Below are 128,389 nucleotides of genomic sequence, written 5' to 3' on the forward strand. Positions count from 1 at the left end.
ATTTCAGCTAATTGTTAGCGCAGGAATTGTATTATAATAGAAAAAAAAAACACGTCAGGAAAAATCCTGGGGTGGAAATGCTGCCAGCTGTGATTCACTGACAAGTGGAAAAAAAAAGACTTAAAAAAACATCCACTTTTGCATTTTCTTTTTCACTCCAAGACAGTGAGACGTCGTAATCCTTGGTTCATTGTCAGGGTTGTGTGGGACTGGCCAATGAGAATAGCCTTTTGATGGCAATGGAGAGCACATAGGGAGCCTTGCCAAGGAAGGCTTCAGAAGTTAATGGGCCAGTCTCAGCGCTAGAAGTAAAATCCTGGCTGGAGTTATCCGTGGATTCCATGGCGTTATCTACTTCAGCGGTTTTGAAGATTATCTTTAAAGAAAAACATGACAATGTTAAGCACAAGAGAGATGTTTAAAAGCTAAGGTTTTATCAAGACTTACAGCGCATGGAATTATCTCTGCGCTAAAGCTGATTTGTATTAGATAACAGTTTCTCGACATGCTGCTGTAGACTTAAGCATTTTCTTAAAAGCATTGGATTTAGTTTTTGTGCCATGTTACCAGTGAAGCTTCTTTTCATTGTAAGAAGTGATCATATGTTTGAAGTGTGCCTCATGGTTACACAGAATAAAGAGTGGAAACAAATACAGCCTGATTTCTTATATGGTGCTTGTTAAACCTTGTTTTGCAAAAAAAGAAACAAAAAAACAGGGAAAAATGGAAATCCATACAATATATTGGAATGTAGAAAGCACAGGCAGTTATCTGACCAAGATTTCTTCATAAGCAAAACAAAACCTGTAAGAAAATGAAGACAAGACGTCAAATCATTTAAAATAAAATAATGATTAAAAAAAACTTTATTTGTGTGGCCCAAAAAGCTGCATTAAATGGATATTTATTACAAAAAACAAGATGGTTGGAAACAGAGGGAAGAATGCCTCGGAGTAGATGTTGTTTTATTGATGGTTTTTGGGCATGTTTGCATTTTCAAGGCCCACTACGATTATTTCTGGATCAGTTTTAAAAGCATTCTCAGTTGTTGTTCAATTACGATTATAGCGTTTTTAGCCAAAATCAAGAAATCTGTGTCATTTTCTGGGACATATTTTCTACCGAGTGGAAGGAGTTCATTAGAAATTCACCTCAAATTTGAGGACAGAACTGTTGGTCTGGAGTAAGCCCGCTCTTTCTTCCCATCATCCGTCTGTTTACATGCGCTCCCGCTGGCTTACAGCCCCTCACAACCCTACATTAATATAAGAGGTGCAAGCAATATCGGAGCTATCCAGTCATACAGTTTTGAGCCAGATGGCATCTTTGACAAGGAAAATCTAGAACTACATGGATCTATTTGTCTGCAAGTGGATGCATCAAAATGGAGCGGAGCAGGGAGCTTGTGGCTTGCCATAGTATCTTCAATGTCATATCAGTTTTTTCCCTTTTTTCGTCTGCTCCTGCTTCACAACAACTAGAATAAATAAATACCCATGAAATGCAATTTTAAGTTTAATTGTATTTAACCATCATGAGAAAAATGCCACAAAAACATGTTTAAAACACAATTTTCATTGGAGAGGATCTTTAAGCCCCTACTCACATAAATCTACCTCTACCCTTCTGTGGAAGGATCTCCTTTAGAGCAGCAACTCAGCCAATGAGCCCCATGCCATCAGCAGCCAGGATAGATTAGGTTTCTGTCATTGGCAATGTGCTGATAACACTGCACTGAGTGGCACTTCCTTACCGCCATTTCACCTCGGCCATCCCACACTTGTCAGACCTCTACAGGTCAGATAGGGTCTGTCAGTTAAATAAGAGATAAAGGGTAAGTCAAGGGGGGTGGTCCTCTCTGTTGGTTTAACACGACAGTCTGAGGGGTTTTGTTACTGATGAGGGTCACAGGGCGAAGAAACAGCTCACAGACAAACGGAGAGGGGAAGTGAGAGTTGACTGGCACATTTGCTGGCGCCTTGCTATCACTCTAGTTAATCTAAAGAGACAAGAGATCTCCTGAGGTAGAGAGATGACCACGGGAACGGAGAGCGGACTGAAAAGAGGGACACAAAAATTGGGATTATTTGATTTCTCTGTGCACATATGCTGTGTTTTTTATTCTGTAAACTTTAAAACTAACCTGAAAGTTCACCTTGAAGTTCACTGCAGCTTCAAAACTTTTTCTTTTTACCTCCTAATTTTGCTCCTTTTAATTTTTCTCCATCGTTTTTTTCTGCTAAAACAATTAGTATTTCATATGAGAGGCACCACCTTTTCACACATATCACTGATGATTAACCTTCAGTGGTAACTTTGACAAAATAGTCTCCAGGATAGATTTAGTCAGTCTGTCAAGAGGCATCAGTTCAAGCAGGATGAGACCCATGTCAAGTCTTACCTCTGTACTCCAGAACAGAGGCACATCTGCCAAACACTGTTATTGAACTGGCACCAAAAGAGCGTAACCTAGCCGCTTCGTAAGTATTACAGGTGCATGGTGAAAATATATTAATGTCATATTTAATCAATCATTCTTACCCCAGGGGAAAATCCTGTTTAAAGTGTAGAAGTATTAGCAATTTTTAGCTTTAGAAACGTCAGGATATCCCGCTCAGAAAATCAGTGTAACAAAGAGCCTCCTCTCTGCCTGTCAAAATATTTTGCCTTTTGTCCTCAGGAATCTGTTCATTTCTGTCAGCAGCGGCCTGCAATGCAAATTGGGAAAGGCGATGCCTCCACCTAAGGGTCCAAACAGAGCACTACAGCGGTGTTCTCTGTTTACTGAGCACATCAGAGGCAGGAGCATCAATAGCAAGTTCTTCGTCACAAGGAGATTTTGAACTTTAATATCAGCAATGTTAAACTAATGTAAATGAAATCACAATTTGTTTGAATATCAATGTTTTTTTTAGAAAGTAATCAATCAAACGTTATTTTTTCTACAACTGCCACATCCAATTGGAGCTTATTTTAAAAGTGGCAAATTTTTTTGAATTATGGTAATTTAAAAAAGGTCTAATGAGCACTTATTATTATTATTATTATTATCTATTTTTTCTAATGCGCAAGTTATAACAAATATCGCAAACAATTTGATATCCGGTCAGACAAAATAACGGCTTTCTTTAATTATATTTTATCCCAGGTTTTTTGGGTAGATGAAAACCATAAAAATATCAAATAAAGACAGAGAAAATATATTTTTAAAATAGTTTTTAACTTTAGATGAAACTGTTTGGTAAGTTTGGAGTAGATACAGAGAAAAATACAACACAAGTATAAAACATACAAACTTCTGACCCCAAGGATACAAAAAGATAGTTGTTAATATTTTTTATACATTCTTATATACAGTGTGGACTACTTTTTCTTTTTCAAATTATATGTGTGCTGACAGAAAATGCAGTAATTTGTAAAATCCATGCAAAAATAAGACAAAAGCATGTAAGGACAAACACAATCAGAACAAAGATGGTCCCAATGTATGCATCAAATGCATCATGGTCTCATTTTCCTCTCCTGTTGTTCTCAATATTATTATCTTTTTTGGGGGGGGATAATTAAACTGAGTTGTGAAGTGCACAAATACAAAATAAAGTAGGTAATGTAAAAGGATGATTATAAGGTGATACCTGGTACATGGTTACAAAAGGTGAGCACAGGAATGCTTGTTAAAGGTGTGAATCAAAAGGAATACTTTTTGCTTGGAAGAAAATGTTTTTTTTTCTTCTTCGAGTAAATAAAAAAAAGTTTAAGATGTTTTTTTCTTCTGCCAACAATTCTGCAGTATCTCAAAAGGAAATAAGTTATTTTGGTCCAGGAAAAAAGGTCTTTGCTACGTTACCTATGAAAATGAGGCAGGGTAATTTCTACATACTAGTGTTTTCCTCCAAAACATCAAAAAAGAGTCACACTTTAGTCTATTCTTTCTACAAAACAAGGAGTCACGTGTGTCTTTATTCTTCCTACAGAACATGGGGAATAAAGTTACAGTGGGAGGATTAAGGTGAAAACATGCGGAAACGAGGGGGAAGAAAGAAAGTGTCCCTGAGTGTAGGTTTGTGTGTACGTGATCCGTCTTTGTCTGCCTATATGGTCTCCACGTAATTAGCCGGGAATAAGCCTTGGCGACCATCTTTGCTCCAGCCCCTCCACCAGGCTTTGTCCACCGTCTCCACGTCCCGGATGATGTCACCGGGTTCAAAGGAGATCTCTGTTTCGTCCTCTGTGGGAACCACGAGACAACACAGTGAAGACCAGGTAATCGCAAGGTAATTATTGCAATTGAAAGGCACTTCATGTGCACCTGCATGGTAATTATCCCCCAAATGGCATCTTACCTGCCTGGTAGTCATAGAGCGCTCGAACGCACATGTGCTGCTCGACTGAATCCTGAAATGGAGAGAAAACAAGGTCAATGAAAAAAAGTATAACACTCTGCTAATTACGGTTCAAGCAAAAACAATTCAATACAAATTCTAAAAAATATGCACTCACATTTTCTTTTAACTTTATAGAACAGTGTTCTCTTTCTTCTAAGAATTTCCCTAAATCCAGAATGTTTAAAAATTGTATTATTTTTAAATGTCATTTTTTGTCTCAGTTATTAATTTGTGGTTTTAAAAAGACATACCTCTGCTGTAATTAATGTAAGGTATTACCTTTATTTTCCACTAATTACCACTGGGTAAATGCCGTTTTTTTTTTTCCGGTTTGTCTGCTTTTCCTGGTTGTTGCTGTCTTTACTACGTGTGTAACTGATCTCTGATGACCCCCTTCATTATCATTGTTTCCATTAGTAACGCACTGAAAGACGCACCTCCTGTCCATTCTCTGAAATGCCCTCATCCTTATCCTCTGTAAACTCCTCTTCCTCATCAGCGTAAGGATGGCAGGACACACTCAGCTCAGACATGCTGTGCTCTGTGTCAGATGGGCTCAAAGATCGCTCTGAGGAAAAGCAGAGGAAAAGGAGTTTATATTCATTCAGGAAGAGGAAAAAAAGACAAATGAAAGCTTCATTTTTGAACAGTTTGATGCCATACCTGTCCCATTCTGTTCCTGTCTGTTTGTCATCCCATTGGTTGGGAGGATTAGAGAGTCACGAATCTTGTCTTGACAAATGGGTTTGGTGTCTGAAATAATAACTTCATAATGACTAAAGATCACATAAAAAAGGATGTAATAAAAAAATTGGCATTCTGTTTTGCAACAGTTTTAATTGAAGTTCTGCTAAACCAAAACAGGAAAGTGAGGATACCTGGAACTGATGACACCTCTGTCTCCACAGGCTCAGCAGGAGGCTGGCTTTCTCCGAACTCCTTTCCATCTTCCTTAGCCTCATCTTCATCATATCCCACTTCTGGAATTTCCTCCAGTAACGCAGTCTCTTTTAATCCATCCACCTCCTCCTCCTCCTCCTCCACCTCTTCCTCTTCCTTGTCCTCTTTCAAATGCTCTTCATTCACCTTCTCCTTATGCTCCTCTTCAGTCTCTTTTGTCTCAATCTGTGCATGTTCTGGCATGGTTTCACGCTGCTCATCAGTCTTATGGTCCTCAGGTTCCTCCACATCCTCTTCCTCATTCTCTTCAACCAGTACAGCTTGTACTGTGTAGGCAATGTCTGGAAGCAGCCCATTGTGAACATCACTTGCAGTGCTGCAGTCTGTTGATTAAAAAATATATATAGTTTCAATCAAACTAACAGTAGCAGTGATTTATTTTAGAAATTTGGATATGAATGCGATACACAATGGAACATTTAACCATGCATTAACCTTTCCTAAAGTTTCCTTTATTTCAGAACCGTAAGTTCCTTTTATTTTTGAAGGTTTTATTCTTTTGCCATTCTAACCTACCTGTGCTCAGATGTGAAGTCTCAGGGAGGGGACTGGCTAGAGTATTTTCAGAGCTTGAGAACTCTGTCTGGTTTAGGATATTTGGGGGTGTGGCTGGGGGAGTCTCTAGGCTTTTTTCTATCAAACTAGGCGACAAAGACCCCAAGAATCTCAGGGAGTCAGAAGGCTCTGTGGGTGATGGCGCTTTGGGTTCATAAATAACCTGGTTGCTGGTTTGTGAAACTCTGGGCAAGGCTGAAACAGGGGGAGTGGGTCGGAGAGGAGACAAGGGAGGTGACATGGGAGCCTTGGGCATTTGCGGGGAGCTTGCTGAGCAGAAATCGGGGCTCCTGGGGGCCGATGTTGCATGAAATAGCGGGGAGGGAGGAGCCCGTGAGAAGGGGGACACCAGGGGAGAGCTGCGTGGAGAGGATGGGGCGCTTTCTTCTGCTTTCGAGAAGATGAAGGCTGTATCTGTCAGGCTGCGCTGATATCTTCTGAATGGTTTGCCTGGAGAGAAACAAAACAGTTTCCTGTCAGTTCAAAGACAAGCACACAGTGAGCATAGAAAATCTTGAAAATGCATCCACTGCAATCCACTTTGGCTTTCAAGTGAATACAAAGTCACTTCACTGTTTATTGAAGATCATACCGGTACGGGAAGAGCCAGGGCTGGTGGGACTCTGCGATGATGACGATGACAGCTGCCTGAAGAACTCCCTGGGGTTCATGGAGCGCTGGGACACCAACACTGCTGCCTCCTACATGTCAATAAATGCACAATTAGAAAAAATAAAATAAAAAATTGACCGATTCTATTTAAACAAAAAGATGTCATTCCCGTCAAGGTTTTTTTTTTTATTCAGCACAAAGTAAAACCTACGGCTGCCTTCTCTATGGATTCGCTCCTGCGCAGACGAGCCCTCATGTCCTCCTGGTGCTCCCTCTGAAGCTGATCCTGTCAGTGCAAAAAACATTTGAACTTCCAACAAACATTGAAAAAGACAACAAGCCTACTCTTTAGCTTGAAAGTTAAGAGCTAATTGCAAACCCTTTATGGAAGGGTTGTCCAAACTGTTTTGCAAAGAGCGCCAACCATTTGCCCTGCATTTTTAAACCCTTATGTTGAATGCAAATGAACTATTCCATAAAATTATTTTTGCAATGGGACACTTTTTATCTCTTCAACTCTATCTCCTGAACAGAAATATATTTTAATAAAATCTTTACCAAATTAAAGTAGAATTTTGTATTTGAATGTCTGTCAGAAAAAAAGATGTTTGGCAACATTAAATCAGAATAACATTAAATGTTATATTATTCATTATTAAATGCTCACTGTAAACTTTTAAACTGAAATCATGTCAACAGGAAAATAACACAAATAGTTTTCCTATTCAGAAGTACAAAACACTGGGGTTTTGATCACAGACACAAATTTGTTTATTTTGTTTACAGTTGACATTTTAGAAATAACCTAGAAAGTGGAGTATTGCCACAGGTTTACAATGGCGTATACTGGAATTTAGCCAATCACAACCAAGAAATAGTACACACAGTATTATTAAGTACTGGGGGCCTATTGATGTTCAGACAGAAAGCTGCAGGCCAACAGAAATTTGAATGTGGGCTGCATTTGGCCCACGGGCCGGACTTTGGACATGCCTCATTTAGTGTCTGTCTCCAAGTTAGAAAACTATTTTTCAGATTTTGTCTCTTTTCTTGAGGATGTTTCCAACAGAAGATGTGTTTTTTTGATGCAGTGGACAGTTATTCTCGCATTAAAAGTCCATCAAAAATGCAAAGAAATCATGCACTCACCCATTTCAACTTTTCCTTTCTTTGCATTTCTTCGTCTTGCTCTGCTTGTTTTCTTCTGCAAGACAGACAAGCAAATGAAAGCATTTAACAAATCACAGTAAACAGTGGGAAACATGAGCTGAGCTTATGCTTTCTAAGTAAGATTTGGTTCCAACCTTTGCTCCTCGATCATTTGTAGTTTCTCATTCATTTTGCGGTCTCTTTCCTCTTCTTCTCTTCGCTCCTTCAGAATTCTTTCTCTTTCAATGCGACGTCTCTCCTCTGCTGCTTTTCTCCTTTCTTCTTCTTTCCTCTTCTCTTCTTCCCGCTTCAATGCATCAATAGTCAATCATTTAGTCCATGAGTTTCAACATTAACACCTGCCTCCCATTTATTGTTTCTATTTTTGTTAAGAAATAAAAGAGTATTTTTGCATACCTCTGCATGTGCCCAAAAGGAATCTCTGTTTATGTGTCTCATCTCCATTGCTGCATTAGTTTTCCTGTAGTTGGTACCCTTTATGACAAAACGGGAAATAAAATACAAATGTAAAAGCACTTTTGTTATAGTATGATATTTTCTTTTTAGTCTTGATTTAAAACAGTAAACATGCCCAACTGACTTGTCCTTGACAATGGGGCACTGCTAAAAAGTTAAGTCTGTGCTGCCATCTGATGGACACAAGAAGTACTGCAGCGCACTCACCACTATGTCCTCCTTTTCAGTGGATCTCGAGCTCCGTCTCGCCCACTGCGATGGAGTCTGAGCTTGAGCCTTGCTGAGCTCAGCTTGTACCTTCTCTTCTGTCACATCGTCAGCCTTCTCAGCACTAATGAAAGCGTGCGCTTCCTAAAGCATGGAGGACAGGGAAAGAGGAAAAGTTCGGGAGGTGGAGGGGGAGAAAGATAGATATTCAATTGAACTTTGCCATGCAGTTCGGCAGACACACACACTAAGACACACAAAGATAGTTATACTCATATCCCCTCTGGTGCTTTTTTGGGGCTTGGAGTTATGAAAAGTTGGAGCCAAAAGGTTTTAGTTGTAAGAACTGAGAGAGAACAAAAACAGCAAAGACCTCAGTGTGGGAACACAAATGGTTTGGGTTGGAAAATTAATAACTAAAAAACTGAAGCGGGAAATGATAACTAGTAGCAAATCTTTTTATGTGTTTAGTGGGAAGAAAGACCTAATTTAGCCTAATTTTAAGATGTAGTAACTAAAATGCAAGAAATAGTTGTGTTGTTGTCTCACAAAAATGCTTGTACACTGTAGAGGCCTAAAAGGAAAACATTCTGTGCTGCATATTTTTACTTATTACCACACACACGATGCTCCCATGCTTTTAGGACTTTAAACATGTTCTTATGGTTTTAGGATCTTAAAACTACTTTGGAAAAAAAGGAAAGTCTAAAACACAAATGCTCCACTGTTGGAGGTGTTAAACATGAATTGAACTGTGGGTACTTGTGCGCGGCCAAGACCTCTGAATAATTTCCCCTTCGAGGATTAATAAAGGCTTCTTGACGAAGGGCCAGGTCTGCCAGCCTCCAGCAGGAAACCACAGCTTTGTGAGACTGACAACACTGACACTGACACTGAACAGAGCATTTGGTGTGCCTTACAATTCATGTCAGTGCCGTGCACAATCCATATCAATCTGGTTGTCAATGGCAGCTGCACACAGTTGGCCAAGGATCAGACAAGTAGTACTGCTATAGTGACACTTGGAAAACCACAATCTGCAGCTAAGACTCACAGTAGCATGGTGTTGTTTTCAGTTCTGAGAAGTAGATCTTTTTTTCCACTAGCCCTGTGTTTTAGGCACTGTAAATAATTTAGTGCGGGGCATATGGGAACTGTCAGGGTTAGTCCTGGTATCTTAGTCAGTAGATATATTCCCACAGCACTGCTTAGCTGCACATGTATGTGACTGATAAACAGCTGATAACAGGAAAAAAAACAGTCCATATATTCCTCAGTGACAGATTTTCACACATTGCTTTCCTAGCTCTAAAGGATCTGCTCATGCAGCAATAATAAAACATCATAACACAAATTGTATGTAAAATATTATTTATAGATGATATATTTATGATTTGCCCTAATCATAACCCTAACTCAAAAAAATTCAAACCCTATTTGACTGTTTGACTTAATTTGTGACAGAATTTACTCACAGAAAAGCTGCAGGATTTTACTTTAATCTTTACTTTAAAAAAAGAATTGCACAGCTAAAGATTCCCTAAGCTTTCAGCACGGGGGGGGGGGGGTCATAATGCAGCTCCAACAGTAAACTGCTAAATCCTGAACAATGTGTCACACAGCAGGTGGATTCATGGGAGAGGCACAAAATGGGATAAAGTTAGGATGATGCATGGGAAATAATCCTGCTTGGGCTTGTGGTACTGATGACCTGTGCCAGTGTGGCATGAGAATAAAACCTGTCTAAGAAGAAAAAAAAAAGGCTGGGGCAATGTGACAGGACTTTAGCTATAATTGGGCTCAACTCCTCTCAAACTGTCCTTCTAGTATGGAGTCAAACAGTCTCTGCAGTCTCTGTCCTACTAAGGCTGTGGGGAGAACTCAAGTTTCTCCACTCAAACTTTGGCCCAAATGGCAGGTGATTACAAATGATACATTTTATTATTGGTGTGTAGAGTTAAAAAAAAAAGAAAAAAGAAAGTGGTCTTTGTGTATCCGCTTCCCCTCATTTTATAACAAAGAGAAATGTCTGAATGTTCAAGACACACTGGCACTGCAACACGATTGTTACTATCGGAGCTATAGCGAAAGCTCATTACCCTAAATACAAAAGAAAAAGAGATCCAAGTATTGACAGATCACTGAGATAAAAGTATCTTTCCTAAAGTGTGTGCCACATCAAGAAGACAGACGGCTGAGCGAGACTGCTTGGGGGTTTAATGCCTTGACCTGAACATGTTGCTTCATATCTTCTTCACAACTCAGGGATTGTTCTGTTTTAGTAATCCAAATCTCCTGCTCCACTATAAAAAAAAAACAACATTACGTTCTCAGACGCTTATCTTTGACAAACATAAAGCTTTTCTATGGCTCCACTCATTTCACTGGGCTTGCAGGTCAATCAAAAACCCTTTGCCTCCTGCTTCTTCATGTATTTTCATAACTCCAAGCACTTCAGTACAGTTAATACCACACTCCACCAGGCACCTAAAGCTCTCGTTGACAACCCCTCCCACCCCACCCACCCTACACCAGCTGAGACATGCAGCTTAGTGAGCCCAAAAAAAGGAGAGTAAAAGAAAAGACAGCAATAAAGTCTGAAAGGATCAAAAGACCTGAAAGCCACAAACAAATAAGGTGCTAACAGAAAAGGTTTCTCCATGCAAACCTTTCATTTCACCAAATCTGTTACCAACTGTGTGCTGCCTCATGAAGGTTATCTTTTTTTCCCATTTCACTGCAAGGTCATGTAGGAAATTGGCTGGGAAAAAGATCTCTTCAAGGTTAGGGAATCTGTTTATTTGCTCTGTAAAAATGGACAACAAGATGGAAGGAATGTTCCTTGCAAAGTTGTGAATGTTCGTTATTTTTTGCACAACTCCATACACTTTGAATGCATCTAAGAGCCTAAAGAACCAAACTTTCAATGCATTTGGAAGATGTTTGGTAAGTGTGCAATCAAAAGAACAAAAAAAACTTTAGAACCCTGAAAACTCTTCAAATCTAAAGTTTCAACTATTTTAAATGAGTCCACAAAGTCCAACTATTCTACCAATTACCATTTAGAGAGTATGTAGTTATCAAGGCAAAATGGTTCTTAATTATAACTCAAAGAAGCAAGTAGCAGTTGTACCAGTGGTTACTTTAATTTACTGCTTACAAGTGTAGGTATGGCACAGGCCCAGCTGTTAATGTGTGTCTGTGTGTTTGCTAGGGTTAAAGGTCGCATTTCTGTCAAAGTTCAAAGCAAGAAAGATATTGTTCTTGCATTGATTGGTCCAGGTAAAATATTCAAATGAATTCTTGACAGTGTGTGTCTACATGCACAGTGTACAGGCATCTGAGAAACCCGCAATACAGTTAAGAAAATAAAACAACAACAACAAAAAAGAGGCATTCCATGAATGCCACTGCCGTTGCAGGGGTGATGCCTTTATATGGTCTGGGTAGTTAAAACTTGCTCCTGCTTGGACCAAAACATTAAACACGAGTCAGGAATGTAACTTAAAGGTTCCGTTACAAAAAAAAGTTTAGTTTGAGCTCCAAATATAACGGCATTCCCGTGGTAACTGCTAGCAGATCAAGACCAAAAGGCAAATACAGCAGGAAGAAGCCTGAGAGCAGGAAGTTTTTCTGCAGGAAGTTCTAACAATACTAAGTAAACTTTGAGTGTAAATATAGTTTGCAGCTTAAGTTGTAAAATGTGGAGGGGAAAGCAAATAAGATGCATCTTTTTTTTTTTAGTAATTTAGAATCAGAACTAATGTTTACACTGTTTATTCCTTTGTATCTGAGTCTAGAAATAGCAAAAAAAATGGCTTAGCAGAAAAGCCAAAGCGGAGAGAAGAAGGTGTGCATCACTCTTTGTTGAATGCAAAAGCTGGTCACGGTTAAATGAACCACAATTCCAGCACCTTAAAGAAGTTTTTGATGGCTGGAATGTGGCTGGCACATTCTGTTCTCCAGTAGTCATCCACCTTTTGGCCCATCTGTGGACAAGCACAGGATGTAAATAGGATGTAAATTCACATGAAAAGTTCTCATGAAGCTAAAAGAAAAAAAGAGGAAAAACTATTTCAGGGGAGGACAGGTTGAAAATGATGCTCTTTTGATGACTTGTACCAAGTTTTTTTTTAACTTTTAAACTATTTTAAAGCGCTTTTTTATCAAATAAAAAAAGGGAATAGAGAAGAAGAATAGAAATTGAGGTGTGGTGACAGAATCCATTTTCTTAAAAACTGAGCTGTTTAATGTATGCCATGTTAGAATTCAGCTGGATTTTAGGTTTAGGAGTCATGAAAATGAGAGCATTCACAGGTCAAAAGTAATCAAAGATGTACTTTCATCATGGGCCTTGATAAGATCAGTTTTTGTTCTTCTTTTAGCTGATAAATGCTCATTATTTCCAGTTAGTGATTGTTCAACATGATATAACAGCGTATGAGATCTCTCCTTTCCACATCCCACTGCGCCTTTAGAAATCTGACATGATCTGACATGATCCAAAACTGTTCATCTTGCAGCAACGCTGGCGGCCTATCAATAGTGATACTCAGAGATAGCATAAGGCTGTGGGGCAAAATGCCACCTGTTGATCCCAATCATCCATAAAAACAGCAACAACAAAAAAGTTTGCTTTATTTTATTTGATTGACTTTTATCAGATCTCTGACAAAAATCACAAAATGATCAACTAGTTATAAAAAGTGCTGCCCTGCAACCCTTTTTTTTTTTTTTGCACAAGCGCTGTGATTTACTATTGATTTGAATTTGATTTGGTTTGAAATGGTTTATTTCAAGCAATTAAGTAGATAATACACAACAGCAATATAAACATCAGTTATACATGCATACAGTAATTAATCAAACTTAGGATAATTAGTTATATTAATAAATATTGCTTGAAAGGGAGTGGGAGGAAGCGAACTTATATAATCCCACCCCGTTATACTGTAACCATTTTATTACATAATTTATCAATATCCGGTTCCCAGTTTTTATCAGACAGAATTAAAGTCTTCGTATTCCTGGGGTTTCTTCGGGGGCATGGTCAGCTCTCTTTTTTGAAAATCAACCTTTTAAGTAATTTGAAGATAGTTGTATTCGCAGAGAGGCACGCCACGCGTCCTGCCGTGTAACCCGGAACCGGAAATCCCCCATGCTAATGATCCTAAAATGTTCATTACTAATATGAAACTAGATCACTGACATTAAAAACTTGAAATATGACTTGCTCATGTATACATAGACTTCTAAGCAGTTTTGCTGGCATGTGTGTTTAGATATGCCACTCACCCAGCAGATCATAGCTATCTGAGCTGCTCCAGACTCTGTCTGTCCTATGTTAACCAGTCCATATTGAGGCTTTGAGATGTGAAACTTTTCTGCCAATTCAGTCACACCACCCACTGTTGAAAACAAGACATGGAAGAGATAAAATGGCGGGGGGAAAAAACAACATTTCCAAACAAAAATGATAGGATACAGAATGCTATTTGATCTTTAAATACATCTAATTCATTCAAATGAATTATGAATCTCACAAGGTTTTTTTCCTTGAATTTTTCTTTTAAATTTATTTTTTAAAGTGCAGAAAATAGACGTCTTTATTTAATATGTCCACTCTACCTCCTGAGTCTGCCAGCTTGAGCTTGTTGGTGGCCCCCTCGTACGCAAACAATGCCCTGCAAAAACACAAACGGGTTACTTAAATAGAACAAACAGAGCCTTCATGACTTTAATGGTCATAAAAGATTGGAAAAATAACAATAAAAATCATTTTAAGGATGCAATGACACTATCCTAACTCGTATTTGCCTTGTTATCATGCACAGAACACACAGTGATGCACAAAAATAGATGCATCTATTCTTTTTTGTGTAATGTTTTTTTAAACACACTTTTCTGTAGTTACAGTAACATCACAATGGTTTTTTTTTAAACCGCGAAGCCGATTTGTTGTTTATTCCTGCCTTTTTCCCATCCTGCTGCAAACTTCTTTGCAACTCCAAAATTAAACAGGAAGGAGAGAAGCAAAACAATGACCACCCTCGAGTTTCTGCATATGTGGATCTCTCTTCAACGTGAAATCTAATGTAACCATACTGTTCACAGCTATTAGGCTTTTGGCATTTTGCAGGTGAAAACCTGTCCCACCACACCCTTCAGACGACTGTCTTTGTGGCAATTTAACTACTTGTGATGTTTTTGTGAGACTGTTGAGTTAAAAGCACTTTTCCCTACTTATTTTTTATAAAAAAAACAACACATTGAAAGAAAAGGACAGGCAAGAAAGATCACAGACAGTGCTTAGCAAAATCCCTGATTCATCCCTAAGACAACACATTTTACGCCGTCATTTTACAAAGCTTAGTTTAAGTGCAAGAAGGGACTTTAGAGGGTTGTCTATAGAGAAATAAAACATACAACCTTCATTTGGTTGTGTGCACATGTCTGTGTACAAGTATGTGCATGTGTCCATGTATGCATAGGTGTAAATCTGTCTCTGTGGGACTGTGTCAATAACATCTGGAGCTGGGTAGCAAGAGGCCATGAACAGCTATTACAATGGGCCAAAGGTGAACAATCCTCTGGTCTCTGTATGGGTGTAGGTGAGCACGAAAGGACAGCATTTTACGCTAAAATGCTTTAATTTAAAGTTGTTTTACAGTGGTGTGGTCAACAGAGCACACACCGAACAGCAAATAAATGCGATTCAGCAAAAAAAGCTGTTTTGCAGGCCTGCCGCCTCAGTGTATGTTACTGAATCGCTCTGTTATGTTTCTCTTCTAATACAACAAATGTGCTTTTGTTTGATTCCTCCCTGGCAAAAGCCCACAAAAAGTCAGTCAGTACGTGAGTGGCAACAATAACCAGATTGTGAAGCACATTCTGCAAACTGGATGCTGGACTAACAGGGATTTTATTTCATTTTTGACTAAGAAACCAACTATTCCGAAAACAAATTAATCGTTTAGGGGTAATCTAATCAGATGAAACAACAAATATGTTTAATATCCAACCATTATGCATTTTACTGTCTCATACTAGACATTGCAAAGGTCACATGACAATATTGGATTGTTTTGGTCACACACCAGTCACTTCTCCTTCTAAAGTGGATTTTCTTTTAAAGGCAAAAAGTATGGATATGACCTTTTTGGACTCAAAAAAGCCCAATATATGACCAATGTTTGACTATTCATACCAAAAATATTCATGCAACAGAGCTATTGCTTCCAGACTGACAGTCACTGGCTTTACAAAAAATGCAATAACTTTGTCATTCTAAATAATTTTAAAAATGTATACACTATAAATAAACAGCAGACATTTTCTTTAAAAAAAAAGCAGGAAAAAAATATTTTTTAAAATATTTAAAAAAAAAAATAATATTTTGAGTTTATAACAATCAAAATGTGTGTACAAATAATACAATTTGTAACAAGACTGAATGAATGAATGAATGAATGGCAAGGCTGGTGAAGAAAAAAGAAAATACTAAGCTCAAAAGAACAGACTGGGAAAAAACTCACTTTTGGTCTTGTTTTGGTTTTGTTTCTAAAACTTGAGAAATGATTATGAGTTACAGGTCCAAAATAATCAACATTCAGAACAGAAGCACTCTGCTATAATTGTTGAGTTTGGGTCTAGAGCCTAGAGCATTTTAAAGGTCACCATTCCCAAGAAAAAAGGTCACTTTGCTGCTGAGTAGTAATTGCATGCAAACTCTCCACGAATGGGGAACAGGCTGGCACTTGACAGAAGTGCTGTAGGACACCACCGACCAAAGTTTAGACATTTTTCTTACCTCAGTATTGAATTCAAAAACTGCCAAGAATTACATCATTTGTTATTGGATCAACAGTCTATTCATCAACACATATTTATTAAGTCATTTGTAAATTAAATGTTTTACAAAGGTGCATGTATAGTTACAAATGTACGTCTAATTCTGTTGTCAGCCAGTACAGGATAAAAAAAAACATGAGACAGACAGTAAAAACAATAAATATCCTTTATCCCTGAATGTTCCTTCTTAATTTAGGAAATGCCAAGATCTCAGTCAGGAAATGTTTCATATAACATATTTGGAGTTATATATATATTTTTTGATTTGATTTCATTCTTCCTGTTATAAAATAACTCAAACAGTAGGATGACACAGCATTTTTTTGAAGGGGAAAAGCATCTCCAATAATTTGACCTATTTGAAGTGATGTATTATTGGGAAAAGTGATCAGGAAACATAGTGCAGTAAGTTCTGATACATCAGGACTATGCAAGAGTAAATCAAGTACCGGTATCTCTTCTGAGTTAAAATTAATCAAAGTTTAGTGGCATAGTTTATAACTGTAGCAAGAAATCCTATGGTCCACCACCCTAGCTATCTTTGCCTCATTTGGAACTGGTGTCTCGGATCAGGTGTGTTCAGTGAACCCGAAAGTGGATTCACCTGATCCGGCTAATCAGCAACGAGTAGGGCGGGAATAACTGGGAAACAAAGGCTGGAGAATTCAAGAACCCTGGCCGGTAACACTTTCTTTTACAGTACAGTACTTACAGTGTACTTAAGTGGTATTTACATGGTACTTATTGTGTAACTACTAGGTACATTCAGGGTATTTACATGGTCCTTTTTATGGAATTTACTGGGTACTTAAAGGGTGTTAACATGGTACTTTTTATGGGACTTACTGGGTACTTTTTTGTGTCTACTCGGTACTTACATGGTACTTACTGTGTATTTATGTGGTACTATTTGCTTCATACTTATGTGGTACATACTGGGTATTTATAATATACTTACTGGGTATTTACATGTTGTGCAAAGGTGTCTTTTATAATTTATCAATTATCCTTATTTATAAACATGATAGATTATTCACAACTTCAGTTTTTTGATGAGTTACAAAGGATATTTTAGTAACATTAAAAGTCAAGAAAAAAGTCAAAAATGCCATAAAAAAATCTTATCTGCTTAGACAAAGAATTACAAAAGTAATGTTTTAATAGGCAATTGCTGTGTGTATTTCTTTTCTATAAATATTATTTGCACCTACAATTTTCATTAGCATAAAATACATGCCACTGTAAAAAGAAAAGGAATAAAAGAAATAAAGAGGCAATTTCAACACAGTTACTCACAAATATATGTTTTGAACTTACAAACAGTGAGTTACCTTCACTGTTGGGTGGTATTGTTGTCTCTGTCATACTTGAAAAAAATAAAAATGAAATAAAATTAATATTAAAAGGAGAAAGAAAAGACAATGGGGAAAAGGCAGTTAAAGTGTTGATTCATGTAAATTATATGTCCACTTGATGGATTTAGCTTACTTTAGCGTACTTCACCATAGCTGCTCTAAAGCGGTAAAAAGACGGAAGCACGTCATCATTATTTTTTAAATAAACGCCTTTCTTTGATTTTCCCAGATAGACATGCGCTCAAACGAGGCCTGAACAACAGACTGTATTATATAGGCCACGTGCTCTCCTGGTAAGTAACAACAATGTTTGTAGATTTTCGTTACAAACTTTGAAAAGTTATACATTTCGAAATAACTGAAATTATTGCAGTTTAAAGTAGCAGACATGCTTTAACGTCACTTTTTAAACACAGAGAGCGGCTTGAAATCAGGAGGTTAGCTTTTTTATAACGTTTGATCAGTTTAAATATTTATATATTATTTATCCAATATTTTAAAAAAATGTCAATTAACATGCAGAGTTTAATAAAAAGCTTAGTGACCGGTCATGCCAGAATCATTGATCAAAGGTTGTGAAAACAGTAATCATTGAGGTAAAGGATGCAAGTCACTGTGCATGTATATTTTTGACAGACTCTTTGGAAAAATTATAGATATATCCAGGGCTCTATATTTAAAACACTGGTTTACCTGCCAAATGAAGAGAAATTCAAATTGTTGCCCGATTAATGCACTCGTTAACCTTGCTACATTCAAGTGCACTGAGAATTTGCAGATTTGTTCATCCCGACCCACTAGTAAAGTAAATATTTAGCCTTGTTGTTTTACATCAGGGGTGCTCATTACGTCGATCGCGATCGACCGGTCGATCGTCAAGGACATGAGGGTAGATCGCGGGACAGAGAAGATAAAAAATAAATAAATAAAAAGTACTTCTTAAAAATCCACCAGCCAATCAAAATCCTCACCGACAAGTACGGGACTTGATTGACATGCAGAACGGCCAATCGGACATCCTCTGATGCATACGTCGCTGCAGACGCGTGTTTAAAAACACTGAGCGCGAACTCTCTGTCATAGAGAGTTGCTCTCTGCCCCGCGTCACGTCAAGTTCCCGGCAGAAGAACGCTCCGCACAACCGGAGTGTTTATTGAAGCCGCCCCGCGTGTCTCCTCCTGCTATCAGCCCGCCTGATAAGCTCATATGGAAGCTGGTATGTCCGAGGCACGCGCTTCATACGGAGCTAGCAGCCTTTGAAACGCCATGCAACCATGATGCTCCCCCCATTGCACGATTTACAGCATAGCATGACATACGATGGTTGCTGCTTTCTGTCTTTATAAAACGCCTCATCTGTTAATACTAAAGTATCTTTGTGTAATCTCACTGTGTAGTTTTTAATCATCAGTACATAAACAATAATGTTACTAATAAACATAACTAACAAACATTTACTAATAGTACTTTATATATATATATATATATATATATATATATATATATATATATATATATATATATATATATATATATTTATAGATCTTCAAGAAATTGTCGATTCAAAAGTAGTGAGCACCCCTTTTTTACATCTTTTCCCGACATTATATTAAAACAAGTTCATGTTTGGAACAATAGTTACAAAAAAAAGTGAATAATTTCTCATGTTTATAAATCAGGATAATTGATTAATTACAAGCATTGCAGTTAAAGCAATAAATAATTCACAGAGATTAATCAAACTCAATACAGAAATTATTAAATGAGAAAAATATACTTTGTACTTCAGTTTTATGTTCATTTGAGCTTGTGTTGTGATTTTCTTGTTGTCACAAACCCTGAAGAAGTCCTGCAGTGTTACCAAACTGCTGAAGGAATTTCGACAGACAAAAAGCACGACCCCACATATCGTCAGTGTAATATAGACACAAATACAATAGATTTGACTGTAGAAATGACTTTGGCTGGAAAAAGTGAGGATCTGGGGCCATTTCCTGTTTTCATGGTGGGTGACAAACTCATAAGCTATGCAAAGGAGTGCGAAAAAAATCTGTTCTTTGGAATGCTCCTTTTTACTGTTTTGTACTTAAAACAAATTTTATTGTGATGACACTTTGCATGCTGTAGAAGTGTATCATATTAAAGATTGTTGTTTTCCCTGCTGTCTAGTTTCTCTCTAAATTTGCCACATGTTACAAGAAGTAATCAGGCCAGAATATGTTTTAACAATGCAGTTACTTCACCTTTACCAACAAGTTAGCATTGTCTCATTTGGTAAGGTCAGGAGACCAAGAGTGTATGTACACTGTAAGGGAAGGTGATACGTAAACATACCCAGCATTTACTACTAAAAATACCATGTAGTTGAGTGGAAATAGGCCTGACTTTCTTTTACAGTCCAGTTTCATTGTACTTAAGAGGTAAGCAAGTAAAATTCAAGTGAACATACCCAGTATTTACTACTGAAAGTACCATGTTGTTGAGTGGAAATAGGCCTGACTTTCTTTTACAGTCCAGTTTCATCGTGTTTAAGGGGTAGTTTCTGTGGTAAATTCATGGTAAATGCCATGAAACATACAGGGAGTGCAGACCTAAAGGTCAAGGTACTTTATTTGTACTTACCTTGTTCTTACATGTGGTAAGTACTACAAAAGACACCTTTGCACAACATGTAAATACCCAGTAGGTATATTATAAATACCCAGTAGGTATATTATAAATACCCAGTATGTACCACATAAGTATGAACCAAATAGTACCACATAAATACACAGTAAGTACCATGCAAGTATCGAGTAGACACAAAAAAGTACCATGTAAGAACCCAGTAAGTCCCATATAAAGTACCATGTAAACACCCCATAAGTACCCTGTAAATTCCATAAAAAGTACCATGTAAATACATTGTAAGTACACTGTAAGTACTGTACTGTAAAAGAAAGCGTTACCCAATAGCTAAACATTGTTCATGAGTCTCACAAGTTCAATGTCTAACTAAGGTCAGGTCTGATATCACAGCGGGTGTGGCTTAAGCCCAAACCACACACTCAAGTCTTGTACAATTATTACGCAATTTCTTCTCATAAACAATACGATTAGAGTGATCAAACTGTCAGATTAAACATTGCGACCTACATGAATGGCAAAAAAGAAAATTGCTGTCAGATTAGTTTTCACATTGCAGTCTGTGTCAAATGGTTCAACCCTTGTGCTATCTTAGATGACCCCACCCATACATTGACGTGTTCTCCCTACCATGACAAACATGGATAAAGGTGGAAAGATTTCGTGTAATCCATGGACACCAGTGAGGTTCACAAATCATTGAAGAAAAAAGGTTCAGCGCACTGTCTAGTGGGTCTAGATGACCCAACTCCCAATGTTAAAGTGCCTAAGATAGCTCAAGGGTTAACAAGCAGATTATAAAAGGTCCCCTTAAAACCAATCTTCTTTATCAGGATTGGGAAAGGAATTTAACTAGATTTGTTTGAATAATAACCCCAAACAAATGCTTCAAATCTTCTGCAGGTTGTGGAATTGGCCTGAAGTTACACGGACACAGAGACATGCCAAGGCTGGATCTGGAACCCCAGAGCGTTTTAACTTTTTCTGGAACAACGTTGCCTGTGATGCGAGGGAGGTCTTGCTGCCTCTACCCCCAAAAGAAAATGACTCTCAAGCAGACTAAACCACTTTGCAACTTTTTTTTAAGTGGTTGTGTCCGTTAGGTCAAGTCAAATATTTTTTAGTTCAACTATGTTTGTGTTCAATTGTGAATTCAATTGTGTACCAGCAGTACTACTTTACTTTTTTATTTACCGGTAATTCATTTTTTTACTTTAACTAAAGCAAATCCTCTGTGTCTCTTCTGAGTAGCTAAATGTGCTAAATTCTATATCCATCAATTTTTTATGAAAGGGGCAAGCAAAAATGACATGAACGAAAAGTATCTGCATGTAAGTTTAGTTTTCTCAGAAAAAAGGCATCAGGTTTCTAGAAATTGAAAAAAATATATAAAAAGCAAAGAAAAAAAGCAAGCCTTGTAAGCAGGCTATGTTGAATGCACCTCTTGATTTTTACAATGTTTTAGTCACATACTCAACTTGAGAAGCCCTAACCCAACCCCCCCCCCCCCCCCCCACATACTCACACACACACCTCGTCTCCTACAAGAAAGCAGCAGATGGAAAAAACAGACCCTCTTGTGTCTTTTCTCCAGCCCACCTCCAAAGCTAGCCAGCTATGACTTCACAGGGAGGAGAAGAAAAAGCATGAGGGCCATAGAGGGGCATGACAAAAAAAGCAATTATGTCATCACATCAATTATCAAGCCAAACACTTGGGAGGATACCTCTCTGTTTTTTTGTTTTTTTTTTAACCACAGCCAACCAATTAACATAATAAAAACACAGGCTCAAATTTGCCCATGTCGTTTAGACATGGAGAAATGCAAACATGAAGGTGCACACACATACTGTAATGGAAGCCAGAGCCAGAAACAATAGAGCTGGTTTATTTTGAACAGTCAGAGCCTTCAAGCATGCCAGACGCCGTTCTGAAGATGATCATAACAGAAGCAGATGGCGAGCTGTACTGGAGAAGGTTGCGTCCTCATTTATGTCGATATTCTTCCATGCCAGCATTCTGGACCATGTTAGTGTGGTAATATGCAGGAAATACTTCCCTTGTGTTGTCATTCTTAAAATGATCCTAGTGATTTATTTTCCTCCTTTATGCAGTTTTTGCCCGGACATATTCTACTTACTGTCACAGGTATAAAACACTTTTGTTAAAAGCTACACAGCAAAAAAAAAAAACACTTTTAATTCACATACATTCCTTCTATGTTTATTTTTTTTTGAATATTATATAGAATAAAAGATTTACAAGTTTCTCCCCTGTGCTATATTTTTATCCTTAACTCAAGCAATATCTCATTTTCCTCATCTCTCCCTTGATTCCCACTCCCTGGCCCCTGTGCCTTGCTAACAAAAAAGCTCTTATGAGCTCATAGGTCATTTATTCATTGCATTGTAGCAGAGGAGATAAGACCGGGTCTTGGTTCTGCGCACTGCTGCAGTTTGATAAAGAGTGCTGGAGACAATGTATATGAAGTAAGATCAAGATTTCAGACCCCATCAACAAATTAATATGGCCTTTTTTTTCTTCCCATATGTCCTTAATGATCCCACCAACTCTTGCAGTCGAATTCTTTCAGTCCTTTGAAATTTTTACTCATGATTTTCTACAACAGGTTTCCAGACTCCATGAACCTATCTCAAAGATCCATTCTCTTCACCGTTTTTTTACATCATGTGTTTTTCCTTCGTTTCCCTCTCAGCTCCCCAATTCCTGACCTGGGCTCCCATTTTCTATTTTTAGCCCTTTTTTAGTCTACCTCTCTGTGTTTGAGCGTGGAGCTCAGAGACGTCCCCAAAAGCCCAAATTACTCATTTCCTCTCTCCAAACATGGGCAAAATAAGTCTCGCAAAGACTTGACTGCTGAAAAAGTCATCCATCCTCCCCCGCAAAGCACGTTTGCTCATATAGTGTCCATCCACCAACCCCTGTGGTACACACATTCCTCCGGCTGTCTGGACTGCACAGACATGTGGAGGTTTATGGATGGGGGTGGGGGGGGGGGACATTTAAGCAAGAAGGAAGTGAAGGAATGAGAAAACTGATGGAGGAGGATGGGAAAAATGAAGCAAAGTTATGCTCATTTAATGCTGTGAAGCCTCATGTGCTCTTGGGTGATGCACTGCAACTGCCATAATGCCAAACCAAATTCCAAACCAAAACAAAGGAACTTCAACATTTTAACACAAAAAACAAGTATTTTGAATGAACAGAACACTGTATACAAAACTGTCCAGATTCAGCATATTCCCCTTTTGTTCCAGTTCAACTGCCAAAATGATGTTTATGCGGTAGAAACCCACAGCTTTCAGCACACCCCACAACAGAGTTGACCCAGATCTCAGGGGGATGATCTAAAGAAAAATAATGATCCATCAAGAATGGGAAAGCTGCGGAGTCACATCAAGAGATTAATTTGAGTTTTAGCTCTCATACGAGCAAGTTTGGTTAAGGATTTAGTCCATTACTCAGCAGGGTTGGCATTGTAATCTTTATTAAGCTTTTAATAAGAGCTTCTGGGTGGTACAAGGTAATAAACCAAAGACTTTAGGCTTAATAAGACCAAGTCACTTCAAATTGATTTACCAGTATGTTTACTAGCATTTTTTTTTTACTTATGTCCATTGATTGGTGGAAAATAGCACGGATTTGTGTAAAATCTGCAGTATAAATCACATCTTTGATTGACATTGAATGCATTTCAGGGGAAAAAAACTATTTTCAAACATTCTAGAAGTAATCCTAAATAGAAGAGCAGGATAAAAATGTGGAATTAATATAGTCAGCTCCTGTATAACTAGTTTTTTTAGATATGTTTAATTAATTTGTACTTCTATGAGTTTTTCTGTATATTTGCTTTTAATGGTTTTAGTTTCTTTTCAGAATTTCAATCAAGAATTGTTCTATTCCGTTGGTGGCAGGAGATAAGCTAAAGGATATTTTGTGGTGGTGTGTGGTCAACTCCAATGGCACAACTGTGTTAGAAGTACGCTTGGCTCTGAAAAGACCTTGTGCAAGTCTTTGGCAGAGGTTTAACTTGTGGTTGTCAGATCCTAAAACCTTAACCAAATACCAAATCCTGCTCACGTTCAAACAAATTGTAACTGAGATAAATAACTTCTGGTGTTACTAGTGCAGAAAGACTTTTTTGTCCATCTTTTACTGACAGTAAATTACAAAAAAAAACCTTTTGAAAAGTCAAATTACTCTGTATTATGAAGAATAAAATGTATATGGATATTATGGATGAATTTAGTTGAGCCTCCTCCTGGAAACAAAAGCTGGACTTAAATCAACATTTTCTGTGAGTTAAACTGACTAATAAGCATACTCTTTGACTGGGTGGAGAAGAAATCAGACTCCCCTGGAGACTATTACAGACCAGTGAAGCCTTTATGCCTGTGGAGATTTGAAAACAATGCAAGAAAAGGACTAAATTGCAAGAGATCGCAAAGTATAGCAAAACTAAATACAGGGAAGCTTAGGGATAAATGTAAAAAGATTGCAAACAATATCAGGCTGTGGGGAAGAGGGAGTGAAAGGCAGATTGGACCGGATGGAATGCTAAAAGGAGGAGGGGAGGGGGAAAAAATCCCTGTTCTCAGCAAGACAGAGAGCCAAAGAAGTTTGGAATATGAAAAACTAAACAAATAAGTAATTAAGTCTGTGCCAAGGACCAGAGAGAGAAAACAGTCCTCCCTGTGCTGAGGCAGATGGAAAAGAGTGGGGGACGGACAAAGACAGACAAAAAAACTGAGCTGCTTTGTTGTAAATGTCAATTTAAAAGGAGGTCGTTAAAACAAACTGTTAAAATGAGTTAAACTAAAGTAATTAAAACTCAGATGAGAGGCTGATACAGCGAGCACGGGGTTATGGAGAACTTCCGCTGAATAAAACTGATCTCATGTTACAGCGATGCAACGCTCATCCACGGATTACAGCAGCATCATTGAGTTAGCACATTACAGGTATTGCTTTGTGATCATAACAATTCATTAGGGGTAGTAGTGGGGAGATTCATTATTAGATCATCTATTATGATCCATAATAGATTTTGAATCACTTTATGCTTTTTAAATAATCAAGAATCCAAAAATAATGTGATTTCACACAAGCGGAACATTAACACGCAGTGCGTTTTTTACTCTGACATTTTTGAAGAGCACACAAACATGGCTGACCTTGCAGACCGTGTGATCCGACCAAGAGAACTTGGTTGCAGACATCAACAGCTAAAAAAAAGACTTTGTTTTAAATGGCGAGTTTTTGTTTTTCCCTTTTTAAACTTTTATAAATGTTTTTATTTATTTTTTCATAATTCTAGTTAGGTAGGTTAAGTTGTATATTTTCCATTCAGGCTGATGATTTAAGCCGCATCTTATCTGCAGCCAGGTCCCTCTTTACCCAACTGGCCACCGCCTTACACTTAAAGCTAAAATTTGGAAGCATTTTGTCTTTTTCAACATCGACGGCTTCAGACAAAAGTCATCCAAGAAGTTAGGGAACACAACAAACATCCAAAATCATATTATGCACTTTCACACTATTATTAACACCATTAAAATATTACAGTATGTTCAGTACAGGGTAACGTTAAATGTGTTTGACTTGAGTTAAAGAGTATTGTGTTAAAGTTGATCTTTTGATAAAAAAGTCACATTATTATGTTATTTAAGGTTGTTGAGTTCAGGGGAAAATACCTACTTGAATATTTTTCTGTTGTTGATGTTCTATACGTTTTTTGACAACCAAACCAAACATTTTTCAAGTTACAATTTTTATTTTCTTAGTAAAAGGAATACAAGTATATTTAAGATCTTGTCTTTACTTACAAATACACTTTGGTGGATAAAAGTAAGTATTATTACTCAATGTCTTGTGGTAAAGAGAAAAGATTTATAAAATATGAAAAGGTTCAAGATGCATTGATGATCGTTTCATAATCGAATCGTTGCTTCCTAAATAGTAACCAAATAGAATCACAAAGTGCCTGAAGATTCCCTCATCTACACATGATGCTGCAAAAAACAGTAAGCTATAGGATTTAGACCAATTCCTAGGAAGTAATATCTGTATTTATATTTCTGATTCTGCCTTCATAATTAACAGTTTGGGATAAAATCCAAACACAATGAAATGATGGCTATTTTTTAAGCATATATTACAGGTACCAGTATACAGTGGCAGAGCTAGAACATTTTATATGGGGGGGGTTTGAGAGGTGCAGAAAAATTTGGAAGGGTGGCAAATGAGAAGGATCAAAAATATGTATTTCTAACAGTATAGTTATTGTTATTAATATTAAAACAGCAGTTACATTAGCACAACAGCAAATAGAAGTTTTTAGTCTGTGCAACAGAATGAGAGGGAAATGGGGAAGCAAAATTTTAAAAAAAGTTCCTTTGGTGTAAATGGATGTGATTCAGGTTCCTGAGAACTGATGGAAATATTTTTGAGTGGATGATATGGAAGAAGAGGAAAGCCCTATGATAATTTCCCCAAATCATGGCGCACTGAGATTATTGTGGCATTTCCTGTACATGCTTCCCCCCCACCACCATTCACACACAGCAACACAAACACACTATACAATATTCATATCACAGTAACAAAAAAATGGAATTTTATCTCTAAATACTTATTTTAATTAACCATTGTGCTATCTTAGATGACCCCACCCTTACATTGACGTGTTCTCCCTACCATTACAAAGGTGGATAAAGGTGGAAAGATTTCATGTAATCATGGACACCAGTGAGGTTCACAAATCATTGAAGAAAAAAGTTTCAGAGCACTGTCTAGTGGGTCTAGATGACCCAACTCCCAATGTTAAAGTGTCTAGGATAGCACAAGGGTTACAGTGAGGTAATTCTCCTATTTGACAATCTTTGCTGCAGCCTCTCCCAGTCTGATGAACTTTAACAATCACTGATCCTCTCATCTAACCCTTAAGTTGTAAATGCTTCATGTCCTTACACCAAAGTTGGGCTTATCTTCTCTTTCCTACACAAAATTTTTCATCTCCATCCTTATTTTTATTTCTTTACCTTCTTCTGGAAAGTGTCTGTAGTCTCATATTTTCAGCTCCTTTTCAAACTTTTCCACCCCTTTTCCTAATCTCGCTCAATTCCCTCAGCCCCTATTGGCAAACAACCTCACTTTCCCACCAGTGTCGCCACGACAACCCATTACCCTCAGCCTTCCACAAGTACCCACAGCCCAATCCCTCCACTGGCCGGTGAACAAACATGCCAGGAGAAAGGCAACTGAAGTTCCCAGTCTTGGCTCTGCATTTAGGGCTTTTCAGCAATTGGTCATGCCTTTAACAAATGAGCGCATTTTTTTGGCCAATGTAAAGTGGGAGATATTGCTTAGCAAACTATGAAACCACATAATATGGACGGAAAAATTACATTTTTTTTATCAACTGGTCTAACGCATGTTGAAACTAGCACTTGCAAATGTGAGGATTTTATCATTGTGCAATCAAGGAAATGGAGCAATTTCATTTTGATGTATCCACTGTAGTCACTAACTCACTGTGACTCTGTCTTTTGTATACAGAGACCATGCTTTTGTGGTGATGTTTTTATTCATAAGCAGTTAATTTTGACTTGTTCCACTTCTACAACAAATAAAATATACAGTCATATCTAGTCTATGAACAGATTAAAAAAAATGATACAAAACTTTTCAAACAACTCCCCAAGTCATAACACGACCTCAATGGCTGTTGATTTTAAACATGAACACAGAGCGGAACATATTCAAAAGTTGCTACAACTGGTTTTCTTTAATACACAGGTCAAAGAAAAGAGGAAAAGTTTCCAAAAGTCCAAATGCTTTAAGCACCTCAAACACTTCTTTTTTTGCAAATTGTATGCCAATATGTAGGAAAGAGGTTGATAATGTATTTTCTTTCTTTTCAATTAAATCTCACAACTACACCCAGTGAACGGAGCTCTGAGTGGAGGTTGTCCATCAAACTCAATAATTTCATTTTGCAGAATAATCTTTTTTGTTTATTATTGTAAGAAAACCAAATCTCAGAGGAAAGTTTAGTATTGTTTCTCTTTCCATTCCTTCCATTTCCAAACAAATTGAATCCTTTTAACATTTTTTTTTTGACAAATACAATCAAAGTGAACCAGGCAACAAGGTTGGTCCAAACAAAACCGACTTTCTTTTTGTTTCTTTTTTTTCAGAAGAGGTCGGTCCCATGACAATATGCAGACCTGAAAGATGTGTTATCGCATTTTTCTATCAAGGTTAAAATGACATCAAATATCTTATCTGTGAAAGCTCTTTTTGTACTCAGTGCTCTTCCTGATACTGTTGGCACATAAACACAATTTTCCATCATGAACCTACAGTTGATGTTTATACAGTGTTCATTAATGCTCTTTATGGTCAAGCCTCCTTATTCCAGAGAAGTCATGAAATTGAAATGCTGAAGACCGATGGACTTAAAATGTACCTAAACATTTTCACATGGCAGAATATCTTATAGCCTATAAGATACCACAAATAACAGTCTGAAACCAGATTATCATTTGAACTGGACTAATCATTTCAAAGAAAATGTGCATTTTGAATACAGACTTTTGGAAAATCCATATTCTTGTTTTGAACTTGTGATGATGCTAATCCAGAAAAATAGTATTTTAGCTGTGGATAAAAACACACGATAGAATGTTAAGCTAATGAGAAGATATATGCATCATTGAATGAGATCTAACATAGCATTTCTCTGATCAAAGACAGTAAAAATTCATTAGTAATGTTGACTACAATCTTAAGAATGTGTTGGAAAGAATCCAATAGCATTGGATCTGAACACCAATGATGACTAAACCAAGTAGAATTGTTTGGTATCTGCTTTCTTGCAGTGTTTTGCTTAAGTACTTTTGCAAGTAAGCATAGATCTTTGAGGTTTCAACAAAATTGAATCTGCATAATGAATAAATGGTGTTATTAATTTTGCACAACAAAAGTTGCCTTCAAGATATGTTATAAATCTGCAGGTCACATTACTTATGTCTTAAAACAAGCAAATAGATGCTAAATGCTAAATTAGAGGATAGAAAAGTACACTTTTAGTGTTATGGAAGTATTTTTTTAAGTTATTTAACTAGAAAAAAAATGTTATTTTTGAACATAAGTCACATGGAATCTGGACTACATTTTTCCATTCTATTAACTAGATAAAGCATTTCAAGAACTTAGAATGTGGATCAAGGACAACATAAGGGACAACCATTGACTGTTTATGACAACTAGACCGAATGAGTGTGATGTCACCCATAGAAAATGAGTTTCAATAAAATTAAGTTAATTCAGTCGTAATTTTTCCACGATACAGACATTGCCATGTTGGAACCAGACCATGTCAGTAAGCAGTGATTGGTCTGAGTCGGGCTGTGTCAACATTTCTAACCCGGGGCTCACACTGCATCCGGTCCGCTGCGGTGCGGTTGCCGCAGTCTTATGTGACTTGAAAAGTGTGAGAGGCAATCACGCGGCATCCAGTCCAGTCTAGCCTCTCTGCTATAGTCCGCTGCAAATCAGTTTTCTTGGCTTCAAATTTTGACGCCGAAGCGACCCAGGGCATTTTTTGTGAAGTTGGGGCAAATGACATGACCTAAACCAGAAATCATGTGAGCGAGTGTAAATTGCATCAAATACATTTTTCAAAATAAAACCTATTTCCCGCTTTACTCAATTTTTCATTACGCCATGTCTGCTGACACAGGGTCCCAAAGTGTGTGGCAGAGCGTAATATCGGTCATTTCACACCATTGATGACGAGAGCAAGGCAACCAATCTAACCAGTCAGGAGTGACATTTTTGAAAGTCCACACCCCTGTCACTTAAAAGTGGCTTATCTGTCAAACATTTCCAACGATCAATGTAAAACCACATTATTGAGGAATCTGATTGGTCAGTTTATTACTTGAATAACTTAGGTAAAGAAAAATATAATGAAAAAAGAAAAATAGAATTAAAAAGAAAATGTTAAAAATATGTATTCTGACGAATTTAATGATTGAGTAATATGTTGAGACCAGCGTGCATTTCCTGTTTGAAACGTGAGTGGGGAGGGATCACTCAGTCCAGTTCTCATATACAGTCAATGGGGACAACAGGAAAACTCTGTAGCAGCAAAAAAGGAAACCAAACTAATTAGAAAAATTACCATATGTCAAAAATAGGACAGACAAAAACCCAAGACTTCTTAAAGTACTTCCTTATTTCTGAAAAAGACCTAGCTTGACAAGAAGCTATAACAGTAAAAACAATATGAAAGGGTTTTATTATGGTTATAGTCCTAAAATCACATGACATTTCTCAGAGTAAAAACCAGTTAACTACCTGTTGATTAGCTATGAACCTTCTTTGACTTCTATAACAATAATGTCTACTGAGGATTTCCACAAAATGTATCTCTAACCATAAATTCCCTATGGTGATGTTATTGGCATCATGACCACTTCATCCCTTTATGTATACACTGTGATTTTCTTCCCACCAGGCTCCAAAGAATTTAAGCACCAAGACCAAAGTTGTTCTGAGACAATATTGTCCCACAGCCTGGATAATGCCACTGATTCTGCTACACTCTGGGGTTGTTGATTCAAATAAACAGGAAATATCCCTCTGCAGCTTCTCTTTTCCATAAAATTTGCACGAAGGAAAAGAAAAGCTCTCCAAAGTTTTCCAGCTGAGTTTCTAAGCTTTGTATCTTAAAATACAAAAAAGGAAGCAATAATATATTTGTTATGTCTACCAATATGGGAATAGGAAGAACACATACAATGTGCAATGGCATCATGGATTGTGATCAACGGAAGCACTTCAAAAGACAGATGGTTTGATAGAAGGTCAAGGGTGAGAAAATAAAGGCCCAACAATCTTTATTATAACAATAGAAACATAACAACATGAAGCAAGGTCTTTCATTTTCTGCCCAAAGGACAGTTGACACCATGAAGGCTAATAGCCATGGCTTGCCATTGCATTTTAATTGCCAATTTTTTACATCTTCTGTATAGTGATAACATATGTATCCTTTTAATGGGTCTACATTTACATTTTGCAACCTCCAGACATAAATAGTCAAGCAAAAACACATGTCTTCTCATGCCTAAAACCTGCCATTACCATGCAACCTCACTACGGGCTCCCAGATAATTCTAAACAACATTTAAGAAAGGTAATAAGCTGTTGTTAAGCAATAACTTCTAAAAACTTCTTAGCGTTTTTGCTACATTATCATCATTTTCCAGAGTGCCACCCACAGAGTTGCTCATACAGGTGGTAGAAAAAGCTAAGACTTTTGCAATACTCTACTTATCACACAGTTCAGTAATCCTTTAATAGGGGCATGTGTGTCTTGATGGGACGTGCTTTTTTTTCTTATTTAACCTTGCTTTCGAGACAAAAGAATTGTGAAATTACCCATTAACGCAATACACCAGAACTGGTCCTACAAGTGTTTCATGGAAAAAACAAGTCAAAGGGTGGACAGTTCTTTGTAAATCTGTGTTTATCAATGCCACTCACAGTCACTGCAAGGTAAAACACAGGAAGCAGAGATATAGGCAGCAAGAGAATGGACTAAAAATTAGTTCAGTGCACAAAAGCCTTTGACAACCCCATTTATAGTTCAATACAATTTATCTGAGAGATCAATCAATACATCCTGTTGGCTTGATGACAAGTTTTTGGTGGCCTTAAAAGTCTTATCCTGGTACGCAGGAGGAAACTAACTTTAGACTGCTAAGTTTCCTTTTGAGTTTCCCAGAATCTCAACGTGACAATTTCTTTAAAAAAAAAAGAGGATTTCACAAAAAGATAAGCCAAAGGTGGCAATTTCATCAATGTGGGTCTTTTTACCATGTGGACCCTAGTGAATTAAGTAGATGAATAGAGCATAACACAAAGCCCCACATCTGATCTTCCTACCCCTGCCTTGTCTATCCACACCCACAGGTGTATTCCCTCTAAATCTAACAAGTAACTTGAGACCCTAGAACTCTTGCGGTATCAGTTAATCATGCTCGAGTCTTTGGGAACTTAGGAGCACTGCACTGCAGACATCATGGACCTGTGTTGAAACAGAATGTCTTCCAACTTTCATCAAGTGAAAAATTCCTGCAGATCAGAAAACCTGAGTAGGGAAGGCATACAAATTGATGTGGCTGAATAAGATCATTGCACTTTCAAGATAGTCAAAAACCTGACAGAAAAAGTGCCTTCATTCTATATACCAAAACTATTAATCGCAAATTTATCATCATCGTAATTTCAAGCTGTGCAATATCCATGTTGCAAAATTTTGCGAAAATTGCAATAAATGGTAAACCTTAAATGTTAAAAACAATATTATGGCAACTTGAATTATTTAATGAATTAAATAAATCCCTTCATGCATTTGACCAATCAGATGGAGCCCTTCACATTGTTGACCAATCGGATGGAGCTTTTATGTTAGATGTTGCCCTCCTAATTAGACGAGAGTCATTTGGAGAATAATTTAAAGTATTTTAACTCTTGTTTAATTTAAACTTTCGCAGTGAAATGGAAAGGTTTTTGTTGTTTTTTGCCATCTGTTCATTTATTGCAAGTTATATCATCATCGTAATATTGATCACTAATATCACATATCCCGAGTTTTCCTCATATCGTGCAGCCCTAACCAAAACAAATGCCAAATGTTATTCCTTTTTATATAAATGTGTTTGTTTTTTAAACCATGTGGCATTTATTAAGTTAATTGTAGATTTTAAAAGAAAAATTTATTTTTAGTTACTAATTAATTGCCAAATAAAATATTGAAAATATACTTTATAATTATTCAAATTATCCAGTAAAGCCATTTGACAATATAATAAGAAAATTTGAACAACCTGAACATAAAACTGTAAAAGACACAGAAAGATGACACTTTATGAATTCAATGTTAAAAAAAAAGAAAGTTATATGGTTTTGAATTTTCCAAAGCCCGAAAAATATAATCTTTACAACCTTGGTAAAAAGTAAGTAGCCAAGGGTGTTTTGGGGGTGTGGCCAATGGCATCTTTGGAAGTCATTGACCATCCCAGAAGAAAAGTATTATATATGATTTGTGGTGCAACTTATGCTGAACTTTAGTGAAATATTCAGTATTGTTTTTACGTACTCTAGCCAAGTTATAAATGTAATTTAATACACATATTATTGGTCAGGATAACTTGTGTACAATCAAATAATGAAAATGTCCCTTTTGGCTTTTCTTCTGAATATGCAAAAATGTGTCTTGATTAAATTGAATTTAATTTAAGTGGCTGGGGAGACGGAAGTCTGGGCGTCTTTGCATAGACTGCTGCCTTAGCGACCTGTTACCTGATGAATGGAAGAGGATGGATGGATGGATGGATGGATGGATGGATGGATGGATGGATGGATGGATGGATGGATGGATGGATGGATGGATGGATGGATGATTGAAAATTAGCTACTGTATGTCCATTAGCTTTTTGTAATATTGCAACAATTTAGTCAAGTGTGTCCTCAACATGCCACTACACACATCAGTAAAGTCATCCATAAGAAAGATGCATTTGAAAATGTATTCCACTTTTTCTTGAAATAAAGATGAATTTCTTAACAACTGGATGTTAAAAAGGGCTGCAGTGGTTAGTGCTCTTGCCTCACAGCAAGAAGCCCCCTAGTTTCAGTCCCGGCTGGGGGACCTGAAACAGAACAACAATTGGGGACCTTTCTGTGTGGAGTTTGCATGTTCTCCGTGTGCATGCGTGGGTTTTCTCCAGGGACTCTAGCTTCCACCCACTGTGCCAAAACATGCTTCATATGTTAATTGATTACTCTGAATTGTCCCTAGGTGTAAAAGGTGAGTGTTGTGTTCATGTGTGTGTGTGATTTGTGGCCCTGCGACAGACTGGCAACCTGTCCAGGATGTCCTTTGCCTTTGTCCTCGAGTGGCCGGGATAGGCTCCGGCAGCCCTGTGACCCCAAAGGGGACAAAACGGGTTTAGAAAATGAATGGATACTAAAACGTCTCTTTAATTGCTTTGCAAGGCTAAATGATACTGTGAATGTACGCCCGCACTCCTTTTCTTGACATGCTGATTTAATTTGGTATAGACTTTCTACATCATTGGCAGGACGACAGTCTCACAAAAAAGTATAGACCTTTAACCTTCGCTCATTGTCTAAGAAAAAATGAAAATTATCTGAATCCCTGTTGTCAGAAGATGTAAGTTGGGATTCATACTTTGAAACGTAATCTTTCTTCCCATCTCTTTAAAAACACACAACACAAGCAGACAGTAAAGGAGTGCCTGCCGACAAGTACACTTGATAGTGTGCAGTGGCCTGGGACTGAGCAGAGACCTCCAAAGCCCTATGCAGATCTGAGAGGTCTGAATGGAGGATGCATTGAAATGGCTTCTCTTTTCTTCAGTTTCCCCTCACAAAGGCTGTTTCCCAGTCAGAAAACAAGGTCAATAGAAGATAATACACACAAGGACCTCAAGGCCACACGGTGGGGGTGGGATCATTAAACAAAACAACCATCCAACTGCGCACCAAGGAAACGCCCCAATGCCTTCAACTCATTTCTCTCAACAGGATACATCAGGATGCTGAAATCATTGTACTCACAAGCTTATGCAAAATCCTTGCAAAATGCTAACAGAGTGGGCCAACATTCTGTCTTAGCTGTTTGACATCTCCATGTCCCCTCCCACCTTTCTTTTCAAGTCACTATTTAGCTTTCTTTGGTATTCGCAGTGAAACTTAGCGGGTGTTTCCTCCTGCATCCAGAGACCAAGTGTTATAATGAAACAATAACACGATACAATTTTTGTATGCACAACCATAGATGTATGACAAATCTTCAGAGTAATTTTAAATCTGGACTCTTTCAGTGCACAATTGTCTTACCACCCGATTCATGAAGATTTCAAATTGTTGGAGGGGTTTGTGTGGAGTAATACTCATTTTCCTATTGATGGTTAAAACCAAAGCCAGGAAGTTATAGGAAGAAAAATAAGAGGCATGTGAGGTTTATGATGGCACAGACATAAATAAAATCAGCGTCTGTATTTGCCTGCAGGTTTATCAACAAACAAAATGCAAAGGAAAAAATTGTGGTGTGATTAACTTATCCTGCAGAATAAAGTATTTACATTTTGAGAGAATACCAACACAAGGGTTGCGCACACATGCACTAGATATAAGATATTTATAAAAAAAAGTTTAAAAAAGAAGAATTTAAGACAAGAGATCAAAAAGGCTGGTTGTATATAAAAGATAAATTAGATCATCCAAAACCTGAAAGTGAGCAGCATGAGCCAGCTGTCTGATGCTCGGGTTACACCAAGTGCCAAATGGGACCAACTGTGCCTTTTTACCCGTTTTGTAAAGATCAACCTAAAGTTTGTGCTGATGTTTTAACAGCTGCCTGTCAAAACCTCTTACTTTCTTGCAGACCAAAGGCTCAGGCAGTGCATTGTCCGGGTGAGGCCGCTGGGCAGTCGGCCAGCGCCTGCGCTAAGAGACGCATCATTCGTTCGGTGTGCGTCACGACCTGCAATTACAATTAGTGCGCGACCTGGTTGCCAAACCTGCCTGCAAACTCAACCAACGGTAAAGCCGGACTTATAGTAAATATAGTCCTCTGTGCGTGCCGTGCCGTGCTGTGCTGTGCTGTGTTGTTGGTGGTCACCTCTACATCCCTGACTGGATTAATTCAGATCAGATTACGCAACCCGCGCTGCTTCTGCAGGACAGTTAGTATGCCAAAATAAAAGCCCTTAGGAAAGTTCATAGATTTTAATTGTCATGCAGCTAAGCAACGTAACTAAGCCACACAGTTCACACCACAAACAAACAACTTTTAATTTGAGAGAGTTTGGTAAAGTGGTTTACCAGTTTGTGGAGGAGCGAGGGTTTAGGATGTCCTCCTTGGCTGTAAGCAGCGACAAGCTGTAAGTGTCAAGGTTGACTCTTTGCTTGCTCATGATGGCAAATGTTCCCAGGCCACTCCTGCAGCTTCAGTCCTGAAAGTTGTTTTTTTCGGGGGTCACGTCAGTCTTCGTCGGGAAATCAGAAAAACGAAGACGCAAAACCTGCAGTCAAAACGCGCAGGTTCATGCAACGCACTTGCAAAGTGGATAGATTTGCGCAGGCGGCCCACTCTCAGCGTGGAGAAAGATCCGGGACTGCACTCTGCTCTTTGTGCAGCTTGGCTAGAAGTTTGCAGCGTGAAGCTCCACCTCTCGAAGAAAGAGTGGAAAGCATAATGACTTCACGAGGCTGCTGGGTCACTTGAAGGGAAGGTGTTGCTTGCGCGCGCGGCGTATCACTCCGCAGGACCAGAGGAAACACATCCTTTTCTATTATTCATACAGCTTGCTGCTTAGTTCGTAGTTTTTCCAATTATGAACCTACTGCATAACAGCAGTACATCATAGAAACTGCAAAAAAGCTGCTCATCATTATATTTTATTCTTTTATTTCCCTTTTTTTAAGATTGATCTTGAATAAGAGAATAAACTTTAACTTAAAACACTTGTTCTGCAGTAGAACCATGAAGTTGTGATAATATATTTTTCAGACTATTCCAACACACAAAAAGAGGGTGGAAAAATAAGTAGTTGCCAGCAAATGCCAGTCTTACTTTGTCCTTTTGTCTTTCAATTGGCCCCCACTGTCCTTAACTTCTCTCAGCAAGTCTGAGAAGGGCCAGTTTTGTGGGAACCAAATCTTCGGAAGCACAATCTGCAGAGGCTGTTGAGATTCTATCCATTTGTGTTGCACATACATTGCACACTCATACTGGCATTTACTCACTGGCACACAGATGAAAAAAAAGAAGCCAGGAATCGTCCTGAGCACTTTAATTTGCCTGTCTCGGATATTCCAGGAAAGATGCAGAGGGTTGGAGTCACATTTTCTTGTCTGAAGCCTCAGTCTCAGGTTTTTTTTAACCACATAAAACTCAACTTTTTTTTTTTTTTTTTTTTTTACCACTTTAATGGTTTATGACGTTATTCACCACCAAGTTTGATCTGGAAACAGTACACAATGGCTGAGTAATCCTCTCAGGAACACAGGATTGAGGCAGTCACCCAATGTAATCACTCATGGGAGGCAACACTTCCTTGTTAGGTATACTCTCCATCGTCCTTTCATCTTTGTGTGCCTTTTCCCTGGTTAAAATTTGCATTGCCAGGGCTGCAACCATTCGTGTTTTGTTTGCATTTTTTATTACTTCAGAGAGAAAGAATCTAATTTGTGTTTAGATCTGAGTTCTTGCAGGTTATTTTTGCGTGAATACTGTCCCCTGTCACACTTTTCCATCGTTTTACTGACTTTTGTGCCACATGCTCAAGTTTGAAGAGCTCTCAGTTGTTTTTACACCAGCAAGACAAGAGGCCTGATATCCTCATACCAAAATTATACTTGCAGCTTCCTGCTATTAGAGGCTGTCTTGCTCTTTCAGTCTTTCTGCTCTTGAACACTGGAAGTGAACTGCAGAGCTGTTATGCTCCACTTCAGAAGACTTTGGCATTTCCTCTGCTGGGGTGCGGTGGCAGCTGTTGTTGTAAATGGGGTCTAAATGTGGGAGTTTTGTACGTCCAGAGGGGATTTGGAAATGTGTCCCTGAGGGCTAATGGGGATTTTCTCTTCATTTGCAGACACTTCTTCAATTGTTTTAGGCTTTTTGTACAGTTTCCTGCCTTCCTGCCTTTGCCTACACTAATGGCTGGAGTGTGCACGACAAGCTGCTGAGTGACTCAGTCACACACAACATCCTTCAAGCCTGTCTGGATCACTCATAAGCAGAATTCATCAGTAAGGGTATCAGTGCTTTTGGTATGTGTGACTAGATGACAAACATATACTCCTTCCGAATTGAATAAATAGACCTTTATCGCTGAATTTCCACTTCTTTGTTAGTTTGATGCATGTCAGCTCTTACCTCGAAGGTTTCCACGGCAGCTTTATGTGCACTCAGATATGATGTGTGGTGTTTAAAGTTCATGCTTGTGTTTGGAGTTCATGGGTCACAGCTCGGGCTGTTCCGTTTTGTTTTGCTGCACTTCTAAAATGTGTTTTTCATCATTCTTCTGTGTGCACACAGAGGAAAGGCCCTGCCCACATTTACCGTGTAAACAGATGTTGTTAAATTTTATGTGATATGTGGAGTGCTACATTTTCACTAAAGCCACAAATACAACATTTGCTGTTTGAAACTTGAGATTGATAAAAGCTCTGTATTAACCAAGTTGCACGGACTGCAGCACAGGAATGGAGCATAGAAAAATAACCCTTTGATAATAAATGCCAATAGTGTCTGTATAGTCCTAGTAAGTTAGCACAGGTATCCAAAAGAAAGAAGAAAACGTCTTTGGAAAATTCTTTCGAAAAGAAAGAAATAATAATAATGAATTGGATTTTTCTGCACTTTTCCAGACGCTCAAGACGCTTACGATGTGCATCCATTAGTAGTAGCAGTAGTAGATTTATGCTTTTAATGCTGATTTTGAAATAACTTGTGGTTAAATAATTACTACTATCACGAATGGTTACTGATTAATTTCTGGATACTTTAAATAATATGTCTCATAGACATGTCATGTAAATCAATCCGATTTTACAAAAAGTGCTTTTTTAATGAATGAAGGAAAATTAGAAGTTGTTTTTACTACTTTTCCAACATTCTTTGGAATGCTGTGGACTGGAAAAGTCTCCTGTATCATTCAGTGTTAGAGTCATTCTGGAGAAGGCTCTTAATGACTGTTACTGTGTAATGCAGAGGATAGTAAAGGTTTTCCATGATACCTTTGTTTTTTAAATCTTTTACAGCAAGTAAGTTAAGGTAGTAGACAAATACCACTGGTAGGCTTTACATGGATAAAAGGCTGGACTGGAAATGCACCAGTGATTCTATTTTTTAAGACAGAAGAAAGCAGACATGAGACATGTCTAAAGTCCAGCCTGTTGGCCAAATGTGGGCCACATTTAAATTTCTATCGGCCCGCAAGCTCCCATCATTGATTGCACTTTTAAAGAACTGTGTGTACGATTTTTTTGATTGTGTTTGGCGAAATTATAAGCTGTTAAAAACCTGTGTTAACAACTCAGTAAATTCAAATCAGAAATTTACTACCATTGTTCACCTTTCGGCCCATCCCGTCAAGGGTCGCCGTAGGGAATAAGCTTTACCTGATCTCCCTGGTTTGGCAGAGAGTTTTTTTTACACCGGATACCATTCCTGACTCAACCTTGTATTTTTAAGGCAATGGGAGACCCAGATAGGCAGCTGGATTTTTGGGTCACTGTACGCCCTGGGGATCGAACCCAAGTTTTAGGAGGGGCAATCTTACTGTAATTTTAGTCAAATGCATTTAAATGTATTTCTCTTTTATGAGGAGAAATATAAAGTATCTCATTAAAAATAAAGTTAAATGTTCATTTGCATGTAATGTTATTATAAGGGTTCTAAGAATGTAGGTCAATTGGCCCTCTTTGTAAAATGTTTAGACACTCCAGCTGTACATCTTAAAGAAGTTCAGACCTTCAAGGCCGATGTTTGATATCTTCACCAAATCCTCTGTGAAGAATGCATTCACATCGACAGTCATCTGTTGTGGGAGCATCACAGTAAGTGACATAAAGAGGGTGAACAAAGTAATAAAAAGATGGCTGGCTCTATTTTAGGTTCTGCTGTGGAAGGAGCTGTCCAAAGAAAGATACTTCCTCTTCCATGATGGAAAGAGTTTGACATATTGCTGCAACTCCTGAAAACTACAAACATCCATCTCTGCTCTTTTTGTTTGCAATTTAAAGATACAAACAAAAAGAGAATGTGAATGTATTTCACAGCTTCAGCTCTACTGTTCTGCTCAGTAGAGGAGCGACATGGTGTTTTATGAGGACAAAAAGGTTAATGTTGGAGTGTTGTGGAACTGAGGAAAGTTCCACCACTCCCAAAAGATGATCCTGTTATGTTCACCTATTCATCTGACAGGGAAAATCACAAATCTGTCAGCAACTTGTGGCAATTAACTTAAAGATGTTCCTTTGCAAGACAGTCAAGATCAATTACAGTGCCAGACACCAATGATAAAAGAAGAACACTTTTGTAGACATGTGCCAAAACTGGAAAAAAAAATATTAGTTTAAGGCAGAGAGATTAGGCATGGGCAGAGTACAGCGGCACATTGTGCCTGAGCATGTGCACGTTTGCCTTTAAGAGACAGAAGAAGTCAGAGATTTTCACATGAGTCTTCCCATCAGACTCAGGTGAGGTCACTGCTCAGCTATGTGCCTTCACAACAGCCTTGAGATATCTCTCCTTTGGGCTTGAGTGTGTGTAACAGTTCACACACGTGAGTCACTGTGTGTGTCTATGCACTATGTATATATGAAGTGGGCATTCTCAACACTGAAGACACAAAAGTAATTGCGTTTCTCAGCAGATTGTTCTTTTATTCTTTAATTGCATTGCAGAGACATTTAAGACAAGATAGTTTATTTCTTTTAAAAGACATCCGCCTTTTTTAAGATATAAAATAAACTTTAATTTGTGTCTTCTTGTGAACGTTTGTGCATTTGGTCATTTGTGTAAATTTAACATATAAGTTTATGTGTTATTATGTCTTTGAGGCTTATGAAAACTTTAGTTTTTTTATTTAGTATGACTAAAAAGTTTAGTCAATGGTAAAATAGGGCCATACTTGCCTCTTTCTCGTTCCTAAAGCTTCCTCTGACTCTTTTGTCTTTAACTCCAAACTGAATTCAACACATATGATGTTCACCCAAGAGAACTTTGGGGAAATGAGACCCAGATGTGGTGATGTCAGTTCGTCTCTGTCTTAAATCGTGCTCCATGATGTTTTGGCACAGAGACAGGGGCAGGGTTTGTGGGAAATCTGAACACAACCCACTGCTCAGACCTACAAAGTAGCTCTATAATCAGCATTCAAACCAATGCTGGTGACCATTTAATTCCTGATGCAAAAAGCTTGTAAAATTAATTCATCTCACAGGTAATGAAAGAAAACTCTTGTGTACCACAATGTCTATTAAAAGGATGCAGGCCAGATGTGTGCCTATCATGCTTTTCCAAAAATGTAAGATGAGTGGGACTATAACAGACTCACATTCGTCATAAAACGGCGTGTTTTATGTTTTACTCTTTGCAGTCGCCAGCTTTCCTTGGTCCTCCTCCGCAGTTATCAGTCACTGGCCACATTGGAAAACTTTCCATGGCAACCCCCACATCACTGTGGGTTGCTGTGATCCTTTACCACACTTTTAATAAAAGAGTGAGCTCACAGTGTGTCGATGGAGACGATGCATGAAGAGCCACGTGGAGATGGATATAGGTTAAGTCTATAAGTCCTTAAATATCTTAAGAGGATGTAAAATCATAAAACAGAAAGAAAAGTATTTGTGCAATTTTTTCTGGTGTAATCAGCAACCTGTGAAGAAATGTTGCCCTCTCCCGATATTTTTCACATGTTAATGTGTAAAATACCACTAGGTGGCGCAGCTGCATCAAAGTTTAGGTGATAAATTCCCCATAAGTCATGATGAACAAGCAAATCTGATCATGGCTTGCTCTTTTAAATAAAATCCTAGATTAACTTTTTCCAATTTACATTACCTTGTCATTTCTATAATATCTGCTTCTTCCATCAATCCATGCATCCATCTATTCATCTTCTGATAGTCTAACATGGGGCTGCTGATGCCTGCCCAGCTACTGGAGGATGACAGCGGGGTACGTCCTGGACAGAACACCAGTCTATTGAAGGGCAACTCAGGAAAAATTGAAGTCCTGCTTGTTTTGTTTCATCAATCCTGTTTGTATTTGTATTTGATATAAATCACTGTTTATACAGAAGAAGTCTTAATACCTTTTATTCAAGACATTTTAAAATAGGAGATTGTCTTTTGAGCAAGTAGCGTAAATGAAAGCGACTTTTTTTGCAGTGACTCATGCTCCGCATTCTTTCCTGTGATAAATCATTGATGTTGTATAGCAAAGAACATAATTGTAGAAAAATACATGAAACAACTGTGGAAATAGTTTTGGGTATATATGCAAAATGCCCAGGAAATGGTTGCAGCAACATTCCTTCTTTGTTTCAGATGTTGACCCTCCATCTATTTTCTAAATGGTTCCCTTTTAGGTACATGAGGTTGTTGGAGCCTACCCAGTTACTAAAGGCCGAAGGCGGAGTACACTCGGGACATTTCGCCATTCCATCACAGTGCAGATATTGAAAACTTAACTAATGTAAAGTATACAAACAGGCTAAAAAAAAAAAAAAAGCAAATTTGTGCAAAAAATGAGACAAGAAGTCCAAAGGATTAACAATTTTAATAAAATTCAAGTCCAACATCAAAATACTGAAATGGCAAAAAAAAAAAAGAAAGTCTTTACATATCTTGTTTTTAATTTTGTAAAAATCACAGTGGTTGAAAAATATTACAAAATCTTAATTTTTAAAACTTTTTTTTCTTTTTTTTTGCAACAGCAGCAAAACATTCTGATTGTTTCTTTTAAGCCCTTAATAATTTGTGAGTGTAGTGTGCTCTTTCTTTTAACGTTTAATAAACACAACTTTATGAATAACACATTATAGCAATAAGACAGTGAATATAAAGAACACTCTAATAAATCAAAGAAAAATAAAAGCGTAACAGTATTATACAGTTTGTACGATCCACCTAAAAATTACAGTACAGGCCAAAGTATAATTACACCTTATGTGTTAAATGACAGCCCGTGCATTCAAGCTATTAGCTAAGTTTTGTATACACTAACATGGTAAATAGGTACAATGTTGTGACTTTTTAGCCAGTGGGGGGTATTTCTATATGTGTATATGATATTTTTCAACACTGTGTTGTTTGTAATAATTCCTATTTCCTTAAAAACATCAAACCTACATCTGTCACAGGTCATTTCTGCCTTTAAATCCAACATGTTCACAGATTCAGCTGACAGTACTCTGACTCTGTGTACGATTGCAAGATAATAAGTTGAAGTAGAAGCAAAAAGAAACAATAACAGCAGAGCTTGGCTTTGAAAGAAAGAAACAACACGATAAAATTGATATTTCATTGCTGCTCAAGAAAAAGAAGTCAATATGAAGACAGAATAAAAATATTAGGCTACATAATAAAAGTGCAGGCACCTGGAAAAGTGCAGACAGCTGGTTTGCTGGGTTTCTTGGTCATTTGAAAACTCATTCGGTCTATTGCGTAGCTTTATCATAAACAATGCTAAAACTGGACTAGGTAAAGCTCAACATGTTAGCACTGGAAGTATTATCTAGTCAGTGACTTTAGATCCTAAAAATCGAAAGCCAGTTTACTGGAAATTTAAGACACTCTGCATCGACAAAAGCTAACTGCTTTTATTTCATTTCTTGGCTTAACTGACATCTGAATTTGAGCCCAGACAGCTACACACACAGCAGTGCAGCCAACCAGTTCCAAGCTGAAACTTCACTGAAGGCACAGGAGAGAAGACACCAACGTCTTCAAACAGCGTTGTTTTCTCAGTCACTAGGCCTCACAAATAAGTAAGAATATCAGGCCTGGAAAATAAAAGAAAGAAAGGAAGAACAGCTCTGTCTAAAGTAATAGGGCAGTATAAAAGGATGACATAAAAAAACACTATAAAAATGCAATACCTATCCCATAAACCTGCGTTTTACATTACAATGCAACAAGATGTAACTTTGGCATATTCGAGTAAATGTGGATCAAATACTGAGAGTTGGAAGAAAAATACTTTTTTTTGTCTTTGTTTAGCAATAAATCAGGGCTTTTTGATTTGTTTTCTTTTTTTCTCATCAGTTGTAGACATTTTCTGCATTCTAAACACTCAAGGTTAAAAAAAAGTTTCCTGGACAGGATGCAGCCGTGCTTTTTCCCCAATTTCCAGCTGGTTTGTGCAAACTAAATGCCAACAAACTTCTCTGTTAATCATTAAAAACATCACTTCAAACATCAGATTTTTACTGCTTCTAAAAATGTTAGTTATGGACCTCATCTGTTGCGTTAGCTACATAAAGAGCAAACAGTGCGGTAACAAATCCCTATCAAGCTAATGTCTTTAAATGTCCCAGCAATAATGCTACCTCAAGTGGTGCTGAGTTAAACATGCATAAAGCCACTCAGGATAAAACAGCTGCTGTGAGGCTCGGCATCAACAAGGCCTTAAGGAAGCCTGGTGAGGCCTGTTACTCTGGGAAAGGAAAACATACTTTCAGGAAGAAAAGTCATGCTACGAACATCAGCTTCAAGAGCAGACTGACGTGAGGATAAAAATTCATGCTAACAACAGGAAGCTACCACAAAGAAGAAAGTGCATAACAACACCAATGCCACACCAACAAAGTTCGACCACCATGCAAGTTAACCCCGTTCCCAAAATAGTTGCACCTGCCCAGCGCACAGGCCACCCAGTGCAAACGAAAAAGTTGGGCTTTCACAGAACTGATGATTCGAATTTCACCTAAATGGAAAACCCTGCCCTCTTCATCACCCACTCAGTAGATCATTCCAGCCACAATGTAAGTCCCAATCTAAGGTTATATGATCAGAAAACCATCAACAACCCTATGAGAAGGACTTGAATTGATAGGATTATAAAGTTAGCCTAAAGCGTTAAGCATTACTAAGGTTGTCTTAAATCTCCTTAAGGAGGGTTTATGTTTTAGAGTGGATGATGCAACACAGATTTATTTTTTCCTCCCAGATGTGGCATAGTCTGTCACATCAGTCACTGCAGAACCTGCCTGCAGGCTTTAGGCAACATGCTGCCAAAATTCCACCTTTTCTTTAGTGCAAATATAAGGCACAGGGACTAAAAATAGAAGCTTAACCATTAGAAGGACCAGGAAGAAACAAACATCAATCCTTTTTCCTCTCTCTTCTCTCTGCCTTTCTTTCTAAATTAGCAAAGTGCTTCACTCTTAATAACGGCTAATGGAATCCTTCCAGAATATGTAGGATGCACCTAATGTTAACTGGGACTTGTTTGCTTTCTCGTCAACCTTACTGTTTTGAGAGATGAATCAGCTCAGTCCTCACTTGGGCCTCAAGAGATGCTTCTATTCTGGTAACTGAAAATTACTTTACGCACCTCCAATGGAAAACTGCGGAACACACCACATGTCTTCACACAGTACGCCTCCTCCATTTGCCTGAGTGAAGCTGAGGGGCCCAAACCCACAAATGGAACAATAGAAACTTTTTCCACCAAACATCTTGTGTTTTTTGTTCACATTCAGTATGAAAGCCCAAATAAATTAGCACCATTAAAATACAACGATAAAATAATTTGCTTAAATTGCTTGTTGTAAAACACCTATTGAAACACACCTGTGCTGTTTTCTGTAGGAAAAAAAAAAGGAGAAAATCAAAAACCCTCATCTAAGACAAGAAATGTACTCCTACCGACTGACTAAAAATGATTCAAACAAACTCAACAGGTAATCAGCGAGCAACTAGAAAGAAGATGTTTAAAGACTCAATACTATACTAAGCATGTTGATGAATGCTCATTTAAAATACTATGTCGACGCATCTTAAGCACCACTTTCAACCCCGGCTAACAGGGAGGAAGGCAATGTCTCGCAGTGACCCATTTCTCCTGACACGACTTCAAATATGTCCTCAAACTGCTGTGTTCTTCTAAAGGTTACTCTCATCTTTCCTCACACGTCATCCACAACTGAAGACAGAAGATATATATATATATATTTCTTTTTAACTTAAAAGAGCTACAGCTTTGGTGTTTAGAGTCCAGTAAAAGTTGTTTTCTGTTGTTATAAGCTTACAGTATGTTTTTATTTTTATCCTTTTTTTTTGCGTATTTGTTATTTTTTGTTGTTTTTTTGACACTGCGTGGACTTAAGGTGGTATTCTACGTAAAACAAATTTTAAAAAATTGTTATCCAAAAAAATAAAAATAAAATAAAATAAAAACTCCTGTTGAATTAGTGGCAAGGCCCTGAGCATTGCTGCCCCTAGAGGATACAGGGGTGTAAAGGCAGGCTGGCTTAGGTGCTTTGAAGCAGCCTAGTGGTTGTGGACGTTTAATACTGGGCCATCGTCGTCCGTGGCAAAAAAAAAAAAGAAAATCAAGTAAGGCTTGCTTGCCTGTTTAACCCTAACATTATAGTCAAGTGGCTATGTGAGAGAAGTTTGTTCTAATCAAGTCACTGAGAACAGCTTGTGTTTTGCTCTTTTTTCTAGCTAGTGTGTTGTATGGAAGGAAGAGGAGGTGGCAGGCCTGAAAAAAGTGTTAAAGTTAGCCTAACAAATTCATATTTGTGGCTGCAATGAACATCATTCACTTCTTACTAGTAATTCATCTAAACACAATGTCAAAGAATACAGACAAATGTAGTTAAAAACATTGAATATTAATGCAATAGGATCATGTCAGTTTAAGCTCTTGTGAGTTTAATGCTGGCTTTAAAATAGTGGATCATGAGCATGGACTTGTGTTTGTAAGCTAACAGTCTTTGCAGAAGTGAAGGCAGAGATAAGCCCCTTCAAAAGGGACCTGCAGTGGTCAGTGTGTAAAAGTCATTAAGGTCAATGTGAAGAATGGAGACTAGGGGACTGAGAGAGAATTAGAGCCCTTGCTCCCAGTCCAATCACTCAAAGGTTGCAACCGTTTAAGTACTGGTGGGGGGACAAAGTGCTACTGGAGGGATGAGGAGTTGCACTGCAGTGTTACAGGCTTTTATGGATCGGGGCATCTGGGAAGCCCACAACTTGGAAGCATCACTCGAGTCACAAAAACACACACTTACACTCACACACCTTTTGCACATACCCTCCAGCAGAGTTTACATTAGTTCACACAACATAGCAAATTGCACTCAAGTGGTGATCCATGCTATCAAAATTTACATACACACTCCCAAACATGCTAACATTCAGGCATCTTAGCACTGAGAGCAGTCACTCCAGCACTCAGGGCCATCCTCAAATATATATATACATATGTATACATAGATGAGGAGTTAGCATTTTCTTTATGCAATGATCCAGAACAGGGTGAAGACGTCAGTGAGCAAAAGCTTTTTAAGAGATGTGTGGAGAGGAAGACGGATGCCTCCAGAAACACCAGCCTCGTTTGGTGTGTTGCTTGCGCAGGATCTCTTCCTCCCTCTCACGCTCCTTCTGAGAACGAAGATACCGGTCTTCCTCCTTCAAGAACCACACAGGAGGCCATCGATGCTTTTCAAAATGCTTCTGGTTCTCTGTGGAAATGAGGAAATATTCATGCAGAGGTTAGTGCGGGTGAATCTTTGTGAAATATTCGGATGTATATTTTGTACCTGACAGACTCTTTGGTTTAAAAAAAGAGGGGAAAAACACATTTGATGTTGATGATTCTGCTTTATCTTTTTTCTTTTTTTTTAAAAATACCTGGAGACATGGCCTTCATGTCTTTGGGAAACTTGCGGCAGATGCTGTTATAATTAGTGCAGATGTGGTGGAGACACCAAGCTGAGAGCTGTTTGGAATTGTGGAACTGTGAAAAGCAAAGTAATAATAATAATATGAGTCACTGCTGCAATTAAGAAAGAAGACAAAGCCATTTAGACCCAAAAGAACATTTTCAGAAAAAAGCGATTAAAGAGTGAATGCAGTTTTATTGCCTGTAGGTTACTATGAACAAGCATTATCTGATATTTTCATTAAAAGCCAAAAAAGTACCAACCAACTTCAATATCAGTACAGTTTAAAAAAAACAACAACAATGGACTGGAAACAAGTTAGAGACAGACCTGTGCAAGCTCGAGGTAAGCCAACACCTGTCCATCAATGTCAACACCTTTAACTGCCAACTGGAGAAGCTCATCCACAGCATGCTGTTCTGAAATATCACAAAATCATAGAAACATTTTCAGTTTGCGTCATTTACATAAACTGCTGTGTCAGTACATCAGCATTCCTGACATTAATTTATAGTAATTGTTAGCCTTACAACTAGAACGTCTGAAGTATTAACAGACAGATACTTTGGATCTCCACATTAACATTCTACAAAAAAAAAAAAACTGTGTTCCATCTCATTACCTCTATGTTTGATCTGTTAGCATTTGCTACAGAAATTCTAATGTTCCCTAAATAATTCCTCACCAGTGAGGGCGACAAGGCGTGGTAAGCACAGGCGGTTGGCCAGTACAATTAGCTCCATGGGCTCCAAACCAGGACAGGGAGTCAAAAGACCACAGTAAAGAAACTCCAGCACTCCGCGCATACAGGCTGTACTGGTGTTTGGAATGGACACCTGAAGAGTCAGAAAAAAAGAGAAGTTTGGAAGAAGAAAAACTATTTGCTTGAATTTAAGGCCATGTGTGTAAGAACAGTTAAATCAGTAGAGGTAAATAGAGGGGATAGTCTTCTGGCCCCACTGCGATTTATGCTGGCTAAGGAGAAAGCACTTTGTGGGGACAACAGACGTCGTCACTGACTCAAAATCTCACAACATCCCGAGTATGAAAAGACGCGTGCCTCACTTGAATGTGTTTCAAAGAACATTAGGAACTGCCACACCTGAGAAATCTTAAGATTCTCACTTTTATTGGTTATGTTTTAATCACAAAACTCAGATCTACACAAACCAGCCATAAAATGTGATGGAATATGATTTATGGGTAGCAGTTTAGTTTTCACCACCACCAATAAAAAAAACTTTAAACACCTACCAACTTCAATGAAAATTGTGTTTTTGGTGTTTTTAGCTTGTTTTGTTAAAAAAAGTTTTATGATGGACGACTTGTATAAAGAAAACTAAGACTAAATTTGCATTTCTGAGTATTTCTTTATTCAAATTGTGGTGAATCAGAGGTAGAGAAAAAAAATGCAGTTTGAAAAAGCTTGTTAATACAAACTGCAACCGGCAGGCCACAAGCTCCCAGCTCAACTCCATTTTAGTGCATCCACTTGTAGACAAATAGATCATGTACGTCTTTGTTTTCCCTGTCTGAGCTGATATCTGGTTCGAATCCGAATGACTGGATTGCTCCAATATTGCTTGTCATTTTTGTTGCACCGCTAATGTTAGCTTGAGGTTGTGAGGGGATGTAAACTAGTGGGAGAGAGTGTAAACAAAGGGATTTGGGGAAATGAACATAGGCTTACTCCATGCCCACAGTCCCGCCCAGAGGTGAATATTTAATGAACTACAGCTCCTCTGCAGAAACTGTGTTCTAGAAAATGACGCAGGCTTTTTGATTTTGCCTAAAAATTGAATAATCATAGTTGAAAGATCACTGGGAAAAGATTATTGGAGAGGGAATTTAAATGAGGCAAGACATTAAAAATTGGAAAATTTTGATTTTACTACTTCAAAATTTAGTATATGTCCTCCTGGCTATTAATTTTTTTACAGTTTAATTACTGTACATTTGGCCGATACCAATGCAACAGCAGGTCCGGAAGTGGAATCCACAGAAAGAAGGAAGCTAAATGTTTATGACTGTAATGACCTGACCCCTCCAGGAGCACTTTTGAGTTACCCCCTGTGTACTTTCTAGCTTCCACTCTCAAAACCAATTAGGAGAATGTCAACTTGCCCTGACCTCTTGTTAGAATAGAAAAATTGACACAACACCAAGACAAGGGGGGTCTCTAGGGCTTGGAGCTCCAGCTGGAGACAGGAACTGTTAATGAGTGGACACAGACACAGTGACAATGCAGTACACAGATGAGGCTTATCCTTTGCAGTGATATATGCTCTTCGACTTTCAGCCTGCAATCATTGCGGTTCAAATGGTTATTGGAAGTTTTGTCTACATCACGTGTGTGTTTGTTCAGAGCGAAAATTCCTGATGAAATTTGCTTTAAATTCATGTGACATGTAGTTGGGGTAACTAACAAAGGCAATGTCCAGAAGGAAGAAATAACTGACTGTAAAAACAATGGGCAGCTCAACCCCTCCCTTCTCATGTTCTCAAATAGGAAGTACTATTGCTTCCTGGTATGGGCTCCGCCACTTAGATACCAGTGATTGGTCCGAGTTGCTCTGAATCATTGTATCTATGGCAACTACTGTCGCCATTGCCATAGATACGATGATTCAGAGCTACTCGGACCAATCATTGTCGACTGGTTTCAACATGGCGGTGCCCGTATCAGGAAGCAATGGTGAGGGATTGTGCCTCATTCCGTAAGAGCCAGATGTAAGGCGTTTTCTAAGGGTGACGTTACACCTTGATTAGTCCATTGTTTTTACAGTCTATGGAAGAAACAAAAAAGCATCCATTAGGAAGTAAAAATTATAGATTAAAAAAAAACTGGAGGAAGTCTACAGCAAATGATTATTACAGAAAAAAGGCATCGCTCAAGAGAATGCTTGCCAATACCTTCTTAACATAAAGAAAACTTGATCCAGATCATTTTGTTTCTGTACTCTAAAGGAGAAGCATGCACAACCTCTTTTGATATCCAAAGAATACCGGGTACTCCCCTAAGAAGCACAGTTACATGGTGACAGCATACACACATTACTTACTTAATCCTGATGCTCAATACGACATAATTAGTCTTTCGTTGCCTTGAAAATGTCCACAGACAAGGTTTTTTTAAAGCTTTACTTGCTTCAATAGATGAACCATATGCTTCATGGAGGAAAAAAACTCAATTTTTTGAATGTTAGTTTAAAAGATATTTGAAAAATCTGATAAAAAATAAGAAAAAAAACTATATAAGAAAACTTTAAGAATTATTTTTATAGTCCCTGCTAACATCAATTTGAGCTGAAAAACTTTAAAGAAAAATGTTGATATTATTTGTGCTTTTTTTGTTCCTCAAATCTTCCTCATTTTTTGACGTTGTTCTGCAAAGATTTTCTGTCTCAACAAGCTGAGTTTGTTTTAGGCCGGATTTTGTAAAATCAATCTTATTTTAGCAAAATGTTTTTGCATTTGCCACACTAAAACTTTCACTTCCCTTAAATTGAAGTGGGGCGGCCGTGGTGCAGCAGTAGGGCGGTCGACCCATGATCGTAAGATTGCAGGTTCGATTCCCGCCTTGCACGCCCATGAGTCGAAGTGTCCTTGGGCAAGACACTGAACCCAACCCTTGCCTCTGGTGGTAGGCAGGCGCCTGTGTTTGGCAGCGGAGCCGCCACCAGTGTGTGAATGTGTGTGTGCATGGGTGAATGGGTCTGTGACTGTAAAGCGCTTTGTCCTTGTAGGAAGAAAGGCGCTATATAAGTATACGCCATTTACCAAGTGTAAGATGGTGTTTCTTCTGGCATATTAAACCAAATTTGCTAATTATCACTGAAAGAATTTTGTAGAGTCTAAAGAGCCAGAACCATTTATGGATATACATTTGAACATTAAGAAAATAAATCTTAATCTGTTTTTTTTTTACAATGTGTCATCACTCTAAGGATTTTTATCCAGAGCACCTGCTTTCTTAAGCATAATAAAAAAATCCCATAACAATTACTGTTTACAGTAACCATAAAAATAGCAGCCCAACTGCAAATTTTACTTCTCCTCCAAATACTGCTAATATTTTATTTTTACCATCAGCATCATTGAACTGCAATGGACATTTAAACTCCCCCTTGCGGTTTGTTCTGGAGCTAAATCCCTTCTCGGAGGAAATGCTAACGGAAATCCAGTTCTTCTAAGAGCTTGATCCTTAGTAACCTAAACCTACACGCCCTGAATTTAATCTATGGGATCTGGTTGTGTAACAAAGTCCAAAGAGCCTCAGCTTGGAGACAGACTATGAGTTCCTTTGTGGTCAGGTCAGATCCCCTGCACATGCTCTGCCACAAGAAACGGAGTACATCTGAAGTAACCAAACTCACTTCCTGGAAAAAGTTGCTAAAAAAAGGCCCTTCTATCTTGCAGAAGGTTTTAGCGACAATGTGGTTAACACATTGAAGCAACTCTGACGATCAACAAAAAGCTGGTCTCAAAAAGCATTTGCTGTGTGGTTGAGGTTGTGCACATGACCTTCCTCAGTATGCACTCCTGTAAGCAGATGTATGTGCTCATGCAAGTAATGCACCAAGTAGCTTGTACATGCAGAGCTTTTATCAGAAGTAGAAGTGAAACAAGAGGTATGTAGGCCAAAGTGATAGGAGCGCAACCTTTTGACACTGTTGGGGGGGGGGGGGGGGCACAGCACGTAAATGCGTGAGATGATTTTATAAATGCATCACCAAAGTCATAAACCTTATCTAACCAACCTCCACCCCAATTTCCTTTTTTTTCTGAGACCAATAGATGATGCAACAAGCTTAAATCTATCTTAAGGCTCTATTAAGTGTGTCTAAACTCACCTCTTCTATGTAACTTTCCCTGAAAGACCCGCGAAACATGGCAGCCATCCAGTCACAGCTGGAGATGAGCAGGGGCTTGTGGGCTGGGAGGAAGCCGTCATCCAGTCGAAACACCACATCTAAAACCGAGGTGGGAAAAGAGCGTTCATCTCGTGGAATGCCACAGAAGCCCAAGCTACAGAAGGGGGATAGACAGACGAGGCAGACGACCAGACACGCACAAGTAGACAGAAGGCCAGACAGACACGCAGACAGACACGGACACAGGTAGACAGACAGAGAGATAAATTGACAGAGGGACAGAGCATGTGACAGGCTCAGAATAAGGGAAGAAGAGCAGATGGAGAGTTGGGGGTCATGATGTAATTTTTGTGTGCTTTTTTTCTAAAAAGTGGCAATATGACAGAAAAAAACTGTTACTGTGTTGGTGAATTATCATATGTGAAAGCAAAACTTCACATCTTTTTTTTTTATCGTTAAAGCAAACAAACTTGTGGTGCACATTTGCAAGTGGTAAACAATGAAATACATACAAATAAAGAACTAAATCCTTTACAGTTGCAATTAGAAAAGAGAATGAGTACAAAGAAGCCATTGCGATGTTTGGCTCAAAAATCACGCTGACAATGACACGACAACATGCAGACAGCCAACAGAGGAACACAAAGCCACACTAGCACAAAACAAGACAGACAAAACAACAAGCTTCAAAAATGTAACAAACAACTTATGCAACAGTAAAAATAGCTTTGAAAAAGTTTCAAAGTCAATGTAAGATTAATAGACATGTTTATAGCAGTTACTCAATGGCAAATCAAACCCAAATGTACTCAGAGAGTACATCTCCAGAGACAGAAAGAATCTGTAGCATATAAGACTAATATCAGCCTTTGAGGCCCACCACAATTCTCACAGCATGCACGCAAAAACACTTAAAAACTGATTCTATCAAATTTATTGTGCAGAATTCACAAGTGATGACAACGATGTTTCTGAGATTTCTGAGGCACTCAATGTTTGGCTCTGTGATTTACCAGCGAATGTTCCTTTATTGAGACACTCTTTGATGCGGTTGGCTCTGCGAACATGAAAGGCCTTGGTGATTTCCTGGTTCATGAAGCTCTCTCGGTTCAGAACATTGGCCACCATCATGCGCAAGTCAAACACCTCAAGCAGCTCTGCAATGGTTGCCACTTGCATCAGATCGCCTCTGCCCTCATCCAAGTTTCCTGTGTATAAGTATTGCAGCACTGCCTAAAATTGTGACATATGAAGAGGTCAGCAACATTGTTGAAAAAAAATCTTTCAAAAATTGTGATTTGATTGTCCATTTACTAATAGTTTTTTCACCTTAAATGGTTCCTCCTGTATAAGTGCATCCATCTCTACCACAGTCATGAGTCGTGGCCGTCCAGTCATTGGATCATCAACATGCTCCAGACACACACTAAGGAACCCCCTTCCCCATCCTGAAAGTGCTCGCCCAGTCCATTGCGCCCCCAGTGAATACTGAGCACGAGATGGGAGCGCATTATCACTCTGGGAAGTCCTCAAAGAGCCCTGCTGCAGAAGTTGGGGTCTGTACAGGTCCCTCACTCCTCCATCAACCCCATCTTTATCAATATCCAAGCTCTTGGTGCGCCCAGCTTGCTCCTTGGCTCCACGTCTGCTCTGCTCCTCCTCCTCCACAGTCTCCACATTTTCTCTGTTCTCCTGTTCTTCTCCCTGTGAGTTTGCACATGACCCACCAATATCAAGAGTGAAGAGGTCGTAGAACTTGGAGCAGGATGTTGCCAGATAAACCTTGTGTGCAAAGACATGAGTGGAGCCATCCTGCAGGATGAAAAGAACATCTGCACACAGAGGGTGGCAGAAAAGTGAATCCGGTCCCTCACCGTTGGTGAGGGGAGGATCAGGGATCCCCACTATTGGGCGTGGGGGACGTGGAGGTAGGAAAGGGGCTTGGAGTAAGGGTCGTTGAACTTTTTTTAAGTGTGACTTCCAAAACTGTAGATGTCTGCGAGCAATAAGGGCAGCACGGATGGCATTGTCAAATACATCTTTGACTCCAAACTGGGCAACAATACTGGTTTCATAATAGGGAATGCCAAGTTCTTTTGCCACCTCGTGGCCTCTCTCCGGAGGAAGAATATCTGTAGGTTTGATGGGCCTGTGAGTCAAAAAGAAATAATTATAAGATGACTGACAAATTCAAGTGCAAAAAGAAAGTAGAAACTGAGATTCTAGCCGTCCTTTACAAAAACTTTTATAGAGGTTTTAAAGAAAAGACTGTAGACAAAGGGGAAATAATGGGCAAAAAATGTGTCAGATCCTCATCTATAGTTACTCAGTTACAATAACAGACCACTGATTAACTTGACACACCTATGCAGTCTGAACTGAAACCACAGGTGCTAGTATTACATAAGTGTCTTTTATTGCCCGATAAGGAACGCATCTCACTTTGCTAACGGTCGTCGTGCACGGTTTACTGCATCCAGGTCAGCATAACGCAGATCCAGCTGGCAGCCAACCAGGATGATAGGTGTCCGGGGACAGAAGTGCTTGATCTCCGGGAACCACATGGTGCGAACATGGCGAAGGGAATTGGGATTAGCCAGAGAAAAGCATAGCACCACAACATCAGACCTACAGAGAAAAAAAGAAAAGGTGTAGAAAACTTTTTAGTTTGTGCTAATTGAACACTGGGGATCACATTTAAGAAGTCAATTTATTGTGTCACGAACAGGCGTCAGTCAAAAATGTCATATTGTCTTTGATGGGTTAAAGAGAACAGAAATGATTACAAAAAAACAAAACCCACAAAAATCAGAATTGACTCACTGAGCAAATTGTCAGTTAATGTTAAACCTTTTGCAATGTGTGTGTGTTTAAGAGGCTTGTTCATCTAATTCAAAGCCTGGACAGTGCCAATGCAAAAGCTATGTGCGGACCTCCGGGCTGGTTATTTGTGTGGCTCATCTTTCTTCCACTCTTGCATAAATCTTTCTAAACCCTCAAAGGCAACATAGACAACAAAGGAAAAGGCTAAGAATAGGCCAGGGTGGACAAACACATACACAAACACACCCCAGCCCATCTGATGTGTTTGAGCAGGAAGATAGCAGCTGTTCCTCAAAAATTTAAGTAACAAGTTCGTGCATGTGTCTGTTTTAAAGTAATGCATTTCTGGGTACTGTTTGATCTTTGTCATTAGAAAAGATCTTTTATCACCAAATCAATACTGACAAGATCAAAATAAAAAATCAACTTGTTCTGCAACAATGCAGCAAATCACAGGAAATGTACGTCTTCCAGAAAGGCTTCTCACATTATTGAAGTGCTGCTCTAGTTATCAACAGTACATTGTAGGGCTTTTATTTTCTAAAACTGTAGAGCGGTTTTTAACATTTCTGTGTAGGATGCAAAAAAAGGCAATAAAAAACTAATCAACTTTTATTCATGGAATGTTGCACAATGACAGAGAAATCATTATTGCAATTTTCTTAGACTGTTAATTTGAATATTTAACATTGGATTTAGGTGAAGCTTAACAAACACAAACAACTGTTTCAAAAGAAAATCTTCTAAGGCCCTTCTATCACCCCCTCTCAACTTTATGAACTGCATGTGCCGTTCTAGTTTTTAAATCCTAATACCAAAAATTACAACTTTTGCCTAACAAGAACAACTTTACTACAAGCTGGCATTACATCACAGCACTGTAAACAAAAACTGCCATTAACACTCTGTAAAAGGATAATTACCATGGCTAAGTTTTCACAAGTTAAGTTTAAATACTTCCCCCTGGGTGGCAGGCTTAGTGACAACATAAACTGCACTGTTTGTGAACTAACAAGTAATACTATTTAGCACTTTGCATGGATATTAACATGGATGTAAAGCTGAAAGCTGAAAGCTAGACATGACTTAGAACATATAATATGGAAGTGTTGACAGATTTGTTTTATCCAGAAGGACCTCTGCAATGTGCATGAAAAAAATACCATCAATCAGCATATTTCTAAAGTCCACAGGTATGCATATATATCCAGGTGGACAGGTTTTGCATCCAAGTCAAGTCATTGTGTTATCATTGATAATTTTATACAATTAGCAAAAATAATGGATTCTGCAGCTTACGTTGACCAGTTGTTTGATATTAAAACCAATTTCCACACACTGCCTGTGAGCCAAATTAACTCTGACAAACAGATAGCGTTGGAGCTGAAGAGGAAACTAATTTTTTAAATGTTAAAACAACAACCAAAAAACTCGAAACTAGAATTTTGTTTAATTGTGACACTGATTGATGGTTGAGCTGTAAGCGGCCAGTCTGCGAGAATAAAAAGCATAGCTTTTATTAAGAAGATGAGAATTGTGTCCGTAAAGATGGAAATATAAATCTGAAAAACATGTTAGGATTTATGAAATCTGAAAGCATTCATTCAGTGTGTTTTCCTACTTGAAAATTAAACAGTAAAGTTGATTTTGCCAGGTTGGTGTCATAATACATGTTGTGCATTCTTAGCCTAAAGGAACCTTAAACTTTTATAAACTGAGTTCTGCTCTTTAGGACAAAAGCTGGCTCCAATTAGGTTTAAACTGACCTACAAAAGCCATTATTGCTTTTCCCAAAACACAATGTTCCACTTCTGTCAAAGCATCTGACAGTCTTGAAACTATGATGTTTTAATGTTAAACGGACGTAGACGCACACAGGTGAGGACAGCAGCAAAGTTTCAAGGGTAACAGGGTGTTGAGGCACAGCAGAAGAAAAAAAGGTGAGGCAAAGTCGAGCAGCAGAGTCCGAAAGTTATTTAAAGAGGGCACGACCCAGTTTATGGATGAACAGAACCGGAGGAGGAGGACGAGCAGGAGAGGCAGATGATGCCTAGAGCTGGTGACGCCAGAGAGGCAGCAGGGGAGAAAACAGCTGAGCTGGCACCATGCTTTTATCAGCTGACTGCAGGCTGACTGAGTGGACAGACACACAAACACACCACAGCACGCAAGCACCAACTACAACATGCCTCTGTGCAAACATGGAGACATCAGACAGGGAATAAACATAACAGAGGTGGAAATTTGAGCCACAAACTCAACTCGTGCAGCCAGCAAGCGCATAAGGTACAAAGAATGTCACGCAAAAACCTTTTGCATAATGGTGACAAGGTGACAACTTACACAACAGGTGCCCAACCAACCTTGACAGAACTCGCAGAGGGTACACTTTAATTTGCACATGATGACTGTGCACTTTTTGATTAAAAGTGCAAATGAAATATAAACAATTTTTAAGTAAATGCATATGAAGATAAGAATAACACCAGCACAAAAATTGGGAAATAAATAATTGATGAATTATTTATTTGTTGCTATAATTCTTGGCTATTCCTTTTATTCTGCTTCAAAGGTCGTTGACTTCCCAGTTTGTTTGTTTGTTTGTTTTTAGTTGATCCTTTTTACTCTGCATTAATTGTACATTCAAATGTTTAATAGTCTGTTTGGTTTTTGTCATTAAAGGTGACATTTTTTGACAGCATTTAAGCAACATGTATCACCAATAAAGCAGCTTCTTGCTTTCATCCAGCAACTCTGTTATTAGGTCAATAACCAAGTTCTAGCAGTTGCTGTGTGTGTGTGTGGGTGTGTGTGTGTGTGTGTGTGTGTGTGTGTGTAGGTGTGTGTGTATGTGGGTGTGTGTGCGTGCGTGTGTCCTACCTCCCATAAGCAAACCGCCTGTCTTTGTGATGATCCCCAAATGTGTCCCACAGTCTCAAGGACACGCTGACCTCATCCACTACATCGCGAGACCTCTCCAGAACCTAAAACAGGGATGTATTGCTGTAGTCAAGACAAACATCTTCACTTTGATGCAAGTTTTTAACAAACCTAATTGTAAATAATACAAGAAACGTAAAGAATGTGTTTTAAGATACATAAGATAAGTTTATAAAGAAATGCTTTGTTTAAACAAAATGTCAACACATTACAAGAAGTGCGCCCATATTTATTTTTAAGTGGGTTTTTCTACAGTGTGTGTGCTTTCTCCCACCTCTTGGCATACACGATACTGGTCGATGGCCCAGACGGTTGGCACGTGGGTGGCAAGCAGCTGATACTGTGTGAGTGTGGCATTGCAAGCCCGGGCACAGATTAGTCTGGTCTTGCCTACTGCATTATCCCCCACCACCACACATTTGATGGTTTCCACATTGGGCCGCTCATAATCTGTGTCTATATCCATGGAGAGTGCCCTAGAGAATGGGGGGGGGGGGGGGGGGGAGATAACAAACAAAAGACAGTAAGAAGTAATATATACGAACGACAAACGGACAAAGCACTATCAGTGACACTACATTTTGACCAGCAATCGACACTTGGTACAGACACCGCTTACTCTCCCACTGTCCTAAACGAAGTTATACACTGTTGAGTCTCTAAGCCCTCTTTTGGCTGCACTGCCTATTTTTTAGAGGCCTTTGCCAAAGCCAGAAACAGAACACAGGGTTCACAGGCTGAAGAATACAGGACCAAGGATCTATTTTTGTAACAGCACACAGAGAGAGAGACAGACAGCGAGGGGGAGGAGCAGAAACCCAAGCAACCTATTCTGAGGTCAATGTCCTCTTCTCCCTTTGTCCATTTTCTGCCCTGCCTGTTCCCCTTTTGATGCACTCTGGCCATATTTAGCTCAGAAAAAAACTCTACAAAAGATAATCAAGTGTTTTGGAAGCTAAAATAGGGTTTTGACTATGCCTTGTCCTGCTAAATTATATTAATGTGTCTAGTTTACTTTAAATGTCCCTACAAGCTGGTTGCATGATCAGCCACCTGCCACTGACTTTTCTACAGCACCAAAAAGAAGCACCAATGTAGAGCTGCACTAACTTCTTTTTATAATAGTAAGCAGCGAAAAGTCACCATGAACTCCTTGCAAACATTTCTGACATGTTCAAACCAACGTTGATAAACAGAGAAAAACACTCCAGAGGGAATCTGCTTTCTTGCTAAACCGCATCATCCCACTAAACACCCCTAAAGCTGCATTCAGCTGATCACTCTCTGTCACTGCTACTTGATCCAAGAGCCCCAGCAGGGGCCCGTAAATAGAGCATCTGAAACATTCATAAAGGCCGTCGCTTGTTATTCCATTGACGTGGATGCCAGAGCAACACTTCAGTCCAGCAGTGACAGACTCCAGCAGATAAAAACGGCAGACACTTCATCAGACACGTGAGCCGCGTGTGCTTTTCGGCCCTGACCCAACTATATAGTCCACATAGTGATAAAAAGATATCCATTTAATAATTCGTTTTACTTTTTCAGAACAAAAAGTTTCTTATTGTTGAAAAGTTTTCCAGCAAAGATAAGACAATATTTCCTATTCATGAAGGGAACAACCTTACAGTTTTCCATCAGCAATTTACCAAATGGCAATAACAGCTTGCAAAGCAATGTTTCTGTTTGTATTGTAAAAGAGGTGAAAATACCATCTATGAAACCCAACATGGACTTATCAAATCTACTATATGCATAAGAGCATAATCATGTTCAAACAGAACCATTATTAATAAAAAAAGAGAAGATTCTCATCTAATGCTTCCTATGCAAAGCTTAATAAGTAGAGAGAGTTGCAAGAGAGAAAAGGCAGGAAGGAATTATTCATCTAACATGGAAAGAGGGATCAGTATTACAATCAATCAGTGATGCCAAAAGGGATCAAAGGGGTAAGATCAGGCTGCACAGATGAACAAATCACAGCTTTTTCTGCTGAAGCGTCCCTTTGCTGTCATTTGTGTCTAATTCCAAAAGAAATAGAGATGCACAGAGAAAAGGTGACATGAGGACGTCCTGAAGTCTAGTTTATAATCTTCCAATGCTGACCCTTGATAGCCTGGGGAGTCAGTGTATGCCTGCATGCATGTAGAGAGCATGCACGTGTGTGCATGTCGTAATGAGTTCAGAGCGTTGTGTGCAGTGATGTAACCAGGAGGCAGCGCCAGTGAGGATGTGGTCAGTTTTTCAAAGGGACACCAGAATGCCCAGCTTCTAGCTATCATTCCCCAGCTGGGGTTGACCACCAGGCTTGAAGCAAGTCAACTCATGCATCTGGCTGCATACATAACCTGCTCAAAGGTGAATGCTCAAACTTCTCTCTGCTCTCATGGACTCCTACAATGAATTGCCTAGAATGCATGACTTAAATGTAGGCACACACAGGGCAATGGAGATCAGTTCTATGAAGATGTCTGGATTTCTGTTCAACAATGTCTCTTTTACATGGCAAATAACACATGCCAAAGAAACCATAAGACATAGAAAAATTGGCACATGCGCTTGTGTGGTTCTACAGACCTCTGTGTGGGAACATTGTGACAAGAACATCATTCAAAACACAAACATGACCCTTTTTCTCAACCCCCAAAATGTCATCAATTTGGAGTAGGAGTGTATTTATGTCAGTGACTGGGCTAGGCAGGGGAGTTTTTCCATCAAGGGCACATTCGCAGTTCTTGTCCTCATACGTCTCTCTTCTGCACTGATATCCCTCTTATCTTACTTGTCCTATTTCTTAGAAATACCCATTGTCCCATTTCTACACTGCGGGTGCTTGGCCTTTACACCTTTCACCCACCCTTAAACAAAAAGACACCAATAATCAACTATTTTATACTTTGGTCACAACTTAATTTTGCAAAGGAATATTATGGACAAACATTTTCTTAGAGGTTTCTATCAGTAAAACTTTGGGATTCTCAGGTGAATTTGAATTTGTGTTTGAGAAGGATTAAAAAACTGGATGTGCAGTTTTTTTCTTTTTTTATGTATGAGACAGAGACTGCTGCAGGCACAGCTGAAACAGACTGGTTATATAACATGGTTTGTAGTCTGCTTAGCTCCCTGGATATATGACAGTAGATGCCAGAGTCAAACATACACACACATTAAAACAGACATGCGTACATGTTTTTGCGCCAGCATGTCCAAGCCTTAGCTAGAGCAGATGTTGCTGGTTCTAACATGAAGCCCATAGAAATGTCATGAGCAAATTTATTTCCTAATGACTGGGAAGCCACATGTCAGTTGGGGTAAAAAAAAAAAAAAAATAGTGTCCCTGTCATTTCCCATAGATGTAATCATGCTTTGTAGACACAGAAAGGTTTTTCTTGATGCGCTCATTTTATTTTTCTTTCTCCATCTTTCATCACTCCCGCCACTCTTTCCACTCATACTTTGCTCTCATCCATCTTTCACTGTTACTGTTACTCTGCCTTACCACTACTCAGTAAAATACTTTATAGCATCAGTTCGACTAATTTTTGTGTTATTTTACACAGACTCCCTGTAAATATAGAAGCCTTTCACTTTTCAACCATAATTTATTTAAAGATACATCAACTTCCCAGTGAGTTAGAGTTCATAGATTACAAACCACTCCTTCTGCCATTTTTCTTCAACAATTGATCTGTACTGAGATAAAGGAGAGTGGTAAAAGAGTGGAATGAATTAAATGAACCAATGGAGACCCATTAAGGCATCATGGCAAAATCTGATGTCCTACTAGCTCTGAGAAATATTACCAGTAGTTCAAACAAACTGATGTTACAGTCCTAACTCATCTCATGTGGTACATTATTTTGATCTGGACAAACTGGTGATGACAGACCAACCCAACCTTATTGTGGTCAACAAAGACAGCACCAAGGGTTGAAAAAAGACAATTTCAAAAGTTGTGGAATCTGAGAACAACAGTACTGTGGTACATCATTTTGTGGTATCTTGAGCTGTGATCCCTAAACTCTTGTACAAAGTTCACACCAGGGACAGAAACACGCTCGTGTGACCACTTACAATTAAAGCCTATGTAAACGTGCATATGCCCATTTTGGGCTTCCACATTCAAAGCTGTCACTGTGCAAGTTTTCGTCCACTTTCGGGCTCTGCATACAAAATGCACAGCAATTGAACACACGCTGAAAGTTAAACCAGTTCAACTTTGACCAATCAGTCTTTGGTTGTGTCCTTTTCAGTATACGGAAGTACAAATTTTGTTTTCTACGACAGTCCGCTAAGTGGCAGTGGGCCATTAGAAATTCTCCTCTGAGTTGTGGCCGGGACTGAGGGCATACAGCAAGCCCACCACTACTTCCCATCAACCATCTATTTACACTCTAACATGATAGCTTACAGCCCCTCCCAACTGCAAACTAATGTTAGCGGTGCAACAAAAATATTGGAGCTATCCAGTTTTGAACCAAATACCAGCTGAAATGAGAAAAAGAACATGTTTGGATCTAGTTTTCTACAAATGGATGTTTCAAAATGGAGTGGAGCAGGGAGATTTTGGCTTCCCGTTGTATCCTCTATGTCACCGGTCCCCAACCCCCAGGCTGCAGGCTGGCATTGGTCCGTGGGTCATTTTGGTACCGGGCCGCAGAGAAAGAATAAATAACTTACTTTACTTCCGTTTTATTCTTTTCGGAATCTGAAAGTTGTTTTATTTTGAAAAATTGCCCGATTCTCTGTTACATCCGTCTATTTCATTCTTGACGCATGTCAAGGCGCTCTTCTTGGTCACGTGATAGGTTACCGCTAAGCTAGCAAAATGAGTAAAGAACAAACATCTTTGGAAAGTTTCTTTGCCAAGGGGAAAACACCCAGCCAGGAGACAGAAGAGGAGCCTTTGACTTCCAAAAAAACAAAGCTACATTTATTACACATTTCTTCTTTTTTGCACCATGAGTGTGGGAAGGGGAGAGGATGATGACACCTTCACGATGTACAATGTCATGCATAACAAAATAAAAGCTCAGGGTCGTCTTGTTACGACTCTGTTCTTCCTTCATCGTAGCGTATAGCAACAATAATCATCCGCTTGTGTCTTGAAGACCGGGTCGTGAAAGCTTTGTGTGACGTCATGGCGTTAAAAAGATTGGGTACCACTGCTCTATGTCACACATGGCTTTTGCCACCGTCATTTTTTTCCCCGTCTGGTCCTGATTTGCGATGACTTGAATTCATTAATACTTAGAAATTAAATTTTAAGCTTAATTTATTATAAATTCTCTATCATGGGAAAAATGCCACAAGAACATGCTAAAAACATGATTTTCATCAGAGTGGGTATTTAAAGATGATTATGATTACGTTATATTTTTGTTTATTTGTTAATTATAAAGAAACAAGTTTAATATCTACAAAACTGTTGTGGATTCTTATATCCACATCTTCCAGCCAGACTTAAAGTTAGAAATGGATAAAGCCAAAATGCAGGCTAACTCCTTCATAGGGGTTGGTCAGTGATTCACCCCGCCTATCACTGAGCTACTGACATGGAAAGCCACAATCTTCCAAATATTAACAGACTTGCTAGAAAGTCTAAGGCCAACATTTAGCTAGATTAAACATATCTCATTCACAATAATTGCATGCTTATCAGTCTTATAGTGTCTGTGTGCATGTGGTTAAGAGACACACAGTGAAAGAGACTGAACGTTAACAGGATCATGGGTCATTTTAAAAGAACAACAGTCCGATAGGTTGGATAGTAAATGTAAAACAAAAAAGAGATTTTCCACGAAAGTAGAAGACGTAAACACCCTGCGATCATTAACAGACATCTTTTTTCAGGGTAAAATCTATTGGCCAAAAGACAAGTATTGCACAATGTGTTGTGTCTGCCAAATGGATTATGCAGCCCTACTTTGAAGATACAATCGGCTGGTAAGAATACGGGCGTAAAAGGCAAACGGTGCCTCTCTGAAACATTATTTATTTATCTCCAAGTGGAAGTGAGAGGCTTTTTCATTAGCCTCTCAGCTACCTGCGTAACACAAGATCTGTGGTGACGCCATGACCATAGGATCGTCATTACACGGTGTGTGTATGTGTTTTTAATTGACACATTGGTGGTATTATGAGCTTTTTTTTTTTACAATTTTCTGATCGACAAGCATGTAGCAGGAGGAAGGCTGCTTTCATCAATGAAACGTACTCTGTGAGCTCCCTCTCCCTGCAACCATTCATAATCACCTGGCCCATTCATTTTTTTTTTCTTTTAGTGTATGTGTGTGTGTGTGTGTGGGGGGGGGGGGGTTACAAAGCAATCGGCTGCTGTTTTTGGTCTACAGGTAAGAAAGATAAAGCATCTTCACTACACTCTCCGCGTTACAAAAGGCAGGTGCATACCAGTCCACATCCCACATGATGCTGTTGATAAGCCTTGCGTAATACACCAAGCCCATCCGCTGCACAATGACAGTGAATTAAAATGCACAAAAGCCGCCTGTGCACCACATGTGGAATCTGATTAATAGAAAAAAAATGTGGCAAATAATAAATACATAAATCATTAGGGCTTTAACATCACATGCAATCTCACTAATATGGGGAACTTACATAACGATTGGCGGAATTTTTAAAACTAGTCTCTTTGGGTGTCACAGATGGGGAACCTCTCAGCATCTCTGCAGTCACGGTGGGGTATATAATGAGTGCCTTTGTGTGAACGATCCCAACAAGGAAACCATGTGACCCAGCATGTCTGCAGGAGGGGTCCCTACCTTCCAACGGTTCCGGAATTGACCCACATGCCACTCTATAGTGGTTCAGCCGGTCACTCGAACCGGTCAGAGGCGCGCAGGCAGAACGACGAGGTAAATCGCGAAGATCCCGTTCTTTGTCAACGAGCGCATACAGCTGCAGAGAGGACGTGTGCCCTGACACATCCTCCTCCCCTAACTTCCTCTCCGTGCCTCTTTAATCCAGCGCTTCACTCAGCTCAACAAGTATCGCCGCGCTGTCTTGCATCAGACGTCAACTGGTTTGATAATACTGCGGCTACTTAGTTTATGTTCAATATAATCACGATTTGCCAAAAGCCTCCCCCCCCCTTAGTCTGAGCCGTCCTCTTTTGTTTTGTTGTTTCCCCCAGCTGATTTCATTCAAGACACGCCCCCTAAACGGCACGTCACAACCTAAGACGCCCAAATGATCTTGTGTTGCGTTCATGTCTGGCTCGAAAATATAAATTCTTCTGACTTTTAACGTTTAAATGTGACATTAATTAGCAGCAAATACAAAGAAAAGGAGTATAAAAAAATGCAGTTATCTTACACATGATTAAAAAAAAGAAACAGCTTCTATAGGAGCTCTAGCATGTGCAGCTAAGCGATTAAAGCTTTTTTGTTTCTTTTTACATGTTCAACGATAATTGTATTTATATAAAAGACTAACTCTAAACAGTAAAAAGAAGTGTGTTGAGGTTGGAACAAACGAGGTTTAAAGTAGTAATTCGGGGATTTTCGAGCTGGAAAAAACACTTGAACGGCTCATCAGGAAAAACGAGAACACGTGCCAATGGCATTCCTGAGAGTTGACAGTCTATCTATCCACCTAAAACATGCTACTTCTCTCCATTCCTTAACGAACAACAGACACGTGCTGCTGCCTCAACTCAAGCCCTCAAATCCACCTCTAAAGTCCTTCTACTGCCAACGTCTTAAAATTAAAACTGAAATGAGTAAAATCAATGTTTAGCAATTACATAAAACTCTAAAACAATCTGATTAATTAAAAAATAAAGCTTTAATTTCTAATTATCTCTCCAATAAAACCCCAATTAAAAAAAAACGCTTCATTTACAACTCATTAAAGAGAGAAGAGTTTGCTCTGTGGTTATTCTGGGTGCTCAGGCATAGCAACTAACACATAGCAACTGTGCTGCTACCAAAAAGGCAGCTCAGGAGAACAGAAACAGTAGATTATTTTGGCTACGTTTATGTACACTACCAATATATTGCAAAAAATATTTACAGAAATATAAGCTTTATCAAGGAAGATGGATGTCGCTATCTGAAACTATTGTGAATTTATCAAATGTATAACCTTATAGCTTGATATCTGCAAGTTTTAAATCTTCTCTATGCAACTTTAGATAGGAAAGGAGCTTAACACTTGCATATTTTACATCTCTGTTGATATATTGGTGTACATGCATGTATTTTCTCTCGCAGCATCATTTCACTATTTAATAGAATGATTAAATTATCATAAGAGCACATGGATGTATGGTCTTGCTGTCTAGCTCAGTAATAAATGAGCTGACTAGGATGTGCTCCACTTTTCACTGACTGTCATCCGGGAACATCTCCTGCCCACTTTAAAATTAATGGTAAGACACATGTATGGAGACTGAACTAGCAAATTATATGCTGTAATTCTTGGGCATTTGTTTGTTCTGGATGGATTGACTAACTTGCCTTCAGGTTTGCAGAGAAGAATGAAGACAGACATCTACTGGTAGAATTTGGTATTGATCCCCATGCAGAACACTGTTTTAAAACTGTTATTCTCATTGTGAATTAGTAGTTTTACTCAGAGCAAAGACAAAAACATTCCACCAGTGAATCATTAGGACATACTTATCAAAATACCTTTTATTTGCTATCAGCACAACCCATTACATTTATATAAGATGTCTTTTTTTTTTTTTAGAAGTTGCTGCATGCAAAATGCTTAAATAGTTCTCTGCGTGACTATGGGTGCCCCTTTTTTATTTACTTGTCTAATATTGTCTTGGAGTCCTGAGAAAATGCTGCCCCCTGACCTGGTTGGCATAGACACAATGAAACAGCATGAGAGATGGGCTGGAATGCTGTTGGACAAAGCAGGAGTTCAGCACCACTGGCATCAAGAGGACTCAGAACTGTGGAGAAGGAGCCCCTTTGCTGGAGAGGTAAGCTTGTGAGAGAACTTTAAAGTAGCACTGTTTCCAGTGAAACCTGAATACAAGAGGTATTTATCTAGTTTTTTATCAGGTTGATCACTCTTTTATGGACTCTTTACCCTTCTCAGCATTTACACCTCAGCTTGATTAAAGGGGGAAGCCAAACAATTTTACTCCCCCTGACTACTTCAAGAAGGAGATTTTTGCTCCATAAAATACTTTTTTCTGCCTTAAATTTTGAATTAAGTCAACAGTCAATAGCTTTCAGTCTTTTTCATACTTTTTTGTCATTTTATTTATTAATTTGGCTGCAGGTGACATGCAAACGTTTGCAGACTTCTCTTTCTCAATGCAAGAAAAAGTTGTTCCCAACATGATAAAATACCATCCATCCATCCATCAATCCATCCATCCATCTTCTGCTTATCTAGCGACAGCAGTCTAAGCAGAAATGCCCAGACCTTCCTCTTCACAGACACTTCTTCCAGTTCTTCCTGCGTCTAAGGCGCTCCCAGGCTGCCCGAGAGACTACAGTAAGTCCCTCCACTGCACCCTGGGTCTTCCCTCAGTGGGACATACCTGGAGTACAAGGGAGACATCCAGGAGGCCTCCTAAAGAAATGCTTGAGCCAGCCCTATACTGTTCCAAGCCATCCATTGCCACCCAACTCATTGTAGCCCCTTGTTTTTTAATCCTAATTAGGCAAAAATAGGAAGTCTATTTTTACTGTGTAATCACACCGATTCTCTATCCTTATCACATGACTTCAAAGAAATTCCTGCATGTGTTTTAATAAAAAAACAACAAAACTAAATGAAAAATTGAAAATGTTTTAGTAACACCATGCAAAGATGTTTCTGGTAAAATAATGCAGATTTCAGTAAGGACAAAATCTACAGTACACAGGTCTTTGAATAAGTTTTTAAAGACCAATGCACACATATAGGACCAAGAGTCTGACAGAACTGTTGCTATTACGTAAAAGACCAAAACCCTCTGCACAAAATGCAAAATGCAGGACAGGATTTGACCAAATACTGTCTTGGAGGGTGACCACACTTCATTTTTCTCCCTTGTGCAGCGTATGTTGTTGGAGGTTTTACCTTTCTCATCCACTCCTGTCCACTCCCCCACTGACCCTAATCTAAACCCCACAGCTCACCCGAATATCCAGCAGGACTGCTTACCCCCTGCCTCAGCTCTGTACTGGAACTGCTTTAAAGCTGTCAAAACACCCAGCTTCTCACACTCCCCATGTGCACACACAGCTCGCTTTCAACACACACACACACAACATCACCAGCTCTGAAAAACACACACAACAAAAACAGTCTATTGCAACCCCTTGCCACAAGTAGGTCAGAGCTGCAGTGGGTCTTTTAAACACCTCCTCGATCACCATGAAACTGATAACAATTTCAAAGATTAAATTCTGCCTCCAGCTCATGCAAGCATAACTGACATACCATACTACAGGTCACATCTGTGTTTAGTAGGAGAGGGTTGGTCCACATGATTTCTTTTACACAGAAAAATCCAAAATGTAGACCTGAATCCAGAGTTGGCTCCCTCTAAGGAAAAATGATAAGGGTCAAAGATGATTCATAAGTAAAACAAGCAAAGACAAAATACTCGCACTTTTGGACATGGAAAAGTGGTCGGGCATTGCCGGAACTAGCACCCTGGCACGAAGCAGAGTGTGTTTTGTAACACTCACCCTGTTTTGAAGATGGGTGATGGCATGAAAGTCAAACGTGAGTTTAGGTGTAAAACTTTCAATGCTCAATAAGACCAAGAGGAGAAAATGTGAGCGGCCGAGAATTTTATTTACTTGCTTTGCTATCAGTAGTCTGTTTTATCTGGGTTTCTGTTGGTAACTTCCACATCTGTGAGCTGTTGTTTTTCCCCCATTTAGCACTAATGAACACATTGCCCTTTTTGTTGTAAAAGACTCAAAAAACATCAAATAAAAGAAAAGCTATCTGTGAATTAAGGCTAGTATAGGTTAACCATTAGACTTATGAACCATTGAAGAATCAAAACATTATATTTTTAAAATATTTAACAAGGTTGAATCCATCTCAACAGACATTTGAAGTCCTTAAATATGCTTTTAATGCTTACCTGAATGTCTCATTGCACAATATCTGGACTGGACAGCAACACAGTACAGCAGTTTGCACTGTCTAAACCATCAGACTCCACAATCATGTTAATTTCAAGGTAGGGCATCAGAAATCCAACCGACCTGGCATTTCTTTAAAAACCAGCTATGCCACTGAGCAATACTCCTCTGTAGTTTGTGTCTGAGTTGTGACCTTATAGTTCTTAATAAAAATATTGGAAACATTTATTAGAAAGTAAAACATGGTTTTCATGGGTTTTGTGGTTGCTGATTTGTTTTATTCAAAAACTTTGGCAGTGATGCCAAACAGGACTTTTCGGTAATACCAGCCTGAGGTAGTGTCTGGGGTCAGATAAGAACACAGTAGGGTTTAAATGAATGCTCCAAATTCATGTGACTAATGTGTTGCAGAGAAACAGAAACAATTGATACATAAATAATCGCAGGACCTCATGGACACTGAGGTCACTACAGAAAGATGTGGCTGACAGGTGACAGACCTAAGACTCTCTTTATCTGCTGCTCCACGCATCCAAAGTGAAATATGAGCAGTTTTAGATTGGAAATTGTTTTTTCAGCATAAAGAACTTCATTTGAGCTAGGAAAAATGTTTGTAAGCAAGGTAGTCGCTTGATTTAAAGGAAGACATGTGTTCAAGAGGATTTGGATTATACTCTAGCAAATAAAAGATCACTTGGGAAATAAGTGCTGAGCCAGAACTATTCTAGTGGATGTGCTGGCAGTGCAAGTTTTAGTTCTTTATAGAAGTGTAAAAAATAAGTCAATGAATCAAGCCTGGTTGGACCTGGCTTTGGAGAAAGCAGTATCTCAATATTTGAAATGTTAAGACTTCCGAAGCAGCCAAATAAAACAAATATCAGCAGAAAATAGACCATAAGTCTGATGTGATCTCATAAGTACCAAAGAGAGCCTGCAGTAGATTTGTTTGGATAAAATGTGAATGTTGTTTGGGTTTGCATAGGACAGTTGTTTGACAGAAAAATAAATGATGACAAGAGAATGCACAAAAGAATTTACAAGTCTTTAATGTCACTAAATCCCTGGTCATCCAAACAACTGTTGCCTAAATATTTTTAAGATCAACTTTCTCTGTTTTAAGTGTAATTTACTAACTCTCATTTCAGTTGAAAGCCTAAAGCCTTTAAATATTTGCCCTTTGAGCTATTTCATTCTTGGCATTTAAGAGTTAGTGGTAGTTGAACTTTTCAACACTCTGTTGCAACGTTAAATATTGGATGTTACTCATATAGGGCAAAACTGGAGTAAAACAGCTCTAATGTATTTAAAGACATTTTTAAATGCCTTTCACGGTTACAGTATTTACTTTACATGGACAATGGAAGATGTTGAAAAGGTGCAAAAGGAAGGAAAAACATGCAATTCTTTTTTTAGAATTTAACATTTATTTTTCACGTAAACCTAATTGGTTCAGCAACAGGAAAAGTTCATGCTTGTGTGAAGACAAGCAATATCTCCAGTTTAAATGCATATTTCTGCTACTTCTATCATAAGGGCGGCAGTGGCTCAGGCGGTGGAGCAGGTTGTCCAATGATCGAAGGGTCGGCAGTTCAATCCCCGATCCCCCCAGCCAACTGTCATTGTGTCTTTGGGCAAGACACTTCACCCTCCTTGCCTCCTGCGTGGCTCCACTGGCATGTGCATGTGTATGAATGATCCCTGTGATGGTCAGAGGGGCCGTAGGCGCGAACTGGCAGCCACGCCTCTGTCAGTCTGCCCCAGGGCAGCTGTGGCTACATCAGTAGTTACCATCACCAAGTATGAATGAGGAGTGAATGAAAAATGGACACACTGTAAGCGATTTGAGTGTCTGGAAAAGTGCAGATAAATCTAATCCATTATTATTATTATTATTATAACCCTCTAATTTTCAGAATATTTGTTGAACCTTAGACCAAACAAAGCTGGGAGGGGGGGGATTTAACATGGTGCCAATTGTGATATAAGCATCAACAGAAAAAAGCTTAGGGCCGCCAAAAAGAGGGATAAATTATGTTAAATATACTTATGTAGCACTTTTCTACCTTCTTTGAAGGCCCAAAGCGCTTTACAGTCACCGTCCCATTCACCCATTCACACACTGATGGCAGCTCCACTGCCAAACACTGACGCCAACCTTCCACCAGAGGCAAAGTGGGGTTCAGTTTCTTGCCCAAGGACACTTCGACACATGGGCAGGCAAAGCAGGAATAGAACCTGCAATATTCCGATGGGAGGTCGACCGCCCTACCACTGCACCACAGCCGGTCACCACAAATGCTCACAAAGTGTAGCAGAGCCAGACCTGTTTCTATCATCCAATTGATTCCCCCTCTCATGGATATACTCCTGAACAGAGACAGCATCAGATAGCTCAGCTGAGCTAAGACTGGAGTTTGACTAAATCATGAATGGAAAAAAAATGAACTGAAAGCTTAAAATGGATTAACATTGAAGTCAAACATGCCTTTTTTGCTTTAAAGTGAATATTAAGAGTGGAAAAAAAGCTCATTAAAGTACCACAATTGAAAAAGGGTATTTAAAAGGATATTTAGATCTGTGCAAAGCTTAGATTTCTTTTCAGTCTATAATAAGGTAAATAGAAAAAGTAATGGGTTTTTATAATGTCGTCTACTTCTACGTAACTTTGTAATCAGATAAAAATAATAAATTATATTAAACCAGTCAAAAATAAAATTAGTTTGCTAGATGCATTAAAAAAAAGGTATTTGCTGAAAGCCAGAAAATACCCCAAAAGAGTGGCTCAGTGGAATAATGGCATGTAAACTATTGCATACTAGTACATTTAGGATTGATTAGTGAGTTAATGGTAGATCAATGGATGATGTAGACATTTTTCAGTTTACCAGAATATCTGTCTATCAGTGCATCAAACCAATAGTAGCATTTCACCTTTCAGTTGTATCTTCTGTCTGTGCAGCCCTAAAGCCAGTGCATTTATCTTTCTCTGACTCATACAGGATTAAAGATGGCAGATAGAACGTCTTTTTGTCTGTCTTTTAATAACCAGAACTCCACATGCGAGAGGCATCTTTTGGATTTGAGAATCAAATATAGTAACTGTGTTGAATGGCTGAAACCAACATGAAAACTGCCTTGAGGAAGGAATTAAGCAAAAATAAAAATACTTCAGTTTTGAGAAGGGCAACACATCAGGGCTCTAACAAGTCAGTCAGTACTCTCAAAACAGCCTGATTAAACAGTCTGTAAAGCCAAAACAAACACCTCTGAACTTCATTCTGGCACAGAAAAGTGAAGTGAGTGGCCTCACAGAAATCACACTGCAAACATCTGAAAACTGCTGTTTATCAGAGGCCCCCATTCAACTAGGTTGAGAAAAGGTACATGGTACTCAGTTGTATTCAATAAGTAATCAGCTAATGTTATCTGATAAAAGGCCTTAAAACTACTTTTAAATATTTTAATTATTGCATGTCGTTTTACATCCATGATGAAAGAAAATGAAGGGATATGATGGGCATCACGGAGGCCTTGACCTTCCACCTCCAAAGAGAGGGGTCGTCGGGTTTGCTATCGAGTCGCTTGAAGTATAAATATTGGTTTTGTTGCTCTTTTTCAACTGTCTACTTCCTGAGTCTGAGATCTCATGAAAAACCAGCAACCATCTGCCTCTGTTTATACAAACTGTTGCTCACAGATACTAATATAGAGCAGTAAACAGAGAGGAGGGGGCGCATGTGAGTGTAAAAAGACAAACCTGGAAAAAAAAAACATAAATAAACTGCTTCCCCAAGAGTCAAGACATAACAGGAAGGTCCTCTGTTGTGTTTACTTTAAAAACATGAAATGTTGGTAATCTATTTGTGCTGCTTTGTGGATTTCCTCAAATTGTGTTGCACTTTAGCAAACAAAACAAAAAAAGCTTCAGCAATGCAAAACATTTTTTTTTTTGCAACAAAAGCTATCCGCTTTAGATTTTTTTCAATAGGGATGGGAGTGGATTTTTTAATCCTTTGTGGTCATTTTCTCATTCGCACTGAGGAAGCACGTAATCCTTTCATTAGTGTGAAATCGTATGAATGCCAAATGCAGAGATACATTTTTTTCCACCTTCAATGAAAATGCAATAACCTCCGCTTGAATTCATGCTGCAGAGCGCATGCACACGCTCACAGCTGATCCACTATGGGATGGAAAAATCTATACTAGTGTTCTGTTATTTCCGCTCTGCTGCGCTGTGGCCTGGTACACAAACAGCATGGTATAATCTCAGCACACTGTGACCACATGTCCTTTATTTGCCAAGCTGCAGCCTGGCCACCTGGGTTTTAGTCATTCGAACAAGGGCAAGGGGCAGGAGGGTGCAAGTTGTTAAGGATGGAACATAACTGTTGATCCTGGCTTATCCTTAAGACTTAGGAGCCAAACTCAGTGACCGCTGATAAAAATGTTATGGTGAAGCATGTGATGATTTGTGCACCAAATAAGACTTAAATTAAAAGGAATCATGAAAGTCACACAGCCCTTTCTAGCATTCTGTTAGCCGTATCTCAGTAAAAGAAAAATCATTTTGCACAGCATCTGTTGTGGTCTCCACTGGTATTAGGTGTTATGTGATATTAAGAAAGAATAATGACGGAGATAATAGAGAACCTAATCAAATATTTATGCTGAAATAGGAGTAATGTCTTCTAACGGGACATAAAGAGAAAAACAAAGACAAGGTGAATAAAAATGTTAAACTGTCTTCTTAAATGACCAATCATCGTTTGCGTTATTTTAAAAGCAGTTCTAGTAGTATTTTAATTATGAATATGCTGGTTTTAGTCAAAATCTTTTTCTAGGACATAGTTTCTGCAGAGCGGTGGGAGTTTATTATTGAGTTGTGGGCGGGACCCTTGGAAAAGAGCAACCCTCCCTTTAACCTAGTCATTGCTGAGAGCTCTCTGTTTACATTTACCCCCTGTTTGCTTACAGCCCTTCACAACCGCAAACTAACACTGGCGAGCAATATTGGAGCTTTCCAGCTCGGTTGTGGGAAATGACGACGTACATGGATCTAGTCGTCTACAAGCATATGCATCAACGGAGTGATACACCCACCCAGTGTATTTCTTTTTACGTCACAAATACGATCTTTTTCAAACAGCATTTTTTTCGTCTGCTCCTGATTCACAACTATTGGAAGAAAGAATTACTCAGAATTTCAATCTTGAGCTTAATTTTCTTAATCTATCACCTATATCATCAGAAAAATGCCACAAGAACATGTTAAAAACTACAAAAACACAATTTTCATTAGAGTGGGTCTTTGAATTACCCAGACTCCCTAATTTCTATTGTCTATGGTGGTTACCTCTCAAAGTGTGATGTTCCCCCTCTGTTAGATACCACAGAAAAATGGATGAAAACTGTCACTACACCCAAGTGTCACATCACCTTTGAAAAGGTGTAATGTAACAAAAGATTGATCAAAGCTAAAAACATCTAACCAGTCCTGCTGATTGCGGTTAATCTATTTCACAGTTTAATGGTAAACCAACCCACAGAACCAGACAGGCAAAGACTAACTGTGATGACGAGATCTGTCATTTGCAGACGTGCTACCAGTTACCACATCTGACTCATCCCATCTGTTGTAAGTGTGTGTGTTGTAAAAGGGAGGTTGAAAGACAAACAAAACGGGTGAGGTTGCATCAGCATTGTAAAACCGTAAAAATAGGGCGTCCCTGACGAAGCATTTAAATAGTTGTGAGGGGAAACACCTTGAAGAGATGCTATTTATAGAGTCTTGAGACACAATTGCACAATAAGAGATTGTAGTTTTCAGGCGTGAGTTTGCAAAGATTAAAACTGTCTGACCCTGTTGAGCAGGAATGAGACCCTCAGGTGTTTCTCTTAACCCTCCAACTCTGAAAGAAGAGCACAGTCAGTAGACGTGTATAATATCCCACTAACATCTTTAAAGTAAGAAAGATTTTAGTGGAGTTATATCCCCCCAACACTTATGTATATTCCAATTTTCACATGGGTGCAGTGCCAATATTACCCAAAAAGGAGCTTCTAATTCCATTATTCATTCATCATTCATCCATTTTCTCCCATCTTTTCCCTTTCGGGGTCACGGGGCTGCCGGAGCCTATCCCGGCCACTTGGCCATTATTATTTTTATTTTTTGTGACTGTACTGCATTTTGCCAGTTTTCTCTATTAGATCTACCACCAATATTTAAGTGCAGATGTCAAAATTCTAAGCTAGAAAAGGCCACATTTGAAAAATAAACTATGTCTAAAGTGGAAAAAATGTAAATCCAAGCAGAAATATTTAGACTTGGAGCAAAAACTAAACATGTAAGAGGCTGCCACTGTGTGAACAGCACAGAAGCTAGACATATGGGTCTGTTTGGGCTCATGTAGACGTGTGAAGTACACGGTGTGTGGGTCAGCCGCCAAGGTCCTGCAGGCAGGGGATGCAAAAAGACGACCACACCTGTCCAACTGGAAACTTATCCCACACACTAAAGAGGCCAAAGAAGCCTGCTATGCTGTAAATTGCAAACGGTTTTTGTTGAGTACACACACACACATACCTAGTTGGCATTGCCTCAGTCATATGATTTTGGAGCCAATTCACCCAAAAGGGACCAGTTATCTGCCACAAACGAAGGCAGCAGATGCTAAAAAAAGAGGCACCCGGGATCAAATTGCACACACGGTTAAACAAAAATATGAATGCAATATGCACACAAGCACACAAGAGCAAAGTTGAAGGCCATAGCATATGGTGGAAGATGGTAAACTAATATATGCACTGTCAGGATGCACTGCATGGCATACTGTAAAGACTGCATGGCTACAGCCAAGTGGTGCTACTTGGTGTCTGGAGCAAAGCATGCACACATATAGAGTTAGCTTTGAATTTAAAAGATTAGAGTTACATACATGTAGAAATACATTTGCTTGCATTATGCAAGCAGTGTTTTTATGCTTATCTTTGCTAACTAATGTACACGACTTTTAGTTTAAAGTTCCAAGCTGAAAGCTTAAAACTTATGACAGCTTTTTTGTATTCAAGTGCACTAAACTGTCCTCCTTAGAAGTTCGTCTTCAACTGTAATTCCCAAACCATTCCTGGTATTTTGTAACGATGCATGTATTGAAACAGAAAATTTTTTATCACCTTATCTTTGGCGTCTTAGGTCAATATTTAAGTTAAGTAATATGGCTTTCAGTGCAACCATCTGGACACAGCCCTCTGTCAGACACTGGCCTTACTCCAGCTTGAATTATCTGAGCGGCCATGACTGTGCACGGATGTCTGCTCTTAAATGAACTGGATTTCTTATCATCTCTTACCCACTCAGTCTGGCCCTGTCCTGTCTTCGCCCATAAAACAACACTTTCTTATCCACAGCTCTCACCACAGAAACAACTCCAGCCCTCACACCAGAGCTCTTGCTGTGGGGTGTGTTTTACATTATATATCAAAAAAGTATAGATAGGGCAGTGGCAAGTTGTTTTTGAGTTTTAATTGACACATGTTCTGTTGGTCGTTTGGTTGTTGGGTTAATAGATTTTTGTCTTTATTTAATTAAATGAGTTAAAATTGGCGTGTATTGTGAAAACAACAACTACTGGACGGCTCAGGACTGCACATTTGGACAGGAAGCTCAGACAGATGTTTCACATGTGGAATCAGCTTTTGGAAGAGCTGAGGATTTGTTTTCATTTTGGGACCAGAGAGGCCAGCCGGGCCCTTCCTCTTTTCCGGATCATATTGCTAACTGCGTATATTTGAAGTTTTATCTTTTCAGTCCCTTCACCGATAGTTTAGATGCAAACAAGATGAAATAGAAGTCTAAAAGAAGAACAAAAAGCACTTGTTTTTCATTTCATCCATTTTTTTTTAATTATTTTTATGTATTCAGTCTAGCACCACAGTGCCTCTGCTTGATTCCCTCTTTACCCAAAGCCCCTCTGTGTCCCTCTTCCTCAAATTCTTCAGTCTTTTCTTCTCCCTTCCTTCTAACATGCACAGACCGGGTCGTCTTTGTTTTCAAACAATCTGTTTCTATTCTCTTCTTTTAGCACACAAGGGCTGTTTTCTTTCTTCAACCTTCTGCTCCAGCTTACACATTCTTTGTTCATGGACACCCCATTTTTGAAAAGTGCTAATGGAACAGCACACAAAAAAAAAAACGTCTCATCAATTTAATTTTAAACTTAGCTACAACACAGACTCTTTTAATTTGGATTGTTTTGTGTTATAGTGTCACTTAAGGATTAATATATGTGTTCATTGTTTTCTGATTTGAAAGAAAACAGGGTCAAACTTTGAATCTTATAGTTTCTGCCTATACAAAGGACGTTTCTGAACTTACACAAGAGATTGCTTTTTGTATAATTCCCAGCTGTGAAGACTTAGCCCCAATGCTTGGCCATCTAGCAGCCAGAAATGCTTGGTGCGTAGCTCAGCTGGAAAGCCCCAGTCATACCCACCCACACACCCTGAAACACACACACACACAACAGGCTCCTCCAAGACAACACACTCCTATGAGCAGGGGCAGACGAAGGAATGGGCCTCACCCCTATGGAAGAATGGTTCAAATTCCACTGCTGATAAAAAAAATAAAAAATTTAAAAGTGGCTAAAACCAAGCAACTGATGTCAGCTCTGTTAGAGTGTCCCCGCCTGGACAGTCTTCAGTGATAAAGATGAGGAAAATAAACAGGAACTGAGTGTTGCCATCACTGAAGATAAATGGTTCCTTCCCCTGTGAGGCCATAACCTGTAATAACTCTTCTCTCAGACTGTGTATCCAAGCTGAATCTACAGTATTTTTTCAGACTATAAGTCCCATTGATATATAAGTTGCACTTTGGGGAGAAATTAATTTAGGAGAACAGAGAGCAGACTTTTCTACTTGAAAGGTAAATCATAATAACGGGATAGTTAACAATAATAGACTGAATATATGCATGCTTTACTGCCATAATTCGTTGATGCTTCTTTAGCTTTCTGAAACATAGTAGGAATCGAGTACATCAGCGCAACATATGAACAATTATTCAGAAAACCATAAAAAACATGCTAACAAGTCAACTAAACTCTAAACTATCGCTTTAAATCACTAAATCCATTGAATTGTGGTGACATAGAACAATTCAGCCAAGACCAGCTGAGTGGCGCTTCTTCCTCTGTGTTGTAAAAAACAAATAATACTCACCTACGGTGCCCTCTAGTGGTTGTTGCTGTTTATTTTATTTATATATAAGTCACAGCTGAGTATAAGTCGCATACTTGGCCAAACTATGCAAAAACACTATTAGTTTTTTTTTTTTTTAAAGACAAATTATTTTCAGTTTAGAAAAAGTTAAAATCACAAGAATGCATCTTTTACTTTTTAAAATAGAAAATATTTTCTGGTGCATGTGCCCCATGAAAATTAACCAAACTTACCACTAGATGATAAGAAATTGCCCCTTCTGGACAGATGCTATAAATCTCATGCAAAAGTTGTTTTCTTTTTGTTTTGTTTTTTTAAACCGGCAAATTAAAACAAAGTGAGGTGACCTCTGACATCCTGAAGCCCTACTTTTTTCTCAGATGAGACATCCTCGTTTTGAACAGAAGTTCAGAAAAGCTGTGTTTGAGGTTTTGCTAAGTCCTCTGCGGTGACTGAACCGTTATGCAACCCCGTCGCTGTCTATCCGTGCCCCTGCACTCTACTCTTCAGACTTTATTTTCTTTCTGGATCGAGCACAGAACCGAACCGCAAACGCGCTCTTACTTACCTCTCAGACTCTCGCCTCCGTGATCAGCTGCCTGAGCTCTCTTCTCCGCCTTTTTCCTCTTCGGTTTACTCTAAGCTGCGCTCGCTCCTCTCCATAAACTGCAAAAAGCAAACACATGAGATCACCTCCTGGGCATTCCTCTGGATGACAGCACCGGATCAAAACTCACAGAAGCGATCGCTCGAAACTCTTCAAACCACGGGGCTTCTTCTCCTTCTTCGCCTCCTGCTCGGTGCAGATCTGCCAGAGCGGACACGAGAAAACATAGTCTAGTAACCGAGAGACGCCGGGAGGAATGCAATTACACGAGGACTGTTGCATATTGCAAAAGCTACAGACAGCCCCCTCCGACCCCCCCCCCCCCCCCCCCCCCATCCGCCTCCCTCGTCTGAGTTGTTCGCTTGTGGTCCTGATGCGAGTTTTTCCACGCACCCTTTGTTGTTACCGTCACACCTACCGGGAAGGAGCACATGGTGGAGGAAGGGGCGCGTGCTCTTTTGTCTGCTTTCACGCTCTTTTCCCGATAAAACTGATTGTGGTTTCATTGTCACACCTTATTTTCTAGTTTGTGTGTATTTAGCGCACTAAAACCTGAAAGCTACATTTGCATTTACAGTCAATGGGATTAGTTAGTTTGCCTCCTTTTTCTTACCCCTTTTCTCACCGAAATGCTCCTAAAAGTTGAGTCGTCGGTGAAGAGGGCAGCTGCCTCCTTTCTCCTCCCCTAAGTTTCCTTTCTTTGACTCCTGAAGCGGCGGTAGAAGCACAATCGAGCTGAACTCAGAGCTGAAGAGCATCCTTCATCCCTCGCGGACGGCAGCTTCTAGCAACCAGCTCCCTGACGTCAGTCTCGTTATAGCCGCGCGTGCCACACCCATCCATTCATAAAGTGGAGCGCGTGCCAGCCTCCAGGGCCGGGCTCGAGGAGACTGAAAAGTTTTTGCTGTTTTTTTTTTTAATTAGCAACTGAAATCTGTATTTATTTAGCACATGAATTCAATCCATTTGACAACCAAATGTTTGAGGTAATATCATCAATAAAAACAGTTTATCCTAAAGTGTAAAAAAAAAGATATATTTGAACAAGCAAACGCTGTTCATCAAATAGAAACAAGTCACCAGACCTAGTTTACTTTGAAGTTGTTCATGTATGAAGAGTTGTCACATGATGGGGTTAAAGTTGACTAGCCTAAAGTTTCAGTCAAAAGGAGCACAGATGCTATAACAAATGTTATATTTCTCTAAAAAAAGGGTGGGGTGGGGTGGGGGATACAATTACATAATCAAAACTTACAACATGCCAACCACAAAAGAAAATATTCTAGAATTCCTATTAACAATCAATATACTGCACAGGTGGAATCTTTTGGAAGAGGCAGAAAACTTTTGTTATGGTTTGTGATTTTAGCTGAAATATACTGACAAAGCAGTATTTACACTGCTGGTGTCAAAGTTATTTTGGCCATCTGGAATCCTTCTAAACTTTAAAATTTTTATCTTTAAAACGTTTTTTTTGTTTTGTTTGTTTAAAGCCCCACTCCAATGAAAATCATGTCTTTGTTTTTTTACATGTTCCTTTGGCATTTTTTTCATGATGGAGGACATATATAAAGAAAGACAGTATGTTTCTTTCTTGATCCAAATCATTGTGAGTCAGGGCAGCCGAAAATAGGCCGTCGTAAAAAGCTTGCAGCAGTGACATAGAAGCTAAACCGGCTGGCCACAAGCTCCCTGCTCTTCTCTATTCCGATGCATCCACTTGTAGATGACTGCATCCATGTACGTCTTTGTTTTCCTTCTCCTAGCTGGCATCTGGCTCAAAACTGTAGAGCAGATAGCCACAATAATGGACCTCATTTTTGTTCCACAGGTCATGTTATGTGTAAACTAGTGGAAGAGCAAGTAAACATGATGGGAAATGGGGGCGGGCTTTAAAATTCTTTTTAAACAAGGTTTAGTTTTTTTTGTAAAAGAAATAAAAACCATAAAGTTCAAGTATTCCATATAGTTTAGATCCATGAAAATGAGCGAATCTTGATGGGCATTATAGAGGCCTTGACCTTTTGGCAAAAGAAATAAAAACATAATTAAAAGACCAATGGGAACACTTTTACAATAACTCAATAGATTATTAATCTGTAGTTATGGATAATAGAGCCCAAACTAATTTGTATTACTCAAGGCTGCGATGCCTATTTTAGTCCAATTTGTTTTAAATATTCTTCTTTCTAATGCTGACAGCTTGTGGTGCACATGTGAAGCAACTTTTGAAAAATCAATGAGCAGTTCTAACAAAAATAGACTGGACTTTATTCTCCAGATTTTACTATTTAGTTAGACTTGGCAAAAAATATTAAGCGTAATTATTTATAAACTCACCGAGACCAGATTTTATTTTTAAAAATGTGTATCAACATGCTGGTTCCAAAATAATACATACTTTATGCACTTGTCCTTCATTAAAAGATGTTTTGACAAAAATATTTTTGATTTTTCAATTTAAAAAACAAACAAACAAGGAACCATTCCAGATCAAAAATCAAGTTTAAAAGTCATAGATCACAACAGCTCATGATTAAGGAAGCATCTCACTTTTTATGTACCGGTAATCAGTTTTTTTGTGTGTGTGGCATTTTTAGATCATATTTTAGATGCTTTTTTGCTCACGGCATTATGGAGTTCCTTTTTACCTCAAATGCTGATGATCTTTGCTCAGTGGCTCTGGCTGCTGACCTAAACATGTCCACCTGAGCCATTCTTTACACAAGGGCTGTAGAAATTACCCAATGTGTATTCAGCTGAAAGCTTCCCTAAACCCTCAGTTTCATCCTTTCCATTACACACCCAGTACAATTTTAAACCTGGTCGGATGGCAAAGACTGAAAAACAAAAATGTAGTAAAGTACAGGTATGACCTATTTCTTGTATGATCATGGTCATTGTTTGGCAGAATTTCTTGCAAAACAGAATCAAGCTCGCACGTATGCACGCACACACATGCAGACACACAGGATGTTCTTTTTAGCAATTGTTAAGTATATACTTCCATATAAAGCTTGTAATAATTCACACAATGATGCCTGTGACCTATGAAAGCCACAGACAAAGGAAAACATTTGGCAAAATAAAGCATCTTAATTTTTTTCACAAATGTACCTAAAAAAACAGTTGGTGTCAAATGTGACAAAAATCATCTGATATTTAGTCCTAGATAGTTAGCTGTGACATTATTTTGTGTCTTCTATTTTTCTCATCAACTTTGTGGCATCTTTTTAAGGGTGTTGTCGTTCAGGCTGTTTGTTTGCCCTTCCAGTGTATTGACAACACTTTCTTAACCATTCACTGTAAGGGAGAGGTTAAAACTCAGTCCAGTCTTAGTCACAAGCAACACCTTTCTTTTCTGCTACGTGATAAAAGTCACAGGAGGTATGATGCATGCCGTATATGCAGTATAGTTTTAGACAAACCCATTGCTCAGCATGCTCCACCTTTGTTCTTTCACAAAAATGTATTTGTCTTCTATAACCAATCCTTCTAGTTGGTCATAGAAACTCACCACAAACAGCAAAAATCCAAAAACTTGTTTTGACACTAAGCAACACAAAAACAAAGGTTCAGTATGATGACAACAGTGTAACATACTGTAGAACTTTATTTTTCACCTTTTTTGACACAAAGGCTGTAAAAGCAAGGTGGGGAAAAAGCATTCATTGTCTGGAATAAGTTATATTAAGTAGTGGTATGTATATTTCATTGGCTGGCCCTGTGACAGGTTAGCAAGGGGTGCATGTGACCACCCCCTTCTCTTTTACTATATGAATACTTGTATGGTGTTTCTAGGTTCTTGGTGCCTGTTGAATTAAAAAGGTCAATTTGATGGTTAACCCCAATTTGTAGACAACGCAGCACCACAAAATTACATTTTCCAGATGTTACTTTACCATTGACCCAGAAAATGTACCTCTTACAGACACTAAGTTGCCATACACAACATGACTTGGTAAAGAGCTGATGGACTCCTGACTAATAGGTGAAAAGTTGAGGATGGGTTGAATCAGCACATTAATCTCTTTCAAATACATTTCAAAGCTCATACGGATTTTAAAACATCCCCTTTTGGGTGAGAAAAAAAAATATGCAGACAACATGTTTCTTTAGAACATTCATATCTCAAATGCAGGAATCCTGTTCAGCTAAACCTCAAAGTCATCATCCTGTGACGAGAGCAACTTGTCCAGGCTTGCTCTAACCTCAGTATGTGTCGAGTTCTAGGCAACCATCGTCAAGATGTGGCTGGCAGGCCCTGATTAATCGCACGTACACACAAATGTGCACACTCCACTGTGGATATGTGCTGGAGAATCATGCTGCAACTAAAAGTGTACCTTTGGAATGAACTGAAATAAGACAAGAAAAAAGTAGATACTTCTCTTTCTTTCCCACATACAGCAGTTTTGCTGATCGGCTAGACTGCCTGTCAAAGAGTTGTCGAAGTATTCATTTCAGTCAGTCTCTTGGTTTTCTTTAGCTCTTTTTCTCTGCTGTTCTTCATTTAATACATGGGCGGGCTAAAGCTTTATAGCAAAGTCTCTTGCGTTGCACATTTTCATTGTTGGGCTGTAATAGCACTATTGATGCAGCCTCATTGGCACAAAAGAGGTATAATGGGAGATCCACATGGTTCACCCCCTTGCTGTCAGTCTATTTTTCTGAGGGGGCAAATTGCTGATCGTTGTGGTGTGAAAGGCCCATGGCACCAACCCTTCTGGAAAAACACAGCTGCCATTGAATTTCCAACCCATACATAAACAAACAATGCACAAAGACCATCTTTGCCCCACACAGTTCAATTTCACTCAGCAACTCTGGGCCGCCAATGTGGTGTGTCACAATGGCTTTTGACACGAGCCATCAAATGACCACAATAACATAACGCTGGCTGCAGACAGACTACAATGGGCCTGAAAGCCTCAGCTTTTCTTCTGCTCCATCTGTCAGACAAAGCAGTTTTATGGATGTACCAACTGAGCTCGGACAAGTGCTCTCAACAAAAAAAGGCACTCACTGTTTCATTCCAGCCATTGATGCCTGCACTACAAATATCAGCGGCGTCTAGAAGTTTTCTTTTCATGTTGACAGGTATTGCACACGTCTGGCTTGACACATTTTATTCAGAATAGATTTGCTTGTGTTAAAGGACTTTGTCACACACATGTAATTCTCCATGGCTCAATTCTGTCAGAGGAGTTATATCATCTGACTTTAAGAGGGAGCTACTTATAATCTTTAACAATCATCTGTATGCCTTTACATGAACATTTCATACTAGGAAACTGCCTAGAATGACCTGTTAAAATCCCTGCTCAGATGAATGTCATTATTCCAGAAGTATCAGCTTTGGCCAAACCGGGTGACAAACCAGCTGGACCTGCTAGGAGAAATACGTTTTACAGGCGTTTTTTTTTTTTGTCAGGTTGCCAAAAATGAATAAACTAAAAGAGCACTTTCATATCTGTCTGCATTGCATTTTATCTATTTACCTATTTGTCTATTCCACACATGTGGTAGACAAACATTTAGAGGGTAAAAAAAAAAGGAGGGATTTGCAAGATTTTTTTTAAGACTGACATGCCGTGTGTCACTCTGTCAGTGAGGACAAAGATCAAAGAAATAACATTGTAGCCCCCACCAAGAGTTAATCCCCCACGCCCTCCATGCACACAGACACCTCCATCAAGGGGTGCGTTCTCTGCCAGTTGGGCACCTGGCCTCTTTTGCCCACTGTCTGAGCTGCCTGCGTCCCCGAAGGGTGTCAGTTAGGTGCTATGAATAGACAAGCGCGGATGCTCAGTGCTGTCAGCTGGGCATTGGCACGTGGGGTTCATGTCAGCATGACTGCAGCGCAATACTCTCAATTGGCGTCACCGCTCCGACTGCACATTGGGGTCACCATGGAAACAGGGATGAGTAGAGCTAAAACTGCCCGGACATCCATTGGCTGCCTTTTCCCAGACAAACTCTGATGTCTTCATTCGTCATTTGTCCTCTTTCCTCGTCCCTTCTGTGTTTCCTCTTTACATTATACCAATATGATGCTTTGCATAGATGTATGTATCATGGTCCTTCTTTTTTTTCTTCCTTTTTTTTTTTTTACCAATAAGATTGTTGTTTTTGTGGTCTAAATTAAAATATAAAATCAATGTTAATGCAATCCAAAATGTATTCATGAAGGCCTGGAGCCTCGAATTTTGAAATGCTTCTTTGTGTTTGCCATCATTGGAAGGTCAGTTGTTACAGCAGTAACTTCTATTTTTTTCTCTGCAAGCCTAACCTCCTGCTCTTTTTTGTTGGTCCATGCAGTGTGGAAGTGAAAGCCCATAATGGAAATGCGTGGATCAAGTTATTTCTCTTTAAAAAGAGTTTTCCCAGGACAAATACGCAAGTTAACGTGTTTATACTTTCGCTTCATTTACCACTTTGTGATTAATCACATCATGTGTCCTAGGTGACAGGCCAGCTGGCAGGGGATGGTCGTGAGTTAATAAACAAGAACAAAGATGAGTTAATCAGCAGCTAGCTGTTTCCTTCCTGTCCTTCCCAGGTCTTTTCGGTTGTTTTGCTCTGAACCAGGACTGCTTTTTATTTAGAGGCACTTAAAACAAAATTTTTACAAAATTGACCTTTTACTCAACTTTCATCTGACATGATTCATGATATAATGACATACGGCTATGTGAGAAGTTGTATCGCATAGAGAAGTTAAAATTCCAAAAAACAATAGAAAAACAAAAAGTGAAGTGGCAGGCAGTTGGAAAAAGGTGAAACAAATGTAACCTTTGACTACATCAGTGCTCAATGTCATTGTTCCTTTATTTCATTGCATAGTATTTTACAGTTTTTACTAATACATCACAACCTTTAGCCAGAAAAAAACACATTTTACAGAATGACAAAAAAGGCTTTTGCTTTACACAAATTAGTTGTAATGGACAAAAGGGCATACATTTAAGATATGGGATTTTTAACAGATTTTTCATCTTTTTCTTTGGTTGAAAGAAACGAAGAGTTCAAGTTCAGCTCACTGACTAGAAGGTGGCCCATGCAATTCAATGGGTATGCAACAAAAAAAAATAATCTCTTCACCTTGAAGGTCCTTTATGGGGGATATGAGAGATTCACACTGAAATGCTGTCTTTGATTTTGCCAAGCCTGAAGAGATGTAATATTACAAACATTATATATTTGAACTACTCTTTTCATACACATTATGAGGACATTGTTCTAGAAGGTTTTAAAGACCCACTTAGATGAAAATTGGGTGTTTGGTGTTTTTAACATGTTCTTTCTCACGATGGAGGACATGTATAAAAGAAATTCAGCTCAAAATTGCATTTGCTGAGTATTTCTTTATTCAGATTGTTGTGATTTAGGAGAATACGAAAAAATCCTGTTGGAAAGAGTTTGTGATGTATAAACTACAATTAGCAGGCTGCCTGACCTGCTCCATTCTCCACTTGTAGACGACCAGATCCATGAACATCTTTGTTTTCCTCGCCTAAGCTTGTACCTGACTCAAAATCGTATGACTGGATTGCTCCAATATTTCTCACCAGTTTTGTTGTACCTGTAATGTTAGGTTGGGGTTGTGAGGGACTATAACCTTGCATGAGACTGTGTACAGATGAATGTTGGGAAGTAAGGGCGGGCTTTCTCAGTGCCAACCTTCCGGACGACAAATTCTAATGAACTGCTGCTCTACAGACACCATGCCCTAGAAAAATAGAAAATTATTTGGTTTTTTTTTGCCTCAAAACGCATAATCATAATCAAAAGACCACTTGGAACGCTTTTAGAATGAATGAAAAGATGATCAGAGTGGGATTTTAAGTCATTTTTTAAACCCGAACTATTCTAAAACTTTCTTCTTGGATTGAAAATCTAAGGAAGTGTTGACTTGTATTTGGACAATTGTTGAGATAAACTTCACAAACAATAATAAAAAAAATTTTAAAGAGGCAGTGAAGTCTGAGATGAATTTGTGCGACTTTGGAGTAAACGGCAGAAGTGTCCAGTTCTGGGACATTTGCCTTCAAACGTCTTTTTGTGTATATAAGGAAGAATGGACTCCAAATCATTAGTGAATACCTAGTTCAGCCACACTAGAATGTACCTGCAATATGTTGGCTTTTAAAAGGGAACAACTTGAAAACAAACATTTGGTCTTTCGGCAAAGTATTTCAAAAACACTCGTTTGTGGTTTCAAAAAGTTAAAGAAGCTTTTTAACAGTGGAAATATCTTCAATTTTCTTAACTGTTGATCCGATTTTTAGTTTTCCATTTTTATTCTTCTTCAGCAAACAGTTGAAGATATAAACCTTTAGCAACACAATAAAAATCACGGCTTAGTCGACCATTAAATGGAATATTTTTTGACCAAGTGGGAAATCATGGTTCTAAAGAACCATGACAGAGCATCATTGTTATTGTGAAAGATGAGGTAACTAGAAGAAGGCAATATTGAAATGAGGGAAAACATGGAACTGTGGATTATTAAATGTGTAAATGGGACATTTATTGTCAAACATTAAATTTGAGAGTCTAACAATCAACACCTTTAATGAAGGTGTTAATTTTCGATAAACCATCATATTATGAAAGTTAATTAGTTATGCATAAAAAATGAATTTGAAAGAGTTTGACAACTCTAACATAACCTTTTTTTCACACAGTTTCCTAATATCTTCATGAAACATTGACATTTATACGATACAGTTTCCAGTCAGCATTACAGTTAAAATTGACTAAGAATGATATCATTTTTAATGAATTCTTTCACATTTTCATTGTCAAGCGTCTGGGCCAGACAACAACTTTGTTGACAAGAATGTGATGAGTTGGTCATCATGCCTGTTTAACACTATCTCCTGCCAATGCAACAACTGGAGAAAGAAATGCTCCAGTTTTAAACCAAACCGTGTGTAACACCAGAGAACCGAATCGTGTGGAAAGTGAATTGTTGCATTCCTACTGCACATATATGACACAAGTGTCAAACACAGGCTTTGTGCTAAATTCAGTATTTAATGTTTTTGAGTATATTGCACTTAGCTTAGTAAAAGCCAACGAGGAAGGCTTTTTGTTATTGTCACTCGCTCACTTGCAAATCCAAAAAGGGATTTTTCTGGATTTTTCGCATTTTGTAGTTGTTTTGTCAGACACAAATCAAAGATCGAACCGAAACAAAACTGTGATCCAAAACGGGAGCTTTGAAGTGATTCTTGGAGAAGGTAAGTACTGGCATCCCCAGTAAAGAAAGAATGTAAAAAAAAGAAAATTAAATTAAAAGTTTTTTCTATCTTCCTGTCACCCAGCTCTCAAAAAAACTATAATAATTCCAACATTTTCATTTATGTCATTTGTTTTATATATATATATATATATATATATATATATATATATATATATATATATATATATATATATATATATATATATATATATATATATATATATATATATATATATATAATGCCATAATGGCAATCCTTTGGTAAAATAACCAATATAGTATCAAACTTTGTTGTACCTTCATTACAACTAAAGTGATTGGAAGATGGTTAATTAAGAAACTAAAAGAAATGGGCCTAAATGGATTTTAATGCATCATTTCCTCTATTTGATGCATCTGACTATTCTATTATCTTGTATTGGGATGTTTTCTTTACAGGAACTGTAATTATTTTACTTGTTTGTGATGAGAAACAATAGCGAGTACACGGCTTGACGTTTGAAGGAATCGTCTGCATCTCCTGAAGATGCACCACTTGTCTCTTTCATATTAACCCCATTAGCAGAGTCACTGATGAAGTGTCACAGCAAGGGTTTCCAGGATATGCTTGTTAATGCTCCAAGTCTGTTTAGAGGCCCACTAAGTCTATCGCCTACACAGCAGAGGCCATAAGATGGGTATTTTATGTGGGAGAGCAAGAGCAGTTAAGAATTATAAAAAAGTCTTCACAAGTCCAAAGATTTTGTTTCACAACCGAAAATAAAGAAAGAAAAAATGAAGGGACCTTTGTCACAAATTCTATCATTACAACACAGCAATTACCAACAATAAAATACACAAAAACACATACACGATTGCACACCAATGCAATTTATAAAAATGAGAGTCTGACGTTATTTGGAAGAGAGTCAGGAAAAGGAATCCATCATCATCTGAAGGGTGCCATCTGCACATACAGTACACACATACACACACAAATCAGCAGCGTATAAACGTCAGTCAAGCCAAACAACGCCCTGTGCTAGGCAACCATGCCATCCTGGGGCAGATGGCAGTGTCTGATCATATTTATTTGACTTTAATCTAATGCATTTGAGTCCTGTTGCTTATCCGTGCTCTCCAAATGACATTACAGGGATCATGCAAGGTGTGTGTTTTTATTTTTGCAGATGAGTAGGCGATTGATTTTTTAAGCAACAGTGCATTTATAGAGGGTTGGTATGAGCTACTTCCGGTACGAGTCTAAACCTTCAGTATTTTTTAAGTCTCTATTTTTCTATTTCAAATTTAAAACTAATTTTCAAATTTAAAATCCATATATGTAAAACTTTATTCAGCCATGAATAAAAATCCTTATTCAATTTACAAAACAGCAAACTTTCACAAATTCTCAGTTTAGATTTATTTTGAAAATTAAAAATAATCCCAAAACCCAAAATGAATTTGAATTTTCAAAATCTGAGTGAAAGGCAAACACAGCAATAAGAAATCAAGATGTTTTAATTAAAAAAAAAAATCTGAAATCTTATTCTCATAATGCATTTCTGTGGCCTAATTATTTTTTTATAACTAACAGTTGATGTGTGTGGTGTAACGATGTCGTTCTCTGTGGTAAAACCCTGTGGTACAAGTTGCTTTACCCACATTCCATTGTTTAACAAGGCATAAATCGATCCACAATAACCTGCTGACCCACCCACTTTTGTCAAAACTTCGCTTCTTTTCCAGACCTTCCCAAGTCATCTTGTTGCTCCTGTCACTCCACATTCCAATGAAGTTCACCAGGAAGACAGGAAAGTTCTAAACCAACGACTCTCTTCTTATTTTGTTGTATAATCATTTATTTGTAAATTTATGTTACGAGTTAGGAAAGATGTCGGAATTTTCACTATGCCTTCACAATACATCAAACCATACATATACATAAGTTGGGCTTTTTGGGGGTTTCTTTAAAAATTGTGGGGTTTGCATAACAGAAGGAAGTTTCTCAGATGTATTGACACCACCCACCACCACTATGAGGTGAAGAAGCTTCAAATATTGTAAGCAGAGGGTTCTTTCATAAAGGATGTTTCAATGCTAAAGGTGATTGAACAATGTATTGAAACTTCTTTGGCTTTTTTTTTTTTGCTATTGTGGCTGTCACTTATATATTTTCAGATAAATCAGGGTGAGGCTCCCTCAGGCACTTCCACTCCCTCTTGAAAATGTAGCGACGCCTTGAGCACCTGTACATTCACATCAGAGTAAGTCTCTGCTCCCCAGACCAATGCACTCACCTGCTATCCCTCTAGCACCGTGCCTTGTGTACAAAACACAAGCTACAGATTTGTGGAAGATACAGGCCACATAGAAGATGGGTCACTCGATTCCTCCCAGGAAAAAGTACCGGTATGCTTGCCAGTTCCTTTGTCTGTTGCTCTTAAGCAATCAGTTCCCCAGCCGTCAAATAGTAACCTTGATTACAAGCAACCTGTTCAGGGCACAGCTATTTCTTCCAAGGGTAGCTGTGAAATTCTCCCCTCAGACTGCTGCCCTGAAAAGCATTCCAGCTCATTAAGCTGCATTAACTCCAGATTCATCTCACTGAAATATGAACATCTGAGCAAATTGTCTTGTAACTGCCTATTAAGTAAATTTGAATGGTTGTTTTCCACTTTCCTAAATGTTAAGATGTCACTTTATTTCATTTTACTACGACTTGACACTAATTTGAAACCAAAATTATTGCAAAACACTTTTCAAAAAAAAATTAAAAAATAACTGCTGTTTGACGCCCATCTGTTTGTTTCTCCAACACTGACAGCAACACATTTCCAAACTTCAAGGTCTATTTATACCACATATCTGCTGGAGATGGTTTCCCAATGGCTGCTCTGTCTGGGGTGTCAAGCTGGGGGGGTTTAGAGTCCTCATCCCCCTGTTGAATCTATGTCCCAGAAGGCTTAGTGACACAGGCCCAGGCAGCTGCCGCAAAGCCGGATGGGTAAGGAATAAATTGCTTTGTCTCCTCCAGAGGAATGAAGACATACAAATAAACACAATCAGAGACAGGTTTCTACCACACCAGAAAAGTCACCAGGTTTTAACTGGCATGGATGGACAAACCTGTTTTGGAGCCATGGAATCTGATGATCCGGATTTGGCCAGAATGGATGGATGGCTCAACTTAATTAATGAAAAAATGTTTTCCTATGAAAAATAAAACACAACAACAATGCTGCAAAAGAAAATGTATGCATTATCTGAGAGGAGGAAAAAAAAACATGGTTTCTTGCTTTTTGGATTTTATTTTAGGGTCAGTCCACAAAGATGGACATCCAGGTCTGAGAGCAGCTTGTGTTGAGATGTTTGTGGGCACAGCTGTTTCCAACACCAAAGAGCCAACTATTGACAAGCGCTGTGGCAATGCACAGCCTGAGTGGCCCTGAGGCTATGCATGGGGGCAGACAACAGTTCAAACAGGTACCAGAGAATGACAGGCTTTTGGCTTTTTCTGATTATGAATCGTCCTTTTTTTTTCTCAGCTGCTTTTCTAACAAGCAGTTTTGCTTCATTGCAAAGCCTCCATGTTTTCAAAGTCCTTCGCTTCACCTATGTGTCACTTTAAAGCATTTTTTCTTTCTCTGCACTCTTCCAGTTATGTAATCTCTGTGTCTAGGTCCCTTGGTCCCACATATTGACACTGTCCCACAATGCTGGCTGACCAGTTTCAGGAGAATCTATGGAACAATAACCATGAACTAATTCATCAAACATGTTTTAGAGTGACAGCAGTTGACCTGGCTAAATTATAAGCTTCACTATTTTTGGAACCCACCAAATTTAAGTTACATAACTTGCCATGTGTGGGTTCAAAACAATCTTCTCAGCTGATGTTATGTGATCTGTGTTGACAACAAACCTCAAAAGGCATGGCCTCTGGGATTTGATACATGGTTAGCACCTGACTGACAACCACCATACAAGTCTTAATTGACCTGATTCCTATCTTGTCAGATTGATACTTGGTTGGTAAAATAAAACATACAGTTAATTTAACCTATGAAAAAAACTTTGAACTGTTTTTTTTTTCTCTTCTAAGGATAATAAATATCCCTATACTTGGAAATCTTTTTCTCTGAAGGACTCTGTCATGTGCAGTCTTGCACTGGTATTTGAAAAATGTTCATGATCTTATGAAGCATTTTCTACCCATAAAAACTGCTAAACCAAAACTACAGAATGGAATTTAGATTTACCAAAATAAAATGAAACTGTTAAAAAACAAATAGCTCTTTAAATCACTCTTAATTGCCAACATTTTTGGGGCTGTAAACATCCCCCAAAAGTTAACCAAGAATTAAAATAAAGTATGAGCTCATTTTGGGACTTGTGATGTGCCCGTATTTACAAGCTAATGAAAGAGATATGACTCTGTCCGTGACACCGAACCTCAATGTGGGCTTTCTGAAACAGCATATTTACAATCTTTTAGGTCACTCCAGCTCATACTTCATTGAACTCTGTTTGGGTTCTACTAAAAGAAATAAGCTCCACAGCCCCCTCTACTGTTGGACTGGTAAAATTGCACAGTCAAAACCAAATACAATCTTTCATAAATCTTTACTGGTGCAGGTTTTTTTAACAATAAATTGTGTGTGACATAATACAATTGGTACTAAAAAAATGAGATACATTTGCACGTGAATAAAAACTTTAAATACCCTGTTTCAATGCATTACTTATTTATCTTTATCTAAGACAATGTATGAATTGCTTTAATCCCAATCTATACCAAATACAATTTCATAAATGGAAACATAAAGCTATGTTTGGGTGTAGCGGATAATTTCACTCAGATCGTAGCCTGTCACTGCAAAGGCATATCCATCGCCGTCACAGAATTTGGCCCCACAGATTTGTGTGTCCGTCACGCATTCATTATGTAAATGTGCAACCTGCAAGGAAAGTACAACAAATTGGTAAGAATCTCATTTCAGGTCTGAAAAGTGAGTAATAATGGGCCAAATATGACTCATTCATTTACCTCTACAGAATTGGTCTCTGGTGTCACAGACAGGTGCCACACCCTGACAAAAGAGTCCTCAGCAGCAGAAAGGAGCTAAAATAAACGTTTAAAAGAATATCTTCTCAAACGGTTTTCACTGGTTAAGAAAAGGTATATTAAAACAGAAAAGTTCTGCGTTCAAATTAATTTAAAATTTAAAATACATTGATTCGATTGTGATTTAGAAATCTGACTATCACACAAATGAGAACATTTCAGTAATTGATCTGGCTTGTTCCATGTCCTGCAGCATATCTTTGTTCTCTCCTTCTTTCAGTAATTTTCTATTGTTAAAAGTAGCCAGTGTCAGAATTTTTTAGAAACCCGCTCCAATAAAAATAGTTTTTTGTGGGTCCCCGTTGGTGTTATTTTTTGATGACGAAGAACATGTATTAGCAAAATTGAGCTCAGACAATTGCAGACAAATAGATCCATGTCTTTGATTTGCTTGTCTGAGCTCAGAATTGTACAGTTGGACAGCTCTGATATTGCTTAGCTTGCTTACTCTGCATAGAGATTCATTTATCAAACCATTCTCAAATGGTTTAAGAATTCTAGTATACAGTCATTCCTAGTGTTCATTTTTTAACTTCAGATTCTTAAATTAAATACCTAAGCGATGATGGCATTTCTTTTACCGGTACCTTTTTTTAAAAAAAATTATGAAACAAAATATAATTCAGAAAGCTCACCAGTCCAGAAAAGGGAGCGATGTCCAAGGAGTATATCCAGCGGGCGTGAGCGTTAATCTCAGACTGCAGAATTCCTGTCACTGCTTCATAGATGCGGATCTGGCCCGAGCCATATCCTGCCACTACTGTACCTTTCCACAACTTGACAGATGAGCAAGATATGCTGAAAGCAGAGAGAAGCATAAAGGATCAATGCCATCCAGTAACAAGGAAAAAAGATAACAGATTTTAGATTAGAGAAGCACAGGAAATAAAAAAGAATCAAAGGATGATAGAAAAAGTCTATCATTTAGATAGACATACATTCTGATGTGATAAACATAAGGAAAAAAAACATAAAAGGAAATGAATGATAAGAAAGCATCTCTAAAGTTTAAACTATAGTGGCCCTGAAGTGCAAATCACATCAACACAAAAACATAGTGAACATCATAATGACAAATAACAAAACAAATATTAAAAACACAATATGAGCTTTCAGGAATCAAAACATATTTCCAAAAAACCAAAACACAATTCCAAAAAAAAGGAACGTAATAAAAATAAAACATTTTGGGAAACAGAAGTAATTTCCGGAAATCAAAATGAAATGCAAAAAAAAAAAAAAAATGAAACAAAAGAAGAAACCGCATGCGTTTGCAAAAACTCAAACGTCAAGTACCTTTTAGGGTTTCATATTGCGTTTCATATTTTTAATTTCCTTTTTACAGCCACCGTATGAAACAAAGTATTGTTCTGTTATTGTGCAATTGTAATTAGTACTGTTCCAATGTAGGCAAAAAACAAAAAACACAATAACTATAACAGAACTTACTCCAAACCAGCAATCTTATTAAGAAGTTGAAATTCCTCTCCAGACTTCCACACACACAGGCTGCCCCCGTCATCAACAGTCACCAGGTTTGCTACACACTCCTGAGGACCAAAGCATGTAAAGACATGGTTATAGAATATCTGTAGACCATCAAAGAATACTATAAAATATCCGTCATGAGGAGATTAACAGACCAAACCAACAGCTAATGGTACCTGGCTGCCAGAACACTCTGCTGCTATGTCAGTGATGGATTCCTTGTGCTCCTCGAGGACTTCAGACAGCGTGATGTTACTTCCTTTACTGGGAATGTCAAAAACTAGAATAGCGCCTGATGAAACACCTGGAGAAAAAGTAATCAAATAAACTCAAGACTTTTGGGATACATGATCAAAAAGTGTTTCAAAAGCCGATACTTACCCACACAGACGTAATTTTCAGAAACGGCTGCTATGCCTCGAGCAAACACTGCCTGTGCTGGGACAATCAAAATAAAAGCGTTACGCCACAAGGCTAAATGGAAGAATCATCTACTCACAAAAAAAAGAGCGTCAATGTGCAATCATGGATTTAGCAAAAGACACTGCATGTTTTTGAAATAGACTCATATGCTTATATCCGTTTACCTGTGGGGGTTTCAGGTGTGTCAAGTGCATGCCAGTACACCATTATGGAGCCATCAGATTCATACATCTAAAACCAAAAATGTAAACATGAGAGACTACAGAAAAGACAGTGACCACAGTGAATCGCACTTTTTATTGACATTTACTGGGATTATAGCAGAATAAAGCCCTTTTTTTCTTTTATGAAGGCAATAATTGTCAGCAGTCGAATCACCTGAATGCCTTTCTGAGAGGTCACCACCAGCAGCTCACGAGAGGGCAGAACACAGAATGCAGCCTGTAAAAAATACATGTATATTAGCTCTCAGCTTTAAAAAAAGATCTATCTGTATTAATTCACAATGTTAACTTCAAATACATAATGCATCTTTTCAAAACTTAACAAATCTATTTTTTCAGAGTTTTCTTCTATCTTATCTTAGTACCATCAATGTCCATACTAAAGAAGGAGGGATGATCTACCTCTAGTTTCTAAATCTAGTCATTTTTGCAGTGAAGTTAATAATAATATTATTAACTTGTAATAATATTTACAAGTATAAAAAAGGGTTTTAGATACTATCTTCTATGTAGGGCATCATATACATTTGTATGCATGCAAGTATAAGCTGGAACATCACAGCAGTGTACATAATTCCTTAATTTTTCTGTCAATATTTGTAATAAATGTATTTTTATCCAAATATGCTTTAGTTAGACATGCTGTAAGTTTCTATTTTGTACCAATAACATCCTTTCAAGATGAATAAAAAGTACATTTCCTGTTTTTAGTCTAAATATGTGGAGTCAATCTCCAATCGCTGCTCTGCTTCTTTTCCAATCACTCATCTTACTGCTGATTCTGATTATCAGCAGTTAGGAGGAAAAGGAAATGTGAAAAAGCCAGCAGGACAGTGACCCTTGAGCACTAGAGCTTGATAATCCCAGGCCTAAATAGTGTTCAAAATGTAACAGAGGGTATGTAGAAATCAAATCAGATGTTGCTTCGCCTGAAGTTAAACCTACGTGTTTGTACCAACTTTAAGGTACATTCAACGTCCATTGTTTTGGGTTCTTTAAGCCCATCCTATGAGTAAAATGGTTCCAGTTTTTCTTTTCTGAAAACATGTGCATAATGTTTAAAGACCCACTCCAGTCATCTTTTGGTCTATCGTAAATGAATCCCCAATGATCGTTTCATTACGATTATGTAATTTTTTAGTCTAAAAAAAAATTCTAGGACAGTTTCTAGGATATAGTTTCTGCAGGAGTTCATCAGAAAGTCATCTCTGAGTTGTGGGCAGAACTGCTGGCATGGGGCAAGCCCATTCCCCCTTCCCATCACCCAGAACTAAGCTCTCTGTTCACTCCTGCTAATTTCCATTTAATTCAAGCCTTTTGCAGACCATTACATCTAATTATCACATTTCCTGTGATTTTTCACACCGACGTGGCTTGAAGGAAGACTGACCTGCATTATGAGCGACGTGCTTGTAGCAACGTTGGGCTCCTTGGACTGCAGCTGGCGGTGGGAGTAGTTTAGCCCGTCCCAGGACGCGCTGACCATGTTGACCACGTTGGCATGGACCACTGTGAAATAGGTAAGACGCCTCGGTGCGATTCGCAGCACGCTGAGATTATTGTAGAGCGCCGACGCGCTGTTTTTAATCTGGATGCTTTTTTCTTTGTGAAACATGATGATGGAGGAAGCTTTGTCTAACAGGACCCAGACGAAGAGCGGGAGACTTGACCAATCTCTAAGACAAAGGGGAGCAATTGTTACCACGGTTTAATTAACCAAACAAATGAGAGAATGTAATTACTGAGCAGAAAACAGCTCTAAAGTCTAGTACTACTAGCCGCGAGGGGAACATGTTAGCTAAAGACGATTGTCGTGAAAGTACGACATAAAAAAATAAGAGAGCACTTAACATACCTTTATCTCAAATTACACAAATTGGTGCCTTTCTTCCATTAGTTCAGTTTTAACCCCTAAACATAGACGAGGACGGAGCACTTTCTGCATTAGCAATAGGATTACCGATGCGTCCTCCGCAGCCATAGAGACAACGTACTCTTACGTAATACGTCATCACAGCGTGCTCTGTTGCTGAGCAACCGGAGACGCTTGGGGCAGCGGTCGCACAGAACAGTGAGTACAGCTTTAAAGACCTTTTCACGACATATATGTGTTTGAATGTCATTGCAGTGAAGTGGATTGTGAAGTTTGATCTGCTAAAAATAATATGTAAGTGTTATTAAGGAAAAATTAAACGGATTGATGATTTATTTATCTTTGAATGCTCATGGCAAAGCTTAATGTTTACATAGGAGACTCAAACAAAACAACAGTGATCGCAAATTATAATAAAACCTTTCATTCAGAAACAGGATGCAATTAATTATTAATTCAATTTAGATCCAGAAAACAATACAGAACTGTATTTTGAAGGATATTTTTTTAACAAAAACATACAGTTTAACAGCACGCAGAAATCAGAACATTTTTTTAACTTCCATGTCCCTTTAAGGCTCCATATACGGTACGTGAAAAAACCACAACAGTAATGATGTTCAACTAACTCTACTAACTCTTCATTGACTTAGTTTCAAACCTGACATGTGATTCTTCAATTCTCCAGAGAATTACTCAGAAAAAAGGACATCAGGCCATTTGGACCTAATTGTTGAGCCCAGGGGATGCTGATGATGCAGTATGGGAGATTATGGATGAACTAGTAAGCAAACTATCAATACATGTAAAGATAATAAATGACAAAATCTGGATAAAATTCACATTTGAAACACGTGCTATGACCGTTACACATTTAAAGTTTTTGTGTTTGTGTTTGCAGCATTTATCTTATTCTGGATTATGGGCCAAAAAATACCTCACAGACACTTTGAAGTGCCAGATTATGTGCTTAGACAAAGGAGACGGTGCAGGGGAAACATCTAGAACAGAGGACTATGAGCCTTTGCCAGCAACTTTAGATCCCTGGGCTCAAGGATGCTTGCCAGTCGTGAATTTTACACACGAATTTCCCTGCATGTCACCACAGGTAATATTACATCTATTTCATGTTACTGCATTTTGTCTGTTGGACTGCTTGTAATCATAGTTACTTCATAAAGAAGACTTCTCTGTCTTTGAACAGGAGGATGATTCTGACTCTCATCAAGTCCAAGTCAGGTCAAGATGGCCAGTCAGTGAAAGGCTGACGAGCAGCCTTTTGTTGACCAATGAAAAAGGCATTATCTCCTTAGGAGACCCCAGTGGGAGAACATCTCCCACTGGTTGCACCCAACCACAGGTACCAGGTGCATTCTTCCTGCAATTATTTTTCTGCATTATTTTATAATTACACTTGTTGAAACTAAATATCTTTGTATATTTTACCAGGGTGTTCAGATGGATCAGATCCAAGTTCAGACAGATCCAAGTGAGAAAAAGCTTTCTAATGCTGGTTTGTTGTGTTTAACCAATAGTCCACTTTCCATTGAAAAACTAAAAAACACCATGAAGCATATCAGTGACACACAACATCATAAGAATAGTCAGAGTCCCCCACAAAAACGGAATCAAAAGAAAAAGCAGGGCACAAATCTGTCTCCTCAGGCTGATGCAAGCAGATTATTACCACTAATTTCCCACCCAAGTCAAAGAAAAGATGTGGAGGTGAAGAGAAAGAGTACAGGGCAAACTTTTCTGAAACATAAAAATGTGTCAGGAAATTTCCTCAAGGAGAGCAAAACGCCTTCAAGGTTGGATCCTTCATGTTTGCCTCAAAAATGGATTTGCCCACAGTATGAGATTGTTGATTATGTCCACACAAAGCAGAAATCAACCAGAGAAACCAGACAGGAATCAACATTAAGCAAGCAGACAGACTGGATTGAAGCACCACTAAAGCCTTTAACCAGCTCCAAGAATCCGCTAAAAACGACGAACAAGAATACTTTGGATTTTCCCCATTTGTCTAAAATTGAAAGGGAGCCAAACCAGACGAGCAATGTTGGGAGGTTTAACAAAGGTGTTTCTTTCATTGATTCTCAGGGTGTTGAAATCAACCCTCAAGCATGTAAGAGTCCAACAGAACCTACCAAGTTAAAGCCGATCCAAAACCATCCATATGTGCCTTTGTGTTCAGTTGACCAGGTTGCTATAGGTTCACCTCAGGTCTCTTCATCATTTCAGTCTTTGAATGTGACATCTGCCAATAATTAGTGATGAAATGTTATATTTGGCGATGAAGAAGCTATCCGCATACTGTATGAAATAAAAAATATTAATGATTACAACTTGGTTTTTTCCTAGTTTTATCTGGTAGAAGAAAAGCATTGAAAAGGAATCAAACTTTTTAGGAAAGAGGTGATTCTATATTACCGTGAGATACTTTGTACTGATTCATAATCAATTTTAGATGCTCCTGATTGGTGTGTGAGGCCAGGAAGGGTGTCTGTATTATTTATTATTTTTTCTTCTTCATTTAACATAAAATTTTCTGACTTTTATAGTGACAATAGGAACTTTGTCAGTCTATAACTGTAGAAGCTGTTCTTGTGTGTCAGCATCTTCTTGGTCAAACAGCTGATTTGTGTGCTGACCTCCCGCTGGGTGTGGTGGCGTGCGCCTGTAATCCAAGCTTCATGGAGGCTGAGGCTGGAGGATGGTTGGAGCTCAGGAGCTCTGAGCTGCAGTGGACTATGCTGATCGGGTGTCCGCACTCTGTTCCGTATCAATATGGTCTTCCTGGGGGAGCCCGGGACAACCAGGTCGTCTAAGGAGGGGTGAATCGACCCAGGTCGGAAACGGAGCAGGTCAAAGCCCGCGTGCTGTTCAGTCGTGGGATCACACCTGAGAGTAGATGCTGAAGTTCAGCCTGAGCAACACACTGAGACTCAGCCTTTTGACCTACTCTGTGCTCTTCATCACGATCCACCACAGCATAGTTTCACATTTTACAGTAGATTCTTTAAACCTTCTGTCTTCTCTGTTCAATCAAAACGCCTTTGTTTTTCTTCTTCCTACACTCCCCCCTACTGGACAATATAAGCATCAATGTCAACTAAAGTAAAACAATTTTTTCGGGGGATTTTTTGGAAATCCATATGGAATCGTATTGAATTGTTTCAAAAATCATTTTAAAAAGTGTGTTTTTAAAAAGACTGAAAAACTGTCTTGAAAAACACTTTTTTTAAACTGTATACACTATGCTTCCATATTCCACAATGTACTATGATGCTCTTAAATATAATTAGATTTTACTGTGAATTATGACTCTTTCACTTTGCAGTTTTAGTGGCTCATTTTAGCTGATAAGGTGGCCCATTTTACCTATTACCTGTGGCATATCTCTAAAATACGAGACAGGAGATGGTTCAACAGCTGCAGAATATAAACAATAGCATTGTATTCCATAAATTCAGCACAAAAACATTCAAAACAATTAAGAACACAATCAAATGTCATAAATTATTTTGTAATCCATTTCCAAAGAAGTTAACCAAAAACTGACTTAATTGATGTCAATTGATGTCACCTTGATAAAAATAACATACAATCCTAGAATTAAAACAGTTTATTTGTAACAGTAATATTTTAATTTTAACAATATCTTTTGTTTTTCTTTCTGTTTTTTAGTTTTAAAGTTTGTTTATGTTGCCCTATCATACTGAAAGCACTGTAAAAAAGAAAAGGGGTGGAATCTAGTTTTTCTTGTAAAATAATGCTGTCCTGTATGAAATGAAGACTCAGTGTAAATGTCAGACTCAACTGAGTCAATATAGTTGGTCAAATTGTCTCAAACAGTAGATCTGCAATATGAATCCCTCCAGAGCTGTTTTAAAGAAAACAATGAATGTTTGAAGATATGCCACAAAGACATTTAAATTCCTTAACAAAGTAAATAATTCTCAGATGTTTTCACTAATCCTTGTTTCCTTAATCATTCGGTTTTTACATGACCACTTTTTGTGTCAAATAGTAAAAAGCTGCTGTTATTGAGAACCCAATATATTTATATAATCATTTAAATCAAAAACCAGATCTTTTGATTTTGAAGATAAAATAGAAGTGAAGAACATCATATTTTATTAATAAAATCATCCTTTACAAAAGCTGGTAAAAAAAAGTAAAGTAACATAGACAATAAAAGGATTTAAACGAACTTTGGACTTCTGTGTGTGTAAAGAGCAGAGGGTGTGGATAGCATCCTTTGTGACAGTGGATTTTTTTTGCATCTTATATGTCAGGAGAGAGACCTGACTGGCACCTCAGAGAAAAGTCATCCACAAACTGTCACATAAAAAAGTGGTAAATAAAAAAAAAGAAAAGTTTATTAAAACATTTTCCAAGACTATGAAGATTAAGATTTTATATTTTTCCTGTAGTAAATCATTATACCGACAAATATTATGACAATATGTGTGAGACTTTAGTTAGAGAAGCTGTTCTTGTGTGTCAGCATCTTCTTGGTCAAACAGCTGATTTGTGTGCTGACCTCCCGCCGGGTGTGGTGGCGCGCGCCTGTAATCCAAGCTTCATGGAGGCTGAGGCTGGAGGATGGTTGGAGCTCAGGAGCTCTGAGCTGCAGTGGACTATGCTGATCGGGTGTCCGCACTCTGTTCTGTATCGATATGGTCTTCCTGGGGGAGCTTGGGACAACCAGGTCGTCTAAGGAGGGGTGAATCGACCCAGGTCGGAAACGGAGCAGGTCAAAGCCCGCGTGCCGTTCAGTCGTGGGATCACACCTGAGAGTAGATGCTGAAGTTCAGCCTGAGCAACACACTGAGACTCAGCCTTTTGACCTACTCTGTGCTCTTCATCACGATCCACCACAGCATAGTTTCACATTTTACAGTAGATTCTTTAAACCTTCTGTCTTCTCTGTTCAATCAAAACGCCTTTGTTCTTCTTCTTCCTACACTGCCCCCTACTGGACAATATAAGCATCAATGTCAACTAAAGTAAAACAATTTTTTCGGGGGATTTTTTGGAAATCCATATGGAATCGTATTGAATTGTTTCAAAAATCATTTTAAAAAGTGTGTTTTTGAAAAGACTGAAAAACGGTCTTGAAAAACACTTTTTTTAAACTGTATACACTTCTTCTTCTTTCTCTTTCGGCTTTTCCCATCAGGGGTCGCCACAGCGAATCATCCTTTTCCACCTCACTCTATCATGAACATCTTCTACTCTAACGTTAGCCAACTTCATGTCCTCTGTTAAGACATCCATATATCTCCTCTTTGGCCGTCCTCTTGCCCTCCTGCCAGGCAGCTCCATCTCCAACATCCTTCTACCAATATATCCACTATCCCTCCTCTGAACATGTCCAAACCATCTCAGTCTGGCTTCTCTGACTTTGTCGCTAACACAGGCAACATGAGCCGTCCCTCTGATGTACTCGTTCCTTATCCTGTCTAACCTGGTCACTCCTAAGGAGAACCTCAACATCTTCATCTCCGCTACCTCCATCTCAGCCTCTTGTCTCTGTCTCACTGCTACCGTCTCTAACCCATAGAGCAGAGCTGGTCTCACCACTGTCTTGTACACCTTTCCTTTGAGTCTTGCTGACACTCTTCTGTCACACAACACTCCTGACACTTTCCTCCACCCGCTCCAACCTGCCTGCACTCGCCTCTTCACCTCTTTTCCACACTCCCCATCACACTGAACTGTTGACCCCAAGTACTTAAACTCCTGCACCTTCTTCACCTCAGCTCCCTGTAACCTAACGCTTCTACCTTGATCCCTCTCGTTCAGACACATGTATTCTGTCTTACTACGACTGACCTTCATGCCTCTTCTTTCCAGAGCAAACCTCCACCTCTCTAGCTGTTCCTCCACCTGCTCTCTACTCTCACTGCAAATTACAATGTCATCCGCAAACATCATTGTCCAGGGAGATTCCTGTCTTACCTCGTCTGTCAGCCTGTCCATCAGCATAGCAAACAAAAAGGGACTCAAAGCTGATCCTTGGTGTAGTCCCACCTCCACCTTGAACTCCTCTGTCTGACCTACAGCACATCTCACCACCGTCATACTTCTCTCATACATGTCCTGAACTACTCTGACATACTTCTCTGCCACTCCAGACAACCTCATACAGTACCACAGCTCCTCCCTCGGCACCCTGTCATACGCCTTCTCTAAATCTATGAACACACAATGCAGCTCCTTCTGACCATCTCTGTACTTTTCCATCAACATTCTCAAAGCAAAAATGGCATCAGTGGTGCTCTTACGGGGCATGAAACCATACTGCTGCTCACAGATCTCCACCTTCTTCCTAAGCCTGGCTTCCACTACTCTTTCCCACAGCTTCATTGTGTGGCTCATCAACTTTATTCCTCTATAGTTGCTGCAGTTCTGCGTGTCACCCTTGTTCTTAAAGATCGGAACCAGGACGCTTCTCCTCCATTCCTCAGGCATCTTCTCACTCTCTAAAATCCTATTGAACAACCTTGTTAGAAATTCCACTGCTGTCTCTCCTAAGCACTTCCATACCTCCACAGGTAGGTCATCAGGACCAACGGCCTTTCCGCTCTTCATCCTTTTCAGAGCCTTCCTAACCTCATCCTTTCCAATCTCGGCTACTTCCTGCTCCACAACAACCACATCTTCCTCCCTTCTTTCCCTGTCATTTTCCTCGTTCTTCAGCTCCTCAAAATACTCCTTCCATCTTTTCTGTACACTCTCTTGGGTTGTTAGCACCTTTCCATCTCTGTCCTTAATCACCCTTATCTGTTGCACGTCCTTCCCATCTCTGTCTCTCTGTCTGGCTAGCCTGTACAAGTCCTTCTCTCCTTCCTTTGTGTCTAACCTGTCATATAGTTCATCGTAAGCTTTCTGTTTGGCCTTTGCCACCTCTCTCTTCACTCTACGCTGCGCTTCCTTGTACTCCTGTCTACCTTCTTCAGTCCTTTCTACATCCCACTTCCTTTTAGCCAACCTCTTCCTCTGGACGCATTCCTGTACTTCCTCATTCCACCACCAAGTCTCTTTACCGTCTTTCCTCTTTCCAGATGACACACCTAGCACCTTCCTACCTGTTTCCCTGATAATTTCTGCTGTAGTTTCCCAGTCATCTGGAAGCTCATCCTGACCACCCAGGACCTGCCTCAACTTCTGCCTAAATTCCTCACAAGTTTCTTCATTCTGTAGCTTCCACCACTTGGTCTTCTTTTCTGTTTTCCCTCTCTTCTTCTTCCTGACCTCCAGAGTCATCTTACACACCACCATGCGGTGCTGTCTGGCTACACTCTCTCCTACCACCACTTTGCAGTCATTAACCTCTCTCAAATGACCTCGTCTACATAGGATGTAGTCCACCTGAGTACTCCTACCTCCACTTCTGTATGTCACTCTATGTTCCTCTCTCTTCTGGAAGTAAGTGTTGACTACAGCCATTTCCATCCTCTTTGCAAAGTCCACCACCATCTGTCCCTCCAGATTCCTTTCCTTCACACCAAACCTGCCCATCACCTCCTCATCACCTCTGTTGCCCTCACCAACATGCCCATTAAAGTCTGCTCCAATAACAACTCTCTCTCCTCTGGGAAAACTCTCTATGACCTCATCCAACTCACTCCAGAATCTCTCCTTCACTTCTAACTCACAGCCAACCTGTGGCGCATACCCACTGACTACATTCACCATCACCCCTTCAATTTCTAACTTTAGGCTCATCATCCTGTCTGAGACTCTTTTCACCTCTAGAACACTGTTTACAAACTCCCCCTTCAGAATCACTCCTACCCCGTTTCTCTTCCTATCAACACCATGATAGAACAGTTTGTATCCTCCTCCAATACTACGTGCCTTGCTGCCCTTCCACCTTGTCTCCTGCACACACAGTACATCTACCTTCCTTCTCTCCATCATGTCTGCCAGCTCTCTGCCTTTCCCTGTCATTGTGCCAACGTTAAGAGTCCCTATTCTCAAACCTATGTTCCTGCCTTTTCCCTTCTCTCTCTGGCCACGGACCCTTCTGCCTCCCCTCTTTCTTCGACCAACAGTAGTCAAATTTCCACCGACACCCTGTAGGTTAACAGCATCGGTGGCGGTCGTTGTTAACCCGGGCCTCGACCGATCCGGTATGTCTAAAGTGTTGTGGATGATTCGCATGGTTATTTTGGCAATTTTTACGCCGGATGCCCTTCCTGACGCAACCCTCTCTATTTATCCGGGCTTGGGACCGGCACAGAAGTAACTGGCTTGCAACCCCTGTGGCTAGATTTTTTAATCTAGCCACAGGGGTTGTTTAAACTGTATACACTATGCTTCCATATTCCACAATGTACTATGATGCTCTTAAATATAATTAGATTTTACTGTGAATTATGACTCTTTCACTTTGCAGTTTTAGTGGCTCATTTTAGCTGATAAGGTGGCCCATTTTACCTATTACCTGTGGCATATCTCTAAAATACGAGACAGGAGATGCTTCAAGAGCTGCAGAATATAAACAATAACATTTTATTCCATAAATTCAGCACAAAAATATTCAAAACAATTAAGAACACAATCAAATGTCATAAATTATTTTGTAATCCATTTCCAAAGAAGTTAACCAAAAACTGACTTAATTGATGTCAATTGATGTCACCTTGATAAAAATAACATACAATCCTAGAATTAAAACAGTTTATTTGTAACAGTAACATCTTAATTTTAACAATATCTTGTGTTTTTCTTTCTGTTTTTTAGTTTTAAAGTTTGTTTATGTTGCCCTATCATACTTAAAGCACTGTAAAAAAAGGGGTGGAATCTAGTTTTTCTTGTAAAATAATGCTGTCCTGTATGAAATGAAGACTCAGTGTAAATGTCAGACTCAACTGAGTCAATATAGTTGGTCAAATTGTCTCAAACAGCAGATCTGCAATATGAATCCCTCCAGAGCTGTTTTAAAGAAAACAATGAATGTTTGAAGATATGCCACAAAGACATTTAAATTCCTTAACAAAGTAAATAATTCTCAGTTGTTTTCACTAATCCTTGTTTCTTTAATCATTCGGTTTTTACATGACCACTTTTTGTGTCAAATAGTAAAAAGCTGCTGTTATTGAGAACCCAATATATTTATATAATCATTTAAATCAAAAACCAGATCTTTTGATTTTGAAGATAAAATAGAAGTGAAGAACATCATATTTTATTAATAAAATCATCCTTTACAAAAGCTGGTAAAAAAAAAAGAAAAGTTTATTAAAACATTTTCCAAAACTATGAAGATTAAGATTTTATATTTTTCCTGTAGTAAATCATTATACCGACAAATATTATGACAATATGTGTGAGACTTTAGTTAGAGAAGCTGTTCTTGTGTGTCAGCATCTTCTTGGTCAAACAGCTGATTTGTGTGCTGACCTCCCGCCGGGTGTGGTGGCGCGCGCCTGTAATCCAAGCTTCATGGAGGCTGAGGCTGGAGGATGGTTGGAGCTCAGGAGCTCTGAGCTCCAGTGGACTATGCTGATCGGGTGTCCGCACTCTGTTCCGTATCGATATGGTCTTCCTGGGGGAGCTCGGGACAACCAGGTCGTCTAAGGAGGGGTGAATCGACCCAGGTCGGAAACGGAGCAGGTCAAAGCCCGCGTGCTGTTCAGTCGTGGGATCACACCTGAGAGTAGATGCTGAAGTTCAGCCTGAGCAACACACTGAGACTCAGCCTTTTGACCTACTCTGTGCTCTTCATCACGATCCACCACAGCATAGTTTCACATTTTACAGTAGATTCTTTAAACCTTCTGTCTTCTCTGTTCAATCAAAACGCCTTTGTTCTTCTTCTTCCTACACTGCCCCCTACTGGACAATATAAGCATCATTGTCAACTAAAGTAAACCAATTTTTCGGGGGATTTTTTGGAAATCCATATGGAATCGTATTGAATTGTTTCAAAAATCATTTTTAAAAAGTGTGTTTTTAAAAAGACTGAAAAACTGTCTTGAAAAAAACTTTTTTTAAACTGTATACACTTCTTCTTTCTCTTTCGGCTTTTCCCATCAGGGGTCGCCACAGCGAATCATCCTTTTCCACCTCACTCTATCATGAACATCTTCTACCCTAACGTTAGCCAACTTCATGTCCTCTGTTAAGACATCCATATATCTCCTCTTTGGCTATGCTTCCATATTCCACAATGTACTATGATGCTCTTAAATATAATTAGATTTTACTGTGAATTATGACTTTCAATTTGCAGTTTTAGTGGCTCATTTTAACTGATAAGGTGGCCCATTTTACCTATTACCTGTGGCATATCTCTAAAATACGAGACAGGAGATGGTTCAACAGCTGTAGAATATAAACAATAGCATTGTATTCCATAAATTCAGCACAAAAACATTCAAAACAATTAAGAACACAATCAAATGTCATAAATTATTTTGTAATCCATTTCCAAAGAAGTTAACCAAAAACTGATTTAATTGATGTCAATTGATGTCACCTTGATAAAAATAACATACAATCCTAGAATTAAAACAGTTTATTTGTAACAGTAATATTTTAATTTTAACAATATCTTTTGTTTTTCTTTCTGTTTTTTAGTTTTAAAGTTTGTTTATGTTGCCCTATCATACTGAAAGCACTGTAAAAAAGAAAAGGGGTGGAATCTAGTTTTTCGTGTAAAATAATGCTGTCCTGTATGAAATGAAGACTCAGTGTAAATGTCAGACTCAACTGAGTCAATATAGTTGGTCAAATTGTCTCAAACAGTAGATCTGCAATATGAATCCCTCCAGAGCTGTTTTAAAGAAAACAATGAATGTTTGAAGAAGTGCCACAAAGACATTTAAATTCCTTAACAAAGTAAATAATTCTCAGATGTTTTCACTAATCCTTGTTTCCTTAATCATTCGGTTTTTACATGACCACTTTTTGTGTCAAATAGTAAAAAGCTGCTGTTATTGAGAACCCAATATATTTATATAATCATTTAAATCAAAAACCAGATCTTTTGATTTTGAAGATAAAATAGAAGTGAAGAACATCATATTTTATTAATAAAATCATCCTTTACAAAAGCTGGTAAAAAAAAAAGAAAAGTTTATTAAAACATTTTCCAAGACTATGAAGATTAAGATTTTATATTTTCCTTTAGTAAATCATTATACCGACAAATATTATGACAATATGTGTGAGACTTTAGTTAGAGAAGCTGTTCTTGTGTGTCAGCATCTTCTTGGTCAAACAGCTGATTTGTGTGCTGACCTCCCGCTGGGTGTGGTGGCGCGCGCCTGTAATCCAAGCTTCATGGAGGCTGAGGCTGGAGGATGGTTGGAGCTCAGGAGCTCTGAGCTGCAGTGGACTATGCTGATCGGGTGTCCGCACTCTGTTCCGTATCGATATGGTCTTCCTGGGGGAGCTCGGGACAACCAGGTCGTCTAAGGAGGGGTGAATCGGCCCAGGTCGAAAACGGAGCAGGTCAAAGCCCGCGTGCCGTTCAGTTGTGGGATCACACCTGAGAGTAGATGCTGAAGTTCAGCCTGAGCAACACACTGAGACTCAGCCTTTTGACCTACTCTGTGCTCTTCATCACGATCCACCACAGCATAGTTTCACATTTTACAGTAGCTTCTTTAAACCTTCTGTCTTCTCTGTTCAATCAAAACGCTTTTGTTCTTCTTCTTCCTACACTGCCCCCTACTGGACAATATAAGCATCAATGTCAACTAAAGTAAAACAATTTTTTCGGGGGATTTTTTGGAAATCCATATGGAATCGTATTGAATTGTTTCAAAAATCATTTTAAAAAGTGTGTTTTTAAAAAGACTGAAAAACTGTCTTGAAAAACACTTTTTTTAAACTGTATACACTATGCTTCCATATTCCACAATGTTCTATGATGCTCTTAAATATAATTAGATTTTACTGTGAATTATGACTCTTTCACTTTGCAGTTTTAGTGGCTCATTTTAGCTGATAAGGTGGCCCATTTTACCTATTACCTGTGGCATATCTCTAAAATACGAGACAGGAGATGGTTCAACAGCTGCAGAATATAAACAATAACATTTTATTCCATAAATTCAGCACAAAAACATTCAAAACAATTAAGAACACAATCAAATGTCATAAATTATTCTGTAATCCATTTCCAAAGAAGTTAACCAAAAACTGACTTAATTGATGTCAATTGATGTCACCTTGATAAAAATAACATACAATCCTAGAATTCAAACAGTTTATTTGTAACAGTAATATTTTAATTTTAACAATATCTTGTGTTTTTCTTTCTGTTTTTTAGTTTTTAAGTTTGTTTATGTTGCCCTATCATACTTAAAGTACTGTAAAAAAAAAAGGGTGGAATCTAGTTTTTCTTGTAAAATAATGCTGTCCTGTATGAAATGAAGACTCAGTGTAAATGTCAGACTCAACTGAGTCAATATAGTTGGTCAAATTGTCTCAAACAGCAGATCTGCAATATGAATCCCTCCAGAGCTGTTTTAAAGAAAACAATGAATGTTTGAAGATATGCCACAAAGACATTTAAATTCCTTAACAAAGTAAATAATTCTCAATTGTTTTCACTAATCCTTGTTTCCTTAATCATTCGGTTTTTACATGACCACTTTTTGTGTCAAATAGTAAAAAGCTGCTGTTATTGAGAACCCAATATATTTATATAATCATTTAAATCAAAAACCAGATCTTTTGATTTTGAAGATAAAATAGAAGTGAAGAACATATTTTATTAATAAAATCATCCTTTACAAAAGCTGGTTAAAAAAAAGAAAAGTTTATTAAAACATTTTCCAAGACTATGAAGATTAAGATTTTATATTTTCCTGTAGTAAATCATTATACCGACAAATATTATGACAATATGTGTGAGACTTTAGTTAGAGAAACTGTTCTTGTGTGTCAGCATTGTCTTGGTCAAACAGCTCTTTTGGTTGGAGCTCAGAGCTTTCATGTTATAAATTTTATTTCAAGATTATTAACAGAATGAATCACAAAAAAGATGGATTTTGGTTGTAGTCCCACAATTGAACAATACATGACTCTAAATGTGTTGACTAGAAACTGAAGGCAAAACAGTCTCTTCCTACATGCAGGGGACATTTGTGTCAGTGATCCTTAGCTGATCCAGGGTTGTCTGATCTTCAGTCAAGCCATGGTTTGATGCATCTCTTAAATACTTGCTGGTTTGAATCCCACTCACTGTGTTTGACCCCAGAACAGCTGCACATGATTATGTCACTGCGAGCGTCCAGAGTTCTGAGTCCAAATGTGTCTTCCCTGTAAAACTGAGGCAGAAACATAGAAAATTCTGGTTTATATGTTAATTGATGATGAGCCGTCTGCCCTAAGCCCAGAGGGTTTTTGGAAACAGTCATCATTTAGGTAAGGGATACTGCCTAGACGAAGAGTCCGTTATCAGAAAGTATCGGACGACACAGAAGCCTGAACTGGCTGTTTACATGAAGTCTGTTTATTTCTGATAAACACTTCGAAGGGCATTACAAAAGAAATAGATATTCAATCATTTTTTATGACTTTATTCTTGTTCCTTTTTTGGTCAAAATTATTTTTTTATGAAAAGCCGACTATTTGACACGTAGTGTCTTGGTAATGGTTGAGCCGGCACCGACTTCAACTGCAGTGGCAAAGGACAGTGTTATGCAAGATAAACTGATCACACCAATACCTTAAAATAAAACATCACTTCAGAGAGAAGGTTCACCTGTTACTGCTTGTTTTTTTCCCAGATGGTGAAGCAAAAGTGTTTCAAAGAAGCCAGCGCTGAAGAATTTGGACTACTTTACCAGAACCTCTTTTTTAGGTGTACATTATCACTGTCCATGTATTATCGTTTTTTAATCCACACCCAACAGCCAATAAGCATTGAGTATTCACCCAGAAACTCTTCCATAAATTTACAGTGCAATCTTCTTTTGTAATACACCACAATAACCTATAGTTATTCCTATATGATTAAAACCTGTTGCAACCACCTACCCTCTGTTACAAACATATCAGTGGAGGCAGGAATTGTTTTTTTATTTCTGTAGAAAAAAATGAGATTAATTGAATTGAATTGAATTCAATTTTGTTTGTATACCCCAAAATCACAGCAACAGCCGTCTTGGTGGGCTTCGAAGTAAAACATGAACTCAAAAGGATCATGAATACAAAGAGTTCACTAGGAAAATACTAAAATGAACTAACAAACTGACTAACAAACAGCTATACTAGCAGCCCTGCCCTTAGACCCTCCTTCGCGGTAAGGAAACACTCCTAAAAAAAACGGATTCCGGAAAAAATGAAGAAACCTCAGGGGTGTCCACATGAAGGAGGGAGCCTCCCCCAGGACAGACAGGCGATTTACCAGAACTCTTAGAGAAGAATTAACTTATTAATTTATTAACTCTTATTAACTCAGGAACTTAATGCTGTGTTTCCTGATTACGTTTCCAGGGTAGCATATAAGGCGTAAACAGGATGGGTCCTAAAACTGAGCCCTGTGGGACTCCATAGTTAACTCGAGTGCACTGAGAGGAATGTCCATTTACATGAACGAACTGATATCTAGGCAGACAGATAGGATTTAAACCAAAGTGGCTTTTGTCCTGTAGGTGGCAGTAAAGCTGCTTAACTACAACTCTTTCTAGGATTTTAGAAATAAAGGGGAGGTTTGATTTCGGTCTATAGTTGGCCAAGATGCTAGGATCCAAACTGGGCTTTTTCAGAACAGGTTTAACAACTGCATATTTAAAAGACTGTGGCACGTAACCCGTTTCCAGACAGGCATTTTTCATTGTTAATATGGAATCATTAATTAGGGGAAAAGTTTCTTTAAAAAGTCTAGTGGGAATTGGGTCTAACAGACAAGTTGAGAATTTGGAGGACGTAACAATTGATGCTATTTCCACTTGATCCACAGCCGTGAAGCAGTCTAATGTTACAGAGGTTTCTATGGATGCCTCCACTTTTACCGCTTCAGCCTGCTCTGGGCTGATAGTGGGATTAACTTGATTTAACTTATGTCTAATATTTGAGATTTTACTATCGAAAAATGTAAGAAAATCAACAGAGCTGAGAGAAACAGGAACATGTGGTTCTACTGAGCTCTGACTGCGAGTTAATTTAGCTATAGTGCTAAAAAGAAATCTTGGATTGTTTCCATTCTCTGATATTAAGGTTGAATAGTACTGGCTTCTAGCTCTACGCAGAGCTTTTTTATAATTTAATAGGCTATGTTTCCAGGTATTCAGAGACTGCTCTGAACCGGAGCGGCGCCATTCTCTTTCCAACTTACGGGTTTCTTGTTTAAGAGAACGTGTTTCAGCGTTAAACCACTATGCTACTCGGTTTTGTCTAACGAATTTGGGTTTCAGGGGGGCAACAACATCGAGTGTACTCCTGAGGGCTTGTAAGGCATCATTAACAAAGTTGTCATTTATACTAGGACTGATACTATGGGAGCTGGACTCAGTATTTTCTCAGAATATCACTAAGTACTGGCTGAACTGTGTGTTTAAACTCAGACAGAACGGTCAGTCAAGGTTCTTCTAGGCTCTTTCTTATTCACTGGAGCAGTAGCATGTTCTAATGTAAACTGGAAGGTAATCAGAATGTGATAAGAAATGATGGGATTAAGAGGAAGGACACTCAGCTGGCTGATCTCTATACCATGGGTTAAAACAAGGTCCAGGGTGTGCTTATGACAGTGAGTGGGTTCATTCACACTTTGGGTGAAACCAACATCATCTAATAAAGCTGCAAAAGCATTTCCTAGACAGTCATGATTAGACAAATGCAAGAAAGCAAAAAGACTTTCTCCTGACAATGTTGTGTGTGCTGTGGTTGGAGCTTGCAAAAAAAAAAATAATAATAATTAACAGCAAAAATAAACCAAGATGCATCTGCAGCCAAAACATGACCTTTAGGCAGGACTGAAAACATGCTTCTAGCACAATTACTGTCAAGTGACTGTTTTATATTTTCTAAAAATAAAAATGAAACATTCTTAGGAGGTTATTTATTTTATGAAATATGAATCCATTATTATATGAAGAAAACCTGCTAACATCTGGCTAATTGCTTAAATATTACAGGTCTTTGTAGGCCTCTTCCATTCATGATGTTAGAGATACATAAGTGGGATCGGAGATACCTCGACTGCCATGGGATGATGACATCATCATCTGGTCCACCAATCAGCACCAGTTTCTTGATGCGCAGGAAGTTTTTTCTCCATTCTATATAGGAGATACGATTTTTTTCATTAAAAGTATTCTTTTTTTTAATATCCACAAAGCAAGGAGGAGGCAACTAAAGCCAATACCTGCCATTTTGCTGTGTGGTTTTCTACCATTCAGTAGTGGAAGGAAGTTGTTGTGTTTCAGGTATTTTACCTGTTGATGAGGATCTGCATGGAAAACAAGTGTAGCATTTTCTATTCGTCTGCAATCAATTAACATAACCACTCATTATGATTTCTGATCTTACCATTCCAAAAGTTGCAAAGAGAAATGCGCTTCTGCATAAATTTGTTGTAGCATAAAAAGTACACGGAATCCATTGCAGAAGATGGATAATAGCTTTTCATGACTTGAGACACTGTGGAGTTGGAGCACACATTTCACTTTAACTTCACTAGCTTCCATCAATGACACAATTATCACAAGAAGTTTTCTGACCTCCATACTGTCCAGCCAGTGGCGAAGCCAGCGCAATGAAAGCGTGCACGTTGTGGTTTGGGAGCACGGAAAGAACTCCTCTGCAAATTAGACCCCCTTTACATTAAAGGAAAAAACACATGCAAGAAGCTCAGGAACAAAGAAGAAGAATTCTATTTCTAGTAACTATTCTAGTAATTATGCTAGCAGCATCTGGAATAAAAGAAGGGTGGTAGGATCATGGAACTGATTGCAGAAGCAACAGATGCAGATTTATGGAGACATTTCTGTGTAGAATTTCAAACTTCAAGATTATCCCTCCATTTTCTTGAATAAAAACTGGGATTCAAATACTGCAGAACCAGTTAAAAGATGAGCTGCTGACTGAAACATTTGGCATGACCTAGATGTTCTGCAATGACATTCCTCCTTCAGTGAGGACTCTCCATTAGCTAAAACCAAGGACTGTGTTAATTATATTCATTTGGCAACAATTAAATCTCATGTACGGTTCTCCTTAGTAGCTGCTGTAGGTGCAATCACATTTTGAACAGAATTATCTCACTGGCTGATAACATGACAACAAAAAGCCACAGAACAATGTAGCAAAAAGGAAAAATTAAGACAAAAAATGTCAACATCATGGAGAATTTGCATTATCTAAAATATGGAGGAGACTGCTGTTAACTTTAATTCATGAACAAGTGCAAGCAGAAACACCCTGAAGAGACTCTTAAATCCTTGACAGCAGTGACAGCAGCTTAAATGAAAAATAAAAAAGTCAAGTCTTACCTTTGCAAGTTGTGTTGATGTCAAAGCTTCTACATCTTCTGTTTCGAGATTTTTACCAGCTGTAATTTTATTCTGTATTTGGTTTTTTATCAATTATTGTTGGTTAAATCACCAGTTTAAGCGGAAATTGGCCCTTAAACACTGTAGCAGCTGTGTGTATTTGCCAAGGGCACTGAGAAACTGTTTTGCATCCTCAAATTCCTTTTCTACCTATCAACCAAAGACCTTCCTATTAAACCAATACTGTCTTTGCAACATATGGGGAAAAATCCCAGACAATACAACACAAAAACAGGCCTCTTAGAATTAAGTCCAAATTCATACTTTTTAGGAAGATTTTCTTTGAATCAAAACAAAAACAACAACAAAATCTGCCAATAGGGTAAGAATAATGGTCCTACTAAGAATTCTTATTTAAATAACGATGTTCTAGTCAATAAGACAAGTTTTCTCTATCTTTGATTATAGTTTGCTATTAAAAAACTTAAGATAATTGTCTTGCAAGACAGAAAATACGACATTTTTTTTTCAAACAAGGGTCATTTTAGAGTGAGACATTTTTCATAGTCGCTCACAACCCCAAACGGTGCAACAAAGATGGTGAGCAATATATGAGCTATCCAGCGGTGAGTAAAACAAAGATGTACACGGATGCAGTCGTCTGCACGTGGATGCAGATAACTCAACATGTTATCAAGTGAAGAAACTGTGACCGTCCATTACGGTACTCATGAAGATTGCTATGTTGCTGAATAAATACTGTATGAGTGTTTGCAAACCTTGAGAGAAACACAGAAGATGAACACCACGTGGAGACTTCTTCATGATTCTTTGGATGACCTTCCCAACGCCGTGGACCTGCTTCCACAAGGGCTTAATGCTTTCCATATTGTTGAACAGATCAATCACAGTCACCTTGGTACTGGGATGCTCCTGCAGGGTTTCAGAGAGAAGAAAATTGATGCTTTACAGTCAGTGACACACGCGTTAAAACAAGTGTGATAACGAACTGTTTTTATTTTTTTGATCAATATACACTAGATCCTATAGATTTGCACACAAAGGCTAAATTATATATTTTTTTAATTATTATTTTTCTAAACTTTACATATTTAACCTTAAATATGAGAAAAATGCAACTATTACTAAAAACTAGAGTATATGAGTGTTAATACTGTTCATGTACAACTGATTTTTTTTTATTTGAAATGGTTTATTTCAAGCAATCAAATAGAAATAATACACAAAAGCAATATAATCATCAGTTATACATTCATACAGTAACTAATCAAACTTAGGATAATTAGACATAATTAATAAATATTGCTTGAAAGGGAGTGGAAGGAAGCGAATTTATATAATCCCACCCAGTTATACTATAACCATTTTATTACATGATTTATCAATATCCGGTTCCTAGGTTTTATCAGACAGAATTAACAATCATAAGGTATCAATAAAGCACATGCCAAAGATGAATTACTTAAGTACTACGTCAAAAATAACTATTTTAGAAATCAACATGGCAAATGCAGCATCTGAAATATATGCAAATTATGTTACTTTTAAAAGTCATCCATATGCTTTAAAACATAATACTATATCAGTAAAATAGACAACACTGTTTCAGGAATTTTCATAGCAAAATTTCATCAAGTATCAAAAGTTAAAAACATGTGCAAAGTTATGCTACATTAGGAAAGATTTTTGAATCAATTTATCAATTTTAGGAGCTAGTGAAGTAATATCATCAAAAGTCAATCAATTTAACAATTTTCAAAAATGATTAACCATTTGTTTTACTCTTTTTATATTTTTTTTTTGTATTTTTATTTTATTTTTTTATATAATAAAGTAATGCTGTAGGGGAAAAATAAAAAGGGTCCATAAACTGTTGAATTGTCCAAGGTTGGCATTTCTTCTTTTACTGATAACAGCCGATTTTCTTGGTTTAAACAGTTAATAGTTTTCTTCCATGTTATGTCTGCAGACATTAGATTCAGGTCCTGTTGGAAAAATATAATCTGTCGCTTTGAGATTACTTTTCCTTGTTGCATGTTCAATAAAGTCGAGAAGGAGAAACCACGGAACTCGGCCGGATTAAAGATTAACACATTTATTTCCCTAACAATATTTCTAAAACAGAGTAAAACAAAATAAAACAGATATCCGGTTTCCCAAAGTTTCAGAGCTTGCACAGCGCCAAATTACAAACGTCTTAACGTGTCAGCCTGTTGGGAACAAAGGAAAGTTCCTCCGTCCAGCTGTTTTAACATCTCGGTTTCAGCCGCCTCCTTCGTAGCACAGCATGGTGTCCAGACTCCTCCTCTGGACGCTCGGATTGGCTGGCAGGGAGCCTGCCTACCTCGTCCGTCCATATTAGGAGTTACAGCATTTGGTCCTGGCTTCCTGCTTCAAACGTCCAGGGGGGTTATTTCAAAGACGGACCACTGTCCGACGACCAATGGTGTCCCCATGGGGGTCCAGCACAGCCGCCCGGATCCCTCTCCGCAGGCAGTCAGTCTCAACCCTTTGTCCTTGTCATGCGAGTTGACACCTCCAGGGTTTCCCACGATTGAATCCTAGAGACAATTTAATTCTGGTCCATGTCAGATCTACAGTTAAGGCTTCCAGATGGTCTTAGAAGATCAAAGACTGTTTTCTCCTGGAGGGGGTTGGAGGTTGGAGCTGCATTCCTGAAACCTCTTTACATATGCAATTATCAGGAAGTCCCTTTTAATTGAAATGACTGAAACCCACACACAGTAAACCAGAAAGAAAACCTTCAATGAAATAAAATGAAGATAAAAACCTAGGAGAAATGAGAACCACAAAAAATAAATTCCTTCAGTCCGTATCCTTCTTCAACTGATATCAGCTGCGGTGAAAGTTGAGGTCAAGTTGTCTGCAGGTCAGAACTCTGCTGTTATACAGGTGACGTCAGACATACAGAGAAAGTGATGATTCCAGGTGTCATATTTCTTGAAATTATTTGGCTCTTTGATTTATTACTCCACGTTGTTTCAGACAACCGTAATCAAGCACTTCTCAAAGTCCTTCATGGTGTTCACGACCAGAACCTTGGCCCGGTCCTCTGGACCGAGTGGTTTGACGTAAATCCTGCAGCCTTTAACCCAAGTGTTCTCAATCTGTTTACGCTTCCTGAGAAGCCGTGCATGTTTTGAGATTTCAGCATTCCTTCTGGTCAGATGGTCGTTCAGATAAACAGCAGATCCTCTGAGATTTTTGCGTTGATTCATCAGAGCTAGCTTGTTGTGTTTGTGATTCACAAACCTGATGAGGATCGCTGGTTTATCCGTCTCCTTTCTCCTGGGGAGCAGGTGGCAGGTCTCGATGGTATTGAGATCCGGGGAAATCCCTTTAGATGTGAGAAATGAATGTATTTGCTGTTCCAGCGACGCTGCACCGATCTCCGTATTAGAACTGCTAGCTACGCTAGCGCTAGCATTAGCAGTGCTAGCTCCAGCTGCATTCAGCTTCGCTCCGGTTTTGATTGGTACTCCAGTGACAATGACATTATTCATCCTTACTTGCTGTTCCACATCGTCCAGTCTTTTCTCCAGAATCTCGACCCGGTTTTCTCGCTGCTCGTTTTGAGCCCGAAATCTTCGGAACTCTTCCATCATATCCCAGAGTGGTGTTAGCTTAGCCGACACTTGATCCATAAAACTTTTCAGTTTTTCTTGAATAATGTCAAGAGACTTTTTGAGGTCTTCGTATTCCTGGGGTTTCTTCGGGGGCATGGTCAGCTCTAATTTGAAGATAGTTGTATTCGCAGAGAGGCACGCCACGCGTCCTGCTGTATAACCCGGAACCGGAAGTCTGTGTCACAGACTGCAGTAAGAAAATCACAGTTTTCAAGAATTTCTCTTTTTTAACACATTTCATATATATGGAGAACTTCTCCTGCAGTTAGAGACCTGCTGTCCAGCATTCACTGTGTCTTTTTTTTAACTAAACATCTGAAAAGGTGAAATCAAAACGTGATCTGCAGCCGTGGATGATAGTAGACTGTACAAAGGCAACAGCTAAGGTGGATTTTTTTTTCTGTTGTCAGATTTTTTGACTCTTCAGTCTGGGTGATCTTCATCTCACTTTTCTTTGAACATCTTGGAACAGCTGCTTAAAAGCGACAATTAAAAAACAAAACAAAACGTGAAAAAGGGTTTTCAAAAGCACAATCTTCACCTGATCTTTGTAAAAACATGTGAAGAATAGTTAGAAACTGCCTTTAACTTTTATTAAACTAATGGTTTAAACTTAATTCACTGAGCATGTATTGTCATCTCAAAATTATATTACATTTGAAGAAAGCACAGCCAAACTATTGTTCTAACAGTTTATCCTCATCCTCCCTCTTTTTCTGTACATGTGTGATCTGCTGAGCAGGCCTCAGACTTATCTTCACTTTAGCCTTGGAGCTTCTCTCCAGCAGTAACCTGTGGGCGTGATTTTCACACGAGGTCCATCGGACGAACTTCTGAATATGCAAATGCAGGGTTTTTATACCAACCCCATCCCTGAGCTCGTTGGTTCGGACTTTGAATGCACCATGTTCATCTGTCTTTGTTTGTACGAAGTAAAACCTCCACAAAAGATAAGTTTTGTCTCTGAGTCATTATTCATTATTTCTGTGTGCAAGAAACTGACGGGGTTACGAACTAATACAATACAGTCCTTTCTAGACAATCCAGTTTCTTCACAAAACATATGGAATATTAGAAGCAGTTCAGTGCTGTAGCTCTTGTAGCAGACTTACAGATGGCATTAAAGCTTTAAAAACTTTATGACACAGACGTGCTGTAGGTAAGCAAATACATCTTTGAGATGTTTTAGCTCTATTTTTTTATTTGAAATGGTTTATTTCTTGCAATTAATTAGAAATAATAAACAAAAGCAATACAATCATCAGTTATACATTCATACAGTAACTAATCAAACTTAGGATAATTAGACATACTAATAAATATTGCTTGAAAGGGAGTAGAAGGAAGCAAACTTATATAATCCCACCACATGTTTCAGCTCTATAAAGAGGACTTCCTATCCTGCACTTTACAAGCACCTCACAGTGAGAAGTCCTACCTCCGTAATGAACCTGGAGAGTGTTTGTAGATCATTTGGTCCACTTAAGATGCCGTGCACGATGATCACATGTTTGTAGGAGCTGGTGCAGCCGACTGCCAGCAGCACCATGAGCGCAGGGGAGGTTAGGATTGAGCTCAAAGTCTTCATGCTAAAGCGCGTTGGCAAAAACAACCTCAATTGTCTTCTCTCAGCTTTTACATTCGGAAAGCCACACTGACTTCTTAAAAGAGCTGAGAATGCTGAGCTCCCAAAACCATTTCTGATTACTCATGGCTTCAGAAGCAACTTTCAAGAGTGATGGCAAAGTCCAGAAATAAAGGGAATCATTAAGATTGATTTAGTATTATAACCACTTTAAGCCTCCTTTGTGTATATATACAGTCAGGACCATAAATATTTGGACAGAGACACATTCTTTTTAATTTTGTTTCTGTAAATTATCACTGTCAATTTTAAATAAAACAACTCAAATGCCATTGAAGTGCAGACTTTTAGCTTTTTAAAGATAAAGATACTTTATTGATCCCAGCTTGGGAAATTCAGTAGTTTATTCAGAAATTCAGTAATTTATTCCATGGGTTGAATAAAAAGATTGTATAAAAATGTGAAAAACTAAAGCATTTTTTAAACACAATCCCTTCATTTCATGGGTTTGTAAGTAATTGGACAAATGACTTCCATGCTATTGCATGGGCAGATGTGGGCATTCCCTTGCACTGAACTCAGCAACACAAAAAGGTGTATGTGGGGGAGTGGGATATAATCATGGTATCGATTTCTCATCGTGTTTCGTTTTTTAACATTTCATTTTGTTTTTTGGAAAATACTGCATATCTTCCTGTAGTGGCTGGTCTCTATACACGCCGGGCAGGTAGCCAAACTTTAGGAATAAAAAAGGCTGGGCTACTGTTACAGGATATGGTTTTAAAAATGCTTTGGTTTTTACAATTTGTTTTGTTCTCTAAAATGTGATGTTTTTCAAATATATATTTTGTTTATTTATTGTTGCTGAGATCTTTAAAAAAATATTTTCGTCAAGAGATTTGATCTGATTTGCAGTTCAGGACCATCACTAACATTATTCTATCAGATTTCCGAGTCACACAACCTTTTATGATTCTTTTTGTTTTTGTAATAGTTACAATAGTTACAATAATGCAAACATTTCTCTTTTTAAGTCCCAATAGAAGCTTAAAATCCCATTCCAAGGAAAGAAGATCTGTCATACTTAATCTGCTTCAACACAAGACACACTGACGCGGCTGATTAAGATCAGTCAAATGGAAAAAATTCAGACATTCTGTTCTATTTCAGCTCAAGATTGTGAAGAACTTTAGTGTTCTTTCATGTTGTTTCTGCTTGGTGCTGTTCTTTTCAAAGTTGCAAGTTTTCTGTGGTATTGCACTAAGATAATTTAACTCCATAAGAATCCATACGAAAATGGAGTTTGAAATTCTAGGCAAGGCAAGGCAAGTTTATTTGTATAGCACAATTCGTACACAAAGTAATCCAAGGTGCTTCACAAAACAGAAAAATGCATTAAAATCACAATACATCATAGAAATAATCAACGTAAAATTTACTTTAAAAGAGAAGAAAAAAATTTGAAAATTTATTTAAAAATAAAGGAAGGAAAGGAAGAAAAGTGCAGATAGGACCTTTCAGTCATATACACGGCTAAACAGAAATGTTTTGAGTCTAGGTTTGAACATGAACACAGAAGAGGCCTGTCTTACGACTTCAGGGAGGCTGTTCCAGATCTTAGCTGCAGAATATTGAAACGCTGATTCCCCTTGTTTAGTTCTGACTCTGGGAATCAACAGGAGGCCGGTCCCTGAGGTCCTCAGAGTAAGAGATGGTTCATATGGCACTAACATGTCAGAGATGTACTTTGGTGCGCGGCCATGGAGAGACTTGTACACAATCAGAGCTGCTTTGAAGTCTATTCTTTGAGGTACGGGGAGCCAGTGCAGAGACCTGAGCACAGGACTAATGTGATCATACTTCTTGGTTTTGGTCAGGACTCGAGCAGCAGCATTTTGGATGTACTGAAGCTGTTTTACAGCTCGTTTGGAGAGGCCGGTGAGCAGGCCGTTACAGTAGTCTAACCTACTGGAGACAATGCATGAATAAGTATCTCCAGGTCTGGCTTTAATATTATGTTTTTGATTTTGGCAATGTTTTTCAGATGGTAAAATGCCGCTGATGTTACTGACTTGATATGGCTGTTAAAGTTCAGGTCAGAGTCCATGATTACCCCTAGATTTCTGACTTGATTTGAGGGTTTAAGAGACAGAGAATGAAGGTAGCTGCTGACACTTTCTCTTTGTTTCTGTGGGCCAAAAATAATAACTTCGGTCTTGTTTGAGTTTAGCTGGAGAAAGTTGTTCTGCATCCACGCACTGATCTGTTGAAGGCAGTGGCTGAGTGAATCCACCGGCCCATATTCACCTGTTGTCAGTGACACATAGATCTGAGTATCATCTGCATCGTTGTGATACGAAATGTTATTACTGTGTATTAACTGCCCTAGAGGCAGTATGTAGAGGTTGAACAGAAGGGGTCCCAGGATCGATCCCTGGGGCACACCACAAGTCAAGGTCATGTAGTCTGAGACACAACTCCTAATTTCAACAAAGTATTTCCTGTCTTCTAGATAAGACAGGACCATCACTAACATTATTCTATCAGATTTCAGAGTCACACAACCTTTTATGATTCTCTTTGTTATTGTAATAGTTACAATAGTTACAGTAATGCAAACATTTCTCTTTTTAAGTCCCAATAGAAGCTTAAAATCCCATTCCAAGGAAAGAAGATCTGTCATACTTAATCTGCTTCAACACAAGACACACTGACGCGTCTGATTAAGATCAGTCAAATGGAAAAAAATTCAGACATTCTGTTCTATTTTAGCTCAAGATTGTGAAGAACTTTAGTGTTCTTTCATATTGTTTCTGCCTGGTGCTGTTCTTTTCAAAGTTGCAAGTTTTCTGTTGTATTGAACTAAGATAATTTAACTCCATAAGAATCCATACGAAAATGGAGTTTGAAATTCTACATAAATTCTACACAAAATGTCTCCATAAATCTGCATCTTGCTTCTGCAATCGAAAGAGACTATTTGAACTAAGGCGCCAAACCATGGTCCTATCACCCTGCTTTTATTCCAGATGCTGCTAGCATAATTACTAGAATAGTTACTAGAACTTGAATTCTTCTTCTTTGTTCCTGAGCTTCTTGCATGTGTTTTTCTTTTAATGTAAAGGGGGACTAATTTGCAGAGAAGGTCTTTCTGTGCTCCCAAACCACAACGTGCACGCTTTCATTGCGCTTACTTCGCTACTGGCTGGACAGTATGGAGGTCAGAAAACTTCTTGTGATAGTTGTGTCATTGATGGAAGCTAGTGAAGTGAAATGTGCTCCAACTCCACAGCGTCTAAAGTCTGTAACAACTATATTCCATCTTCTGCAATGGGTTTAATGTACTTTTTTATGCTACAAAAAAATTGTACAGATGCAAATTTTTATTTGCAACTTTTGGAATGGTAAGATCAAAAATTTTAATGAATGTTTTTGTTGCATATAAACGGTAACAATTGAAATACCTGAAACACAACAACTGCTGAATGGTAAAAAAGCACACAGCAAAATTGCAGGTATTGGCTTTAGTTGTCTCCTTCTTGCTTGGTGGATATTAAAAACAAAAATACTGCTAAAGGACAAAAAAACCTTATCTCCTATGCAGAATGGAGAAGAAATGTCCTGCGCAGCAAGAAACTGCTCGACAAGACGTTGATGATGTCATCCCATGGCAGTCAAGGTATCTCCGTTTCTACTTGTAAAATCATTCAAAAACGTCGTGACTGATAAAGGCCTTAGGCCTGTGATGTTTAACCAATTGGCTTGATGATACCTGCTTTGGGATTTTATAAAGTACAGTAGGGTTTCTTCATAAAGTAATGGATTTGAGTTTTGTAAAAGAATTACATATTTATAGAAATTTCTTTTTATGTTTCATTATTTTGTTTCTTTTATTTATTTTTTTGGCTAGAAAATATAAAACAGTCACTTAACAGTAAATGTGCTAGCAGCATGTTTTTTTGACCTACCTGAAGGTCACGTGTTGGCTACAGATGTATCTTATTTCATTTTTGTGGTTTGATATATATATATATATATATATATATATATATATATATACTGTTTTGCAAGGTCCAACCAATTAAAGATTGAATTAGAATATAGAAAATGACTTCTATTGTCCAGTAGGGGGCAGTGTAGGTGCAAGAAAAACAAAGGCGTTTTGATTGAACAGAGAAGACAGAAGGTTTAAAGAAGCTACTGTAAAATGTGAAAGTATGCTGTGGTGGATCGTGATGAAGAGCAGAGAGTTGGTCAAAAGGCTGGGTCTCGGTGTGTTGCTCAGGCTGAACTTCAGCATCTACTCTCAGGTGTGATCCCACGACTGAACGGCACGCGGGCTTTGACCTGCTCCGTTTCCAACCTGGGCCGATTCACCCCTCCTTAGACGACCTGGTTGTCCCGGGCTCCCCCAGGAAGACCATATCGAAACCGAACTGAGTGCGGACACCCGATCAGCATAGTCCACTGCAGCTCAGAGCTCCTGAGCTCCAACCATCCTCCAGCCTCAGCCTCCATGAAGCTTGGATTACAGGCGCGCCACCACACCCGGCGGGAGGTCAGCACACAAATCAGCTGTTTGATCAAGACGATGCTGACACACAAGAACAGCTTCTCTAACTAAAGTCTCACACATATTGTCATAATATTTGTCCGTATAATGTTTTACTAAAGGAAAATATAAAGCCTATATCTTGGGGAAAGTTTTTAGTTTCCTATTTTTTTTAATCTCAAGTTTGATTTTAAAATGTGCTTTATTATTATTTTATGCTAAAAACAGCAACTTTTTTTCAATTTAAATAATGAAAATACTTTGGCTGTTTTTTAACAAGAGCAGCTTTTTTGACACAAAAATTTGGTCATATCTAACTGAATAAAAAGATGAGGAAACAGAAATTAATGAAAACATTTCTGAATAAATTATATTTTAAAACACTTTACATACTATACATGTGGCTTATCTTTAAATATTTAACATTTTCTTTAAAAAGAAGAAAAAACAAAAACAAAACCTTAATTTCATGAAAAAAAAGTATTCAGTTATTTTTATTTTTTATTTAATATTTGAGATTGTAAATTAGATTTTAATAATAAAACATGTTCAGCACTATTATTTACTATTATCTAGAAAATAAAAAGTTGGAGAGGCTGATCAATGCCTATGCCAGAAAGTGGCTTGGCCTTCCCAGGTGCCTCAGTACCATTGGACTCTATGGCAGGGGGATGTTAGAACTACCTATATCCAGTTTGGTAGAGGAGTACAAGTGTGCCAAGGCAGTGGCGGTTCTACACTAACTTACTCCCTGGGCGTGTAACACCCCCCCCCCCCCCCCCCCCGCACACATACAAAATTTGACAACATCCTGTTGTGTTCCCTATCTTCTATTTAGCCATTTTACTCAAAAAATGCATGGATTTTCTAGACTCATATTACAGGGGGGTCAAACTCAGTCACACAGGGGCCTAAGTTAAAAACACGCTTAAGGTTTTGCCTGAAGAAGATAAACATTTACTGAACACACTAAAGCTAAACTTTTAAACCTTTTAAACTGAACTTTTTGAACATAAATATGAATAAAAACAGGAACATTAATCCAGAATAACTCAAGTTAAACCTTAAATAACTTGTAATATTTTGTTCTCCATTGAAATATATTCTGTCAAAATTATACAAATATGAACATGCTGCAGGACAAAACAAAGAAAGCCTGGAAATATTAATAAGAAATTACATATCAAATAATTCCATTTTTATGCTCTTTCATCCTTCTTTAGAGCATTTTTTTTAGAGCTGGACTCCTGCTTCATTTTTAGCAATAATTTCTTAATGTGTGACGTCCTGTGTGTGTCTTTGTGAAACATATCAGAGGGATTAGATCTAAAAAATAAAACTTATTGTGATTAATATGTTTAGGTCTTATAAAACATTAAAGACTAAATCTTAGAACTCATCAGTGGGATTACTCCAAAAATATTTGGCATTTCCCTAAATTTGTGCAACACCAACAATAGAAATCCTCCAAAAAACCTCAATCTATATAAAATGGTCTGCGCTCACCCCCCCCCCCCCTTCCCCTTCCCCTTCCCCTTCCCTCTCACACGCGGCTCCGTCTCTATGACGGGAGGCGCAGCTGCGGCCCAGAGTTGATTGTCAGATAGAAAAAGACTCCCCTCACACCTTTTAGTGTGATTCAGCCAGCCACCGGCGAGTTGCGCTCCCCTCTCGAGTTTTTTTTACATATGTTCCAAAGACTACCGCAAAGAGGTGTGGCCGCAAGCGTCTTGCAGCAGAGGGCGGTGGTCACGTGCGCATCGGGTCTGCTGCCTGTGTCGGAGCAAAGAATTGTGGGAAATAATCCCCATTGCCTGCTTTTGTCGAAATTGGGTTGAGCACGGATGTTTGTTCTGCCTAAATCCTTTTCATGTGCCTGTTTTACATTGTTTCACTCTAAATTATTCTTTTTTTTTTTTTTCTTTTTTTTTTTTGCACCATAAGTGTGAAGAGGAAACAGGAGGAAGACATTATTAAGAGTCTGATGTGTCAAATTAAAAGTATTAAGTGTAAGTAATTTCAAATTAAAACTTCAAGCTACCTCTTTGAATATTGTATGTGGCACATTACTCATCGGACACGGCCAATGCTCCTATGAAGTGCCGCCCTGGGCGACCGCCCACATCGCCGCCCATATCAAAAACCGCCACTATGCCAAGGTCAGGTTAGAGATGACACTCCAAGATACCTGTGACTCACTGGTTGCCCAAGCAGCTCCCATCCTGGCCACTGGGAGGAAGTGGGCCCCGAAGGCAGCAACTGATCTGGCCAAGACAACACTTAGGCCGCCTTTACACTGCACAATTCAAGTGACCCAATTCCAATTTTTTCCTCTCACGTGGCACAGATCAGATATGATCGGTGAAAGTGTAAGCAGGACAAAAGCGCATGGATTCCGTTTTTCTCAGATCGGATACAGGCCTCTCTCATATGTGGACATAAATCGGAAACAAATCGGATACGTGCATTTGCGTGTGCCATGTAAGCAGACAAATCGGATATTCCCCAGTAAATGCGAGTCGTACGTCAGTGACGTCAATTCAGGACACCACCAACTGAGATCACATGACTTATTAAGGTGCTTTTGTGCGCTGATTTTGCTGTCAGCGTGTTACCTTTCAGCCTCAGGCTTCAGACCATAGTTGGAAACCGCTGTTATGTCCGGTCCGGTCCCGTCCCGGTCGGGACGCAAACGGTAACTAATGAAGCAGGACACCGTTGTCATGGAAAAAGCTAGAAGCCGTTAATTTCTTTGGGGGGGGGGGGGGGGGGGGTGGATGATGGGGACCGTGTGTGTGTGAGCGCGCGCGTGCTTGCGTGTATGTGTAAGGAGAGAGAGGGGGTGTGAGCGCGGAGCGGGGGACTGTCGGAGAACCGTAAATTAAAAATAAGGTGTCTCCCCCAAAGGTTTTGGAGTTTTTCTTAGCCCACTCTGGAGGCTAAGGGTTCAGAACGGAAAAGTGAACACTTGCAAACACTTCCTCATTCAAAACTCAGAGAGAGCCGAGCAACCCTCCTTCTTTACCTCCCCCGTGCATCCACTCAGGAGCGCCCAAGCAAGGCAACGCCTCCTTCCGTCGCCGCCTTGCCTCCATGACAACCACAGTCACAAAAGTCTGAAGGAGGTCCGCGGAATGCGGAAATGCTGCTACGTAGTCCTCAGAACGTCTACGTTTGATAGTTTCAGCATTGTATAGTGTAAATGCAAAAATCAGATACGGGTCACTTTTAAAAGATGATGTAAGCGGGTCGTCAAACAAATCGGATATAGTCAGAAAATCGGATATGGGCATCAAGACCTGCAGTGTAAAGGCGGCCAAAGACACAAAAGACATTGTGGGATGCGTGCAGGAGGGGAGGGGTGGTCTTGGTCTCTCATCTAGCGCAGCTTCCTGGAGGAAGGCAAACCCAGCTGAGAGGTGTAGACTGGTGGTCCAAGAGATACGCTGGGAAGAGGAAGCAGCAACATGTGCTCAAGCCGTGGCCCAGGCAAAGCAA

General features: G+C 38.7%; 5 protein-coding genes across 9 annotated transcripts; 1 reads left to right on the plus strand and 4 right to left on the minus strand.

The window, feature by feature from the left end:
• Positions 1–3,201: 3,201 nt before the first annotated feature.
• LOC101166140 (drebrin-like protein A) lies at positions 3,202–36,489 on the minus strand. Its single transcript, XM_004072639.4, has 16 exons — positions 36,125–36,489; positions 13,974–14,029; positions 13,641–13,753; positions 12,260–12,334; positions 8,346–8,489; positions 8,079–8,156; positions 7,817–7,968; positions 7,662–7,716; positions 6,724–6,798; positions 6,493–6,601; positions 5,862–6,350; positions 5,264–5,668; positions 5,049–5,138; positions 4,823–4,953; positions 4,344–4,395; positions 3,202–4,228 (listed from the first exon to the last, which is right to left on the minus strand). The coding sequence occupies exons 1-16, from the start codon at positions 36,214–36,216 to the stop codon at positions 4,092–4,094; spliced, it is 2,253 nt and encodes a 750-aa protein (XP_004072687.1). The 5' UTR covers positions 36,217–36,489; the 3' UTR covers positions 3,202–4,091.
• A 6,085-nt stretch (positions 36,490–42,574) lies between these two features.
• Positions 42,575–80,041, minus strand: LOC101161977 (rho-related BTB domain-containing protein 2). Of its 5 annotated transcripts, none has more exons than XM_023958533.1 (13): positions 79,879–80,041; positions 79,384–79,454; positions 79,215–79,312; positions 58,618–58,819; positions 58,284–58,387; positions 55,023–55,208; positions 53,910–54,729; positions 53,594–53,813; positions 52,560–52,678; positions 48,392–48,542; positions 48,037–48,125; positions 47,675–47,780; positions 42,575–47,505 (listed from the first exon to the last, which is right to left on the minus strand). In XM_023958533.1, the coding sequence occupies exons 4-13, from the start codon at positions 58,807–58,809 to the stop codon at positions 47,327–47,329; spliced, it is 2,166 nt and encodes a 721-aa protein (XP_023814301.1). In that variant the 5' UTR covers positions 58,810–58,819; positions 79,215–79,312; positions 79,384–79,454; positions 79,879–80,041; the 3' UTR covers positions 42,575–47,326. The 5 variants fall into 5 exon arrangements, with proteins under 5 accessions (XP_023814301.1, XP_023814300.1, XP_020561661.1 ...); XM_023958532.1 differs by having other exon boundaries at positions 79,867–80,041; XM_020706002.2 differs by lacking the exon at positions 79,879–80,041 and having other exon boundaries at positions 79,384–79,540.
• Positions 80,042–93,091: 13,050 nt separating this feature from the next.
• Positions 93,092–97,717, minus strand: wdr54 (WD repeat domain 54). Its single transcript, XM_023958534.1, has 10 exons — positions 97,601–97,717; positions 97,136–97,419; positions 95,900–95,962; positions 95,686–95,752; positions 95,480–95,536; positions 95,275–95,402; positions 95,060–95,160; positions 94,246–94,408; positions 93,533–93,607; positions 93,092–93,443 (listed from the first exon to the last, which is right to left on the minus strand). The coding sequence occupies exons 2-10, from the start codon at positions 97,358–97,360 to the stop codon at positions 93,312–93,314; spliced, it is 1,011 nt and encodes a 336-aa protein (XP_023814302.1). The 5' UTR covers positions 97,361–97,419; positions 97,601–97,717; the 3' UTR covers positions 93,092–93,311.
• Position 97,718: 1 nt separating this feature from the next.
• On the plus strand, positions 97,719–99,966 carry LOC101162452. The gene is made up of 5 exons (XM_004072454.3): positions 97,719–97,816; positions 98,307–98,402; positions 98,520–98,726; positions 98,823–98,978; positions 99,068–99,966. Exons 2-5 carry the CDS (start codon positions 98,391–98,393, stop codon positions 99,890–99,892), a joined length of 1,200 nt encoding a protein of 399 aa, XP_004072502.1. The 5' UTR covers positions 97,719–97,816; positions 98,307–98,390; the 3' UTR covers positions 99,893–99,966.
• Positions 99,967–108,699: 8,733 nt separating this feature from the next.
• On the minus strand, positions 108,700–118,680 carry LOC101166391 (lysosomal thioesterase PPT2-like). Its single transcript, XM_023958535.1, has 7 exons — positions 118,638–118,680; positions 115,866–116,019; positions 114,316–114,411; positions 114,125–114,235; positions 113,961–114,044; positions 113,790–113,874; positions 108,700–110,919 (listed from the first exon to the last, which is right to left on the minus strand). The coding sequence occupies exons 2-7, from the start codon at positions 115,972–115,974 to the stop codon at positions 110,865–110,867; spliced, it is 540 nt and encodes a 179-aa protein (XP_023814303.1). The 5' UTR covers positions 115,975–116,019; positions 118,638–118,680; the 3' UTR covers positions 108,700–110,864.
• Between the last annotated feature and the right edge of the window lie 9,709 nt (positions 118,681–128,389).

Source organism: Oryzias latipes, chromosome 9, assembly GCF_002234675.1.
Source record: "Oryzias latipes chromosome 9, ASM223467v1".
Lineage (NCBI taxonomy): Eukaryota > Metazoa > Chordata > Actinopteri > Beloniformes > Adrianichthyidae > Oryzias > Oryzias latipes.

Coding starts and splice junctions, on each gene's coding strand:
- LOC101166140 (XM_004072639.4), bottom strand. CDS start 36,216: ATGAGCAAGCAAAGAGTCAACCTTGACACTTACAGCTTGTCGCTGCTT. Junction 4,396..4,822: donor TTTCAGAGAATGGACAGGAG/GTGCGTCTTTCA, acceptor TCTCCATTTCAG/GATTCAGTCGAGCAGCACAT. Junction 4,229..4,343: donor GCTCTATGACTACCAGGCAG/GTAAGATGCCAT, acceptor TGGTTCCCACAG/AGGACGAAACAGAGATCTCC.
- LOC101161977 (XM_011479283.3), bottom strand. CDS start 65,157: ATGTGGGTCAATTCCGGAACCGTTGGAAG. Junction 58,820..65,128: donor AATTCCGGAACCGTTGGAAG/GTAGGGACCCCT, acceptor CCCATTCTCTAG/GGCACTCTCCATGGATATAG. Junction 47,506..47,674: donor CATGAAGGCCATGTCTCCAG/GTATTTTTAAAA, acceptor TCATTTCCACAG/AGAACCAGAAGCATTTTGAA.
- wdr54 (XM_023958534.1), bottom strand. CDS start 97,360: ATGTTTCACAAAGAAAAAAGCATCCAGATTAAAAACAGCGCGTCGGCG. Junction 95,161..95,274: donor CAGAGTGTTCTGGCAGCCAG/GTACCATTAGCT, acceptor TTTGGTCCTCAG/GAGTGTGTAGCAAACCTGGT. Junction 93,608..94,245: donor TCGCTCCCTTTTCTGGACTG/GTGAGCTTTCTG, acceptor CGTTTATTTTAG/CTCCTTTCTGCTGCTGAGGA.
- LOC101162452 (XM_004072454.3), top strand. Junction 98,727..98,822: donor TTCCCTGCATGTCACCACAG/GTAATATTACAT, acceptor GTCTTTGAACAG/GAGGATGATTCTGACTCTCA. Junction 98,979..99,067: donor CTGGTTGCACCCAACCACAG/GTACCAGGTGCA, acceptor ATATTTTACCAG/GGTGTTCAGATGGATCAGAT.
- LOC101166391 (XM_023958535.1), bottom strand. CDS start 115,974: ATGGAAAGCATTAAGCCCTTGTGGAAGCAGGTCCACGGCGTTGGGAAG. Junction 114,045..114,124: donor TCTTTGCAACTTTTGGAATG/GTAAGATCAGAA, acceptor TTTTCCATGCAG/ATCCTCATCAACAGGTAAAA. Junction 110,920..113,789: donor ATCATCCCATGGCAGTCGAG/GTATCTCCGATC, acceptor TTTCTGCCTCAG/TTTTACAGGGAAGACACATT.